The 144,179-nt window shown below is 40.6% G+C and overlaps 1 protein-coding gene across 1 annotated transcript; it reads right to left on the bottom strand.

The window, feature by feature from the left end:
• Positions 1-67,979: 67,979 nt before the first annotated feature.
• Positions 67,980-122,109, bottom strand: rtn4r (reticulon 4 receptor). Its single transcript, XM_030104094.1, has 2 exons — positions 121,761-122,109; positions 67,980-69,734 (listed from the first exon to the last, which is right to left on the bottom strand). Exons 1-2 carry the CDS (start codon positions 121,780-121,782, stop codon positions 68,353-68,355), a joined length of 1,404 nt encoding a protein of 467 aa, XP_029959954.1. The 5' UTR covers positions 121,783-122,109; the 3' UTR covers positions 67,980-68,352.
• Between the last annotated feature and the right edge of the window lie 22,070 nt (positions 122,110-144,179).

Raw genomic sequence — 144,179 nt, 5'->3', positions numbered from 1 at the left:
TTTGGGGTTTAGCTCTCTGCACCATAGAAAAGAAAAGACCAAAAAAAAAAAAAAAAAAAAAAGATCAATACTTCATCCCACAGGGGGAAAAAAAACGTGAAAATTGATGCTACAATATGAGAAAGTGTTCTGTAGCAAAAAAAAAAAAAAACTTGCAGTAATGTTACAACTGTTAGCTTCCCAAGGTCGCTCGTACAATAACTGGATACCATTTTCATGGCCGCAAAGAAGATGTCAAGCAGCTGTTGGCGAAATGGGTCGCCTCATTTCTACAGCTATTACTCCACAGTCAGGTTCCCACAGAAACTGAAGACAACTGGATTTAAAGCGATAACAGCCAACAGCAAGAACTGTATTCAGTTTGGAGAATAAAAACGCAATTAAAATGTGAGTTATTAACTTATGAGGATGTGCAGCAGTATTTAAGTAACAGCCTTGAGACATGTTAAAGTTGTACATGTTAAAAGGTGACATCGTGCAGGAGTTCTATTTTATGGCAGCATCTAATAGGCATTAATTCCTGAGCTATTACTTCTTTTTTTCTTTAAATTACCCTTTCCATTTTACCCGATTTTTAATCACCTCGAAATGTCTGGCGTGATAGCCCATTTATGTTCACCTTTTGTCACTGAAGGCAAAGGAACAGCATACCCTAATGTATTAAATTGATGCTCTGAATGTAGCAAAGTGAAGGACTCATCAAGTAATTACTTTCAGGGAACTATCCTGGAACCACATAACCTTTTACTCAACTTTCCAAGTTTTGAAACTATTCTACATCTATATATTTCTAACACACTGTACTACCATTTTTGGTTTCTTTCCAGTCATCACATATATCAGCTGCAGATATCAAATGAATGCAGGACACACATGTTGCTGTGACTGCTTAAATTAAGTGGTATCTCCTTTTAAGCACTGACATTGGTGTCTCTTTCTTGATGTAAATGCCACAAATAAACTGCCTATCCAAGAAGACAGTTGGCGCTTTTCCACTAGTCCCCTCTTACCCCCTGATTCCACAGGACGCATTTTTGGAGCGTTTGGTTGCGTTCTGCTGCGGTGCGCTGGCCGCAGCAAATAGGTTGCCATTGTAGTGGTCGGGAGCAGTTCCATATTCAGCGTTCACTCGTGTGCGTCACCGACGCGAGCGGCGCGCTCAGCAGCGTCCGGGATAAAAATACGTGTTCGACCTATTTTTGGCCGCGTCCGCACGCGAGCAAGTTCCACTGTTCTGATAGCTCCAAACAGGAAAGAGAACTGAAACAACTTCCGTGTTTTCAAAATTAAAGAATTTCAAACGTTCACATTTTTGGTTATTGTCAGAGATGTTTACTGAAGTATCTTTGTATAATCTTTAGTACTTATATTGTGCCAGGTAACAAGATATGGTTAGTCATATAGTTATACATCTATTTTTAACAATATTGTTTTATATATGCATTTTGCGTGTTCTCCCCGTATATGCGTGGGTTCTCTCCGGGTACTCTGGCTTCCTCCCACAGTCCAAAAAGATGCATGTCAGGTTAATTGGTCACCCTAAATTGCCCCTAGGTATGAATGTGTGAGTGAATGGTTGTAAGTATATATGTATATATATATATATATATATATATATATATATATATATATATATATATATATATATATGTATGTCAGCCCTGCGACAGACTGGTGACCTGTCCAGGGCATACCCTGTCTTCACCCATAGCAACTGGGATCGGCTCCAGCCACCCACGACCCCGAAAGGGAAGAAGTGGTAGATAATGAATGAATGAATGAATGAATATGCATTTTTTCATAAATAAAGCTCATAACAAATATCCCAAAAAACTGAAAATATGCATATTTCAATATTTGAATGCATTTGTGGAGTCAACAAAATATCATATAGTTTTTTTCCATGTAGTGGTAATGTTTGTCCTCTTAATACAGTACAGTTTGTGTGCTTATTTTATTATGAAAGGGTAATGAAGTTAATGCGCAGCACAGACGGAGTGGGTCGGGTCTGTGTTTACTTCCGGATGTGCAGCTAAACTATCGCCATGGATGAAGAGAGACTCATCGTGGAAGTTGAGAAACTGTTTGGCAAAGAAACAACAAATGACTGAGTTGTTGTTGTTGTTCCGGCTTTTAGTACTGACAGTATATCACGGGATCTTGAACATCTCGCACATGTGCTTCACAATGTTTTTGGTGCTCTGTGATGGAGCAGAGTGCAGGAGAACGCGTGCAGTGGGCGTTGACACACTCTCACAAAAATGGACGTGAACGCGCAGCGGCGCACCACAGGTAGACGCGTGCTGTGGAATGAGGGTGTTAGTCCCACTTTACCCAGTTCGGCTCTGGTACCTGTGCATTTCCATTACATTTTAGTACCTCAAACCAGGCACTTCCATGGTCTCCATCGAACTCTTTTTCCACGAGTGATGAAAAGTTTCTTCGGACATCCAGAAGTTCTGGAACCACAATGTTTGGGAAGTCGGGCACAATCATGTCCCAGCAGTCCCTGCTTTCGCTGAAAGCCCAACTTGTAGGCCTGCGGCAGTGATGTTACAGTGCTGCCTGAATGACCTGAGAGATGTAACAGCACATTTATACATTTCTATATAAGTAAAACCAAGTGGGAAATTCTGCTAAACTCATTGGAAACACCTTTAAATTGGAATAAGACAGCTGGCAAGGAATTGACTTCCCTAACCCCGATGTGTTGGTAATATTCAGAAGACACCTCATTAAAAAACAAAATATTCGCTGCACAGAATGTATCACAACTTTTAACGTGTTCGCTAGGAATCCAGCAAGCGGGCATGACATGGGGCAGGGGATACAAATTCCTTTCAGGGGTAACAACGTTCGCAGCACACCGGAATGAACCTCTGCTCAAACAAGCTCGCAGCAGGCCTCTTTCTTCTCTCCTGCTTGTGTTTCTCATGCTCTTGTCTGTCCTGCTCATGACTGTCCTCAAGGCTGTCCTCAGAGCTGTCCTCAGAGCTCTCCTCAGAGCTCCTCGCTCCTCGTCTGTTGTCTGAAGTAGAAACGTGACGCTATTTATGCTCATTGCTTGCCGACCTGTCCCGTATCGATACAAGCTGCACGGTAGAAACGCAGCTTCAGGCTAGAAAAACAAAGCCTGAAAACAGGATGACTGGAGATCTCTAACCCAAGCTACTCACCTAAGCCAAGGGTCTCAAACATAAGGCCTGTGGGGCAAAACCAAAGCCACAAGACACTCCTTTCTGGCCTGCCATGTGACAATAAAAGGTAAAATTAAAATAATAAAAACATTCATTTTAAACAAATTTCTTATGTATTGTGGGTATAACATGACACTTACGTATATCTCAACTCAGATATTTCTGATCCTGCCGTGAAAAATTGGTCCTTCAACCTATGGGTAATGAAGCCCCGGCTTGTGTCCAAGTGGCTTACAGCCGTTGTCCTTGCCCCCCCCAGGCAGAGCCATGGATGCCTTTCATTGCATTGGTTACATGATGGTCCTGTTTCCATTTTGCCAAGATCCTCAGAGGATCTGTAGGCCACTTCCAGTCGATCTTCCACCCTTTCCAGCATCTTGATGACCACAAAAAAATCTACCATGCCAGCAATTGGTTTACATTGTGGCAAACTGCTGTAGAGTTATGTTATGGATGCACAGCACTAAGTGCTTTTACTCTTTAAGTATTAATTTTGTTTCTTGGAATAACTGTCCATAAAATTAACCATAACACTGCCTTAATGAGGCCCACTTAATGTTTTTATGCTTAAACTCTGCTTGAGTAGCTTTTAATGATTCAGCTTAAAAAATGCTTTTTGATATATCATGTTCAAGAGAACTTTATTTATATCATGCCAAATACAACACAGTTGTATCAAGGGCCTTTTACAGAGAAAACTCCCAACAACTCCACAAGAGCAAGCATAGGCAATGGTGGAAAGGGAAAACCTGCAGAGCCAGACTGAGAGGTGGAGAAGTGGATAGAACAGGTTACATCCAGGGTGGCTGGAGTCCTTTAAAATACGGATTATAACAAGTCACTTAAAAATCATGTAGCAATGAATAGTATTGATTGGTTTTATTTAACACTTATATAATCAGTGTTGTGCTTGCCACAGACACATTGTGCTAAAAATGCTTATGTAAGGTGTAACAAGCACTCACTCGCTCACTGCACGGCTGACCAGAGCTCCGGCCAGCAGGGTGGAAAGTTGGTGGGTGGCCATCGATCCATAGAGACATCCAGGAATCAGGCATAATGCAGGAAGTATAAAAGTCACACCATAAATGGGGTTTCCTCCAACACTGTACTTTCATTCATGGTAGGAGGAGAAGACGGTGCACTTAAAATGGATCACTATATCAGACCTTGTTTCAAGCATCCCCTCACACTGTCTCTGCCCATCTCTGCTTCCTCCAGGGATGAGTAGGAGGTTGCCTCTGCCCTACACCGAGCCAACGTATAATGCACTCCTCTTAATGTTGTTCCATCGTCCATAACATCTTGTGAAACCTGATGACGTAGGAGAAGGAAAACATAGCTCTTGGCCAGCTTTTTCCTCGAAACTGGACAAAATTTTGATTTATGTATCATCCTCTGAGAGGACATAGTTTTTTTATACTCTGCAATCTGAGGTCATGGAAATCTCCAGCTCTCTGTAGCAGTTTTAATATAAAGATCCTTCATACATACAGTGGAACAGTTCGGTTGAGTTGATGAATCGGACTATTATGTAACGATTCAATGGTAGTGTACTGGAAGCTTTATATAATAACGACACTATCCAAGCAAAACTACTGTTTAATCCATTTCCTATATTAATAATTTATAGCACAGATTTCATCTTCATACTCATGACCAATTTCAGATTTTATACATCACAGTTATTTATGTGTCTTTTCATTCCAATGATAAATTTAGACTTGCGAGATTTTGTGTTTTAAACTTGGTGAAGTAGATTTGTGTGAGGGATCAAGTTTATCTCCCCCTGCTTCTCAAGCACAGACAATCAAATCTGTGAACTGAATGGTAATCTGACATACATTGTGAGTTCAACTTGTGATTAACTGTGAAGTCACAATGTGTCACAACTCTAATGTCAAATAGTAGTAGTATCCAGTATCCTTGTATTGGAAGATGATTTGTTTGCTTCTGAACCACAATCTTTCAACAGGTGATTTTTTTTTTTTTTTTTTTTTGACAGATATTACTTTTCACTTTAAAGTCTCTGCAACAGATGCATCTGAAATGGTTAGGCAAGGCAAAATTCATACACAAGGCTTCATAAATGCTTCACAAAAAGAAACAAGACATCATATAACTCTAGTTTTGCATTTAATTTGTCTTCATTGCATTTGTGGCAGGATGGGTGTGTTTATTGTTGTTCTCGGCCTATTGGCTGGGGGCGCTATAAAAACCCCTCGTACATCTGTGTCGTCCTCTGGTTCTTGCACTTCCAGGTTGGTGCTGGCTGGTAGCGGTGTTCCATGAGAGCAGGTAAAGGCAAACTCCCCTTTTATGAAATCTATCGTGTTGGTCCTGATGAAAGTTATGCCTTGCAGTATCGCGATGGCTCCGGGGAGCGCGTCAAGCGCATGCCGCAGCAGCTGTAGATCGGGCGCGTGGGTCCCGATGGTCCGGTGCTGGTCTGAGCATTTGTCCCGCTAACGGAAATAGGAAGCGGCATGTTGTTGTGTAACTTTACGTTAATCAACAGGTGTGCAGGCTGTTAACATATCCTTTTTATTTTAGGTCCTGCAGTGTTCGAGCCCCGTTTCCAGCGCAGGCACACCACAGCTGTCTTTGTCTTTGTCATTGTTTCGTCCTGGAGCTGCTGTATTGTTAAATGTTATCCTGTGTCATGTCCTCGGTACGGTGGCGTGTTGGTGTGGGCCAGCCCAACCGCGCACGGGACTTTTGACTGAAATGAAGCGCTCGTCTGTAAATTATTTATTTATTTTTTTTTTGTAAAGATAATTTAACCAAACTCAACTAAGACGAAAATAAATTACTTTCAAATTTAACCAAACTCAACTAAGACGAAAATAAATTACTTTCAACTTGGAACCTCTGTACTCCTTTTGTTAACCGGTGAACCTGTGGGTCCTTTTGTGTCACTGGGAAGGCTGAGAGGAATAATTACTATCATCCAAATTGACCAGACGCACCACTCTGTTACACATTGTTACATATATTTTGCTCAAATGTGCTATTGTGAAGGTTTATATTTTATTGAAATTCATATTTTACCAGCTATCTATTGTTCTCTTTTCAGATTTTTTTTTTTTTTTTTTTTTTTTTACGTTCTATCACTTTCTCTCAATGCCAGACCTCGTTAACACTTTCAATGCTTTGTCGTTCTTTAAAGCTACTTCCGGGCCGGTTCTTTAGTATGGAATGGCTCATTTCCTGAGGTGACTGAGGTCACAGCGGTTAGCAGTGCATTGAAAGAAGCGCTAATGGGTCTACATGTATATCCATCAATTTGTGTCTGGGTTGTTGCGTTAGTATGTGTAACATCACAAAGGCAGAATGGATGGGAGTCAATGTCGTTCACCTCTGTTACGCCTTTAGGCTAGCATTTGATGTACTAACAGAGCAGAGACAAAGGTGAGCCAATGTCTGTGTGAATTTGTAAGTGGGCACAACGGGACGACTCTAACGAGTTCCACCTTGCACCTTTAACTCGTTTCCATCATTGGAAGAAAAAGGTGAGTATACTGTGTTCAGCTGGTCTAAATAACTGGCAACAGTGGTGCTGTGAAAACTCAACATTTATGTAAATGTGATGTGACAAATGACTGCTGCCAAGATTGACCAGAAAAACATTATCTGAAACATTGCACTGTGTCAGCCAGCTTTTTCAGTGATTTTAGCTTGTGGCACCTTTGTGAAAATGAACTGAACTCCAAAAATACATCATTAGGATTGATCCCACAGGACTCTCTCATAAAGGCCTGTAAGACTTACCATTCAACCATTTAAGTCTTCTGACACATGAAATACAAAGATAACTGTTCTTTTATTTTGATTTTCACCCTTATAGCGAGATAATCAATTTAAAACTTAAAGGAGCTGTAGGCAGGATTCGGCATCTCCGCAAGATGGCGATTTGACCCATCTAAGATGACGATTTGAAACCCAGCACAGCCAATCCTGCCCTGTTTTCTCTGACATCACGCCCTTACGCAAGTTAAGCCCCTCCCACAAGAACATGTGACGAATGCCCCTTGACCAATCACGGTTAGAGCCTCAGGGGCTCTTCTGATTGGTCAAAGATACCTGGAGCTGTCGAGATTCCTTTTCAGCTCAGAACAGGGACAGATGGAAACGCTGTGCCCTCGCGGTGGTGCAATTATGCTACACTCCTAAAGGATTATCAATGGATACTCGGATACTTGGAACATTTAATCCAAAGAAAACACCTAGCAAAATCCTGCCTACAGCACCTTTAATGAAGGCTGACTAATGATTAAATTGTTGTGTGCATGATGAACACTTTATAATAGTCATTGGTAAATATACAAAAACAAACAAAAAACCCTTCTGTTCTGGAGAATGGGATTTTTTGTGAGTTTGCATGTTCTCCCTGTATGTTTGTGGGATGATCCACCTTTTCTGACATACTCAAATTAATTGTTTTTGTGTTTTCGTGTCAGAAAGGCTCTGTGTTTCAACAACATTTTTGAAAACAATGTTAATTTAACAGGGAAATGTCAGAAATTCTGAAAACAATGTGGTTTTCATGTCAGGATGTCAGGCCACGACTGGGTGCTGTTTTTTTTTTTTTTTTTTGTAATGGAACCACGCACATATGCCCAGGGAACAGTTCGCCATAAACATGAGCAATAGAACAATGGTGTTTTGCAAGATTGAGTTTGACCATTTTTAAAAAGTTGCATTTTCTCCCATTTACGTGACACACAAGTATTGGACACAGGCATTAGATACACCAAGCATTAGATTGTTCACCCATGAACATCAGCTTGGATCAGACGGTTGTGAGAAAGGTTAGTTTTTCCTGTCCTGGTGTGTTTTTGCAATAGCAATACTCCTGTGAAAAGTTCCATCTTGAGAGCCGTTTTCAAAAAGATGCATTTTGACTGAGCACCGAGTGAACAGACACCCAAAATGCAATGAAAGCTTTTTCATTTTCACTTGATGTCATAGTGTAAAACTGGGTCTAAATTTCATGGAGATGTGAATATATATTCTCTATGATGGGATTGTGTTTCTCAGTCTTTGGCTTCATGGTCCAGCCCCCATGACTGGAAGTTTTAAAGACAGATCTAGAAGAGGGATGGGCAGATATAAAGAAGTCACAGATCCATTCATCATTAAATGGTTAGTTTGGCCATGTTTATTCCCTGCAAAGTCACTTTTCTGTTCATTGTCAATACTAGTTGACTCTGAAAAGTAAAAAATGTCAAAGACTGTATACTTTACGTAGGTTTACTCCCCTGACAAAGTAAGGAAAAAACAAATTTGATGAAGGTAAGTTTATTTGTTGGTAACTGGGCATGAAACAATCGGAAAACAAAAAGTCCTGCCTGAGAGGCGAAAAATAGACCAAAGAGAATCGATTAGGATGAAAAGGCTTGAAACTTCTACACCCGAAATTCAACAACAGGCTGAAGTCAACAGACAAAACAGCTTTAAAAACACACTTAAGCCCTGTCGACATGGAGATGTGTTTATATCTCTCCCCTTGAGTTTCTTGTTTTTGTTTTATAGGACAGGCATTTCGTCCATACACAAACAAGCTGTGTTGAAAAAGTGAAACAGTTCTTGGGTTTTTTGAACCTGCAAAAAATTAAGAATATGACATAAACCAAACACTCAGGGATGGGTCCTTGCCAGAACCACGCACTGAAGAGAGAAATAAGAAGACAAGAGCAGACATTCCTGTTAACATGAGAAAACTACAAAAGGAAAGCTAATTTTGCAAAAAATAGAAGGGTTAGTTTAGGTTTCTCCATGCTGAAATCACCAACATACATCCTAATAGTGAGGCTCTGTAAACAACTTTCCATTGTGGCCGCATCATTGTCAAAATATGAAGCGCTTCCAGTACGGCGAGTCGTGTGTTCTGACAACCCTCAGAGACGAAGAGAAAGATTTGGTAAAGCCTTGTAAATTGCAGAGAAAGCACGTCTGGGATTTGTGTCAAAAATGAGGCTTTCAAAATATAAACATACCTCTGTAATCACATTGGAAACATTTTGTGATTAGCACAGCTTCAGCGTTACAGTTTCAGGTCTGGCATTGCATCTTACCCCACCAAGTCATGTGGATATTCACTCTTGTGGAAACACAGTTTAGAGAGTTTCACTCAAGATCCTAATTATGATGAATTGACTTGCACACCTCCAGATTGAAAAGTTCTTTGTTTTGTTTGCATATCGATGCGTGATCAACTTGCTAAACTTTTGGAAGATGTCATTATTGTGGACTCATTGGCCTTTAATATACCTTCTTACATTAGATTAAGCTTGTGGAGCCTTGGCTAATTTTCGAGAAAAACCAGTCACACTTCCTGATTGACAGAAAATATCAATTTTTTCTTTAATGGTTCCCTCTTAGCGGCTCTGTGAATGCAGTTATTAGGTTTCATGAGCTGACAGTCTTAGCTTAAATATTCCTACAAAACCTTCAATAAATCCCAAATGTGCTCGCGCTGAGCTAAATAAAACGAAGCGCTCTTTACGACGCTTTTGTCACGCGCAATGGGGAAATGATACGTGTGAGTCTGGTTGTCACGTTTGTCATCCTTTAGAGAGAATGCTGCAAATGTGACAGTGTGACTTCCTAATTCCTTGGAGTATTTTGCAGACACCCAGACGACAAATCAGAGAAAAGTCTTTATATTAGAACCCCTAAAAATGGAACGTCTCCTCTCATGAACCAAGAAATGAATCACTCATGCTGCAGAGCGTGATTGTGATCCCAATAAGATAGGCCAAGAGGTTACAGCGAGTGCCTGCTGGTGTGTAATCAAGGGCCAAAGAATGAATTCAGACTGGACAAACCTGTAGCTGGTTGGTTTTTTCCGATAAAAATACAATTATATAAGAACATTTACACAAATGAAAACTCATTTCTTTACTATTACACAGACATTATCTTGTAGAATGTTTTTTTGTTTGTTTTAATGTTTCATGCTTGAACATCATGAAAAGACAACTCCAGATGTTGGTGTTGACAACATTGTAATTCAGTCATACGTAAACTGGAAACCAAGTAAAAATAATAATAATAAAAAAAAAATGCAAGTATTTGACTGTTAAAGCTATGATTAACCTTTTATAATCTGAAGTCAAATGTCAAATTCATACTCCATACTCAGATATACTGTATGTTGTCATGAACCACGTCTGTACATTCTCTGCATCGTCGCATTGGACGCCTCCAACAGGCTGCATCTACACGTATGACGCAGCGGAACATGCAAGGAGAATTATTCAGACCACAAAGGCTGTGATTACTTTTTATGACAGTAAAATAAACACGGCCAACAAGCTTCAGGTGCATCTAAAGCGTAACCTTAACCTTATTCACACTCTAGACACAGAAGTACATCTGGTTAATAAACTTCCCACTGTATCACATCAGACACTAAACTCACTCTATTCATTTTTTTTTTTTTCCTGAAAGTGAACTTCATCTATTTATGATTCAACTATTAATTTGGATCCAGAGGCAAAAATTTTGACGACTCAATTGTAAGCTTTTATTTGAAATGTATTTATTGCACAAAAAGACCATTCATCTCACATTTAGAGTTTTACAACAAGGCTTGTTTCATAGCTTCAAATTTAGCCTTGGTTTATTTATTGCATTACTTTAGAAAATAAAAAAAATAAATAAAAAACTTCAACCCTGCACCAAAAAGTTATTTAATTTTAATGATGATTTCTTCTCCAAAAGCCCAAGGACAAGGGCATGCTGGGGAATACAAGCATACTTCTGCAATCAGTGAATGAAGTTTTTTATCTCTTTTTTTTTTAACCTATTTTTCAGGAAAGGTGAAAACATGTTGAGAATAGCTCTGGATTTAGTACAAATTGTAACTTCTTCAGAAATGTTACTGATGATAACAGAGGGAGAGCCACAATGCTCTCACTGCATGAAGGGAAATTATGACACCAGATGAAATTATCACTTATGGTAGGTGCAACGGGCCATGGAGGACAAGGATCTGTGTCCTTCAGGTTGAGGGACAGTTCACACCTCTGTCTGAGTCTGGTGAGCCGGAGCCTCCTGATAAACTGGAGCGAAGGGAGAGTGCATCAGACATTTTGGTAGCAAATGAATGAACTATAAGGACATGTATGTAAGTGTCTTTGGATCTTTGGCTCCAATGCAGAAGCATATCAATGCGTGTAAAAATGATGATAACAAGTTTATGTAATCAACAAAAAATAAAAATAAAAAAATTGGGCATACTGGGCCTGTTCCCTCTTGTTAGCCTGAGAAAAAATGGAGGCTACCGCCATGACAGGGACCACCAGGGTACTTGACTATTCACTCATATCTGTAGTGCTTTTACTGGTCTTGTTATTTAAAAAATTGATATGTCTGGGCATTTCTGTCTTTAATTTGTGTCTAGCTGTGGCTATTACAACAGAGATGAAGCCACTTGAATCGTGGAAAATGAAAACCTGCATGTTGACTGGTTGGACCCCACTGAGGCCACTGGGAATGACTCACGTCATCCATGCTGCATTTTCCTTGAAGAATGGAAGAAGTAGATTTATGAATACATGAGTTAATCATCTCTCTGTCACGGTTGTCCCCACAATAACATCAGACCTGGCAGCTGTGTTCGTGGGTGGAGGGAGGATTTCTGACTGTTCAATCATGTCTGTAGTGTTCGCACTGTCTTTGATTGATAAGTGTTGTGCATTTGATGTTAGGAGATCAAGTGTGTGACATGTGCTTTTGTAGCTGGACTCAGTTTGCCTTTTAACCAGTAAACCAGCTGTCAATGTTTTTTTTTTTCCCCCCACCTGTCAGATGTCATTGTCAGAAGGTCTGCTTACACCCGATCAGAACAAAGAGTGAAACAACAGTGTCAGATGTGAGCTATGATGATGATGACGAACGTGGCACCACAATGACGCCTCAGCAAGTCCATCACAGCCCATCAGCAGAAAGGGCAAAAGGTAACATCTCAATCTGATTGTGGCTTCTTTCAGAAAATTTGAGTTTACATTTGTTATAGGTCTGTCTTCGATAAGAAATTGATCTCTCTTCAGTCTGTCTTACTCTAAACATGTCCAGAGATTGTTTGCTTGTATAAAGACAAGTTAAAGCTGGGGTAGACGATGTTGTCCAAAAGCACTTTTCGTCATACTGAGTGAAATGCTCGTTGCTCCCTGGGAGAAGTCAATACATTATGTGGATGGAAAAAGGTGCGGAAAAAATCTGACAACTGTAGCGGCCAAAGGACAGTAAAAACTCCGACCAATCTTAAGGCGTGGACCGCTCTTAAGAAACCAATCAAATCCCTTCGCTGTTCTACCAGCCCCCTGCGTGTACATTTCAATGGCGTGCACTGGCCCTGGTTCAGCGCGCGTGCACGTTGCCAAGGCGCTCTTCACGCTCGTGAAAAATAGAACGAAGCGGAGCGGGCGCGCTGCGCTCCTATGCGCGCTGTTTGCGGGCAGTCAGAAAGGTTAATAACATTGGAGGCGATCACAAACTCCATGCACGTGCGCGTGGCGCTTCCGCGTCCAGTGCGTTTGCTCCCAACGGGAGCTCCTCCAATGGGGTTGGACCTGGACGGAGCCTTGGGGAGATGCTACATTTGTGCTACATGCTAGTTTTCCAAGATCGCCGACCCTAGCTTTAATGCATCGAACCAGATAATCTAAAACTAAAAGTTACAGTAACTGTTCTTCAGATTTCTTCCCAGTATTCAGTTACTTGTGCATTACTGAGAAAAGTAATTATGGGAAAGCAAATGCTTGATTATCAACTTTGGTAGTCAGAAGTGCAAAATTTTTACCTGAGGCATTTTAAATAGAGACTTTAATTCTACAACTTATCAAAAGGACTTAAAAAATATATAAAATTGGATTGTTTCAGATTATTTCAGATAGCAGCATTAAGGTGTTCACAGCTTATTTGATGTGACATAACAGAAAAATAGACATGATGACACTCATGAATATATATTATTTCAAGAGACTTCTTTTTATTTGCATATCTGCTTGACAAGAACATGACTGATGCTTTGATTTGTGCAGTGCTACAGGTTTGTCACAGAAATCGGGACTTCAAAAGCAATAATAATCCAAAAACACTTGTTCTCCAGTTACTGCCTGACAGTCTGTATTTGACCTGACAAAGTTTTAGCCATTCTGCAGTGAAAAAAGATCAGTTAAAGTGTGTTAACTTATTCCAAACATCCTTCAGTAAACAAGCACTTATATAGGAGTTACTGAACATTGGAAAGAATCTTTTCTTATAAATGCGTTTAATTTAGCAGTGCCGACATTTTTCACTGAGGCATTTAAATGTTCATCTGTAGTAAAATTGCTTTATTGTACTTGCTAAGTAAACTGAGTTGTCCTGCAGGGGCGACGAATGAAAAGAATGATGCGCTCAGTAGAAAAACATGTGCATTAAAAAAAATCCACTTAAAACGCATTATTAGCATTAACAGAAACTATCAACAAAACACGTTGTACTTCAGGGTCTTTTTCATTGTTTCACTATGTATTTTTCCTGTTTCTGTGTGTAATTGGTCACACACTGAGGAGCAATCTTACTATATCTTAGCTGACTTTAATTTTCTCCAAAAAAACTGCATGAATATTAAATTTCCAGCTCCCTGTTGCAGAGGGAGTCTTCTTTTTTAAAATAAAGAACAATAAAAAAGGAAGGAAAAAAAGACAACCCAGCCAATTTAATGCATTAAATGAAAAATATTGTAGTAACTTGGAGCTGAAACATTTTTCTCATTATGTGGTCACATGGGTTTCAGTTGAAATCCATTCATTTAGACTTAGTTGTGCAGACATGTGGGGGGAAAATGAAAAGCATTAATGGCGAGGTAACAAGGTAAAAAAAAACAAAAAAACAAATCATGCAAACAATTTTTACAAGAAATATTAAACAGTCTAAAAAAGGTGTAGATCAGTGGAACCCAAACTTTCACTATTGAGTGCTTCAACATTGTTGTTATTGTCCGTCTACTCGTGCATGTGTTGAAGAACTATTCGATACGATCAGGTGGGTATTTGTAGTAGCAGTGTTTCAGAAAAGTTGCGTTTTCCTCCGTCTACAGGAAGACAGAGTATTTTTAAAAAGTTGTGTTGTCTGTGGCCCTGAGCAGTCTTGTCATGTGAACAGACACCCAAACAGCAACAGTTATCTGTTTTCATTTGAAAACAGTTTTTGTGGAAACGAGGCCTGAGTTGATGCATACATTGAATACCGCACATGTACGGTAAAGGTTTTCACAATGGCTGAACATGTGAAAAGATTGCCCAGGGAAGGCTATTTAAGGCTTTTTGTGGGTCGGTAGTTAAGGTTTTTAAAGCTTTTTCGTTTACAATGGCAGACAGAAAATAGTTCATGGGCCAAAATTGGCCCACATGCCATAGATTGAACACCTCTGGGCAAATTCTTTTCAAGTATAAACTGGAGATGAAACCTGCAACTCTATTGAAATGCAGCCACTCTTCCAGTCCATCTGAAGTTAATGCCAATATAGCCGTGCTATTTTATGGCTCACTAAACGACTGACATCAGGTGTAAATGAACCCCGGAGGTGACAATGACAGCAGCTTCGACGGATGGAGCCCTCTTAAAAGAAAATGAAACGTCTTCAGGATTAAAGAGCAGCTCATGATGAGACACTTAAAAGATCATCAGAATAGTTGGGGCTTACACGTTCAGGGCAACATGCTTGACTGTGAATTCTAATGCTGATGCTCTCAGACAGAAAACTACAACATGAAACCAAGACTTTCAGGGGTATATCGGGACTCAAATTAAGGATTTCATTAAACACATCATTCTTCCTGTGAGTTATGGGAAAAGTTAAACCTAAAAAATTGGTTTGATGACAACAGTTGTTGTGCAGATTACCACAAAACGAGTTTCTTCTTTAAACTGAACCAATGACTGGATATTAAAAAAGTACCCGATAACTTAAGAATAGCACCTGTTCCTCATTTTTCTCTTTACTCTCCCTTGATCAGGTCTGCTTTCACACTGATCTGACGGTAGTATTATTGTTGACTTGCTGTGACATATTGGCTGATCTGTCAGGAATGTGTGGGTCAGTATGACGACTGAATTATTCATGGGGTTCAGCCGATGTCATGTCAGGATGTGGGAGGAAAATGCTTTTTAATCCGGGTTAGTGCTTGTTGCAAGGAAGAGATTTAGAATTAATAGCAACAAGTAAAACATCACCAATCCTACTAACATGCAGAAAGAAGCTGACAGGAGGATGAGGGGACTGTAGATCAGCAATATAAGTTTAACGAACACTGCAATATAGATGCAGTTAGCAGGAAATATAGATGAAGATGATGTCATGCTTGGATGTGCTTGTCTAAATAACGGTGCTCTTTCTTTTTACTCTGAGTTTACACAAGCTCTGACTGAGTTTTTACTTTCTTTTTTATTTGATTTCCATCACATTGGCTTCAACGGATTCACCAAGAGCATTTCAGATAGAAGTTTTCTTTAATTGGGTTATTTTTCTCATCTTTTGTGCTTTTGACCCCTACCCAGTAGCCAAATAGTATGAATTGATTCTGGCTGGTAATCCGTACAATTACCAGTTCAGTCAGTGTTTTGCTCTATGTAACCCTAATCAATCAAGTTGATGGCATGATAACAATCGTGATATATTGTGCAGCTCCCAGCGGACTTATGAAACTCAATTAACCTTTATTAAACAGCACTAATAGATTACAGGTACCATAGATACATGTTAATGCTGGTGTCACTTAAAGTCTCCATCTTTCATGTTACTGTCAATTAGACTATAACTCAGTAAGCTTATCTTTCAAAGAGGAGTTCAGTGTAATAATAAAATGCTGTGGTCAGCTTTGTGGCTTTACAGCTGTTTTCACTTAACCTCATTGGAGCTTACTCTTTTTATGATGGTCGTCAGTTACTAAGAACAACCTGATGTGATGGTGTATTGACTGGTTATCTGTCACTGTCATTCTCAACACTAAAATTTAGCAATGTGAGACTTATATCTTGTCTTTTTTGGAAAATATTCCATTGCACAACATTTCCAGTCTGTATTGACTGTGTGGGAGTCCTCCAGCTTGTTTGTGTTGCCATCATTTGAACTAACAGGTGTAAATCACAACAACAGAGTAAATCACTTCTCAATGGCCAGCGGCAATCAGCACACTAAACACCTGATAGTCAATAGGAAGGCAAATAATTACAGGAACCAGGATGTGTGTACTCCCACTAACAGGACACGACACAACATTGATCCCTGCCGGCTCTGTCCATAATAAACACCGTGCTACTTATCAAGCTTCTCAGATCCTCCTAATATATATGTTATATACAAATAAAATTAAGTTTAGCACAGATCCTGACATGTATGTTGCCTTTGAGGCCCTCTGTGGCTTCCGGAAACTTTCAGAATATTATCAAAATATACATTTTTATTTATTTGCCACATTATTTTAAGGGGCTGGATAAATGGCCTGAGGAAAAAAGAACAAAAAATGTAAAACTGATAAGATCTCTCTGCATGCGTCTAGTTTGATTACATCGTTTTCAAAACGTCGCTGTGTGAATGGAAAGCTTTTATGAAACAAAAGCAGAAATGATATGTTTTTACTTTAAGGATTGTTGGGTAATCATACCAAAAAGCAATAAGAACCAGGAAAACAGCTAAGCCTCCAAATGCCTAAAACATCTAAAATGCTTAAAATAGCTAGAATGGCAAATGGTGAAATGGTAAAAAACAAAAAAATACTAAAAGGAAAAAGTGGTTAAAGCAGCTTAAACCACTCTAACACTGAATACAAAAAAAAAAAGGCAAAAAAGCCAACATGTTTAAAACCTCTTAAAGTCAGTAAATTGAAGTTATGACACTTCATAAATTCAACCTAAAGCCACATCTACAACTTTATGATCTGTGTCATTCTCATTCTAAAGGTTAAATTTGTTTTTGGCTCCATACAAATTTTATTTGGTGGAAAGTGCCCAAAACAGCTGCTTTGGTCATACAGGTTGCAGGCCCCTGTACTAAAGCAATTTCAGTTTTTTGTGTGTGCATAATTATCCTCTGCAGAAGTTATTTCAGTGGGTCGGCATGTATTTTCAAGATTACCTCTGCCCTTTTTGGTGTGAGTACTTTCTGCTGTGCTTCTCATTGCACTTTCGCTCCTTGTAGCACATCGGATTAAAGACTTCTTTCCAAATCCTGCGAGGCTCCTGCTAATAAAATGTCAAATCGATCTGTCAGCTTCAGGTCCTCTGAATCTGGGACACTTCTCCCCCTTCCCAAAGGCATGATTAGCACTACATTTGTGGAGCAACCACTTGCTGATCCTCAGAAAAAAAAAAAAAGAAAGTCCACTAGGTATCCGCAGGTCAGAGTGTATTACTGCTCTCAGAGTCCCTTTTAAATAGCAGCTAATTTCCACCATTGAATTTTCCCTGACTTTTCCTTTCCATGTAAACTAACAGGCGAGATGCAAAATTCATGCTTGATTCAGGAAGAATGGCTGCTTCTCAATACATGACTCTGATAACATTCATGGTTTTTAAATCTTTTTTTTTTTTTTTTTTTTTAGTCTTTCTACCCATTGGCTGTAGCTGCATAGCATTTATGTTGAGGGAGTGTGTTCATCATTTTGATGCAGTTGCCCGACGGAAGGAAGTGTTGCTGTCTGAAGTGCGTGGCAGGCATGTGACGCACACCCGCTCTGAGCGGCCGATACATCTGTCAACATGGCTACGTTTGTGGGTTTGACAGATGTGAATGAAACGGTGCCTTTCAGAGGATTTTCCTCGAGATTCTCCCGCTACATGTGCTTCCACTCAGACAGGAAAGAGCGAGGAGCTTCAACTTCACAGACCTGAGCGGCGATTGTTGACGACGGCGAGAGTGATGGAGTCGGTGACATGCCCTGGCACATTTACACACTCTGGGATGGTCGGCTAATGATCTGTGGCATATGGGCCATTTCTCTCATGGCAATGATCGTTTTCCAATCAGAGCTGTGCCCCTAGAGGTCGTCACGCTTGGTGGATTTCAGCTATAAGCCAAGATGCCAGGGGTGCATTATATACATGTAGGGGGAATTAAGCTTTTCAAGGTCAAAGATGTTTTCAATTAGAGGAAATTGTATCTGAGCATCTAATGATACAAGGCATTTAAATAACACTTATGTCTCAATCCAGACGATTTACACACCCACAATCCCCCTCAGACCAAACAGACACATAAATACACCCCACTGTCACTCCCACCAACAGCAAGCTCAAAGAAATATGGGTGAATATGATCAATTAAAATGAGGCGAAGCTATCATTTACTTCAATTATTGCAGGAAATTGTCACTTCGAGGTAAAGTGTGCATGGATCGTAAATCAAAGACACACAAAGATTCCCTTATTCCCCGTCGGAGAGTCGCCCTCTTAGAATGGAAAATGGCTCTTCAGTGATTTAAAGACATGCCTGCAGGGAGAACAATACAGAGCCACTGTACCCTTCTCCCACAAAGAAGAAAATGCAATTTATATAACATTTATGTGCGTATAAATAGATATATAAAGGAGGTTTGCAGGTTTAAAGAGTCGTTTGTCAACAGAGTTGCTTGTTTATCAATACAACCACCAGCATTGCGCTTACTGCTAAGAGTAAAAATCAACCTCACTACTCTATTATGATTTTGTTTAGTTTTTCTCTTCATGCCTGATAACAGGAAACAGGAAAAGTAAGTAAAAAGACGTTTGATCCTGACAAGAAGAAAACACTTTAATTTTGCTGAGTGAGTGAACATGTTTCCAAGGGAAAGAAAAAAAAAACTGCACAGATTGTTTCTAACAGTTTATCATAATTCATAACAAACTCTACATCTATACATACATTTTTGAAGATGAATATAAATTACGTTCCTGCAGTTAAACTGTGCTCAGTCACAAGGTTGCTATAAAAAGCCTCATATTTCATACTTTTCTCTGCTTTATTTGTATTTTTTATGGCTACGTGTAACCCTGCTGAAATGTTGAAATACATTTCATATAAATAGTTCATGGTTGATTTAAAAAAAAACAAAATGTTAAGAAGATGTAAAAAGTCATTTGTTTTGATTGTGTTTTAAAAAATTGTTAAATTCATTTTAAATTGTGTTTGAAAAAGAGAATGTTTCATGTCATGATGTAAGCACAAAAAAGAGAGAGCATTATTTTATTTTAATGTAAGATTGATTTTGTTAAAACCGGGATGTTTTGGTCATGTGACCTGACGGCGGAGGGATACAGGAAGTGCTGCGGCACGCGGGAGGAGAGGAGACACGCATGCTCGAGGAAAGAGAGGAAAACAGTTCATTTCTGTGAGTTTTTTGAGTGCTTGTGCGCTGGATTGTCGGCCTGACATTCTGGGAAGCGACAGGTAGAAGTGGGAGCGGCAGTTAATTTCGGCCTGAAGTTTGTTACTGTCCGTTTTCAGTCAGAAGCTGCCTCACTGGCTAAGTGCAGGCTAAAGCTAGCCGACACGTTTTGGGACTGTTTGCATGCAGCTGTTAGCTAACGCAGCTAGCCACGTAGCTGTGAGTCCGTTCCCGGTCTGGAAACAAGAGGACAACCAGATAGCACTCTGAGCTGCCTGGGATGCTCAGAGTTCCTCTGGCAGCGTTGGAGAACCATCACAAACCGTGAGGACATGGAGGAGGATCCCAGTGTGTGCTTCAATTCTCATCCGCACTGAGGTGAACTGACTGGAACATTGCTCTGGAAAAAGGTACTTTTCTTCTTTATTTTATTTTATTGGTGGAAGGCTCGGACCCTTAAGTTTGGGTTCCAACGTTCTCAAGCCACGACTCAGGCCTGCAACGTTTGTTATTTTAAGGGGGTGCCGGCTTTATTTTGATAAAAGGTTTGAGACTGAAACTGAGACACTGCTGAGGTATAATATTTTATTTGCTGGAGAAAAACCTTGGTTATTGAAGTGTTTGCATTTGTGTTGACTTTATACAAGGGTGCTCATATCTGTTTTATTATACTGGTTTTGTTTATAATTATTTCTTTTATTAAATTCAGAATTTGCTTTTTCCATACTAAGGTTTTTGTTGTGATTTGAAGGTGCCATTTACTCAGTTGCTAAATCCAAAAATATCACACAAATATACAAGAGTATTACTGAACCGAACCTAGGGCCCATCCTCTTAAAGAGTAGGATTGGAAGGGCTACATAATGGAGGCACTGCTGGGATGTGTGTGATTTTTTTTTTGTGATTAGAAAGGGTGTCTACACTCCAGAGTGAAATGGCAGACAGAGCACAGCTCATCTCTGAGCTAAAGAGATGGTGCAAAGGTGAAGGGCTGGATGAGGCTCATGGGCTGATGGTTATTGTGCCACAAGATGTTGAAATCGCCCAAATTGAAGAAGTTGTTCAAACTATTAAGTGTTTGGGGCGTGTACGTGTCAGAGGCAGGATGTTTGATTCCACATTGAGCAGCCTGATGGTTCTCTGTGAAACTAAAGAGAACCTCACCACTCTAAACATTCCCCCTGAAGTGAAGCCTCCTGAGAGTGAAGAGGCTTGGCCTCTGATCACCATGGATGGCACCCCAGCTTCTGAAGAATTTGGCAGCAAACTGAAATTACTGTTAGAAGCTGAGGGAAAGACCATGGATGATCTCAAAGCCCTGCTTCCTCAGCCAAGCCCTCAACCATCCACCAACTCTACTGAGTCCATCTTAAAGGCTGTTGGAGATCTGTTGGAAAAAACCAGTAAACCTCCTGCTGAAGTTGGGTACCGTCGCCTGCGCATTTTCTCAGGACTTCTGCCGGTTCCACCCGGGGAAGAACAGTTTGATCACTGGCTGGAGCAGGCGTGGCTCATGGTGGAGGAGAGTGAATGTTTGGAGAGGGAGAAAAGGCGGAGGTTGATGGAATGTTTAAGAGGCCCAGCACTAGAAATAGTTAAGGCTGTGAGAGACTCGCATTCTGATTCAAGTCCATCTGACTACCTGGAAGCATTGGAGAGTGCTTTTGGAACCGCAGAATCAGGAGATGATCTGTATTTTGCTTTTCGTCAGATGTACCAGCAACCAGGGGAGAAGCTGTCTGATTTTCTTAGACGCCTAGAACGGTCTCTGTCTAAAGTTGTTCAGAGAGGAGGTATCTCACCCAGCAACAAAGATAAAGCCCGTTTGACCCAACTATTGAAAGGTGCGGTCTCCTCTGATCTGATGCTCATCCAGTTGAGATTAAGAGAAAGGAAGGATAACCCCCCAACTTTTCTAAAACTTTTGTGTGAGATCCGTAATGAAGAGGAATATGAAACCTCACGGATGAAACTCAACACTTCAGTACATACTGTGCAGACCAAACAGGTTGCAGATGCGAAACAGGCAGAGATTCAAAGCTTAAAAGCTGAGGTAAAAGAGCTCAAGTCAATGGTAGCAGCTCTGGCCCCTAAGACTGCTGAAACTAGAGCTGAATGCTCCACTTCCTCACCTGTGACTCCTGCACACACAAGTGAACCAAGTCAAGACCCCGAGCTAGTGTCTTTAAAAAAGCAAGTTAAAAGACTGCAACAAAAACTGAGTAAGAACGAGACCACCTGTGATTCATCTGTCAGAAACCCTTCAGTTGTGGCAGTTGAAGCTGGTTCCAGAATCCCCACCAGACCTCCAAAACCCTCTGAGGAGCAGTTTTGTTACCGGTGTGGAGAGAATGGCCACTTTGTAGCAAAGTGCCATAACCAAGAAAACCAAAACAAAGTGATAAGAAAACTGATACGGGCCCTAAAAACTGTGAAAGAAAACCAGCCTGTTGCAGACACCACACATTCTGAAACTCGCTGTGATGTCAAAAGAAGTGTCGTAAACACACCGGCTGCATCAGGAATCCCTGAAGGTCTGATCGGGCCCCCCAGTTTGGTAAAGCTAAAAGTGAATGGACACCCCTGTAATGCTCTTATGGATAGTGGTTCTCAAGTCACTATTATTTTTGAGTCATGGTACAAAGAACACCTCTCTGATCTTCCAGTGCATCCTGTTTCTGGTCTCGCCATCTGGGGTTTAAGTGAATCCAACAGCAGCTATCCTTACCGTGGTTACAGTTTGGTAGATCTTGAATACCCTGCAGATGTTACTGGAATCAGTGAGACGGTGACAGTTCTTGCTCTCATTTGCCCCAGTCCCAGGTCTGAAGAGCAGACACCTGTCATTATAGGGACAAATACCTGTCATGTCAGAAATCTGGTCAAGCGCTGCAGTGAAAAGGGTCTTGATATCACCAAAACTCTTGGCATCCAAGTTCACTGTGAAAATGCTCCTGAACTCACAAGTCTGGCTTCACGTACCCCCGACCTTGATGATGTTGGTTGTGTTACATGGCAAGGTCCAGGTCCCCTTACAGTTCCCCCTGGGCAGGACCTGCAGGTCAGCTGCAAAGTTGAACTCATGCAAGAAGTTGAGAAAGAGATCCTGATGGTTGACATGTCCCCTTCAGAACCACTTCCAGCTAGTGTGCTGTTGCAGCCTATGGTTGTGTCTGGCAATGCAGTGAATGTTAGCAACTTCCGGGTTCTGGTCCAGAATCAGTCACTTAGGGAGACCGTTATACCAGAGGGCACCGTCATTGGGCGCATGTATCTCACAGAGAGTGTCACTACAGTTCCTCTCCAAAAGATGACTGCTACTACCGACTTTGACAAAACACTGATTAACTTTGGAGACTCCCCTGTAACAGAGGAGTGGAAAGAAAGACTCCGTGAGAAGCTGTCCCAACGATCTCATGTCTTCTCTCTGAATGAGTGGGATGTTGGAGAAGCTAAAGGGGTAGAACACACCATTCGTCTCTCAGACTCCAGACCATTCAGACAGCGGTCCAGACGTTTGACTCCTGCTGACATTGACGACGTAAGGAAACACCTTCAAGAGCTTACACGTGCAGGCATCATCAAAGAGTCACGTAGCCCTTATGCGTCACCAATTGTCATTGTCAGAAAGAAGAACGGTACCATTCGAATGTGTATTGACTACAGGTTACTGAACAGCCGTACAATACCAGATCAGTACACTACCCCTTGTATCGACGATGCACTGGACTCCTTATCTGGCAGCAAATGGTTCTCAGTGTTGGACTTAAGAAGCGGCTATTATCAGATACCTATGGCTGAGGAAGATAAGGAGAAGACGGCATTCATTTGCCCACTGGGGTTCTTCCAATTTGAGAGAATGCCCCAGGGAATAACTGGAGCCCCGGCCACTTTTCAAAGATTGATGGAAAAAACTGTCGGTGACATGAACCTTCTGCAGGTTCTTGTTTATTTGGATGACATAATCGTCTTTGGGAAGTCCTTGGAAGAACACGAGGAGAGGCTGCTTAAGGTGCTTGACAGACTGGGAGAGGCTGGTCTGAAGCTTTCGCTGGACAAATGTCAATTCTGCCAGCCGAAGGTAAAGTACCTTGGACACATTGTTTCAGCAGAAGGTGTCTCACCTGATCCTGCAAAGATTGAAGCCATTACCAGCTGGCCCCAGCCCACTGATCTGAAGACTCTGAGATCTTTTTTGGGATTTTGCGGGTATTACAGGCGATTCATAGCGAACTATGCTTCCATAGTAAGACCCTTAACAGAGCTGACCAAAGGCTATGCTCCCACTCAAAAGAGTAGCAAGCTAAACAAAGATCCCTCCAAGAGCTATTTGAAAGAGTCTGAGCCATTTGGAAAAAGATGGGATAAATCCTGCACAGATGCTTTCCATCAGATCATCTACTGTCTCACACATGCTCCAGTGCTAGCATTTGCAGATCCAGAAAAACCATACATTCTCCATGTGGATGCTAGTTTAAAGGGAGTTGGCTCAGTTCTCTATCAGCAGCATTCAGAGGGTTTGAGACCAGTGGCTTTTGCAAGCAGAAAGTTGAGCCAGTCAGAGAAACGGTATCCAATCCACCAGTTGGAGTTTTTGTCACTCAAATGGGCTGTCGTGGACCGGTTTCACGATTACCTGTACGGAGCCCGGTTCACAGTGCGAACAGACAATAACCCCTTGACTTACGTGCTCTCAACTGCTAAGCTGAATGCAGTGGGACACAGATGGCTTGCTGCCTTATCTACTTATGATTTCGATGTGCAGTACAGACCAGGAAAGCACAACATAGATGCTGACCTTCTTTCGAGAAACTTTCCAGATGATGACGCTCACCTGGACTGGGAGACCATATCACAGGATGGAGTAAAGTCCATCTGTCAAAGAGTCAGCATGCCAACATCCTCAGATGGTTCAGTCCGTTATGTGGATCAGCTCGGCGCTCCTCCAGAATGTATTCCCAACATCTACTCCTTCCCAATGCACATGGAACTTGAGGCTTTGAGACATGTGTCAAATGAGGAGCTAGCACAGGCACAAAAAGAGGATCCAGTCATTGGACCTGCCTTCCAGGCTGTTCAGCAGCATAAATGGCCTGAACATACTGACAATAATCCAGAGTTTTCCCAGCTGAAAAGAGAGAAGGAGAAACTGATTCTGAAAGCTGGCCTTCTCTATCGCCAGTCCACATTGCCTTCAGAGGAGAAAGTAAATCAACTCCTCTTACCAGCTGAGTACCGGGACACTGTTCTAAGGGCGTTACACGATGATTCAGGACACCTTGGTATTGAAAGGGTAGCTGATCTCCTCAGACAGAGATTCTTCTGGCCAAAAATGACCAAACATGTCGAACAATACATAAAGAACTGTGGAGAATGCATAACACGCAAGTCCCCTAATCAAAGAACAGCTCCCTTACACCAGATCACCAGCAGGGGACCTATGGATCTTGTGTGCATTGACTTTCTCTCAATAGAAGCAGACTCAAAAGGTATGAACAGTGTATTAGTGGTGACTGATCACTTTACACGTTATGCACAAGCTTTCCCCACAAAGAACCAGAAAGCTCAAACAGTAGCTAAGATCTTAGTTGACAAGTTCTTTGTGCATTATGGACTACCAACTAGGATTCATTCTGATCAGGGGCGGGATTTTGAGAGTCGGCTGATTCAAGATCTGTTAAAGATGATGGGGGTTCGGAAGTCACGTACTTCTCCTTATCACCCACAGGGAGATCCGCAGCCTGAAAGGTTCAACCGGACCTTGCTCTCCATGTTGGGAACATTGACTCCTGAAAAGAAGCGTCAGTGGAGCCAACATGTACCCTACTTAGTCCACGCCTACAACAGCACAAAATGTGATTCAACAGGGTATTCACCCTATTACTTGATGTTTGGCCGGGAAGCCAAGCTTCCAGTGGACTTATGTTTTGGAACCTCTACTGACAGGAAAGTGGACAGTCATTCCCGTTATGTGGTGAAGTTAAAAGAGGACCTGCAAAAAGCTTATCAGCTGGCATCTGAAACCGCAGACAAATCTCACCTAAAGAATAAGAAGTCTTACGACAAAAGAGTTGGCTTCCAGTCTTTAGAGATTGGTGACAGAGTGCTTCTCAGAAATTTAGGTCTGAAAGGAAAACACAAGCTTCAACCACGGTGGAGTTCTACCCCTTACCTTGTTGTGGGAAAGATGCCAAATCTTCCTGTTTACAAGCTCAGGCCTGAGAATGGGAAGGGGAGTGTTAAAACGCTTCACAGAGACCACATTCTGCCCATAGGACAGCTTGTGAGACTGCCACAGACAGACGTGACACCTGATTCATATGTCAGGGCCAGAACAAGAACTGATACTTCTAGAAAACAGACCTTGACCTTACCTGACACTCAGACAGTCAATCCAGAACCACTGAGCTCAGATTCTTCTTCTGACTCGGACTACTACCGACCTGCAAGGACTTTCTATAAGCTCAGAGAGACTCCTGTGGACAGACCGACTGTACCAGTTTCAGAGGTCATGCAGGAGGAGGTGGATATCCCTCTGTCAGAGGAGAGTTCTGATGATGATGTGGAGGAGGGACCCAGTCTCAATGTTGCTACTGAGTCAGATGGAGATCACGATGAAGCTGAGCAAGAGAGTTCTGAGGAGTCAGAATCTGACACAAATGAGAATCAAGATGACAGTGTTGATAGGTCTGCAAAAGAAGTAGACGCTAATGAAGCACAAGAGCAGTTGGTTGATCACACTGAAACTCGCTCAAAGAGAACAGTCAAACCCGTAGTCAGGCTAACCTACGATGAGCCAGGGAAAGCCAGAGATCAGCCAATCACTATCATACACAGAGGTGTTGTCATTAAGATTGGAAAGGGTTAAACTGAGATCAGCTGTTATATCTACCTTTCTCCTGATGTTGGTGTTTTTATTCCTGATGTCCAGTTTGTATAATTCATGTCTGTTGAGGACACCAGACTGTTAGAAGGGGGAGGGTGTAACCCTGCTGAAATGTTGAAATACATTTCATATAAATAGTTCATGGTTGATTTAAAAAAAAAACAAAATGTTAAGAAGATGTAAAAAGTCATTTGTTTTGATTGTGTTTTAAAAAATTGTTAAATTCATTTTAAATTGTGTTTGAAAAAGAGAATGTTTCATGTCATGATGTAAGCACAAAAAAGAGAGAGCATTATTTTATTTTAATGTAAGATTGATTTTGTTAAAACCGGGATGTTTTGGTCATGTGACCTGACGGCGGAGGGATACAGGAAGTGCTGCGGCACGCGGGAGGAGAGGAGACACGCATGCTCGAGGAAAGAGAGGAAAACAGTTCATTTCTGTGAGTTTTTTGAGTGCTTGTGCGCTGGATTGTCGGCCTGACATTCTGGGAAGCGACAGGTAGAAGTGGGAGCGGCAGTTAATTTCGGCCTGAAGTTTGTTACTGTCCGTTTTCAGTCAGAAGCTGCCTCACTGGCTAAGTGCAGGCTAAAGCTAGCCGACACGTTTTGGGACTGTTTGCATGCAGCTGTTAGCTAACGCAGCTAGCCACGTAGCTGTGAGTCCGTTCCCGGTCTGGAAACAAGAGGACAACCAGATAGCACTCTGAGCTGCCTGGGATGCTCAGAGTTCCTCTGGCAGCGTTGGAGAACCATCACAAACCGTGAGGACATGGAGGAGGATCCCAGTGTGTGCTTCAATTCTCATCCGCACTGAGGTGAACTGACTGGAACATTGCTCTGGAAAAAGGTACTTTTCTTCTTTATTTTATTTTATTGGTGGAAGGCTCGGACCCTTAAGTTTGGGTTCCAACGTTCTCAAGCCACGACTCAGGCCTGCAACGTTTGTTATTTTAAGGGGGTGCCGGCTTTATTTTGATAAAAGGTTTGAGACTGAAACTGAGACACTGCTGAGGTATAATATTTTATTTGCTGGAGAAAAACCTTGGTTATTGAAGTGTTTGCATTTGTGTTGACTTTATACAAGGGTGCTCATATCTGTTTTATTATACTGGTTTTGTTTATAATTATTTTCTTTTATTAAATTCAGAATTTGCTTTTTCCATACTAAGGTTTTTGTTGTGATTTGAAGGTGCCATTTACTCAGTTGCTAAATCCAAAAATATCACACAAATATACAAGAGTATTACTGAACCGAACCTAGGGCCCATCCTCTTAAAGAGTAGGATTGGAAGGGCTACATACGGGAAGACATTTGCGAGACTCTGAGTACTAAATCCATTCCAATCTAGTTTAAGATTTTTATTTCTAAAGGGAAACAGTATAATATATTTAGTTGGGAAAATGTATTCAACTGGCTGTGAAAAAGTATCATGAATATAGCATAAAATCTATTGTGCTGCAGGTACTACCAAAATAGCAACTCTACTCTTTTTGAAAGGTATCAGAAAAATTAAAAACTTTAAGTAAAAATTTTGTTTTGTTTCAATATAAACCTGCTATGCCCCTTTCTGGCACTTGCATGCATAATTGGTACATGGTTACTGCATATTTCAAACAATATACCATCTGGGACCACTAAGGGTAACAGAATGTTGTTGCTTTTCTTCAAGACAAATGCAAAAACAATGCATTTTGACTTCAAATGTTTAATAAATGAGACCTAAATGTGTTTGAGTTAAATTGCATGTAGACTTGTTCCTAGACTTAATCAAAAGGAAACATTTGGAGTTGTAGACTATAGTGAGTGTGATACAGCCATTAACTCTATTTCAGGAAAGCCCTCTCCTCTCACTGCTTCTGTCCTCTAAGTGTTGTCCTTTATTTAATTTAGCTCCTTGTCTCCAGACATCACATCTGATAAAAACAAGTAAGCCTCAAAAGAAAACAACCTCCTCATGTCCTCAGAAGATCCACTCAGTAATCTGCTTTAGCATTTATGTGTTGGCTATCCTCCATGACAGCATGAAAGTCAAAAACAAACAACATAAGGATTGCAACTGGCTGATGATGGTACAGATACCCCATGTTTACTCGTGCTGCTCCTGTAAGAGTCTCTGTGTCCGTTACAATAAGGAAAGAAACTGAAGGTTGTGTGAGCAAGGTCTGATTTTATGGTTGTGACAGACTTCTTGAGCTCATTGTGTGGTGTGACTCCATGTTTCTACCGAAAGAACTCGAGACAGACAGGAAACGCTTTTACCATTAAAATAACATACGCCATTTATATTAATCCCCAACAATTGGCCCCCTCTTTTCTTTCTTTTGGTTTTGTTATTGATTGTTAGTGATTGTCAGGTGACGGTCAATTACAAATTTACTCCGATCTAAACATGGGTGCATTTCAACTGATTGAGTGATTGTAAAATAACAAGCACATACTCTAGGTAAGATTGTTGAAAGGTGTCTAAAGTTCAGAATGCATGATGTCAATTTACTTGGTGAATGTTATGGAAGTTCTGTCAACTCAATTACTTCTTAAGCTGTTAAAATCAAATGATGCAAAATGACCTGTAGTTTTACTAAAAAACTGATCCAAAGTTCATCATGTTTTAATCTGGTCTGTGCTGGTCTGATGCCAGTTAATGATGGTTTGAAGCATCAGGAGGTTAAAGCACTGTAGATTGGCCGACAATGCTTGTCAATTCCGTTATGATGCCAGTTTACATTGTTTTAAAGCTGGTTTAGCTACACCATGAACATAATACAGGAAAAACGTGTTGATCAATGTAACGATCCTTTCTCTCCTGCTGATCTAATGATCAGAAACTCTCAGTCAGTGTCAGCTTCATCACATTTAATGCCTGTAGTTGAAGCCTACTTACAGTCATTCTAAATGAAATTCAGTCTCTTTAAACCCAGACAACTTCAGCAAAATGAAAAAACTAATTTCAATCTGTAATCTTGTTATACGGGTATTTAATGATATTGATAATGTTTACATGAATTTATTTTGACTTAGGTGGGTACACTCCCAAAAAGCACACTCAAGACTTTGTACATATTCACACTTTCACTCTGAAAGAGGTTACAAGTTGTGTTTGAGAGCACTGAAGCCATTTCACTCAGAGGAGCAACAGAATACAAGTATGGTACCTGATGGACATGTTCTGGTTCCAAACATGCTTCTAACAGAAGTGATGGCAAGCAATAGTCTGAAACAGTGTCGTCTCCCCAGCTACTCCTCTCTCTGCAGCTTGTAGCAGCACATGTCCAGAGGAGACATGTCAGAATATGTGATGCGTCCTTTGGAAAGCCCATCTGAGGATTTTTCAGTTTAAGCACTGCCCAATATATCTTCAGGGTTTCCAGTGAGAAGCAATCAACTATAAAACCTGTGTGCTAACTGTGTTCAGTAGTATCAGCTAACAAGCTAACAAACCCATGTGAACAACCTGTGGGACAAAACTTCATTAGAAGTCAAAGAAGACATGAAGGATGAATACCTTGCTATAAACTATCTGGAAGGTATAAAATGTTGCCTCAAGTGCCAAAACCCATAAGCGCAAATGAGATCACTGCACACGAACATGAGTGAGCATGTATGCAGATTACTTTGGATAGTTTTCATATTGTGTGCTCAATAGATCCAGCTAAACTTTCACCTATTCTCTAATGGATTTGTCTGATTTCTGCAGTAAGTGGGTGAAGCCAATAAATTTATCCAGACATGTGATTGGTTAAAACTCTTGTCCGCTTTGATTGCCTTTGCAAAAGGCAAATTGTACATTTGTACATTTCTTGCAGCTTTGCAGAAAAACACTTTTTCATTGAGTGAATTGAATATAGTGCAAATGTTATGAGCAATGAACACAGGTGCATTTATCTGATGGTGTTTTGAATACATAGATTTATTTTGTTGAGATTCAATTCAGTTTTATTTATACAGCGCCAATTGCAATATCGTCACTTCTGGACACTTTTACATATAAAACCCAAGAGATACAGAGATGAAGAAGACATCTTGCACTGCGTGAGGCCAATGGTGGTCACATCAGATACTGACTGGCTTACTGGCTGTCTTTCTGCCCCTGAACCAGACACCCCCCCCCCCCCCCCCCCCCCCCCCCCCCCCCCCGCCCTCCAAAAAAAAAAAAAAGTGGAGAATGTCATTTTCTTGTGGCTTGCTGTTGTCACACCTTTGCAATATTCCTGCTGTCTAGATCTGCCACACATGTGAGATGGATGGATTATCCCAGCAAAGGGATGTGACGTAACCTTTGACCCATTTTACGTAAATATTATGAAGTGTTTTTTTCCAGCTCACATCATGAACAATGTTCAGCTTTGATCTTAGCCATAGATCACACTGAGCTGAGGTTTTTAATCTGGTAGTATATTTTGCCAAACTAACATGAAGTAACACAAAATCTAGGAAAACTACCTTAGTCTTATTTTTGGCCAAAGCTGAATGCACTCATGGGGTAAATTACTTTATGAACTAGATAGTAAATAAATGAAAACAGCCTCTACATAAGGCTGAGCTGGGCTCTGTTGCCGATGAGGTAAGAAGCTTATCTGCCGTGCAATTAAAGGGATTTTCTTTTCTTCATGGGACGCATTATTTAACACAGTTAAACTACTTTGCAGTGCGATCGGAGGAGTGATTTTGATTAATGGAAATTGATGAAAAGTCCTACTTAAATGGTTGCAGGGCAGACATTACTTTGTTAGCAAGAAGGTGTGGATAATTCAGTGCGATCTGATTTTCAGAGGTCTGGTTCAAGTACTTTAGCGCTTTGAATCAACCCATCTACTGCTCCCCAACCTCACCACCCGCCCTAAATCAATATCAGTCTCATTCAACAAGTTAAAGCCTCTGTTAAAGGATTTAGTGGGTAATGGAACTGGTAACTCCTGACAGATCCTCCTGTGTGCTGGCTTGCAGTATAATGAATCCTGGGAATACAGCAGAAGGGCAAGGTATTTACCCTGGCTGCAAGGCAATCGCTGTCCATCCTGCAAACAGCTCTGCCGCCGCACTGAAGCCTCGGTAATGAGCTGACAGGTGCAATGTTTACACTCCGATTGCCACTCAAGTTTGAGAGACTGACTCTTGCATTTGTTTTCTTTTGACATTAATGATGCCAACTGAAATTGCTCACCTCTCCATTGATTGTCACTGATCCTTTAGAGAGACCTCCTGGCTTTTGCACTAAGATATTTTATCCAGAAAACCCTGAATGATGCTGCATGTTTTGCTTTGTTTTAGGGGACATTTGATGATCTTGGCATTACATATGCAAATCCATTAAGTGAAAGTCAGGTTTTATCAATAAAATCTTATGAACCTAATTCTTAAGAGCTTTCTTTGACTTGTCAGTATTTTCCCATCAGTGCAGCAATTTCTGAAGTAGGTCAGTTACATTCTGAAGAAGACCTTGATAGAATATTCAAGCACATTCATCAGCCGTGTTAACCATTTCCATCAAGAACATTTACTTTGAGCCGACATGGGAAGAGAGCACATAACTGTCTTGAAAACTCCTTTGTTATCCCTTTTGCTGCCTTCTCTGAGGTCAGCTTGGTCTGTGGTAAGCCACAGGAAGAAATCACCTGGAAAACTCACTTCCTGGAGGCACCTCAAGCTGCCAGCCTCTACTTGCTCCGGTGCCACAAAAAGGATCTCAGTTCCTCTGCGGCTGGTGAGTGGGCTAATGCGCCTCATTAGAGAGGTGACCTTTCCCGGAAATTGCCGGCTGCGCGCTCCTCGCCACCCTCTGATTATCCCAGTTACTGCGGCTAAAATCAAATAGGCTGGTCACTCTCATAAGTCAAGAAAACACATTTCATCGATACTCCTCTTGGCAAGCTGACTGGAAACGGGAGGGGGAAGGGAGGAGAACGGCATTCCACATAAAAATTGTATTTGTTTTTTACTCTAGAAAGAAATGTGTGTACATGAAACAGTTTAATAGTGTTCCTACTTCTCTGACATTGACAGTTGTTTGAATGTAATGGCTCTCAGACATTGTGGTTGTGTTTCTGTAGGCTGTATGAAAACATACTGTATGTTCTACATATTGTATTTGTGGCTTTCCTATGCATTTCATTGATTTTTTTTTTTTTCTTCATTTTGTTGTTTGAGCAGTTGTTAAAGCATAACAGATTACCGTTTTGGACATTAGTGGGCAATGAAAAGCCTTTGTGCTATTGTTCAGCTAAAAAAACCCTCATAATTTATTAGTTTGCATGAGTGACGAGAAAACAACAAAATTCCTTGCAATGAAAAAGTGTGATGCATAGATATCATGTGAGCCATGGGCAAAAATTCAGTGCACGAGAAGGTTCAATCCAGCCCTCGAGATAAGTAAATTTTCAATTATTCCTTATTTGTCTGCGAAGGTGGTTCTGTTTCAGTAAAGTAGAGGTCATTAAGGCTACGTTGACATGGCAGGTCTTGATGTTCAATTCCGATTTCTTTCTTTGTGTGATCACTCACACCACATTTTAAAAGTGACCTCCATCAGACTGCAGTGTAAACATTATGTGATTGAAGAAATCTTGATGTCAAGTCGAGTACGCTGTTTATGGAAGTAAATATGGAAGCTACAGGTTGCAGTGGTTGTAGGCGCCAGCACAGATTCAGTCTCACATCAATGATGACAGCTGTCGCATTCAACGATATCAGATACTTAACCGATTTGGTACTACATATGACCGACGCCAGGGTCTAATTTGCAAAAATTGGAATTGCAGTGTTCACACTGTCACGAAACAGATTGGATTTTGATCAACTGCGAGCAGAAAATTAGAACTGGGTCGAATTCACCTGCAGTGTGAACATAACCTAAAAAAATACAAGCAGAACCGAACATTGGATTGCAGGGATGTATGTAGCTAAGACGTGCGACAGCTGCCTACTGAACAGATCAGTAAAGCATAGATATACAAACATATACCATGAAGAGAAAGATCATGAAAACTTTTTAAGGTTGCCGGAAATCCTGTGAAAGCCGTAGAGAAACACTGCAGCAGGAAAGATTTCAGATTGTAGTTTTTTTTCTTGAGAAAAATCCAAGTTGTTCACAATGAAGTTCATAATGGAGCTCGAGCAGAAACTTACTGTTCATACTTATGCATTAATTAACTGGTCCGGTTACCCCGACAGGTGAAATTAGGCTGCTTGAAACCCCCTGAACTAAAATGAGTTTGACACTCCTGATGCTAGGGAAACTCAGTTCTTATAGAAAACAACCAAGCAATAGTGATGTGATTAGTTTCTTTTATGCTTTCAAATATTAATACTTAGGTAACGTCGTTTAACCAGCCTGAAAACTGCATCAGAATTCCCACACAGATAATAAGCGGTCAGAATTGGAGCTTGGGAATGCACCATCAACTTTCTATTGTGCAAGGTGCCCAATGTCATTAGGAGCAATTAGAATTTCAGAATCTTGCACAAGGACACTTTGATCCATGAAGATGGATGACAGGGGAAAGTCTGCAGCATAGTTTGCATTTCTCAGCCTCATCATGACAAAAACATTTCCTCTTTTCATCTGCATGTTTTATGTTTTCAGTCAAATGTCTTAACTGACCAATGAGAAGGTGGAGAGATTTCACTGAGGTAAATATACCTTATATGAATCCTTTTAACCCTTTTAACAATACTGCTGTAAATATGTAAATAATTCTTGATTAGCTTGGAAATCATAGACAGTATAAGCTAAATAGAGACAGGAATGAATATTACTCACTTGATCTATGAGAAGGAGAAACTGCTCAAACTCTCACATACAGTAAATGCAATGGTGAGCTTATACAATTGACAAATAAGACATGATTAAATTCAACATTTATTGATGCCCCAGTAGTAACATCAGTACTATTAAACAGACCAACTTTTATCACAACACTGAAAACTGCACTAAACTGATGACTCCTGAGGGTAACTGGACTGATTTAGACAGATAAAATCTGTGGATTGCCAGAAGCGCACTGCGAATGCTGCAGGATTTAGGTACCTGGACATTAAAAAAAAGATAAAATAAAGAGTTTATCTGTCTTTCTGACAGACAGAATCAAAAAAATATCTGATTGTTTTTCAGACTTCACAGCCACAGTTGCTTTCACACTGCAGCAACTGTTGTTACCAGACGTCAGAGTAAACTGAATTGTTTCTGCAAATCATTGACATGTTGAATCTTGACATTTGAAAGCTGTTATAATCCATTTCTTTTATTGATCTGTCTGCAGTAGGCTAGAGGGGGACCTCAAGCACCCCTCGTAATTATAACAGTCGTGCTGTCAAACTCTGACCTGGGGGAAGTTTGGAGTGTTTAGAGGAAGCAAACACTGTATTATTATTCAAAGCTGCTTGAATGTTAATGCAAAATCATGTCGGTAAACAGTTTTAATTCCTGCAAGTACAGTCATCTAAAATAGATCCATGATAGTCTCCAAAAACCTCTGTAACTTTAATCTTGAGTACTCGGACATTTGTATGGCCAGACAACCAAGTTGGATTACTATTAGAGGTGACTTAAGTCTAAAACTATCAACTCCCAAGAGAAGAAAGTGAGATTTGTGTCATTAATGTTCGTTTACATGTGCTGAAGAAGTATTTACGATGGCTGTGGTGCACATGTGCAACAGCAGCATTTCAGAAAAGTTGTTCACATGGAGTTGGAGCATTTTCAAATACCTTGGGAGCCATTCTCAAAAACTGGCATTTTCAGTGTCTCTGAGCACTGTTGTCATGAGAACAGTCACCCCAAATGCATTTTCTGCACACTGTTGCTGTGTAAACGGTGCCTAAGTTGAAGCACTCACAACGGAATATCATTTGATTCACTTTATCGACATGTCAAAATGTGCACATTCTCTTTCAGTCTTCACTGCCACCATTGAGTTTTCTCTTTCTCAGCACAGTGAACATGCTGATATTTGGAGGCGTGAGGCTGTCATTAAATCCCAGACATCTTTAATGCCATTGTAAAATGTATTGAATTTAGGTAAATCTTTTTTAATTGCACATTTTGGTTCACATCAACCTGAGAATGCAGAAAAACGTAGAGAAAGTTTTGTGTGAAACCACACACACGCACACACAGGTTGAAAAAAACTTTGCCTGAAACATTTCGCAACAATAAGCTCAGGGAGATGGTAGCTGGCAGCTTTTTCTTTCATAATCACATGAGGCTCCCTTTTCCAGGTGGCATTCCTGGCAACACGCGTGCATCCCTGGATGAGCCAAAACAAAATGACGGTGAAGATTAACACTGTGTTAATCTTTATTTTCTGAGCTTCGAGTACCTTTTTACCACACTAAACACGTACCTTCACTGAGAGAAAATACCATAAAAAGGCATTAAACATTGTCACTGGGCATTATTGTAACCCAGCTGTCACCTCTTGGTGAAACCTGCATGATTTCAATATCAATGGTAATCATATTATGAACTTAGAGGAGGAAGTTTTTATCCAAACTTCCACCAGCAAATCATTCAGAGCCTGCACCTTCTTAGAAAAGCAGTAATTATGTTAAATTATGAATGCTGCACAATTGGGGAGAAAAAGGGAAATTGTGTGCAATGGGAACTACCATTTGGGTGAAGCAGAATGATCAGGAAACAGAAGAGATTGTAACAGTGTAAGAAACCCAATAGGTAAGGTTTCCTAGCATCGTGTGAGAACATTATCTGCAGTTGCCCAGTGTTGGTTTTACTCTTAATCATTTTTACTCTATTTTTGCAAAACCTTTGAAATTCAGATTTATGTTTTGTTAATAAAAATACTGTTTCCCTGCCGAGGATGAAAAAAAGACTGGAGAAGTAAAATAACAGACTAATATTAAAATCTAGCCCAAGTGTCAATCACAGCCTAAAGTTCACTTATATTAGGTCCATGATGTTGCTCCTAAAATGCGGGAATTTTTTCACAACCAACATGAAGAAATACATCCTTCAGTTCAGCATCATGATTGTGTAGCATTATTTACAGTATTTAATGTGTTTGGATTATTCACAGCTTTTGTTCTTTGTGTATGATGCAACGAAAACATATTTCACCCAAAAGCTGAAAAAGTATAATTTCCAAAATCATTTGTTGGTCATGGACTTATTGCAGATGTGGCATCATGTGACTGCACCACACCTGAATTCATGGAGCAACCCATTCTTTCACCAGCAGTTGAGTGCTCGTCGAAATCAGATCAGAAATCAGCATTTCATAAGATGGTGTTCAGAAAATGAAGCCTGGTTTCATTTCAATGTGCAGGTTAGCTCATCTGGAATCTAAAGATCTGTCATTGGTGAAGGTTCAGGATAGATCGGACTTCCTATCAGTCAGCCAAGCCTATTTACTGACTGCTGCACTGTGCAGAATAGCGGTGAGGGTTACAGACAACATCATGAATTGACCACTAATTCCGCTCAGACACATTCACACAATGAGAGAAGACAAAAGAAGGCCAGCTGTGTTTTAACACAGACACAAACTCTTTAAAACGTCAACAAGTACTTAAAAACACCTTCTACCCACACAAAGAGTCAAATTAGCCCCTGATCCTCTGTTTTGATTTTCATTTAATCTTTTTTTTTGTTTGTTTGTTTTGTTTTGTTTTGTTTTTTGAGCTGCCAAAATGTTTTGTCCTTCTTCAGAGACAATAAAATCTTTTCTGATACTGATTTATCTGTGCAAGAAAATGTAGGGATTTTTCATTGTGATTTAATTTCTTGACAGTTTTTTTTCTTGTCATTGTTTTCCATCCATCCCTCCATCTTCGATACCTCTCAGTAAATACCAGTTTTTTTTTTGTCCTGAAAACAAAACAGTTACCTATTGATTCCCTTGAGTCAGTTATGTTTTCTGCTTCTAATCCATCCTGTTGATGGTGAATATTTTCTCCACATGTTTGGAGCAGTGAGCTGCTCTGGAGCAGTGTTCAGCAAGCTGCAGGAGGTCAGGGGTCATGCTGAGGGACACACTGCTGTCAATTTTCAGCAGTAGGATTAAAGCTGAGTCTTTGTTCATAAGGCCACCCCTTCCCCCAGCACGTTACCAAAATGTATTCATAAATTCATCGATTTCAACATTAAAAAAGAAAACAGTTTGGCATGTAGAAAGGACATTAAAATAGATTAATTTGTCTTGAACATGATCTGAGATTTCACATCTTCACGAGGCTGGAAAGTACTTTCAAATGTAACTGTGTATGTTTCCCATACGTCCAGGCCCTAATTAGTATTCATGAATATGACCAACATTCTAATCAAGCTAAACCAAATGTGAAAAAGTGTTATTAGAGGAAAGACCAAACAGAGCATAGCCACTGTAAACGAGTTCAGCAGCCACCAACGGAGCAGAAAGCTGCTCTAATAAATATTCTCATGCAGTAAGAACACCGCATCCAATTATGGAAAAATGGTGCTGCTCTTGATTAACCTTCATTAGGTGACCAGAAATGCAATTCAACATAAATGTAATCCGAATCTGCTCCGACTGAATGTGTTAACAATTTGTTTACGGTTACATCACAGCGGCTTAAAAGGTGTGAGACATTGTGTTCTTAGGTTGTTTCCTGAAGGAAAAAAAACACAACAAAACAAAACAAAAAAAAAAAAAACAAAAAAAAACAACTAATTAATGCAGCCTTAAAGTAACGTTGAGATTTCTGATTACATAAAAAATGAGGTGCTAAACATGCTAATCCGGACGCCAGGTGGTCCGACACCTTCTGTTCTTCTTTGGATTTTGCCGTTGCCTTCTGTTGAGATTTGTTCCTCACTGAGAGGCATGCTTAACCTAAAAATTTCTCCACTCGGGGAGAGTACAAGAGAGGAATTGGAAGGAGCTGCTTACATTTAGTTCTGTGCCTCAGCGTTACACACATGAAAGGGTCATTCCAGCTTGTTTAACCGGCGTTATCGCCCCGCTGTTTAAATGGATGTGTCATGTTGACTGACAGAAAACGGCTCCCAGGCAATGTGTTACTTGTTGAGGAGATTTCTTTTGTCACCGCGGCACAAAACGGTAACCAATCACAATTGTGCTGACAAGGAGGGATATTTCAGCCTACAACATGAAAATAGAAAATCTGCTCCCTGAGTGGAGGCTCATCCCTCTTTAATGTGTTGTAGTCCGAGAAGTGCTGGTGGGGTGGATGACTCTCGGATGACCTCCCTGAGCTGATGAATTCCTCCACAAAACACCCTGCAGTATTGCGACAGTCATATTGAAAAGGCGTGTTCTGCCAGGTGCAAGTTAAGCTATCATCCATTTAGGGTTTTTTTTTTTTTCCTTTTTTTCCCCCCTCCAAATGACCTCTCTGTCTCGGGTTTAATAGGAATCTGGAACAATAACAAAGAGCTTTTCTTTTCTCAGCAATATTGGAATGTTGATTCCTCCCTGTTCAGCATGAGTGGTATTTAGAGGGGCACAATCATCTGCGCTGTGCATCATCTGCAGTGGCGTATAGCAAAAAGAATTACTTTCACCCAACCTTTACATAAAGCAACCCCTTAATAGACCACAGATCAGGGTCAAAGACCTGTTCGAATGCGTATGAAACAGAATTTTCTGATATTCTAATGGACCTGCTGCTGGATGCTGGGTCACAGCAGGTCCTTCATGAAAGGAAACCGAGCCAGTCGGATACTGCAGGTAGGAGCCATTCAGTTGGTGCATGTGGTTGGTTTTTAACAGTGCAGCCATGTGGTAGATAGAGCTTGGCAGGGCGTAATGGAATTCCCTCTGTAGCCTTCATCCCAGGGGTTGAGATCTGTCTGAAACTATTAATAATGACATTCTGCTCCCAGCCAATTAATCAGCAGCTGCAACAGAAAATAGAAGTACTTGACAGAAACACGGGATGGTGAGAAGAGTTGCTTATGTTGCACAATGCACTCGTTGGTTCAATATAGAACTGGCACGCAGATGAAGAGAGAAGTGGGACTGTATTGTGTAATTGAACTATTGTTGAAAAGTTTGAGCACAGAGCCTTATATAGTATATAACAGAACTAGTATTATATTCAAATCTGTATGGCAAATATAAAATATTTCAGAACTGCACCCTGCAGTGTATTTGTTATGCAGCTGATCTGAATTAAATGTTATTTGCAGTATCTCTCCTGCTGCTTGGATGTTTTTACTGCAGAATGACATCAAATTTATTCTAAGCTCAAACCACTTCCTTCACACCATATTCCACAATTTAGTTTAATTGTAGATTTTGTAGAATGGAAAAATGTTTTTAGATTCATAGAAAAAAAAATGTTATTGATGCTGTTCGGAGGCCATTGCTTTTCAAAGGAAGAGCTACATTTGGGCCTATTTAGACAACGTTTTCAATCGAAAACAGAAAACTTTCATTGTTTTGAGTGTCTGTTTCTACTACAACACTGAAAACACAACTTTTTTGAAAGTGCTCCCTTTTCTTTTCTATGGAAATATGTCAAGACACAACTTTCCTGAAACACAACTACTGCGCACCACAGTCATCGGAATAGTTTTGCACATGCACGAATTGATGGACATTGATGACGATGGCTTCCATAGTCTGATGACTCCTTATCGATATTCTCCTCAGAATTCAGAGTTGCCCGTAATAGCAATCCAGATCTATGGTCAGTCCATACAGATCTCTATGTTCTGGCCATCACGAATGTTTATTGCATGTTGTTCTCTGCATGTACAAGATGAAAAAAGATAAGATCATAAGATAAACCTTCATTAGTCCCACAAGTGGAAAATTACACACACGTGTGTGATTTCCTTTACAAAATGACCATCAGCATCAATTCATGGCACTGTTTGCTATATAAGTACATCATTCTTGGTGTTCCTGTGTGTTAAAAAAAAAAAAAAAAGCATTTCCAGTCTCACACTCAGTTTATCCCCCACAGAAATTGGCCCTTCTCTGTATTGCATACATATATTGTGCATTGTGACTGAGATTAGGTATGAACGGTTTTCAGGGTTTTAAAACTTCCACATTGGATGATGGGAGGGATCAAAAACTGCAAGATGTGGAGACAGCTGAAGTAGTGCTAGAAAAACACAAGTACCAAGTTTTAATCTTTGACTGAATGCATAATGTATCAACATGAATTTCAAATTGAAAGAAATAAGTGACATCATTTTGTATTCATGGGCACGTAATAGATTTTGCTTATGTGTGATTATTAAAAAGCTTTATTTTATTTGTTTCTTTCTTTCTTTTTTTTTTTTTTTTACCACAACTCTGTATGTAACACGCAGTTCTCACATCTGTTGAGATAATGGTTTGACTTGTATGGCTTTTACTTTGAGTAACCTTTAAAAATAAAATATATATAAGAAGTGTGAAACTCATTTTTGTTGAAGGGCCACACACAGCTCAATTTCAACTTGAGTGGAACAGACTGGTAAAATAGTGAAATAATCACCTTTAAATTCAAACTTTAAAGTATTTCTTTGTTGTGGTGAAGTGTATGTATGATGAGAATGTCTATATTTTCACAAAACCAAACAACTCCTATGGAAAATAATGACAGTCTCATAACACCAATATTAATAATACTTTCTGATAAAAAAATACATTGAAAGGTCCAAACAAAACATTTCCTATAGCTGTTGCTAATGATGGTTTGCTGGCATGGCAGCGTCACTGACATCTCAGCGCATACAGCTGTGCTGTATCACATCTGATTTTTTAAAGAACTTTTTTTTAAAAAAATGTTATCAGTGTTTTCGTTGATATTTTTACCATTTGCTTGACGGCTTCGCCATATAGATAAGAGCATTGAGCAGGCTGGGTTTGGCCCACCATGTCTTACACTCCTGCTGTATATGTTGTATTATCCACTCTCTGGATTGCATGCTTTGTTCACACAACCACTCGTTCATCAACAGATTCCTTTTTTGTTTTAAATCTGTTTGAATAATAATGCTATGTATTGTAGATTGTGGGGAGTACATGCAAACTCACACTGAGAAATATTTTTCTGAAAGAATTTAAGAATTTTGCACATATTCATATATTTTCTACAAAAATGTGATTTGATGAAAGTTTAGCCTTATTAAAATATTCCTTCAGGACCTTACCATTCCACTGACCCATTGCCACTGAACCATTCATTTTTCAGCATTCAGCTCCCCCGTCCATCTTTCTGGAAAGACGTTGCTGCGCTAAAATTCCAAAAGAGGAATATACATTTCATGAAATGCTGAAATGTCTTTTTTTTTCTTTAAAGCTTCTTGTCCTTGCAAGCTGCAGTCACATTTCAGCCAATCATTTTGGAAGCGGGGTTAGAAGTCTACGAACAACAACAGAAAGAGATGAATTAGTTTGCTACTGGTTGCGGTGGCATGCTGCAGCAGCTGAGGCCACAGCTGTTTCTATGGTTACCACATGTGGAGCTCAGTTAGCATCTCCGTGAAACAACAGGAGATGCTGTGAAAATACACCAGGGACACAACCTCACATACAAAGTTTGTTGTAATTGCTGTAAAATCTGGAGATATGGCATTGTTGCTGAGGTCCAGTCAATAAGCCCAACATGAGCAATAACCATCATACACTGCCCAGTTATGAAGAGCCACCTGCATATCCATAATTTTAGAATCAAAGGTATGTAAGAATTGTCACCTGCAGCCTAGATTATTGTCAAGATTATAAAAATGTTTTCAGGTCTGATTATTTGTGTGAGCAGCCCTCAAATTTTCAGAAAGTCGAGAGACACTATTACTAAAAGTTTCTTCACCTTGTCCTCTTCTGACTGTGTCTCTTCCTGAAGACCTGAGCACAAGTATGTCTGCAATATGTTTAGACCATTCAGTGTTTTACAGACAAGTAACACGGTTTTTAACTTTATTCATTGCAAATCTCTGTGGCCTTCAAGAGGAAATCGTGGATGCCTGTCTGAACTGCCTGTTTACATCCAATCATCCATCCTCTGTACTTTTATCCAACTTGAGGTCCATTCCAGCTGGGGACTGGGGATAAATCACCAGTTTAATTCACATTGAAGAGTGGCATTGGCAGAAAAGATCACTGTGTTTCCACATGGAACTGATGCAGCCAGTCACTTAACTTTGTCTCGTGCAAGTCCGTTAAAAAAACAGCTATTTCTTGTTTCTTTACATATAATTCCTAATAGTATAGTTAAAATAATCTGAGAGATTTTGTAAATATAAATGCTGGTAAATGTTGTGCTGCAACGTTAGACCTTGATTCTTCACGTTGATCTCTCTCTACATACAGTATGTAGTTGAGGATCTCACTGCAACTCCTTGAAGTGTTTATGCTGTACATTTACCCAATCCTTTGACAAATCCAACAAATCATATTAGCTGGACATGTTTCATTCCACAAATGTTAAAACTCTCCAACATCATGCACTCATCAACCATGGAGTTAGAACTACCTAATTTGATACCTAATACATCGACTCTGAGAGGTTCACTTGCTGCGTAACATATCCCACTAAGATGTCAGGATCAAGAGCTACTCAGTGTTCTTCCACTTCATCCTGTAAGTGGCCGTAATGTTATGGCTGATCTGTGTACATATTTAAGGTTTCTTGCTTGTACATGTGCCTCCTATGTCTGTCTCCTTCCATCCATGAAAAAATAATCTAAAACTGCGGTAAACTGTGGCTGAGATAAAAGTACATCTTATACAATGCAATTAACACCAAGCCTTTTTTCATTTATCCACAAACTACAGAGATTTCCTAGAGCACTCTCCTCCTACATGAGTCCCAGAGACAGCGTCCTCTGACCCCACACCGTCAGCTACCCAGTAAAAAAAGACATTTTCCCACCAACACAAAGAGATGCTGCAGTTTTCTTTATGCCAAGGCTGTGAAATGAGGTGTCAGACTATATGTATATGAAGCGAGCGGTAAGTGCAAGCAGATGTGCCTGTGTGTGTGTGTGTGTGTGTGTGTGTGTGTGTGTGTGTGAGATGCACGCAAGCATGGTGCCTGTGTGTGTGTGTGTGTGTGTGTGTGTGTGTGTGTGTGTGATGCACGCAAGCATGGTGCCTGTGTGTGTGTGAAGTTGGAGAAGCGGTGGGGTGGTTTGGTAGTTTGTAGAAGTCCCACTGGGCCCTGACTTTTTATTTCTATTTTGGAAAGCCAGAAATCCCAGCACCTGGTAATTGTTGAGTCATTGGTATTGATCAACAGCCCCATTAATGCCATTCCCCTTTCAACATATATTACACAAGTTTAGTGCAATGGGGCAATAAAATTTGGACTTATTGCTACCCAGGAGAGTTTCCACTTGTCTTAAAGGGGACTTTTACTGGTGACAAATCTTGCAAATTAAATAACATCTCCAAGATTGTGTTGAAAATAAAGATCTCACGCATAACGTCAGTCTTACTGGCGAGCCAGCCGGGTGTTTGCAATGCATGCATATTAAACCTCTCGCCCCTCAGAGGCTTTTGGTAAAATGTTGCGAATGTAACCTGTCAGCACCTCCTGTGTGATATTATTAGAGAAGTAATTTTCAACCCCTGCTGAAGTCTGGGGTCATATTCAAGGAATCGGTATGATGACAGCAGTATTTTGAGGTCTGTACTTATTATTTTCAGGAGGTTGGTGTCAGCCGTCATCAATGACGTTAACGATGAAAAGAGAGCACGACAGTCGTTCTTTTCATCCTGGCCTCCGACGAACTCCTCTGTCACGCACATCGTCTGAGTGGGACTCCAGATATTTCAGCGTCATGTCTGCCATGTGTCGTGGCTGGAGTGTTTTGTTACAGATGTCTCTGAGTGCCTACTTCACCGGCATCAAGAAAATCCACTGATCGAGCCATGTTTTCCAACAAAATCCCCTCGATATGAGCCGGGCTTATATTCCCATAGCTGTCTGTGTGTAATAGCTCAGGCTCAAATAGGAGTAATATATGCATGCCTCCGAAACAATCAGCCTTGTTTATCCAGAGCCCTTGAACCTCCAGGATCAGAAAGTTTCTGCAATGAATTCTGATTTGCTAAATCCCTGTCCAATAAATTGCCTCTACTCTGTACAAACATCAAAACAAACTCTACTCCTTTTTGTGCCACCAGCTGTTAGATCCGGGTAGGAATAAAAAGAAAAGAATGCGTTGGTAGACAGAGACATGGAGAATTTGTTTATTAATGTCTCTTTCCCTCTCGCCATGTGTCTGCATCTCCCCCCCCCCTTCATTTCCTCTTTCTGGAGAAATCTTTGCATCTGCACTGCAGAGCTTTCTAACTGTGGGGGAACAGTAAAATTTTGATCGAGACCTTGCAGGGTGCCTTAGCAGGTGGATTCATCTGAAAGTTTGCTTGGATGTAGTCTCACTCACGCTCAAGAGGTACAGTCAGCGTTGGCGAATTCCTATTTCCTGAATGCCTGTGAAGTAGTTACAAGGAGATAGAGCAGAGTGAGTTGAGAGTGTGAATGTATAATTTGTATTTCAGGTGCTCGCAGAAGTACACTCACTTGGCTGGAGTCACAGCCTCACCCCAAAGAGTGAAAGCTCCACTTCTGGTGCAGCTGCCTTTTTCCAGCATTGATGAAAGTCGACAGAGAACAGAATTAAAGAGTCACATTAAGCGCTCAGACAATGATTAATTGCTCAAAGCCACAGTTGCTGTTTGGACATCTGCTTCCTTGTCATGGTCTCTGATTAAAATGATAAACAATTAGCAATGTAGAACCATTTCCCTTTAGATTTGGGGCGGGAAAGCAAAAATATTTCCACTGGACTTGCAGCCTGATCATGCTCTGAATGAAATGTGTTACTGAGCTCACCAGAAATGTTTAGTCTTATTTTCCAGCTGTTTGGTCCCATAAATGTTTAATAAGTTGACCCACAGTCGGAAATTGGGCTAACTCTCTACTGCCAAAACACTGAGTGGTACAGCTGTGCATGAGATATTGATACCAATCCTACACGATGGGAGGGTTTTCTCATGACTAGAAGCTCAGTAAAGAAGGTTGTATTTTTTATTTTACCTTAACAACAGTGGGTAACGTATGTATTAATGCAAAATTAAGCATGAAAGAAGCCAGATTTTAATGGCCAAAAAGTGAATCATACATAGACAATAAAAATAAAGTGAACCAGTGTATCAAATTATAAACTTTATGTATACAGTTTTTACCTTTAATAACACTATGGGCCATTTACTAACTAAGTGCCCTCAACAATAGTTACAGCTATGGGATTTGTCTTTTTTTTTTTTTTTTTTTTTTTTTAGTCTGGTGAATGTTTGGGTGCTTTCATGAACTCTGGCCATGACTGGCACGAACTCTAACAGAATACATAAAAACTGTCATGAATAAGTATTAAATATCTAAGTGAAGAAAAAGAAAGGCAGGAAAACTTAGAAATCTTAGAAAGATTTGTATTCTCTCACTTGTAAGTTCCAGAAAGTGGCAAACAGCTGAAATTCTTAAGAAAATTATGAAACAAAAGTTATCTTCTAGTGCTAGAGGGTGCTTTTGGCAGTGGGGCCATTGGGCCTTAAACAGCCACATATTCAAAGAGAGGGCTGGAGTTAAGTAACTCCTTCCATAACATTTAAAAAAATAACGTGGAATGATTGTAATAAATAATGTCACTTTTTTCAATGATCTGGAGAATAAATAATTATATAATGCAGCAGAATTAGATTACTTTGTAAAAGGTTCAAACCTGGCCTCTCTGTTTACATGAACTTCACAGTCATGGTTATGATCAGATTATTTACACCAATGCAATTTTGCAAGGTATACTAATATGAAAGGAAATTAGATACTGTTGCATGTATTAATCTTAATTTTCATTCAAGCGATTCTCTCCCCAAACAGCACAGCATGTACTTCAACGTGACTCCGACTGCTGTAAATTGGCTGCACAACTTCATCTGCTGCTCCCATGCTGTGGTAACACTCACCGCCAAGAGCCAGCTAAATATGAGAACATAGTTAACATTTGCTGTTGCTTTCCTCTCTGATTCCTGGCAACAGGATGACAAACAAACTGTGCAGCAGCCATCTTTGATACGACTTTCTTCAACTCAGGGTAATGAGGGGCTGTAGCCAAACCCACCTCGCCATCGGCTAAAGGCAGCGCAGAGCATTCACTCTTACTGTCTATCTACAATCTACTGTCTATCTACAGACATAAATTCATCTACAAGGCATGTGTTTGGGATGATTTGGAGACACCCTATGCAATCACAGGAAGAACATGCGAAGTGAGAATTGTGAGGAGACCATCATGCAGCCTGAACCTGCAATAAAAACTCTTGCTTGCAAAGCTTCATTGTCATGTTTACCAGGTCATAAACTACTGAAGTTTCTTGCAGCTGTTTATTCAATTCAATTGAATGTGATTTGAAATCTAGGAAATACAATTTTCAAAAAGTGAAAGATATGTTTCTTTGATCCTAAAAACATGTTTGCCAACAAAATATCAGCTCTCTCACTAGCATAACACCTTGTAATATTAATTTCAACCAGCAGATGGGATATTGGTCAATTTTTGAGAAAACTCACAGCTGGATACCCAGATGTTTTCTTTGTGACGATGACCTAGTGAAATTGTAAACAGTGATGTGAAGTTATCAACATTAAGAAATGAACACCACACCCACCTGCTACCAGCAAGAAATCCTTTCCAGCTTTTGGAAAAGAGCCACAGAGAATGCCATCTAATGTTCTCAAAAAATCTCATCTCGTGCAGTTAAATTAAAACCTTAAAATGTTCATAGTTAGCAGAAACGGCAGGGCCGGGTCTACGCAGGGGCAAGAGGGGGCCTGGCCCCCTCAAATAAATGTTGTGCCCCCTCAAACTAAATCCCCCTAACCCTAACCCTAAATCAGTTATTTCCTACTTTTCACAAGTTGAAAACTAATAATATGAATAATATAGTACTAATAATATAGAGAATTATCAGAATTACCGTCCATTTATCGTTATCGAGGTGAGGTGCTCAATATATCATAATATTGATTTAAGGCCATATCGCCCAGCCCTAGTCTAACAACAATAACTACAATAAAACAAGTGCCAAGCATTTGAGACGACACAACTTTACAAGGTACTTGCTCAGTGTACCCGCATCCTAGCGAGTGAATTTGTCAGTTAGACATGGTAAAAGGTGCTGGAGCACAATGCCCCCTCAACATTTGTGGCTGCCCCCTCATACATGCCTGGCTAGACCCGGTCCTGAGAAACGGTATAAAGTTATTTCTGTTCTCTTTAACTTTTACCAACAACCCAGCCCTGCAAGAACTTTATAACAAGCCCCAATTCTCCTTTCGCTGTGTGGTTTGATCTTTTGCCAGATCCAGTGTGTTAGAAGCTTTGGATGGGATTCAACTGTCATTTTCATCTGAAGATGGTGATGGCTATATATAAACTAGAAACTTCAGGACGAGCATGTAACTCTTCCTCTCATCTCAATTTCTTTTTTCATTTTGTGGGGTATTTTTTTCTGCATGTTTTTGATTTATATTTATTCTTTTCTTCTACTAATGCCATCTGGGTGAGACATTTCTGACACCCTAGGCGACTTCAAAACCCTGAAGAGGAAAAAAAAAGGAACAAAGAGAAGAAACTCTGACTGTGAAGTGATACACTGCATATACGTCTATACAGACCTCTCAGATTACGCTTTTTAATCACATATCCACACCAGCAGGGCATTAGGTGGTGGATAACATTGCAATGACGAAGCATTACATTAGGACTTCAATTGCATGGGATGTTCCGTCCCTACATTTCCCTGCCGTTGCCCAGAAGCCATTGCCATTAGAGTTTATGATAACAGCTTGGTGAGTAGATGACCCACCAGATGTTTGTAATCTCACACCGAGAAGCTTGTGACTGTGGCTGCAATCAGATAAGGGAACATAGGAAGGGATTATAAATGGTGACAGTGAGAAAAGGCTATATATTCCTCTATAATAGCTGATTGATGCTAAATGTCCTACTTTAGCCCAGTCAATGGCTTTCCTCTATGTACATACCAGCCCAATAATTTTAATCTGTAGCTACAAGAAGCAGTCCTCATGGTGTTGGTGGGAATAAAGTGGGTGAATTTAGAGCTCACAAAGAAGGCACAAACTCATTTCTCTTTTCTAGTTTGTAAGGCCCCATTGAGAGCCCACGCTTGTGTGGGCAGGTTAATGATATCAGCGTGTGAGTAGTTTCTAATCACAAATAGACTAATGAGATAGGTTGGGCCCGAGTTACTCCAGCACTACAAGGCATCCTGTATTCTTTACTTCACTCTCCCTCCACTTATGGATTTTCTTGTCCTTTCCTTTCAGATTCTCTCACTGTTTTATCTTGAGAACGAAGAGTTTCAGGGGGAACCTGTGCAAAGCACAAGTGCACAATGGTGCAGCTTAAAAGGAATCTGTCTTATTTACAGGAGTGAACAGCAGGACAGATTCGCCCCATGGCAAAGCACAAGCAGGTTGCTGCCAGTGGAGAGGCAGAGCTGAGATCCAATCCTGGAGGGAAGACTTTACAAACATGTCCTGACTGACAGAAACAGGCCTTTGTTTACATAAACTGGAAATTGAAAAAGTGGCTGTGAACTGGTGGAAATAAACACAGGAAGCATTACGACAGCTTCTCCTAAACTCTTTATTTATTCAGAGTTATGAAATTAAATCAACAAAAGCAAATGGATCCATTTATGGTCTTTACCGTTTGTGATTTGCAGTGCTGTAGGGAACAGAAGCAATTTTTTTTTTTTTTTAACTCCTTAGCACTGAAACATGTTTCACTCCATTAGAGAGTGAAAATTGGAACCATGGAAGTGTAAAGAATTGGACATCAGTCCCCCAAAGCCCCTGAGGTACATCGTGAAATGCTGGCTTGCCAAGCCCTCCCAGTTAGGAGCATGTTCTGCCTGTGAAGATGGCTCAGCAGCAGAGAGTACATTAATGCAACATGCTACTCCATGCTGCCGGAGTCCTGCAGTTACATTTCATGCTGTAGCTCATGAGCTGGGAAGGTGGTGGGTCTCGATAGGAAACACCCACACACCACGATTTGGCAGACCTATTTTAAGAGATGATCTGTGAGATTTTCATTTAAATAAATGATCTTTTCAGTCCTAGCTTGTGCAGGCTGGGATAATATTTAGTTTTTTTTTTTTTTTTATCTCTATGGAATTACAGTAACATTTACTTTTGGAAATATTAAATGGTCGTGGTTAGGAAGAGACTTATTTTACTGTCTGGACCAACATCAAGGAAAGGGAGTTAATGAAGTGACTTTCTGTTTGCATTTCAGTGTGACACTCTGTGCCGTGAATGATAAATAATAAAAAAAAACATGCTATTTATGATGGTGCTATTGTTTATAAATTGTTGTTTTTTATTTGTAATTTCAATACTTTTTAAATCATTAACTCATAATACCTAAGAGGAACATCGGGAAACCATAAATATACCATTCCGATTGATCTCGAGCTAATCTGGTGATCATATGCCTATCTGACCCAGTTTGACACAGTTCCTTATTATTCCCAGCAGTGAAATGATGTGCCTTTCCATTTCCGTTGTGATTTGGTGGGTCTTTCCAGGTTTGTACACATTTCTTTGGTTCCATGTTCTAAGTCTGCTGATGCTCAGAACATAAGCAGATCTCGTGACTGAGCAGCTACCAGTGTCCAGGTTTGGCCACTCCATGTCATGGTAGTCATATTTTGAACTTCTCGAGCTCGTCCCGGGAGTAATTGGGTTTATTTTCCTGTGATTGTTTATGTAACTGTTTAACATCTTAAGTAAGACATAAACTGTCACATACACAGTTCTACTTTTCAATGAAATAGTCACACCTCTCAGCAAATTTATATCCAGATGTATACTTTCATTGTATTATTATTCTGTTTTTATAGATAAGTGAGCATGTCTGTGATTGTTTTCTTTTTCATCTTATTTTTATTCAAATTAATTCAGATTAGTTTCAGAAGTATTTTATCAGAAATTGGATTTACTTTAGCACATAGCCTGTAAACAATGGGGGGGGGGGCACTGTGTTTAACCTTCATACTGCACATATATTGAGCAGGCACAAAATATCCACAATTGCCAGTATTGAGAAGTCATTCGATTTGTAGTGCAAAATACTTTCAACAATCAACAATTCACCCTGAGGAAACTGATGTTGGAAATGTCTTTGAAAATCCCACATACAGAAATACATACAGAAATTCAATAGCGTTTTCTTTATGGCAGTCATTCTGGCTGGTTTGTATTTGTGTTTTGCCTCAAAATGGATTAGCCACTTGCGGTGCTGGTGGGTGTTTTGCAGCGGGCATAGTGTGAGTTCTGCCGTCAGACTGTGGACATTTGGTTTGGAGCAGATTATGGAGCTCTGCGTGTGCTGTTGGCCTTGTGAGGATAACCACACATCAGCACAGATCACCACACGAACTGGCATGGAGCTGGGTTATGTGAAAGGCCCTGGGTAATGCACTATGTGTGAGCGTCTGTGTGAGACTGAGAGAGATAAACCAAGCAGCAGGGACGAAAAGGGAGCATGTGTATATGGGTAGCTTTATTCTTTTAATCATATTAAGTTGGATCATTAGATGGGCCCATTTACACAGTGCTTTCATGAGGTGTGCAGGACCAAATCCTATTGGACAGTGGCCTAATCTACCACAGAAGCTCTCTAGCATCCAGTTGCAGCTTTGGTGAGGACTCGATGTCCCTCAGTTGAGGCCCCAGTATGAACTGAACATACGTGCAGCATTAATTTGGCTGAATTAGGATTGAAAGCAAATTGCCGCTCTACATTCCCAAATCCAGGCGTGATTGAAAAATAATGAGCAGCTCAGCCCACATAAAAGGTTCATGAGATTATCCCTTTCTGAATTACACAGCTCACCTCTGTCCCAGCTAGGGAATCAAATCCTTTCATGATGTACAGACACGTCATGGACGTCACAAACGCTGATAAAGCCTCAGTGTGGTCCCCTGGTGTTATGATGATCTAGCATTCTTCAGTCCTTGTATTATTTTGATGCTTGGTTCAACCTTGCATCCATTACATCAATCATTTGGCACCAAGTTGAGCTTTGTTCAAGTATCATGCTAGTCTGCTAGATTTTGACCTTCCCAGGATGGTGAAAGCCTCATTTTCAGTCCACCCCCCATCTAAAATGTCCGAAGATTATCCCTTTGCAGCATTTCATGAAATGATAGCACTAATGGCAAAAATAGAGCCGTGATCCTCATCGTTGAAAAGAGGATCAGGCTGAAGGTCCTGCTGATATGACCTTTAGAGTGGGCTGTCAGAGCTAAAGCCAACACAATGTACTGAAGTTGGCTCAAGAGGCTACTGAACCTGATGAGCAGCAGATGACACAGAAGGTCCCACACAGGTTCACACTTCATGTATGCAAACATCTTGCCTCGTCTGGGAAAGCTTTCAGCATTGTTAAAGTTGAGGATCAAAGGACTGTACATTTAGCACGTACCAGCATTTGCACAAGTGTTTGGCTAGATGGCTGTTCCACCAGATCTGAGGCTGTCAAATTGATAAATTTATGGCCAATATATTATTGACATACAAGATCTGTGAAGCCTTTGTGGATCCAATACTCTATCTATCTTCTATACCATTTTAATCAGAAAATGGTCAAGAGGGATTGGGAGCAATTTATGAATAGAAGAGGGGGTCTATAACCTTTCTCAGACCTTTTCAGGGAATTACTGCATGACACAAGCAGTTCTGCTCCTATATTATTGGATATCTTGAGGTTATCTTATGCCATGCAGAGTATGGAGTGTTATAGTTTCTTCCTTTGAGGCCAGAGGCCAGCACTGTTATAAATGCCATTAGCAGAGCTTTGAGTTTCCATGGCCTATAATACTAGGCATAGTTACACCCATTTTTGTGCCCAGGGGTGTCTTGGCACAGCATTGAACCAATGTGCTTAACCAACAAAAACTAGTCAATATGGACCCATTCTCTTGTAATTTTAATGGTGCCATCGGCCTAAACAGTCTGCCTGTTGCAGACTGAGATTTTACTAACACTTTTCTGTAAATTTATTCACATATTTTACCTATAAAATACCTTCAGGCAGGGGCATATTGTAAGCTTTTCTGTACTTCAGACAGATCAGTGGTCACACACTCACAGTTTATTTTTCACATCCTGTTTGTGTTCCTGAACTTCATTACAGTTGCTTGCATTTCAACAATTAAGTGTTTTTGAATAATGAAACCACAATTTTTGCAGATTGGGCTCATTGAGAACTAAAAAGTATTGAAATTTAGAAACTAATGCTTTCACAATGACATCCAAAGAGGACAAAGTATAGACTCACTAGTTTTGGAAATAGGTGGGCAGAGAGATTTTTGGAGCATTTTTCAGACACAAAAGCATATTGAAAAGGAATAATAAGCAGCTGAAATGTGCACATTTGCTTGCGCACCACTATAGAGAGGTCATTAATAAGCTCATGCATTTGCTTTCTTTGGAGGTCAGTTTGATATGCAGGCTTTCTGTGTGCAAATCTCCTTTTTTACAATCTTTGTTGGGGTACTCTGGTTTTCTCCTCATGTCCCATGTAACTCGAATAAAGTGTGGGTTGTACATAGATGGAGGTATGAATGGCTGAGTTTATTTGATACGTAAAATATTTTTTCTTCCTTCTTCTTAGATTTCAGATTTCTGTTTTATGTCTTACTGTATGTATATCTAATTCTTCTGATTCTTCAGTAGTTGCTGATGGAAAATTGATTTGGGTGCACTGAGCACCTTATGATCTTTTCACATTACAATAGAAGCAAAAATCTAATTTTACTTTGATGTCATAATCAGATTTGCACATGTGAAAGAAAACAATAATAATTCACTGTCTTGCAGAGCAGGTTGCTGAGAGCTGGCGTACCCTCATGCTTTCAAGTCAGAGTTTGGACTGCTGCTTTGGACCCTCACTCGGTCATGCCCATTTTGCTGAGTGGCATGTATGTGATCAACACAGAATGGGCAGCAATGTGATCCCTACACTTCTACCTCCTTCACCATGACTAAAATGCTACTCCAGGTCGATGCCATCTGTTGCATTTCTCTCTCTACCATCTGCTGCTAAGTGATCTTCAGATGACCCCTCCTTCCCTTTCCCTCTGGTATCCAGTGGAAGGTAGTTTTGGCGGTAGATGCTTCTTGGTGGATAACATGCCCAATCCGCCTCTGGTGCCTCCTCATTAGGATGGTAGCCATGGATTCAGTTCTGCACCTTCCGGACAGGTTTGAAATGGTTTGGAGCCAAAGATGTAGAGAATTCAATGGAAGTTCTTGGTGTTAACTGTGCAGGGCTTTGATCCTTCTCAGTCAGTCACTAACATTCAGAACCTTATAGGAGAGTTGTGAGTACACAGCTTTGGTAGAATTTCAGCTTGATGTGGGTTCTTCAAGTGCAGGAGCACTCATCATACGCTGCTCATGTACAGACAGCTTCTGGACTTGTTGAGACGGCTTTGGATGTTCGGGTCTTCATCCCCTCACAGCTGATAATACTGCCAAGATGGGTGAACTTATCCATATATGGGGACTTTTCCTCCTCAAGTAACTGGTGGTGTTCAAAACATTAACTTCAGTGTTCTTGTTGCTGATGCTGATATCAACCTGCTTTGCAAAGAACTTTTTTGTTGTTGAGTCTTCCCTTGAATGTGAGAGTGGCTATGTGATTATACTGCTAAACCATCAGCTTAAACTTGGTCTTCTATGACGAGAGAGAACATATGATTCCCCTGTGAATCAATGCTTTGAACCCAACATAGGGCAAATACAACAAAAACGGTAGCAGTCCAGCAATATATGTATCACTATTTCTTCTAGTCAGTGAACACAAATGGCATTTAAAGATTCCATGCTGACATGTAGACCTCTCACAGTGACATTTTTCTTACAGTGGGTGTTTATTAAACAAAATGCAAACATATTGTGATGTTGCACTTGTTCTGACCATGTGTGGCAACATTCTGCAGTCACACAGTTCGCCACAAAGCATCAGGGTGCCAATAAAGGAAAAAAATGGATGTAAAGTCCTTACAGGATCCATTTTGCAGGTGTTTAATGAGGAATGGAAAACTCTTGATGAGGAGAAACATTTTGAAACAATGTCAGTGTCACTGTTACTAAGCCTTTTTTTTCAGGATTGTTTGCTTGTTTTATGTTTTGAATGAGCCACTCAGTCTGCTTGAAATATTTTACTTGTGCATAATAATTAAACTTTTTTGACCTTTTGCCTAATTTAATGCATCATTGACAAACACAGCACATGTGTAATGGCTTCAAAAACCATTAAATGCTGCTTTCTGAATGGCTGATGCTTTAGATATTATTCCCCCAACCAAAATCATAGCAGGTGTGTGCAGGTGGAGAGAAGAGGGAGAGGCAGAGAGTGACAGATGTAAACAGACAGCAAAGAGGGGGAATTGGACTGATACTGCTTGATAGAAAGAGAGTGTGATAGTGTTGGAGCGTTTAGTATGCAGAACAGAAGGCAAACACTTTTAGCCCCTCTGTCGAAGTCTGGGACTCCTCTGCAGTGAGCGGTCTAAACTTTCTCACATAAACCTTCGCCTCAAGCCATGAACTCAAATATTTCAGTCACATTCACTGAAGCTGAGGAAAAAATGTCTTATTACTCATGATCAAAGGTTGGTGTTTTCTGGAGGAGACATTGAACGTCTGCTAGAATTTGCATTAGGAGTGAAAGGCGGGACCTTCTGTGTGAATAAAGAGACACTCAGAAACAAGCAGGGATTCATTGTTTTTGCTTCTTTTAAACTCAATTCCTTTGAAGAAAGTTTACACAGGCAAACATTGCTGCAAAAAAATCTAAATATGAGCATTAGCAAAGAAGGAGTGAATGTCTACTTTTGTTTAGAAAACACTTTTTATGAGTCATCAAATAAAGAAATCAGGTTGACCCTTTTACTCCTTAAAGTTTAGACATTCTTTTACTGATGCCCTTTGCTTTCAGGTTTTGGGGGCTGCAGATTGAAAACACTACTTGTTTATGCCTTGTAACCTTCCCATGACCCTCACCGTCCGTTCCCTGTGACAGTTAAAGCCCCCTAACCTCAGCAAAGTACTTATCTCAGCCAAAAACTGCAATCTCTCCATAAGCCTACCCAGAGGATAGGAAAATTCAAAATATGAACTATTTTTAGTCCATTTTTCGTCTCCTACGCAGACATAACTGAGCAAAACTTAACACCAGCTTGTGAGATTTACCATTTTCCAATACACCTCACATTCACATCTTCAGACTTACCCTTTTATCCCACCTTGACTCCAGCAACGGATTTAAACATGCTCCCTAACTTCTTTCCCAGTACAGTTTTGGTCTATTTTGTGTGGATCAATAAGTTATCGAGATAACAGTAGGATTCTGAAGAAACCTCCAGTCCCTAATAAAGACAAAGTATATGATGCAATTTTCAGATGTCTTAACAAAAAGATGATCAAACATGGTGTTGTCTTTCATTGTGGCTTAATTTGAGGATTGTGAGTTAGACACCGAAAAGACAGCCGTCCAAACAACGATAGCCAGAGATAATTTTCAAGGGAAGATTCGAGAGCTTACCATCTCAAGCCGTTGCAGGGAAAACAGATGAACTGAAGTGAAGAAAGATCATTACACGGAGATGCTTATTGAAGTCAATAGGAGCTCAACGAAGTAGTCAGAATACAAGTGAAGGCCGATGATGCCATACCGATCTGAGGCAACTGTTGGCTCATGGTCTATTTATCCAGCGAGATGTCCGCAGGAATTAGCCTTGGTATGAGTGTCAATTTGTTGGGGCTATCTCTTTTTGTACATGCTACGTTCCCTATCTAGGGCAGTCATCCCTCTTTCATGTAAGACAACCTTTTATTATCTGCGATAGCTATGCGTGCTCGTGAATCCAATAGGACAGAAACCAGCTTGCCTGCAGACCTCTAATGATCATATGGAATATAGCAATGAGAGTGGGAGAGAACAGTTTTTCAAAGAGTAGAATTCCCAGACAATGGCATCCCACGGTGTACCTGTTGTTGGCACCTACAGTTACTCACTAATCAGTAGAAATACACACTGTGGTAAAAATGAATGGTGATTCACAAAATCCTCTGATGGTCAAACAGATACTGAGGCTTTATGTGCCACCACCTTCTTTTCTTGAATTTATCCTTTTAGTTTTACCCAAATGGCATGACAGAAATTGATTCATTTTTGTGATTGTAACAGAATGTGAATGGATATCATATAGGGGGGTGTTTTAATTTTTCATAATGGAAAATGTTGCTGTGGGGGTCACTTCTGAGTAAAGGTCAACATCAGGTCAAACTTAATATTATACGGTTTATAAGGTAGATGTGCAAAAGAGAAGCATGCATTTTTTGTTTTGTTTTTTTTTTTACTTTGTAATTAACTTACTAGGATGATTGTTAACATTGTGCTGTAGAGGGCCACTGTGCTTTGTGGAAAATAATAAATGGGCTTAATCTATGCAACGCTTTTCCTCCACCCTAAGTTTTCTCTGGGTACTCTCATTTCCTCGAACAATCCTAAAACACACATTTGAGGTTATTCGATGACCCTGTGTGGTTGTCTGTCTCTGTGTTTGAGATGTGACAAACTGCTGACCTGTCCAGGGTGTACCCCACCTTCACCTTGAGATATCTGGGATTGCTTCCTCCAGTCCACGACCCTGACTGGGAGAAGAGTGATATAGAAAATGAAAGGATTACTAAAATCTGCATGAGGCGTTGAAGTTAGACTGGAATGTCTGTTCTTTATGGTGGCAGTTTTTGTCTGCTTTAGAAAATATAATAATAAAAACATAGCACTGGAAAAATGTCAAAACAGAAGAACTGATTCCGATGGTTGTTTGCCTCTGTTGAGGACCAAGTGTAAAACAGATGAGACTGAACCAAAGATGTCATGTTTCTCGGTCAGAAGGTTGGATCTTTCAAAAGAGTCTATTTTAAAGGAAGCTATGCCAGTCCAAATTACACAGATTCTGCTGCACATGACCAAGGACAAAGGCTTTTTTTTCAGAGAATCTTCATTTATAAATGTTGCTTTTTTATTAGCAGTCGATAACACAAAAGAGAAAAGGCATTGTGACAATAACTGATCAATGTGCACATAATTTTCCAAAATACTCGACAAGAATTGAAATAGTGAAAGGAACAGAGAATAAAAACACAATGTTCACCCCAAAAGGCATTTAAGAGGAAGCACAACTGAACTCTACCTCTGAAAAGTGGACTCCTTCTGCATTTGTCCACACAATCTGTTGACAGCAGCAGTGAATAGGCAAAAACTGAATATTTTTCAGAGAAGTCTCAAGGATGCATCAAGTGAAACTGCTGCTTCTTCAAAACAACTACAATCCTCTGTCTATCCAAGTGTGGCACCCCTGAAAACCACACAGGAGTGTTTTTCCTCTCGTCCTCTCTCTTTCTGCAGGTATTTCTGGTTGTTCACTGATGTTTCTGATCTCTGATTCCTGGCCTCATCAGCCTGAACTGTGTAGGTTGTTCTCTGACCTGTTCTTTTCTCTTTTTCTTGCCCCATAACCCAAACCAGCTGAGGTAGACTGCCTCCGCCTATGACTCTGCATCAGGTGTAGGTTTTCTCCTCTTAGAGGGAAACTTTTCCTCCGTCTTAGTTTTTCATGATCACTCATGTGGGGGTTGCACTTTTTTTTCTCGTCAGTTTTGTTTTAAAATCCTGAACTTTATTTTATCAGTGATATCACAACACTGTAACTGATGCAACAGAAAATGCATTTCATCGAATATAAGGATCACACCTAGTGTAGCTGTTCACATCAAAATGTGAAATTTTGATAAGAACAGTCAAAAGTTAGACATCAGATTGTTTGTATCTGTGAAGGAAATCAGCCATTGTCTGCCTGTGATTTATTTTGCAGAAAACATTTTGATGTGTACTTTCTGACATCTTTAGCTTTAATGATTGCAATTATTTGACTTGTTTTACAGATGAGAGTCACCCATAGTGTGCGACTGTCGTTGCACATCTGAGTGAGAGGTTTTTTTTACAAAAAGAAACGGCAGTGCCAGCTTGTGGCCTGGCATAAAAACTGTGTCGTTTTCATTGTTTCTGTCCTCCTGAGTAAACAGAGATCATTTTCAAAACATTGCCATGGAATCGTGAAACTTTTCCGAATCGAAAACTCAAACATGATGCATTATCAATTGAAACGTTATTTAAACGGGGCCTAAATCTGTTGTCTCGTGCATTGGTTGGTGTTTTGTTTTTTCAGAGCATGTGAATTGCTGTTTTTTCAACAAATGTCAGGTTCAAATAAGAACAAAACAACATGAATTGATGACAAACGTTTGTTTTATTGTCAAACTAAATAAAAGGTTAGGAATGAAGCACACCTGCACACTCGTTCCATTTGTGTGTTTTCAGACTTGCCTTTGTCGAAACAGACTTTGATGACTCCTTCCTTTCAAGGACACATCCACAGAATTAGGAAATGCTCAGGGAGCTCCAGTCTGAGCCAGAGGGAAAGTCAGTGGCTTTAAAAGCCACAAACCTTTAGTTTTTACAAATCCCGAGCAGTGAGTCGAACCCTAGCAGATATAAACCTTTACTGCTCTCCTTTTCACTTTCCCTTCCATCTCAGCTCTTTCCCTCTTTATGAACACAGTAGGATCAGTTTTCCTGAATTGATTCATTCTGTTTCACCCTATTTTCTCCAAAGACAGGGATGCTGTGTGGGAAAAAAAAGAAGGGAAAAAAAGCATGTAATAGGACCAGGAAAGAGCAGCATTTTGTCAATTTACAGTGAATGTTACAGTATACAAACGTGTATACAGCAGGTTTTCCGTTTTTCTTGTTATTTCTTATATTATTTTGTGCCATTGGTTGTGTTTTGGCCAGTCGGAGGCTGGGGTGGCCATTCCTCTCAAGAATTACAAATGAGTGTTGTCTCTCTGTGCAGGAGAACACAATAGGATGAAATTATTACAGAGCCAAAAAAATAGCTATTTAGAGGACATGTGCAACGTTGCTGTTGCACTCCAATGTTTATTTGTCACTGGACTTTTTACTGCCGCTGTGAGTGTATTTAAGGTTAATAGCCTTACATTTCGTTGAGCCCAGTGCAGCTGCCATATAGTGAGGTGCTCATCTTCTATTGGGAGGAATAAATTACTTAATCGGGCTTCGGGCTTTTTTTTTTTTTTTTTTTTTTTTTTTTTGCTCAAAGCCATTTTGACATACTCGTGTAATGACTTTGGAAAGTTCAGGTTTTCTGTATTCCAAAAGGCTAAAATAATTTAATAATGGCCATTATTATGTTATTGATCACATGGAAATAAATCAAACATAAATGTCAAGTATGAGTTTAGAGTTAATCACACAAAGTTTCACCCTCAATACATGAAAGGTTACAGATTAAGCAGAGCACTTTACTTACACTTTAAATGCATTGTCAGTTATGAAGCTTGATATTTTGCAGATGAGAACATTACATCAAGAATGCACGTTGTTGTCGTGGAGGACATTGCATGATGAGTTTTCTACAAGTACGCACATCAAAGCCCAGAGTGCTCTTCCACCAGCTGCCAGATATACGACAGAAGCAGAAGGTGTAAGCCTGTTAATTTCACTGACATACTGGCAGCTACATTTTTCTAATCCATGTCACATTTCATTAGTCTCCTCTTTGCAGTCTCCACCCCTTCACCCTTCAGCCAATCACTCGCCCTCAGACTGACTGCAGCCTGGAGGGAGCCCACTTCAACTCCAGACATCTGCACCATCCCTGATTTTGCCCTTTCAATCAAAATGAATATAAAAAAGAAATAACATTTGATCAGAGTGTGAATAACTTATTGAAACATTCCATAATTTAATTAGTAATTACAAGCATGTTTCTGTACTATAATGATTATTTCATCATGTTTTATTAAAGCTTTTATTATTTGGTCTTTGGCATTTAGCGGGCCGGCAGCGCTCGCTGGGAGCATATGCTTTGTGAGTGGGATCGGTGAGCATATAGCTTTTTCTCACTTCCAGGATCATGCAAGTGTTTGTGATTAAGGTGTAAAGAAAAATGATTTTGCTGCCAGATGAAATAGTGTTATAGTTCGATGTATTTTATACATTTCATGTGTTAAATTGTGAGATTTGTCTAAAATTGCCAATCAATGAAGCTAAAATAGATATTTTTATGACTAACCCATTAAGCCGTCTTAACTAATCTGCAGGATTAATCAGTTAGCACTTGGTAGCTATTCACTTTATTTCTAGTATCTGTCAGTTTGTTGTTTCTGTTTGTGTTAGTGGATGTGCTCCCTTTTCCCTGCTTTTCATCACCTAATACTTGTCAAAACCATCATTTGATCAGTCTTGTCTGAGTGTGATTTTCCTCAGTCGGTTTTTCACCTTTTAAACATAAAGAACAATATATTTGTCTGAGCCTGCACTTTAGCATACGTTGAGATCGGAGTAGATTAGGCTCTTTGTTTGGTAAATAACATGTTACGATTTCCTGAAATCAAATCAATTTGTCAGTGGTTTCTGATGACTTTCACAGATGGCTGTCTCCACTCAGTGTTGATGGAGCTGACATGAGTGACCTCTGCATGACTCCATCACTCTCACAAAAAGCAGCGCCCATTATTTCCCTTAACCAGAAATTCTTCCACAGCCTGTAGATATTCTGAGTTCCCGCCAGGTTGCTAATCCGTTTTTGCATCCAGCCTCCCCGCCGCTGATGCACAGCCTATAATTAGTTTCATTTCACTTCATCAGTGGAGGATAAATCTGTTACTGAGATCCAGAAATACTCTCTGACTCTCTGACTGGGGCTTGAATTTCAGAGGTTTTGCCTTCTGACGAGAAAGTTGTTGACGTCCAGCCGGACGCTGCGGGCGGAGGTCATCATGTTTCGGGGCTCTGTTAAATGGAGTTGTGGCCCCTGCCTGGCTCTGCTGTCAGATCTCACAGCCACTGCTGGGATCTTTAGGGCCCTGCGAAGAGGCCAAGCTGATGGGCTTTTTGTCTTCTCAGTGGACAGCTGGAAGAAAATTGGAATGATCTTTTGTGACTCGCTGCTTGTGTTAGTGTGTGTGGCACAGCAACAAAGCACACTTACAGGCTTTGAAGAGCCGCAAAAACAATATATACCCTGCTACTGCCTGCTTGTGCATACTCGGTGGTCCTTTTAATGAAACACCATTTGAACATTTTTACTTAAAATGAAAGGAAATGGAAATGTAAAAGTCACACATCTTATATTTAATAAGAGGAAAAATATAATAGTATTTTTAGCTGTATTAGAAAAAAAGATTATAATGAAGCAGCATGTTTAAAGAAAACACGAGCAGCTGTGTGTTCACCATTTACCATGTTATGCCATTTATTTTTATCTAATTATACACTGAGGATTTCAGAGTTTGAGGATACTGTTTATTGATTTTGTAGGATTTTGAAAAGTGAAAATTACTAAAAAGTTGCCTGCAGCCAACTTTTAATAGGGAATTCATTGGAATAAATGTTACAATTAAAATTAAATGGCAAAAGTTGTAATTGGAGGCTATTTTTCTTTAGTTTTTTCAAGTTGAGAAAATAAGCATGGTTATTTGTCATATCATCATGAAAGAAATATTTCAGACTTCTGTCATATCAAACACTTAATATGGGCATTAGTAAAAAAGGTGAGGTAGATGGGTGAAGGTCATTCCTGTAGTTTATATAGTTCCACACAGTTTGAAGAGTGTAGGCTGTGTTGTGTGTGTGTCTGTGTGAGCAGGAAGGCGAGGTGTGCTGGAGGCCACAACTCTTTGGTAGAAGCTGTGTTTCAGGAGGTTTGTGCTCTGTTCTCCTTTATTGTTCTGTACCACTTCCCAGATGGTCGTGGCTCATAGAGGGAGCTGCTGGGGAGTGTGGTGTCCGTTACTCTGTCTCTGGCGTTCCTCCTCAGTCTGCTGGTATTGAGTGTGTGGAGATGAGGGAGCTCCAGCCCGATGATATGCTGGGCTGCCTTCACCACCACCACCCTCCAGCAGCTGTGCAGCTCACAAACCGCACAGTGATGCCGTTTGTGAGGAAGTTCTTGATGGTGCTCTGAGAGAAGTTAAGCATCAGTTCCTGGGGGAGTTTGGCTTTTTTCACTTTTCTGAGGAAGAAGAGACTCTTGGAATTTTTTTGACCAGGTTTTGAGGTGTTGGCAGCCCATGACTTTGACTTGAAGGAAGTTCACACTCTCCTTTCTTTCCACAGCTTTGTAATGGTTGTACAGAAGGAGGCGTTTTCTTCGATTTGATCTCCTAAAGTCAGTGATGACCTCTTTTCTGCCGGAGGTACTGAGGATCAGGTTGTTCTCCTCAAACCACTCAGTCAGATGTGCCACCTCCTGCTTGCACGCCATCTCATCACTACAGTCCCATGACTGTAGTAGTGTATTCAGTGAATTTAAGAATGGAGTTGGAGGTGAGGATGAGGGTGCAGTGGGAGTGGGAGGGGCTCAACACAGCGTCAACTCACGGCCTGCGATGCTACACTGTTTTCAGTGTTTCACTGTCATGTTTGGCTCTGCATTGTATCTGCTTACTTGCATTTCATTCAGACTTAAGAATGAAGTGCTGACAGACAGTGGCTTTAGGACAGATTCTTGCCTACTTCATATGTGGAGCTCAACAAGAATCCACCAGACTTGATTCCATTTCCAAATGATGTTATTTAAAGTAGATTATGAATTTCTAAGCTCCCCAGCTAAGAAATATTATGCTTGAATTGCTCCTCACGCTCTCTTGAATGCCTCCAATCCTTTCACTGACCTGTTACTAATTAACCTGATTAGCTCTGAAAGTCTTTACACTGTCCCATCTTTTTTGAAATGTGTTATTGGAATTAAATCCATTATTTCATTTTCTAAATACAGCCGCTCTTTTTAGCTGTTGTCTTTGAACAGTTTTCAACCAAATGTTTACACATCATTGCTTCCTGCTTATGTTTATGTTTGACATTGTCTTAACATTTCTGGCAATGAGACCGTCCACAGCTTGTCATTTTCTCCGTATTTGCGATTGAATTGAATCTACAACTGCAGAAAACAAATTTCAAACAGGAAATAAAAAAAAAGTAAACCAGGGATTTGGAATGAAAAGCTTCAAAGAGCTCGAGAGACGCAGCTATTACGTGTACATGAATACAAGTACTTGAATGACATGTACTTGTAAGCCTGCATCCTTGCAGCTGACCAGATGTTTCAAATTTTCATGTTAGTAGGGACCCTAGCTCTCTGTTAGTGTGTAGCTCTTTATAAAAATGAATAAATAAAAACCTCAAATCCACAGGCCTCGTGTTTCCTGGAATGGGAAATGTGCCTGATGATCTTTCCCATTCAAACGTGCGCTCTCGAAGTCAAGACACTTCATCATATTTTCATCAGAGAAGCGCTATTTAAGTAATAATCCAGGGCAAGGACTTCTGTCAGGGAACACACTGGTGGTTCGCTCCTCTGCCCGACATGAAGTTTTAGGTTTGCATGAGTGGAGATTACCGCCTCACTCCAAACCAGCAGCAGGAATTTCTTTAAAAGATACTAAGATTAGATATACAGTGGATATGAAAGGTGTGATTTGTGAAGAATCTAGAAGAAGAGGATGTTTTCAATGAGTTAAATGGAATTTATAAACAAGTACATGGGGGACGGGGCAACTAAAACAGTTGTTGGCACTATCTAATGACATACCGTACTTCTTCCTATCATTTTTCACACATGATGAACAAGATGTTATATGTGCATGTCTATGTGTTTGTAAGTATGTACGTCTTGATGGACATGTGCATTTTGAGTGCCCATGTGTTTATTTTCCGCTTGTGTGTGTGGTTTTGACATGTCAGAGCACAAAATAATCAAATTAAAAAAAATAAATACACCAACAACATGTCCCCTTTTAAACGACCTAACTAGCTACGCTTCATTAAAAAAAAAAAAAAAAAAGTTTCAATAGCAGGTATCAAAAAAATAATTTAATGTGAATTTCCTTAAGCAGTCTAACATCACCTAAAACCTGGAACCTTCTACTGTATCTATATCATAAAGCTGATAGCATATGCTGCCGACATAATGTTTGAGAGTTTAGTTTTTCTTTATTTTGACGTGGTTGATCTGGTCTGCTTGTGAAGTAGCTTTAATCACACAGAGAAGGAGATAGATTTTATATCCTCTAGTGTAAAAAAAAAAAAGCACACACAAAAAAAAAAAACAGAACAGAGGTGGAAAAATATTTACTCATTGGAGGGTAGATCCCCCACGGCAAATCGCAGCCTGTATATATGTAAATATAGCAGCAGCAGCAGCAGCGATGTGCCACCAAGTGCTGAAAGGTATTTTCGTTTTCTCTGGGAACAAACTTGTTTCAGACAATATTTGTTTTCAGAGTAATTTTTCTTTTGGAGACAGAAAAAAAATCCCTGGTAATGTAAAGGTGCTGAGGTGGGATAACCGCTTAAACATGCTCCACTTACATTGGTCACTCAGAACAAAATTTAGTTCCAGAAAAGTTTATCAAATATGCTTTAATTTTTTTTTTTTTTTTCAGTCACAAAAGCGTACAGGAAAGGGACATATAATGAAAATTAATGTTCCACAACCTGAATGGATCTGAACAGAATGTTTAGAGGATGGGATCATTTCAAGAGAAAATGCTGGTTTAAGCTTGTGCAAGCTAGAAAGGAAAAAAAAAAAAACATCTTCATATTAACAGATGCCTTTTGTGAATTGCATGTCAGTCTGGCTCAAAGTCATTGCCAAATATGGTCTACCAACGCTGGACTTAATTTAACTGATCAATAGCATAAATTGTATTTTCAGTTCGAGGGGGTTTTGCATGTGATCAAATAAGGCTCTGTATACACGACAATGTTTCAAGTGAAAAGGTGCTGAAAACTATGTCGTTATCATGCCAGGCCATGAGTTGGTACACGCCAACAACACACACTCAGAACGATGCTCTATTAACATTAACGATCATGAGTACACCTCTTGGTCTCTGTATGGACAGAAGACAAGGTTGGATTGGTCTTTCAGGTGACTCTAGACTATAAAACTACCAAATCCCTGGAGGTGAACCTGGACCGGGAGTCACGATGCTCTGGAGGCAAACGTGATAGTCACACATGTACACTATAAGAACTGTTTTCTACAGCCGTGGTGAACATACGCAGTAGCAGCCTCTCAGAAAAGTTGTGTTTTCCTCCATTTAAATGGAGTTGGAGCATTTTCAAGGAATTCCACCTTGAGATCTGTTTTCAAAAAGTTAAGTTTTCAGTAGTTCCGAGCACCGTTGTCTTTAGACACCCAAATAATATTGGAATCAGGGTATTGTTTCCATGTTGGTGTGCATGTATACATGAGAATCTCTCGATCACTTCATACCCTGTCTACCATAAATTCACTCCTATCCCACAATGAATAGCGCACAGCTCAAGAACAAATGGGTTTGAATATGGAACAGTTGCACTGTTGGGTGAGAGTGCTAACCACTACACCACCGGGTCACTGATGGAAACCATATAAGGTTCAACAGCAAACATGCATCATATATAAACCCATCAAAAATGTCTTTCTTGGTTTTTAAAAGCAATGGAGAAGCAGTTGAACATGGGAATGAATTTTTCATGATTATTCATTTTAACATTGAAGCTTTCACTCCATGAACAATCGTGTTCATCTTCTCGGCCTGCAGCTGCTTTGTGTGTACTTTGAAAGTGAAGTGACTGCATTGAGTTAGTCTTGTTCACTTCTCCTCGTGGCACTTCCTGAAGATCAATAACTTCTCATGTCGCCTTCGCTCCTCTTACCTCCCAGGGTTAATCGACAACAGAGGAAATCTCCGTGGATTTGTCCAGATCCCATTTTCTAACTCTTCAACGATGTGTGAGCTAAATTGAAGCTTGTTGACAAGATTCCGGCTTAATTTGGCACAGAATATAATTCAGCATCATGCTGGCCTGTGGCCACACCAGCATGGACTCGATGAACATGCTGAACATCAGTGAGGTACATTATAGCCCACATAATTTTATATTCACATACTGCTGACTGTATTTTCTGCGTCAAGACAGTGGAGCAACTGTTAATAGGATGCCTTGAGGGTCTCTTCTGCTCTCATAATCAAGGTTGTGATGTGAGGAGTCACTTTTTGAATATTACCCCATCATTTCCATACACTGTTCAATAATTCACTCCGAATTATGAGCAACGTGGCAATGTTTGTAATACACAAAACTGGGTCTAATCAGATTCTGAATTTCATGAAGGCGCCCTGGGCATTTCATCTGACATATTCATACAGCTCGTGCAGCAGTCACTTAAGACTTGTAAGTATGCTACATGGATGGATGTAGACGTTGAATGTTGACCTTGCTTTAAATTGCAAATTAAAGCATAATCGTTGGCTTGTTTGATGTGTTAGCCTTAGGAGAATGACTCTAGACCTCAAGTTGTCATGAATAAAGATCAAACCAAAGATGTATTTCCAATTAAACCCCTTTTTTTCCTGATTTTTGACAGTTGAAAGAAAGTTGAAAAAGAGGGTCACAACATGTCTAAAAGTGAGATGAAAAGTTCACAATTTCTTCAAGAGGTTTCAGCCCAACCATCAGTCGCCCAACAGAGGACCGTCTGTCTGTTGTTGAAGAAAGAGAGTCACTGGATTTCCAATATTGTCCAGGAGACATGATTTGAACTGCTGGTATTGCAAAAATTCATATGCATGTGGCAAATTCAAATGCATTTGCTTCTCATTTAGAGCCGCTTTGCTGACACAATCTTGGAATAAAGTCTCCTTTAATGTAGCTCTTCTGCACCTCATTAAAACAGCAACCCAGTCCGATGAATCTTCATGAGCAGCAAAACTAAGTGCAGATTTGTGTGTGTGTGTGTGTGTATGTGTGTGTGTGTTCCAGGTTTTTCAAGATGTACCAGAAGAAACAAAAAGGTTTTATTCATTAGTATTTTTTGTCTGTGTGACAGCTAAGTAAAGAAGATGAGTAATAAAAGTGCAAAATTTCTATTAAAATTTCACATGAAACAAAAAGTTCTCGAAACATAAAGCTAAAAAAAGCTAAAATGTTAATTTTCCAAATGATAAAATTGGCAAATTCTGTGAATTCTGACGTGAAACAGCTAAAATCTATGTGTCTTGGCACTTCTGGGAAAATATCACTCAATATCAAACAAGGTCTACGAAATAAGAACTTTTATTCATAATATATTCATACTTGTACACAAGTAAAATAAAATGCATATCTATGGTTCCATCGCAATGTCCATAAACAAACTGACAGCATTTCTTTTTTGGTGAATGCTACCCATAAATCCTTTCTTTCATGAAAATAGAACTAAAATCAGGGGAGGGAGAACGTTTGATTCAGAAAACATAAAAAAACAAAAACATTACCCAACAAATGCATGATTCTGAATAAATAACGGGGAGAAGGAGATCATTTATCTTCATTAAACAGACCAAACATTCTTTGTGTGCGTTCTGTCTCTGATTTCTTGTGTTTATTTTTTTGTTGTTGTTGTCTTTTTTCCTCCAGTGGTCTGTCTAAGCAGTAAAAGCTTTTGAGAAGGAAAAGAGAGGAGTCTCCAAAGTGTAGCTTAGACACGGTACAGTTGAGTACATAGAGAACAAACAATTTTGGGCACCAATTCATTATTTACATTAGATCTGTAGTGTTCTGTAAAGGCATCCATTTTGTTAAATGTACTCTAACCTCCTCATTATTTGTCCTCATCGGGCAACATCGAGTCCATGTAACTCCTCACTTTTCAGTCACTGCCTGTTGTAGATGTCACTGCATCTTCTGGATCATTGTCATGAGCATCAACATTCTTGAGTCCTTTGTTCACAATAAGATCAGAAGTCCTAAGACATGGCTAGAGATATCCAGGTCATGGGAATGAAGAGAAAGCGCAACACTTCCAAGGAAGAAGCCCGGCCTTTGATGCAGTGGGCATCTGATTTGGGCTTTTTAGAACACTTCTTTTTCTTTTTGTTTGACGCTGTAGAAGACTCCATATTGTCTATAAGGTCAGGGTTTAGGTTTTCCAAAGAGTTACCCAGGGTGTTGGACAGGGTTCCAAGCGGTCCGTCATTCTGCTTGTGCTGAGTCTCATTTTTTGTTCTTTCCTGCTCTTTATATTTCGTCTTGGATATGTTCTCCTTTTCCTTTAGGGGATTGTTAGTAATTTGGCGGCTTTTTCCAGACAGAATAGAGGATTTATCATTATCTCCAAGGCAGCACCTGGGGATGGTTTCCCCAAGGGGGCTTTCAGTTGAAGGGAATTTCCCAGGCTGTCCCTTGGAGCTGAAGAGACTGGTTTGGATTTGAGGCGTTTCCACACATCCCTCCAAGTCTTCACTTTTCAGTCGTTTCAGGTCTTTCCCGGCCAGGAACTCAGGCACGTAGCACTCTAACTCAGAGCTGGAGCCTTTGAAACGTTTAAACCAGTCCCATAAGGTCCTCGCTCGGCAGTCACAGATCCACTGGTTCCCATTCAAACGCAAATACTGGAGAGAAACCAGTGGGTCCATGGTTTCTCCTGTCAAGACGGTGAGATTGTTGAAGAACAAGAACAAGGATTTCAGCTTACCAAGATCACTAAACGCTCTAGGTTGGACATAGATAACCCGGTTCTGGTGTAGCAGCAACCGGTCCAAATTGATTAAGCCCCGAAACATGTTGTCCGTTACGATCTTGATCTTGTTATTGTGCAGGTAGAGATAAGTGAGGTTGGCAAGGTCGAGGAACGTCTCATCGTGCAGGGTCAGAATGTTATTGTCCTGCAGGTAAAGGTACTGTAGGGAGAACATTCCTCGGAAAACCTTGACAGGGAGCTCTGACAGGCCACATCTGTGCAGATGCAGGGTGTGCAGCTTGGTTAAGCCCTGAAAAGCTGTCGGACTGATGATGCGGAGGTTGTTGTTGTCTCCAATGTCCAGCTCCTCCAGTTTGTCCAAGCCGGAGAAGGCCCTGGCATCAATGTAGCTGATGTTGTTGGAGTACAGCCAGAGAACGGTAAGATTGTGGCATGAACTGAAGCTAGTGGACTGCACTACCGTCAGCTTGTTGCTCTGGAGGAATATCCGCTGGCTCCGCACGGGGATCTCAGTGGGGATGGAAAACAGTCCTTGTTGTTGGCAGGCCACAGTGGGCCTGGGCTCACTGTAGCACACACACTTGGCAGGGCAGCTGTCAGTTTGAGGCACAAGGTTCAGCCACATCACCAGGAGAAGGAGTCGCCCCCCTATGGAGAGACAAAAACAAAAAAGACAATTTTTGGTCAGTAAATAACGCAAGGAAATGATAAAAGCCACAGAAAGCTGTGAAAGCGGATGGCTCCAGGTCAGGTCAAGTGCATACACTCTGGAGTTCAATTCAATATCAAATCAATCAGAACAGGTTGTATAAAGTGTAGCTTGCAATCAAACAATTGACGATAGTTGTAGAATTGTGTGAGGCACAGTGCTGGATACAACTTTTTCAAGCAGTCTTTAAAAATCAGTAACACATTATGGAGTAACAACTTTTCACACGACTGCATCTAAGTAGAATATTGAGGCATTTGTACATTTGTGAGTACTTAGTGTAAGCTACATTTCTACTTAAACAGTCATACATGGCCTCAATTTCAACATGGCCAAAAGCAAAAACGTTTAGAATTTTAACTGGTTTAATAATTTTTTTGTGAATGTGGTCTTATTCAGAGAAATATTCACTAAAAGTAAGTATTTTATTCAGGTAAATTGAACAGAAGCTATTTCCTTAGAGTTTTAGTTTTACCTGTATTTGACTAAAATTTCAGCAAAGTATCAGCAGTTGTACTTGAGTGCAAATCTTCCAGAACTTTTTCCACCTGAGCAATGCTTGAACCTGGGACTGTGAGGACAAACTTAAAAATGATATGAGGTGGTCCTGATATGGAATTAGCTTGCCACTTTAGGCCAAACATAACTTGCAGAGATTCAAAGCTTTTGACTTTGACATTTAGTCTGACAGACTGCGATAACTTAAGATACCGATGCAGTGAAACTGATGCCTCGGGCCAATGTGGAAGGAGGGCTAAAGTGACCACACTGGCGAGGCCCCTGAGCTGCTGCGACTGGAGCTTTTAAGTGCAGCATGAGGATGAGATAGAGACAGGGTGTGGTAGCACTCAGAACAAGTCTCGTTAAGATTCTTGTTTGCCCTGAAGGCATCCATGTTTAAAAATAAGGCATATCCTCCATTTGCTCACATGAATTATTTCTGTTTGTCCTCTGCTGTGGTTCAGATGAGCCCGATACACGCTACAGTCATGATTGAAATGGGCCTGACTTCCGTCTGTCTTGTTACAGGTGTTCAATCTAGATCTTGCGTGCTGTTTCACATTCATCTCTCATTCAGAGGTGAAGGTGTCAATGTGTCAGAAGCATGTCTTCTATCATCACACAGTGGCAGGTATTCCTCTGAATCTCTCCAGTGCCTGTTCTTACTGAGGATTTCCAATCTCTGCTCCCATGCACATGTAAGGAATCCCAGACTTGCGGGTGTGACAGGTAGCGTAGGTCTGGAAAAATGCATGAGCCTGGCTTGACTCTGCTTCCTCCCTCCCTCCCTCCCTCCATCCCTCCATCCTCACCCTCCCTCTTCTCATTCCCCTGCAATGTGTTGTGGTGCAGCTCATCTCTGGACCTTGTTAAACGGAGCTCTGGTGTGGCCTGACAGCAGCCCTCTGCTGCACTTTCCCTCCAATCTCCCTGCTCAGCCGTCAGACTGCCACCGGAAAGCTGTCAAGACTTTCCACTCTTTCTGCATCGCAGCACTTTTCCCTCAGCACTGCCTAACAATAGCAATATTTTATCGCACAGCACGCTCCGTGTATCTCCTCCGCCGTCTTCTTTCTTTTTTTCCCCCCCTTTCTCTGCTGTCTATTCATTAACAGGCTATTTCCTCCCACGCACCGAGTGTCAAAGCCCGCTTTCCTCAGCTCTCGGCATAATATGTCTTGTCTTTGTTAGCATCTGTTGAATGACAGCGTAAGCCCCACAATGTCATCAACTCCACGCCATTTTTTTTTTCGTGCTCACGAACAGCATCTCCATCACACCGAAGACATTACCATATGTTGTACCGATAAATCTCACAGTCAAGCCATCTCTCAATTATCTCATTCTTTCATATTCAAATTTCACCTCGGCATAACCCCTCACCTTTCACTTCACAGGCAGCTGATGTACCATTTGTGTTCACACCACTGACCGGTCAATACTTGTCATCCTCTTAGCTGTCTTGTGTGAAATTCGGAAAAAAAAAAAGATTTTTCAGCGAGGAAGTGATGATCATAATTTTTTCATGACAGTTCTTGAGCTGATATGAACAAACAGAACAAGGTCGCAAGGAAAAAAAAGAAACACCCATCCCTTATCGTCGCTCGCCAGCATCAGTTTCAACACTTAATCTTCCTCTATCTCCTGTGTCAACACGTGGCTCAAAGTCTCTTTTTGGGCCCTGCCAGTGGCCTCTTTTTTGGAAAGCTACATTAGTGTGCAATAACAATCTTAAAGCCATCTAAGAGGAGACAAGCTTCTTTGTTTTCTCCTAAGTGACAATTCGAGTCCCTTTAGAATAAAGTACATTAATTTGTCTCCTCCCTCTCCTCCAAAACAGCAACACTTATTTACGGCTGAATTCTGACATGTGGGTTCAGAAATTGCAGGGGACCAGTATTTATTAATGATGCAGTCTCTTTGTTTTACGAATCAAATTGTCTGTCAAAATAAGTTTGTCAGAGTTGCATGAAAAGGCAAAGAAAATGTGAATGCTGCTCTGTCAGAGGTGGATCTTATGCCCAAAGCGCAGTGAGGTGCTCTTTTTAGTTTCAGGCTGACACTATTTTCCCATCCAGCGCCCATGCTGGAATAACAGTGAGTGTACTTGCATGCACCTTTGCGCTGATAGGTGCAATGAGGTGTAGTGTGGTGCTCTGGTACCACTCCACTATCTTAAGGCGGCAGAAGGCAACTGCTCTATCAACCAACTAAAACCGGTCTCTGCAAGGTTTTCATGTTATTTCAGGGGCACAGATTACAGTGGACTATAAGAGGCGTAGCTGACACGCAGGCTGATGCACACAACAGTCTCACAAAAAGAACAAGATAGGGAATCATGGGTGCATGAACAGCAGGATCTATGTGCATCTCTGAAGCTGAAGAGGGCATGGTTGTTCTAATAAAAACAGGATCACTTAGGATCCAACAGGGAATTAAATTAAGCTATTTTGTTACTTTACATAGAAACATACCGTCAATTTGTAAGTTACACAAATGATGACATACTGCGACAAAAATAATACTATGTTGAGGCTTCATGAAGCTCTTTCCATATCCTCCAATAGAAGAGGCTCACTGTACACCTACTTGACTTTAAAGACTGCTTCTTGACCCATTTTATGTTGATTTGTGAAGAGGTGATTTGTCAAGAGTATAGCTTTGTGTCCTGTACAGAAAATATATCTTTTTTTTACTGCCATTCAAATAATTGTCAAAATCCATCAAGGTGAAAAGGCGCACATGGCATTCAAAGAACATGACAGACACTCAGACACAAAGGCTTATTAGATTCCTGAAACACGATGATCATCTCATATATTATATGAGATCCTTCGAAACCCCACAATGTATCTTCTATGAGGATTAATAAAGTGGCTGTGGACACCAGTGACATTCAGATGAGGCAATAACCTCCAACACACAAAAAAATAAATTGAATGAGCTAGTTCATCTAACTTCTACATTTCTTCTTTTTTTTAATATGGTGAATCTCTGACTTTGTTGCATCTAATGCAACAGTATTTAATGCAATGACAGACTTGACCACGATTGTCAGATTGGAGCTTCTTGCAAGCTGGTTTTGGCCCACAGGCCTCATGTTTGACATCCCTGCTTTAGACTCTTAAAGGGATACTTCAACATTTTGGCAAATTGGCCCATTTAGCATAATTCCTTAGTCATTTCGAACAGCATACTTACTGTGTTTTGTGATGGGGAGCTAGTGTTTATTCTGTGGTGAGTCGAGGAGGGCTTTGCAGCGGACATAATGGAAGTGGGTGGTATTTTGCTTCCCCTCATCAAACTCATCAAATACACAATCCAACAACCCCAAAACACTTTGGTGGACAAGTTATAATCTGCACATTCACTACGCTGTGGAACACCAACAAATAATGTTGTAGCGTTACGACATTGAAGCAAATACTGGGAACTATTTTTCTTTTCAAATCACTACGCCCAGACGCCATGTTTAGTAAGTAGTTCGGTCTTAGCAATTTTCGCAAAAACAACTCAATCTCGTAATTTTTCATTAATATTTCACAGCGTAGTGAATGTGGGGATTATAACGTGTCCACCAAAATGTTTTGGGGTTGTTGGATTGTGTATTTGATGAGTTTGACGAGGGGAAGCAAAAATACCATTCACTTCCATTATGTCCGCCGCAAAGCCCTCCTCGACTCACCACAGAATAAACAACAGCTCACATCACAAAAAACAGTAAGTATGCTGTTCGAAATGACTAAGGAATTGTGCTAAATGGGCCAATTTGCCAAAATGTTGAAGCATCTCTTTAAAATGGCTTTTAATGTGTCATTCATCGGAATTTTATTGTGTTTGCAACATGTCTGGCAAAATCTGTTCAATCTCTTCACACCTGGAGAACTTATCAGAATTAATGTGCAAAACTAAATTCAACTTTCATGGTGAGTGGTTAAAAAGTAAAAAGAACATGGTGATAAAAGCAGTCATTACTGTTGATAAATAACAGAAAATAGTCCTAAAAAAATCTAGAGTCCTGCTCTGGTAGTTACTCAGGCCGCCACATTCAAATGTAAAAACCTGAGTTGTCCAGCAGAGTGGTATGAGTGGGCGAAGACAGACTTATTGTGCGAGTGCATCACTCAGCCAGACTAATTTGCATACGTCCCTGGCATGATGGGAGCTCAAAACAAACTCTCGGTGCTGCTTGGAGAAAATACAACGTGCTTTTTAAACGTTTTCGCAGTCCATGATGAACACGGACGCTACGTCGGGACAGCGCATTCAGACCGGCCTCCGATTCATCACGCCGGCTTTGCTCTGAAGGCCTGGGGATTGGGCAGGGACAGCTAACATGACAGTCTTATCCCCTTGGACCCGAGTGGAAGTGATGTCTCTGTCAGAGATGAATCGCAGTCATCCTCCAGTGGGACCTCCTGGCCTCCTTCTGAAATTATACATTATTGTGTTGCTCAGAGGCAGGTTGGCATTTAATATAGTCATGATTCCTCCCTGTAAGGTCATGCATCTTGTGCAAATCCACCCATGCATATCTAAACTGTTTTTATATCTTGTTGAAATGAATAAGTCAGAGAGGCTGTATAGGATATGACAGTCGTATGAATACATCCATAAATGACTTCCTGAGCTTAGAGTAATGAAGGACCGTAATAAGTGGATGGAGACTCATAAAGTCAGAACCACAGAGTTGGTCTGAGAAATGAACGCAATATAATAAAAAGTTTCATTCCGTATACTTACAAAGTACTTTCTGTATATGCCATTTTGAAGTAAAGTTAGTTATGCTTCTGTTCAAACCGAGACAAGTGTTGTATTTTAGATATGTGAAGATAAAAACATATCACAATATTTGTGGCTGAATTAATCTTTGTTATTGTTCCTACAGTGTTTTACTGCTGGAGTGTGTATTCATAAAGCACTTTGAAAGACTCAAAAATAAAGCTTTAACAAAAGTGCAGCATTTCAGTTCAAAACTACAATAATTTGCAGGAATTCTTTTTTTTATATAAAGAATTAATGCCCCCCCTCTCCCTCTCTCTCTCTCTCTCTCTCTCTCTCTCTCTCTCTTACACACACACATTTAATTGAAATAATGTCAACCAGTTTGCTCTACCTTATGTTTTATCCTTTGTTAATTACAACAGCATCATCAATGGTTACTCTTTGAACTTTTCGTGGCAGGTAATTAAGTACTTTGTTTATTTCATTTTGCTTTTAGAATATCAACACATTTTCGCTCAGAATTAGGGTTTAACCATCCATCAGTTTTTTTCTTCCCCATCTAATTGGGGGCTTCACTTCAGTCAGAGTAACTGATGATAGTTTGTGTGAATTCCTCCTTTTCTGACTCAAACTTTTTCAAAATTTTGCCTGTCTACTCTCTCAGAGTTTGTGATAAAGTACTACTTCTGGAAAAAGTGAGAATTACAGAGTAGCCTAAAGTCACAGTGCCATGGCAGCCCTGGAAAATATTCCATTTACATTTTCTTTGAACCTCTTTTTCCTTCATAAGCCTGTGAAAAGTTGTATTATGGAGCGGAAATGGTCTTCACTTTCAGGAGTGTCAATCAGCTGCAGAGGGACTGCCTGGCAGGGCATATTTATGAGAGAGAGGTTATGATCAGGAGGACACATTGACCTTTTTATTGGTTCTGTATTTACCTTGTCATTGAAAGAGTAGCTCTTCAAAAGAGCCACTTTTCGTCCTTTATTTGATTTTCAATGCTATTAACCGCACTCCCAAGACGAGCTATATATTTTTCAACTTTTGCATATGGCTACTTTTTGACCTCGCTTATGTTCTGTGCTTGTAATGAGGACAGCAATATTTACCACTAACATAAATAACATATTGACTTATTCATCGAAAGGTCTATATTTCTGCGTCTCCTGTTTCATTTCCGACACACTTCCCAGAAGCGGGGTCCCACCCACACAAAACAGGCACACAAAGACAGATTTGTGCGCTGGCCCTTACAACATTGATGAACCAGATGCTGTGATCTTAAATAAAGATGCACGCATCAGATCAAACACGTTATTGAGGACATGACGGACTCGAGAGCCGTGCTGGAGTCTCTCAGCCGACGTGGAAGAGCTGCATTCACGGCGGCTTCGACGATACAATTAGAAGGCGAGCGGAGGGGGACAGATGAGGTCCTGTTTGACACACATCTGACACAGCACTAGCCCGAGCAGATGGCTCATGAATAACTGAGGGAACCGGAGGTCTGCGGGCAGAAGGGGAAAAAAAAAACCAGCCAGCTGATCAAGTGTGTATGTAAACAAAGGGAGTGGGGAGGGAGTGCAGATTTCCATATATGTGTGGATATCGACAGTTCCTTCTATCGAGCACACACACAAAAAGAATCAATAGCAATACAATACAGGGAATAGTTGAGGCTCAGCGTAACGGCGGTAGGCAGATAGGTAGTTCTGTCACGCTACTGAGAAGTGACAGCGTTAACAATAGGCAGCGGGGCTGGCAAAACCCTGACAGTGAGAGAATGAGCTCGCAATCAGAGGGCTGTCGGATCGAATCCCTCTTCGACTGGCGAGCAATTGGAAGGGAAAGTGGAAGCGGAGAGTTCTCTTTTTCAGCGACTGCCATCAGATTACCATCGACCTCGCAATGATGCACTGACCTCCCGGCTGCTCGAAGTGTCGCTCAGCGGGGCATCACTCAGCTGTGCACATTTGAAAATCATGTGAGGTCTGTAAAGCTCCGCTTCCACGACAAGTGGAAACGCAAAACATTTGACAACTGTGCCTGGAGCCACTCGTTGTGACAATAGGGCTGAAGTGATCACTAGAAAATTAATAAATAAATGTAAAAGTGCTCAGCAGAAATATATCATGGCTGGAGATAGTTTCTCCAGGTACATCTAGGATACTAATAGCACTGTCATCTTGAACAGTGGGCCTATTTTCAAAGACTGACTTAGGCTAAATATATGATACTGGATGAAGAAAAGTTGGGATGTTGCCCATCCATTCATAAATCTTGTAAATCGCTTTGTCTAACTCACAGTGTGCTGGAAGAGATCCCAGCTGGCAATGGGTGGGAGGCAGATTACACACCGGACAGGTCGTCAGTCCCATCACAGGGGAAGCATAGAGACAGTGACTCACATTTACCAGTACAGCCAATTCAAAGAGATCAAATCCCATAGTAAAGTCATATTAGAAAGGTCTGGAGTCCCCACTGAAAGCCCGTGCACACAAAAAGTGAACATGCAAATTCATGGAAAGTTCAAGGTTAATAAGGACTCTACAGTGGGAAGGTAACGCTTAATTTTAAACACTTTGAAAAGTGCAGTCGTGCCGGTACTCTTTCACCATGCTGCGGTACTGTGTGCAGCTTGTGCTTGGGCGTGATCTCTTCTAAAATAAGAAAGGCCCATCCTTGAAAGAGTCGTCACCAGGAAGGGAGCATATGCCGTTTCAAACCTTGTAAATATTGCCCTGCATTAATGAAGCCTTCACAGATGTGCAGATCACTCAAGCCATCTGCAGCGAAGCACGCCCACACTGACACAGATGCCGGTTCTGGAGCTGTGAACTTGTAACGAGCTGAATGGTTCCTCTCCTCCATCACCCGGTGGACACAGTGTTTCAAACATAGATTCATCCCACATCAGGAGGCCTTTGTTCACCATATCAGCCCATCACGAAGACGGCAAGGGAGAATAACTCATTTCAACATTTGAACTGTTGCCTCTTGTTCAAATAGTTGTTCTTCACAAATTTAGAACTGCATTGACAAAACTCTTCCAAACTACTCATCATCTTTTCTAATATTCACCAAATGTTGTACCCTCAGTATCAATTATATAGTCCGAAGTCTGCGAAATTGATAGTGGGTTCATCGTGTTGCTCAGTAAATTACAGCGACTTGACTGCACACGGGTAACACTGCTACATGTATTAGAGCATTTAGCCACTGAAAAGTCAATGCCTTTTCTTGTAAGTTAGAATGGAATAGAATCATCATTATTCCAGAAACAATGTGTTTAGCAGCTGTAGATGGCAGTGCAAAATGAATAAAACAAAAATAAAGAAAAATCAATCGTGCAAATCAGATTTATGGGATGGGGGTTATTGAACATCAGTTCTTCGGAGGCTCGTGTGTGTAAAAGAGAGAAAGCTTTCTGACTTGGGTGTAGAAGCTGTATTTTAGTCTATTTGTTCTGCCTGTATCTCCTTTCAGAAGTCAGCAGGGAGAACAGATAATGTCCAGAGTGGGAGGAGTCATTTAAAGCACAGCTGACCTTCTTGTGTTGCGTTGCTGATAACTGGAATAGAGTTAGGTATGCTTTTAAATGCCACAAAAGTGGATTAATTGCAGTGTGGCAGAGTGTCACTGGATTATGGGGCAAAGAAATGACACATTCCTCACGACAGTATTGTAAAGTTGGCAGCTGACCAAGCTGCAACAACTCAGTGTGAAATGCTCCGTGGAAGGCGCAGCGAGCCGACTCTACCCGTGAGGTTTCTGCAGAATGGCTCCGATCCAGTTTCATGCCCGCCTCCACATGTCACGGACATGGGCAATTTCCACATGTGAAGCCATGTAAAATACATAATTCAAGTAATGTAAGCCGAAAATAATGCTAGCATCTCCTGAGCACAAGCATGTGGGGGTGTCCAGATGCACTCCTTCAAGCCACAGAAGACTGAAAATTCGGAGTGCCCTACTTTGGGCTTTAGTGCCGCGCGGGCTGCCAGTAGTGCAACCAAGCGTTTTTAGCTTAACAGAGTGTATAAGGCTTTATCTTATCTACACATGGCTGGAAAGGAAATAAATGAGGGTAGCTGCTACAGTACATGCCCTGTGTGTCCAGAAGTTGCTTCGCTCCCAGGCAGACTTCAGCACAGGTGTTAACAACAATTTAGGAGGCAGCCTTTTTCAGGGGGGAGAACTCAGAATGTATCATGCAGTGCTTTAATGGATTTTTATGAAAATCTGTCCAAAAAAAGAAAACCACAGCTATGAGGTTTTAAAGATACAACATACATATATCTCAACCAGGTGCTGTGGTCCCATTTTATCCGGAAAGTGCTCCAGGACACTTTCGGTAAAATCTTTAACGAGGTGTTTTTAATCAAATTCATTGTGTGACATACTGAGGATATGCATAGTTCAGCTGCTATGGTTTTTGGATTGTGAATTCAGTGATAGCATGTTGAGAGATCACAAGAAAACACCATTGGATTTGTGCATTGAAATTGCAACATGTCAAATGTTTTTTATGGTCAATGAGAATGTCCTAAACTAATAATCATGTCATTTAAAATAGCTTTGTGTTAAATATAACAAGAAAGAAACTTATTGTAAAATATATACAGTAGATATATATTCATTTCCTCCAAGTCAAGGGTAGGTGCTAACATTTTTATTTCTGTATTTTTTTTCAATGTTGCTTCAATTTGTGCTTTCATTTTTTGTGGTGGACTACACATGCCGAACCAGACACCATATAACTCACCACACCATCTTATGATATAAATATCACCTTACAAATCACTTCTTAAGTCAATGTCTTTGAAATAAGTCATACCTGTTGATTGCATACATTCAGCTGATTATTTAAAGCTGTTTTGTACTTTGTGAAAGCCTATGACCTCTAAAGGGATAATAGTGAGGTGCTGACGCTTTGCCATCATCAGTGTTTGCACATGCCGAAGAAAAACCTTAATGAAACACTGTGTTGACTCTCGTTCTGATCTGGAAGTCTGCTGGAAAGAGTGACTCTTTCTGTCACAATTTGACTCCACCGTAATGATTTAGGCTGTCGGAGATAAAAGGGACCCCCCTTTAGGCCCCAGTTACATGATGTTTCAAGTAAAAACACATCGTTTTTGCATTTTCGTTTCAGAAAGGCTGTTACATGACAGCATTTTGGAAATGATGGCCATTTACACAGAAATGGCAGAAACACTGAAACCAAGGTAATTTTTCATGCAGGGCCACTATTGGGTGCTCTTGATTGTTTCTGTAACAAAACCACACACATGTATGCAGAAGATAGTATGCTATAAGCGTAAACAATGGTAAATACACAGACAATCATATAGACAGACAACCAAATTGGATTGCAGTTCTTTATAATTGACACCTTGATAATCTGTCTTTTTGGGATTTTTTGCTTTGTCTTTTTTGTTGTTTCCACTGCAGAGTTTCATCACCAATATGAGCAAAATGCTCTAAGCTGCGATAACAAAAGTCCTATCCTGGTTCGGATAAGTGATGTGGACAGACCCTGAGGCTTTATTCCATGAACATTTCTTTACATTTCCCTATTTGTGCCTCCCATGCTGAGATAAATGGGTTTACTGAAGCTCTTTGTTTTCAGATATTTGTGCCATGGGCATTAATAAGAGGTGTTGATTCCCACAGAATGGTGGGTGAATTTCACTTACATTTCAGGCATTTTGGAATAACATGATTCACCGCTCCCGACGAGTGAGTCACGGCCTTTCATGCAGTTTGCGGGGCTATTGTGTCAACAACTCGATAATGGTGAAGGATTGCAAACCCTCACCGCTAATGCACTGGCATGAAAGCAAATGAAGCCTAATGAATCACAGCTGTATTATTCAAAAAGGATAACGGCCCCGGTAAATATTGGATGAAAGCTTCAGATAATGTTAACACCTCCTCATGTTAAGTGTCAGTTGGAGAGGGAGACAGCGGCGACAGCACCCACAGGCGGCCCTGTGTTTTCTGATGCACGGGAAGATGTGAAAACACACTGAGGTGGTCTGAATGGAGAACATGCCATAATGAGGGGGTACACAGTTTGGTGCTGGTTTGATGTCATTGTAGCCTGTCTTTGCTGTAGGCATCGTGGAGCTTTCAAAGAATAGCATATTCTGTTTTCCAGGCCTCTGGAAGGAGAGTGGGTGCAAACATTATCCACTCCACATCTTTCTGACAGCTTCATTACTACAAAATTCCCGTGTTTGGCAGCGGCTCCTCTCAGACTGGTGCTCCGTATGCTTGTCGAGGAGAAACTAGCTCTGGATGAAGTGTTTGTGTGAGTTACAATCGGGGGGTGGGGTGGTGGGGGGGTGGTGGGGGGGGGGAAGCATCAAACAAGCACTTAATCTTTGACCAGTCTAGACAAAACCAAAGTCATTCTGTAAGTAATCCATTTAGCGGTTTTGGAGAATTGCTTCACAGCAAAGAAAAGCTGTAGGGGGAAACCAAAAAGGATTTCTTAAATTGCTCACTCCTCTCTCTGCTTTGTTCTTGACACGGGTGCCAAACCAAGTCTCCACACCACAGATACAAACAGCCACGAGTGTACGCATTAGTCACTCCAAGGTTGTGCGTAGGTGAGCGTCCTGCATGGCACAGAGCCTTAAGCAAGGCAGATTTCTCACTCACGTGCACATGCGATGAATGACGAACGTATCTGCGACAGCCTCGGGGTGAGCAGTGGCGAGAACACACTTCACAAGACAAACCATTATTGACAACCTTTTTACTGCCATAATGTGTCATCTAACCTTCCTCGGTTTTGCAGTACTGCACTCTTACACCCAGCTGACGATGCAGACTTGCTGCAAAATGTGTCACCTGTAATCACCTCAGTCTAAGGGTGACTGGCCCAACCAAGACAGACATCAACCAGCCAATGTGTCTTCACACTGCAAACATTTATGAACTCATCTCCAGGGAGAATACAGAGGAACGTACTCTACGTGTCATGGCATAAAACACTCATTAATGACAGCAAAATCTGAATGGCTGTGGATTTTGTTGAGATGCTCACTTCTCTCACCTCTACATAACGCTTGGCGTGATTTCAAGACAAAAAAAAAAAACAGTTCTGCTTTGACAGTCTGCAACTTTCTTTTTTGTTCTTTCTTTTTTTTTTCCCAGTCTCGCTGCTCTCATCAACATTGTTTTCACCCTCAGCAGGCAGCCGAGGGAATATAGTGAAGCACTGAGCAACTAAAAAGCCAGATTTGTCCCTTTGGAGTTTTTTCTGTGCAAAACACAGAAAAAAAAAAAAAAGAAATGTGATAACTGAAAGCACAATCATGATGCAATACCCAGATAGCCAGACACGCTACTTCCAAGTACACGAATGACTGGTAATGAACCTGACAAGTTTTGCTACATGAAAAAAGAGTAATTACACACTAAATCCATTTTTTCCCCACAATAGCTCATTTGTGCAAGTTGCCTCTTAAAATGACATTGGTGAGGGCCAACTGTTTGAATTGAAGCTAACGAAGCTAAAACAAAGTATAGTGTGAGATAGTGCTTGAATTTCCACTTTTTCGTGGTTTTATCCAAATGTAATCGAGTTCACGAAACTTTTCCCAGAGGATTTAACACAGCATACATGTTGTGTTCCAACCCTGCTGGTACTTATCAAATTCAAGGCTATGTTAAATGACGCCACATCAAGTGAAAAAGATCGTTTTTTTGCCTTTTTGTTTTAGAAAAGTTTTGCATTTACGCTGTAATGCAACGGAAATGATAGAAACACTGAAATCAATGTAGTTTGCATGCCAGGCCTGGCAGTCATGCCACTTTGGAAGCTGCTGCCGTTGTTGTTGTTGTCCATCTACTCATGTGTATGCAATAGAACTATGAATTACGGCGCATGTGCAGGAGCAGCGTTTCACAAAAGCTACATTGTCACACTTCCATGTAGACAGAATCGGAGCATTATCAAAAAGGTGCATTTTCGCTGAGCGACATTCTTATGTAAATGAACAATCACAACACAACAAAGGTTTTTTGTATTAACTGGAAAATACTGTGTAAATGAGGCCTAAGGTTCGTCCCTTTGATTGAAAAAAAAAAGTGGTCAGATCGTTCTTTAAGAGTCTCAGAAAAATGTCTGTTTAATAGATGCTTTTTTTAAAGTTATCTTAACTTTTGATAAAATGTTATACTCCTCTTTATATGAATCTTTGGAATGCATCTTTAGTATATCTTTAAGATATCTCTAAAATTATATAAATCGGGTGTTTTATTTGCTATGTAAGAGGACTGAGAGAAAAAAAACAACAACAAAAAATGCCTGAATAAAGTGCCGACTCCTCCACAAAGTCATTTAGTGCAGACGAGGTACATAATGACAGAGCTTGCCATGACAAGACATATCATCGAGCACAGTGCTCATCAAGCTGTTATCTGTGATACTTGCCACAAAGCAGCTGAGCTATGTTGTGACGTGAGGGAGCGTATTCATTCGAAGGAGATGAAAAAGGGAATTATGTGGGATATACGGCCCGTGGCTTTAAAAGACGGGGGCGTTTTAATGACGTGTCAATGACAGAGAGTGGCTGGATTGCCACCCAAGAAAAGGAAAAATCAATGAGTTCTCAAGAGGAAGAAGATGAATGAGACAGATAACTGGGATGAGGCGGGCAAGTGATGTCCAGTTTGCAGCACTGACTGACTGGTGTGTGCTTTGGTGTGTGCTTTTGTGTGTGTGTGTGTGTGTGTGTGTGGTTTTTAAAGGGTCTGTTCCACCACATCAGTACGTTAGCAGGTTTAATCTCTCAGCTCCTATTTACTGCAGATTCAATTATTCCATCTCACACAACTCATATGCATGCCATCTCTTATGGTCGCTATTACATATCCATTATGACAAACAATGATGGTTTAATTCCTGCTGAGCCCCCAGTATGCATGACTCATCAGATACACAAGTGGAAGCAATACAGAGACACAACATGCCCACGAGCATCTATAAAAGAATTATTGCCAGGGGAAGAAATATGTCCTGAGACCAGCAGGAAATAAAAGGGATAAATAAATTTGGCGGATCATTGTGAGAGCGTTAACTAATTCTGTCCAGCCTTCTTGTAGATCCATCTATTTTGGATGCATAGGCAGCCCTGGAGGCATGTTGACCTGAAAAAGACAAACCTCTCCCTTCCTTTCATCTTTAGTCAGTTCCTGCAAGTATTAGGGCCAATGTACCGAGGCCTACTTCTGCTGTGCTGCCCTGTAACAAGAACAGCTTTCTCAACACTTTTTAATTTTCACACCCCCCTTTCCAAAATAGCATTGTCTAAGGAATATGTTGGGATTCTGTTGCACAATGAAAACTATTGAAAATCCAGCACATATGTGTGGAGGCTGCAGTGCTCTCTGTGAGCGTCTGTAGGTGGATTTTTGACATGAGTGAGGTATAGGATCTCAAATCTTCCGCTTCCTCCGCATATATCTGATTCATTCTCTTTCCTATACCTTCCATTTAAACTCAAAGCATGAGAAACCGGGAGTATTGAAAGCAGAATTTGGCCAGTCTGTGTTGACTTGGTATTTACCGTGTATAATAAATCAAAGCAGAGACCGGAGACCTTCAAGCGCACCAGATAGGTTCCCATTTTCTGCCATGCTTTGAGGAGAAATGACAACCATTGCAACATCTTGTCTGAAAATAGAACAGCACCACAGTGGAGTTGCAGAAGTGGGTGAAAATCCGAGGTGCGAAAAAACATCATTGCTCGCACAGAAAATGAAAAAAAAAAAGAAAAAACTGGACCCGACTCAAGATAAAATAAAAGATCCAGAACGATGCTCGGAGGAGAGGGGAGCAACCTTAAAAGGGACATGTTGGAGGGAGTCTAATCCTTTTAATGTCAAGGTGACAGGTCTTCTTGTGAGGAAAGGTGAGCAATAGTTTCATCAACCACTGCTCTAAAACATGACCATCTGGCTCCCGAATTCTCCTTTTTTCGGGTCAATTTTTTTTCTGACGCAAATGTCATAAAGCAAAACCTCACAGGGTGAAACACTTCCTGAGACACCAAATGCATGTCAGCCATCCCATCTTCTTGCGAGGGATTCACTCTAACCGAACTGCAGGATGTCTGCACTGCACCAAGCGCAATATGTACACTTAGTGACTTTGGATAGCACATCTCCCATTTGGGATCTTCCTTTTTTTAACTTTCAACGGGTGAAGAGGCTGAGTAAGAGGGATAATGGGCCTTTGCGGAAGACTTTCTTTTTTTTTGGGAGGGGGATGGCGACATTCTCACTTTTTCCTCACCTCAACCCACTCCAAAAAAAAAATAAAAAAGTAAAGGGGAGGGGTGGGGGATTGTGGCTGCAGCCTGGTTGGTTTAATAAGCCCACTTCAGAGAGCGTCTTAAAGTGAGCACTCCCTCCTTTGGAAGAATGAAAGGAGAAGGACTTGTGCATTATTTACCAGCCGCCTCAGTACCACCGCACCCTGCACAGACAAAGCGGCCGACTACAGAAAAATGGATTTTTCTGCAAAGGAGTTCAGATAAGAAGGATGGAGGGAAGGAAAAAAAAAGAGCAAAATGGAGGGACCATAGCTGAACCCAGAATAAGGGATATTTCTTTGCATCAGCTGGTTGGCTATCGCCTCCTCCTCCCTGTTGGCCTGATAAGGGTACTTCTTTACATCTGAGGCCTCCACGGATCAGTCACCTTTTTCTAACGGAAAGGTCGAGCACTGGCCCAGAGCGCGGCCCACGCCAGGAAGTCATCATTCGGGCTCTTTATCTCCCCCGTCGAGGGACAATCCAAGGCCGAGTGCCAGGCCACTCTGCCCCCAATATGGCCTCTAACCCCTTCAACATCTCTCTCCTGCTGACATGGCCGTGCTCCCAGAGAGCCAGCAAGAGGAAACCCGGTGATGTGATTGCTGGCCTAGCAATGCCTGGTGGCAGAGCCGCCATCAGATAAGGCCGCTGCAAAGATCGAATAGTGGTAATCTCGCAGTGCCACTGTGGCGTTTGAGTGATGGGCTCGGTCAGGCTATCATGCTTCTCCCCCCAAACAAGCCAGTCACGAGACGAGCGGAGGGGATGGAGACAGTGAATATGGTGTCCACTATAGTCCTCATCCAGCCTTCTTAGAAGTAGAATAATAAAAGAAACTCCAGCAATTTGCACATTTCACTTAACTGGAGCCTAACATGATTTACACAATGTCACATGCATTTATATATGTGTGCGTCGCTGTTGTCACAGTCCCAAAGTGATTTTAGCACTGTAAATGATGCGGTGGCTCAATTTGCGTGTCAGCGTACTGTGGGATGACCCAACTGACAAGGCTTCCTGCTTTGCTGCCTGGGTAATGAGTCATTCTAGCCCTGGAGAAAAACAATCTGGTATTTTTAAACTGCATCCTTCAGCTGTTCCTTTCTCCCCTGAGCTCCAGCTTGTAAGTTCTTGGTGGCTCGTAATATGAATTCCATTTCTGGTTCTTGTGCTAATGGGCCTGATATGTCTGAATAATACAAATGCATTACCGAGCTTTTAATGGTGCTCCTGGTTCATCCGTGCTGTGCTGATTTAGGCTTAATGCTCTGTACATTGCAACAAAATACCCGGGATGCGGGTGAGTTCAGCGGCTAACCAGCAGACTGCTGCTGTTATTGCGCTGTCAGATAATTTTACTTGAATGAATTTAACACTACAAAATGTGATTACCATCACTGAAGTGAGACCAAAACAAAAAGCTCTAAAGAAGTTCAAATTTCAGATTCTTTACAAACATTGAGTAGAAGTTTCTATGGGGTTCGAAAAAATACTTAAATGTGTTAAAATGAAAGTCTCATATTTCACATTCACATGCATACAAACTAACAAAAAGATTAGTTTTCACAGCTGTAATTTTCAAAGAGTAATTTCACATAACGTTTTCACAGCTTCTACAATCAGTGTTTAATTCTGAACATCAGCGTAGTGTTAGTAATTTTACCAAAACAATGAAACTCCAAGTAGAAATCATAAATGGCAAATACATGATCATTACATTATTATTTACGCTTTCCAAGCTCAGTCAACAGGCCAGAGTAAACCATCTGCTAGGACAGTTTTGGCCTAAGAACCACATCTTTGACACCCTTTGTTGAGATATTTTTGCCCTTAAACTGTGTTTGGTCTGTTTTGTTTGGTCTGTTTTCTGTGTTTGGGCTCACTTGTCCAGTGTGTTTTCTATCAGCAGCATCACATTGTAAGTCCAGTCTTGTTTCTGTGCTCAAATTGTGGGTGTTTCATATCATACAATTTGGTAACAATTTGGATCTCATAGAAATGTGTGAATGGAATCATAGCACAGCTCGTAACACTTCGTGGGAACAAGTCTTCAGCTGTGTGGAGGTCGAGGCCTTTTCTGTGAGATCATTTTGTCTGTTCTCCACAGTCACTGTCAAAAACCACTGAGTTGGGGTTAGAACAAGATCAAGATTGCAGACAAAATAGTGCTAAGGAGAGTTTATCCTTCTGTGAGGTAAAGGGATATTTTAAAAAAGCGGCCCTGACCTTGCTGTAGTGTCCATCCACTTCCACCACTAACACTGACACAACCCGCCTCTGTCATCCACCCCTCATTCATCTGCTCAATTAATTTCTGCTCAATTAATCAAAAATAAAGTTTCACAGGGGTTGAGGCCAATCACAGTCATCGTGGATATAAAGAAGCTACAGCCTAGACTTGCTGTAAATCACAAGCCACACACACTTTAGACACATTCATACTCATGATCATTTTTACATCAACAATCAACAAGAGTGGGATAAAGGAAAAAAAAACATCTTAAGATCCATGTACATGGCATTTTCAAGTGATACAAGAAAACTTTTGTTGTGTTACGATTGTTTATTGACATAACAATGGTGCTTGGAGTCAATTTTTTGAAAAACGGCACCCAAGATGGAATTTTTCAAAGAAGGCCCCACTCTATCTCCAGGGTAATGAGAAAAGACGCAGCTTTTTGAAAGCAATCCAACCGCATCTCTGTGCAGATGAAGTAAAACACACATTTTCTGGCACGCTGTTTCTGTGCTGTGTAGGTAAAAACATTGTATTTACATTGTAAGCGTTGTCATGTAACACAGGTACTGAAAAGATGGGAAAACTCTGCCGAATAGCCACAGCATTATCCACAATTGGCCTCCTCTGAACAAAGACATCTCTTACATGTAAGTTGGATCATTTCTTTCTTGCAATTAGTTCCATTGGCTCTATTGGGATTGTTTCAGTGTAGCTGTATGGAAAGTGGTGTGAAGAGGTCATAGTCATTTAATGTAGTTTTTGTCAATGAGATCAAGCTGTAGAAATAATGAATTGATTATCCACTTGTATTGAACTTTGTTCAAAGGTTTATGTACCATTCCCCACGTAATATACATCAGACATTGACCCTCAGTCTCTAATTTGCACACTAATAATTGTGCTGTAACAGCTTGTGGCTTGGATGAGACCACAAGTCCTATTAGGTGCCAGCATCCTTGTATTTTTTTCACCTGTACCAAGAGTCCACATTTACACAGCAGCTGTTGTAAAATGTGGGACTAAATTACCATTATAGTTTCTGAGCTCTTAATAAGGAACTTTTGATCTTTAAATTAATAACTAAAAAGGAAGTTACATGAACAAATTGAGATAACCCGTTATCTTAGTTATTCTGTTCCAAGTTAATACTGCAAAGATATTGCTCTCTTGGTGAGAACACATACAAGGGACTGCTTGTACGAATCCATCAAGTCTTTTAAGTTAATCCTCTTTTCTACTTAACATCCCCTGGTTGTTTGTGTTAACTTATATCCCAGGGTGTGCGCTCTCCCACTCTTTCTTGGGGTCACATCTATTCGCTTGCTGTTTGCAGGTGCCTCTTTACATTATGCTCATGCGGGGCTGCGTGACACACGACCCTGATGGAAAAACAAGAAAGGAGCAGATGCCGCTGGACTAAATCCCCCCTCATTCTCACTCATATACAAACCTCCATAGTTATCTCTTGCGATGTCTGCATTCTGCTTCAAGAGGCTGCCGCTTTGTGCCACTTCACCTCAGCAGCCATCAGCTGACAGCAGGGATTTCAGTCAATGTGCTGAGCCCATCTCTTCTGCCACCTCCACCTGCCACTGCCATGCTCATTTACAAATGTGCAATGATGCATCCATTTACGTTTTGGATCTTCCTTGCAGACTTTATCAATTAAAGCTAAACTTTATTTGAAACGAGAGAACCAAAAACGATAACTCTGTACTCTCTTGGGGAAAGGGTTCAATCAAAGGCCAGGAGACAACAGAGGGTGGCTGTACACATGGTGTGAAGAGGAAAATAGAGTTGAGTCAGATGAAACAGTAAGCAGCAGGAGATGCTGTAGCTACAGTCCATGTAGCTTTACAGGTATAGAGGACTGCTACAGGGCATTTAGAAACAGCAGCTGTGTAGCCACTGCACTGCAATAGATTATATTTGCTTTTCAACTTTTGTTCCTTATATCTATAGTAAACTGCCTCCAGTTAAATCAAGTGAAAAGAAAAAAATTGAGCTTCTCTGTTGGCTTTGCACAGAAAACTATGTTCCCATGGGTTATGAAGAGTCTCACGAGATTGGATTAATGACAAATGCTCGCTAATACATTGGTATGCACGCGGTCAAGGTACCTCACACAACAATGGGTGTCCATGAGGCTCTGCAGTGGCTTTTGAAAACAAACCACTCCACACTTTCAGAGCCCATCAGGAGCTTACAGAGATTCCACTCCACCTCATGAAAGTGACATGCCATTTATGATTAATGGTATTACCGACGGGGCCAAGATAAAAGCTCAATTAGCTGTGTAGGCAAAGACCTTGACTCTATCTCCAATGAGTAATCCCATGGCTTTTGTTATGATTAGCAAGAGAAGAGTTTTAATCTTAGCTTCTGAGTGCCTGGCATTGGCCCAAACACAACTGATTCATTAGCAGTTAAAAATTCATTTCTGCTGCGAGTGGCACGATCCAGCGCAGCATGACAGCGGCTGTGCGGATGTTATATCACCCCAATCTGCAATCTCTGCCATTTTGATGCTTTGGCAATATCAGTGGCAACAGTCATTGGCAGGAAATTAAATTAAGTCTTTTAAGCGGAATGAATTCATCCACCTTGTTAATATTTCAGTAGGGGCTGTTTCTTGAGAGTTACCATCCATGCGAAGCCCACTCATCCTCTCGGAGGGTGGGGGGTGGGGTGGTGGGTAGGGGTGTACTGCCTACAAGCTTGAACTGATACTTTTGTATAAATGTATTTCTAGCCGCAGCAGCATTGCTCAAGGAGATCGGACACCATAAACTCTACCATCCCTGTTTCCTACGAAATAATGTTTATACTAAAACGGATTCATCAAATATAGATGTTACAGTAGAAGTAATGCACATGTCTGGCATCACACCTACTTCCTGTTCAAACAAACAGAAGCAGTGTCTTTGTATTGAGGAACGCAAAGCACTGATTATATAAAGAAAATGATAACTGAGGAAGAATATACCTAAACATTGTGTTGCCTTTGATTGAAACCACAATATGAAGAATAAGGGGATAATTTCCTTTCATGTCTTTACAAAGGACAGTATACAACATGAAAGTTATATTGAAGCGGTGAAAGAAAAATAATGGAAGCAAGTGGGAGTGTCCGCTCATGCAGTTCTATGTTAGAAACATTTCACTGAAAGTAAATAATTGATTTTTTTGAAATAGCTTTCATTTGTAGCATATCAAGAGCTTATTGTCCAAAGCACATTTACTGAAAAGTATTATACTCTAAAGCCAGGGTATTTCCACCCATCTGTACATGCATTCCCCATATTGTCAAATATCAGCATATCTTTTCTTACATATTTTTTAATGTATTTGTAAATAATAATAATAATAATAATAATAATAATAATAATGATAATAACAATATGTATCAGAAAGAACAATTTTCAGTCTGTCTTTTTGCAATACAACTTGGTTCCATTAGGTGATGGTTTGGCTGTGACTGCCAACTGTTTTTTTTTGTATTTGGTCATTTTGTTTGCATATAGTTTTGTGTCATCAGTGGTCTGCACCGTTCAACAAGCCAGATTGCCTATTTTCTTCCCCAAAGCTGATGAACACCAGTGAACCTGTTCACCAGCATTAGTAGCTTGCGAAATGTGTGTGTGTTTTTTTTTCTTTACATTAATAAATTTGGTAATGGCAGTATAACGGCATTTGGTGAATTTTTTTCTTCTCGCTGTTTGGGATATAGGAGAGATGAGTCTCATTTAAACTATGACTCCATCATCTCTGCAGGAAGTGTCGGGGTATCAACCAAAAAGAAAAAAAGAAAAGTGCATATGCAATACACTTAATGCAAACCGGTTAACCGAAGAAAAAAAGTTGCATAATTTAAAGATTCCATATCTTTCAACAAATATGTTCTAAAACACTGATCAGTCAAATATCATTTCACAGATGTCATCATGTTGCGCTGCAGCTATATCTTGTGAATGTGAGCTGAGTAACCTTTTCCAACCTGTCAAGCCTTGTAATACAACTTTGTACGACACGATTCCATTATGTCTGCTCTCATTTGAAAGGGGGAGGAAAACACAGTCTTATAGCATTGTGTGAAACTTTCATGTAGACACAGGCTAACATATGCAGGGATGTACTGTATAAAAAAAAGATCTATTGTGTTATTTATGTCAGCCGATGCGACACACAAAGTGGAGGCGATTTCCGCAGCAAAAACTCTGCTTGCGTGATGCTGCACTTTGTAGCGCTCACCCTCTGCAGGGGGAAACGTAGCGCGCCATCTGTTCCCCAATCCCCGGCAACAAACAACAGACAGACCAAAACACCGTGGACAGACCGGCAGACACAGGCGGCCACGGCTCCTGCACCAGCATGGCATTGTGGGAAACGGCGGAGGCTGCCCTGCAGACGTAAGGTGGCTAAATATGGGATGAAAGCAGTCATCAGCTGCTGGGATTTGATCGGGAGGCCTGAGCTGACACTGCACACCGAGGAATGATGCAAATTGAGGCAGACACTGCAAAGAAGCCGCTGTGCAATATGAGAGAGAGAGAGAGAGAGTGAGAGAGAGGTAGCGAGTCGGTGGGGAAACGAGAGCCGATGGGCTGAAGCAGAAGAAAAGAAAGAGAATATAGCCACTGTACAATGAGGAAACCTCAACAAAGAGTATAAAAGCTGGGAAGAATCAAGAGATAAAGGCGGGTGTATCTAAAGCGACAGCATGCAACAACAGTGATTTGGTGGCGTGTGCGTATAAGTGGGAGTGGGGGGGGGGGGGGGGGGGGTGGTGCAAGAGGAGAGAGATAGGAGGAAAAGAAGAAGTCGGATGGGGAAGAGCAATTCATTTTTAATCTAAGGTGCCAAAATCCAAACAAGTCACCTCAATCAGAATGCCAAGTGGCCTCGTGAATGTGATTTCTGGATTAAGATTAATGCGAGTGGCTTGGTACGCATGAGCCCGGAGCCCAAACAAATACGAAGAAACGTGTGAGTTCACAGTCTATCGCAGGCACGTACCACTGTGAAGCAAACACACATGCACACAGTGGAAAGTGTTAAAAATGGAAGAGGGAAGGGAATAAAAGGAGATCCAAACGCCTAAATGTGGATATGGAACATGTGAGGAAGGCTTAAGCTTGCCCCCTAGTGTTCGCCACGCTCCGTTATGGCATCAGAACAGCAGTGCAGGAATGTGAGTCTGAACAAGGTGTTCTATCTGCTTTGTACAAGGAGAGTTCTTACTTAAAGAGCTTTAAACAAAGATTATCGAAGGTAGATGTTTAAATGACAGACAGACAGACAGAGAGACAGATAGATAGACAGACAGATAGATAGATGGATAGATAGATAGATAGATAGATAGATAGATAGATAGATAGATAGATGTAATTGGAATCTGTTGTGTGGGTATTTCACAGTACTGGGTTCACAAGTATGTCGATGAATAATAAAGCAGTTTGGCATCAAAGGCCGTGGGGGAAAAAAAGAATATACGCTTACAGAGAGCGAGAGAAAAAGACAAAACACGGTGAGAAATAGACAGCTTCATGACTAATGGTGCATACGCCTGTGGATCCACATCAAAGTCAGTGCTACATTAATAGAAAGATTCATTATTTGAAAGATAAAAAAGAATGCAATCCATTAACGAGACCTTCTTCCGCCCGACTTTAGAAATTCTCCATTTTGTATTGCCAGCAGCAGATTTAATTTAATAATGTGCGATGATTCAACACTGAAATGCCAGCGCCAGGCAAGCCAAGTGAAGAAAAATACACAAAACCTTTTGCACTGAGTAGTTTTGGAATAAATATGTGACATGCAGACGTACATATAATTTCAATACAAATGGATGGAGACTAATTTGATTGAAATATTACAATCACAAAGTTCAAAAGCCTAAAAATGTATCACACAATGATATATGCATCAAGGTCTTTGTCTTTGTAGTTCATTTACGTCTGATTCAGTTCTACGTAAACCCGTAATTTCAATTTCTCACCTCTACATCAACACATTTGCCTTTAGGCACTAATGGTGTGATGTTATTGCCATGTTTTCTACATCATTTTCATTTATTTCTCTTACACTTTGTGGTCTTGGAGTCATAGCGACAGTAAACCCGACTGTTCACAACGCTGGCTCACAGTCAAATCGCTCATTTCTTAAGGAACATCTCTTGGTTTGGAGCACCGCACACCTACGTCCAATGAATAGTCTCTGCTTAAGCAAGCTGTTTATTCTGGTCAGGGAATTTCACAACTATAGTTGTACGATTCCTTGTTGTGTCAAGTTGAATGCCTAAAGAAAGTTCCTTTAATCAGTCGACAAGAAAAGTGGCACCCCGAATGCGTGAAAAAATGTGATAGGCCGCCATGGAAACAGCATGAAAAGACGGCCTTGATAGCATAATGTGATGAAAGGCTATGTGCTAGTAATCACAGGTTGCTGATTGCTGCCTCACTCCCATAACTTGTAGTCCTTTGTCTCGACTTGTCGTTACGATCAACAGCGGAAACTAAGATGACGTTGATACTGAGAACTTTTATTCAGGCATTTTCAATTATCTTGGTGGAACAAATTAGTTTTCTGAACCACAACTCCTAAAACAACAATGAAGCAATACAACATGTTTGGATTTACCTACATGGCTCATAAAAAAGGAAACATGCAGTCATTTTTGTTTTATCACTGCATTACCTGCTGCTCAGCTCAGGAAAACAGGATGCACATTAATGCAATAATGGGATCAACAATCGTGGGAGGAGTAACACACATACTGTCTGTTGAAAACACAAATTTAAATGTATAGCAGGAATAAGCAAAAGATAGAAGGAAATTACAGAAACAATCAAAGCTACCAATGTTCAATGGATCGTGTTCTCAAGAAATCAACAAACCCTAAAGAATTTGTTTTCTTTATCGTCACTAGAATCTTTTTTTCAAAAAAGGAGTTTGAAAACCCAAACCCTAGAAGTCACTGTCATGATAGAGAAAAGTGGATACAGCAGCTTATCCATCATGAAGTTTATGAAAGTCATAAATCACCCGTATCAAGAAAGGCGGCAGATGAAACAACACACATCAGACTTGCCGTGAAATGTTGCATGTAGAGAAAGGACTACAAAACAAATAATTGTATTTCTAAAACAAGGACAGCAGTCAATGCATGAACATGAAACGAAGAGCTGATACAAGTGAGACAGAAATCTAAAGCGCTCTCAGTCTTGAGGTAGAATGATGAAAAGCCTTTACTGTTGCACGACTGACACCAACGCGTCTCGTCTGAAAGCCTTCATCAGAGCGCTGGAAAAAATACAAACAGTCGTTAAAGAGGTGACAGAAATGACTTAAAACTGAAGGGATCCGAAGGCGAGGCTGCGGAAATCACTCAGGAGATTACATATAGGGGATGTAGCTGATTGATGGGATGTATTTTTCCGCCTATCCAGACTAATTCCTAGATTACTTCCTCCCATATGTTCGACTTAACAGTTTGATGGAGAAACAAATCCACACATTATGGGGAGGGAGGAGCAAACGTTTGACATATCTGTTCTATCAATGGCTGACATGATTAACTGTTCATCAATATAGTAATCAGCGCCACAAGAAATAATTTAAAAATGTCAGTTATTAGAGCCCCAGATATATGAATCAATTTATTACTTATTTGTGATACGCTGCAGTTTTTGAAATTCATGTTCCAAACAGTCTGCATGAGTTGACATTAACACCGCAACATTATCAGCCTGTGTATGAGCATAATTTTATTAACAGGGCACTTTCAGGTCCTCTTATATATGCTGGCTGATGCCATCAACTTCAAACCACTTTTAAGTACTTGTGCATTTTATCTTCAAGCCATTCACCATTTCAAGGTTACAGCCTACAGTTTGGTAGAATTTGATAAAATTGGACTTAGACCACAAAGCAATGCATTTTGTGACCTTTAAAATGTTACAAATCTGTATATAAAGGGTAAATCGAACTGATCCAGTTTAAGCAATTCTAAGCAAACTGCTTCATACCCAAAAATCAAATCTCCATGTCTACCAAATTCAATTTCAATCGTGGTTGTCCACAAAGCTTTATTCTTTTCCAAAGTTAAAGAAAGGCGTTCAAAGTAAATATGAATTTTCTTATCAAACTGACTTGTCAGTATTTAACAAAATCATTGAGAGGACGATTTTATCTGAGCTGTTCAATCGTCCAGCGAGAAGCGAACATCCCTGAGCAAGACTGTAAGTTAGCAGTCTCCAAGCTCAAGTTGATTGAATCTTATTTAAGGAGCAGGATGAAACAGGCAGGACTCAGTGGACTGGGTATACGTGCTCAGCAGAGAGCAGCCGAGGCAGGCGTTAGGACTCGAGCAGAGTGGTTAATGATTCTGCTGAGCAGGAAGAACTTCTACAGAGTGAATTCCGGCCTCTCTTTGTCACAAATCAATGCTTTAAGTCTTTAACAATGCAATTGTCATCCATTGTATGATGAAAAATGCACAGCAGCTAGAATCTGTGCCTCTGGTGATGTTCAACTTCAGTTCATTCAAACTGTATAGGTTTGTCACTGGCTGTGCTTTTCGTCACGCCTGTTTCTTCTTGACTTTCTAAATACAGTGTCAGCGTGTGTGTAGGTGTGTTTGCTAACGCTGGTTAAAACAGTTCATGACCTACAATATTTGAAGAAATCATCGTGCTTGTTTGAGGGAAGATGTCTGTGGGTGGAGGAAAAAAAGCCCTGGGAGCTGAAAGGTGAACCTTTCCCCTTTTGATAAAGCAACCAACCCTGCACCTCCAGTGTCATAGAGTGATTACATGTGTGTGCAAACAAGTATGGAAGCAGGCTAGAAGAGGGTGAGCAAATGTGCCAATCACAATTACGCATGCAACCAATTTCTTCTTCTTCTTCTCCCTCCATTCAGAAGTGTTGCAGTCTGGGAAACGCAATGCTGGAAACTCCAACTGCAAAATTCTGGCTCTATGTCAATATTTTCCTTCATGTGGGCCAATTCTTGGTTTAGGGCAGGGAATGCTTAAGTACAGCAAAAATCAGTATTGAAATGAGCTGCTTTTTTGGGCTTTTACTGTTCATAGGACCTTAAAATTTTAGAAACAACAAACAATGGTATCCCCTTCAGATTTACATGTTGTCAGATAAATCTGAGGGTGGAAACATTTCACTTCTGTTTGATGTGTTCACACTGAAGTTACCAGGTGACAACGTAGTCATGACTGACATAAACACTGACATTTAAAGCATCTCTCCTCCACAGATGGGTTTGATTTACTGAAAATCCAAAGTCCTGCTGGTGTTGATAGCCAGCAGTCCAAATTTCATGACAGGACATGGAAATGGTTGGTGTAACAGTAGAGGGTGAGGGTCACTGAGAGCCCACCAACTACTGCAAGATGGTGACAACTGTCCTGTAACTAAACAGTCCTCGATGCAAGATAGTATTTGTGGGCATGACTGACTTCCTGGTATTTCATTTCACTGGCTGATGTTAATTATTTATTCGTCTTCTTTTATTCAGTTTATCATTTCAGGTTAGTTTTGAACAAATTAGACCATTTGTAGCTATTATTACTGAACAATTAAAGCAATATCATTGAGATGCATGATTGTTTCTTATTCAGTCTGAAATGTGGCCTTTTGTTTTGCCTCATTATGGTTTGATTGTGTATAAAATAACTAAGCTAAAAAGCCCTTGATGCTTACACCTATTGTCTATTCCTTGAAGGAACCTGTAAGCTTAACCATGACTGTAAAGCAGAAATCTCACATACAGACAGGCAATGGAAGAGATTATCCATTTGAGAGATTGTTCTGGTGATTAAGCACTTGATTGATGCAAAAATGTGCATAAACAGTGACAGTGTGGTGTTTGTAAAGCATGTCAGATCAGTCTTCTAACAGGTTCCTCCATAAACCGATTTATAGGAAGTAGCCTCTAAGTGGGGGATATACAATCCCCTTTATGAAAGCTGCCCTTTGATACAGCCACAGGAGCCCCAGAGTGAAAATGCACAGCCATCACCTTAGTGCGAGGCAAGACAGACTTTGTGGATTACAATTTTTCTTGCATATATTTCTCTCCTCACTGAAGTACAAAGCACAGATAAGCAAACAACATCAGGAAATCCACTTGTGCATTCAAATGCACCATCCTGTCTGTGTTTGAAATAGTTTCCTGTTTGGCATTCCGGAGGCGTGCCAACAAAATATAAGGTTATTTCTTTGAGATGCTCAAGGGGATTGATGTTCACAGCATGTCAGCCAACTTGATATTATTGGCAGGAGAATGAGGCCAATAGTCAAGGTGCAAAAAGACTCCCTATTGAAAGTAAACATCAGAGCAAGTCATCTGGGTAAATGCCATTATTCAATCTGCTGAATACCTTGTTCTGTCAATAGGATCTGGCACAAAGCGCTGAGAGTCTGTTGGTTTCTACCTTATCCTTGAGACTTCATCTCCCACCCGAGAAGTTATCTGCTGGGACCTTACACCGAAATAAACACTTAGAAGATTAATGTTGGGGTCGGCATTTGGAAAGCATGCCTGAACACAGCTCACATTTTCTTTTGAGCAGTGAGACTGGACACACTTCCCAAAATGAAGTTGATGGAGTATCTGCTCGTCAGGGGAGCCTGACAGCCTGAGAGATGAGAACACATCAATCATGATAGCGACTCTGCAGCTATGATAAAATCGGATCGAATTGAGCGCAGACTGGTGGTTCCTTAAATAGGCACCAAAGGAGCCAATTGTTCACATTCTCCATCTCTTTCATTTGAATAGATCCAGGGGTCTTTATACCCCAAAGACCCTTTGGACTTCTCATTGGTGTTTAAATCCATGCTTTCTCCAAATTCCAAAATTAACTCGGACTTATTGTTACTTGTTTTTCAATCACCTCCACTCCAGTCTAGCTGATTTCTGTGACAACTGCCTGAAGCAAGACCAGAACAAGAAAAGAAATCAAATGACACGCACATCCCTGTATTGGGAAAAAAAAAAGGAAACTCCAGCTCGAATTCCTCCTCGTTAAGACTTGTCATTGTCATGTTTCATTTCTGCCTTGAAAACTATGTAGGAAAGAAAAGCAGGACGTGTGATGAACCGAAACCGGCTCTGGCATTAGGCTCCCCGGGGCAACTTCAGAGCAGGCGAGTCACAGCAGCCGCAGCTGTTGTATTCTGGCATCTGTTGACTACGGATGTCACCCGAAATCGGAATACGTGTCTTTGAGCTACTTAGAAACACTCTGCCTTTTTATTGCTGAAGAATTGAGGAACATGTTTGGAGGCATTATGTTGGTGGTGTGAATATACTTAGACAGAGGTCCCATGTCGTCCTCTGACTCACTTTCTCTCTCCAAACCATATTTTGACATTTACTGTCCACCACCAGACCCTGCAGTTAAACATTCCCATTTGTTTTGTTTTTTTAAGTAGAAGTCAAGTCAAATCTTTCGACACTGCAGTCATTTTTAAAATAGCATCTTTCCGCTGTGAGTTGCAATTTTTTTCCCCCAAGCTTCAAAAAGCCAAAGGGATTGAGGTGAACAAAAAGTTGGTAAATAAAAGGAATAAAATGAGAAAATACTCCGTACAGCCTTATCTATTCTAAGCAGCTCTTCACAAAGTGTGTCAAAGAAAAAAAAAAAAAAAAGAAGAAGAAGTCTTCATTGAGCTAAAATTGTATTTCACAAATTTCATTTGTCAGGTTTGGTTTATTAGTCATCAGGAGGAATAATTCACCAAGTCAAAATATTTTAATGATATTCACCCCAGTCTTGAAAGAAATGATCCAAACTTTGGAGGAATGTTCTTCATGATACCATCATGATTATCTCTGCTTTGCTTTGAGACTATAAATAAAGAGAAGACAGGTTGATATGAGGTCAAGGTGTGAATTTAGAAACAGGCAACGGGCAAACATAAACTTATTATGGGATGAAAAACGGTTTGTGGATGTAACATTACAGTGCATGACTGTCCAACTGCTAAAGGGTGATACAGCAATATCACCAAAATGAGCTGAGAGTGGAAAGATGGCAGGCTCTATACTCCACAAATGGTTGCATGGTGCACAGTGCAGATTTAGATAACCGAGGTCGAACTTTATTACAATACCTGAAATGTTTTTAGTCAAGCAAACAACAATGCTTTGACAGTTTTGTTCCAAATACCATGACACAGCAACGGCCCAGCAAGTTGATGTTGGGGCTTTTTAATGGCATATTCTTTAATTTGAAATTATTTCCTTTTGTTCAGGAAACCAATGCATTCATGTTCAAAGGTTCATTTATGCTCTACTCACACAGACAAAAACAGACAGGTGCACTTTAAAGTCTATAAATGTCACTGCTTTTATACTTTATATATGCATCCAATTGGTTGAAATAAGCATTTGGCATTCAATCCATTAGTGCATGACTCTCTTAATGAACATACAGTCAGTCACTGGTAACCTCGATGATGATAGTAGGAGCAATCTGTGAGGCCATTAATCATCTCAGGGTGTCACAAAGCTGCTTTTCAAAGTTTTCACTTTTCAAACTTGTCTGCACGGGCACATTTTAGTACAGATGCAAGGTTTCATATGAATCGGTTCATCTCACGTTGAAGTGCATACTGCTGGTGACAGTGAGGGCAGGGAAGTGACGTGAAAAATAGACCAATGAGAAGCATCATAGGGCAAGTCAAGTCTTTGTGATGTGATGGAAAATAGATCTGAAGGTAAATTGTATGCTGTCTTTAAAATGTATTTTGTGTCATATTTCATGCGCACCAGTTCAGGGTCTGTTATTGTGAATTTCAGCTGAGAATGTGAAGGTGGAATTATTCAAGAAAGAAAAGACTTTACAATCTTTAAACCAATAACCCTGCAAAGTCCTGAGTGCTTCTAATCTGACACCAGCCCCCCTCAGATGTCGTGTCAGCCTCTCCTCTCCCCTGTCATAAAAATAATTCAGAATATGTTCAGCTATTCATAAAATGCTTCTTATTTTTGTGGAAGGTGGGAATAAAAAGTCAAATCAGAATCATGCTTAAGAAGATGGATGAATACAGTGCAAGAGAAACATTTGTGTGAAAAAAATAAGAGAAAAAAGATTACCCTCAATAAAGAGCAAATCATAGCAATACCCTTGAACTCAAGGAACGTGGGAAGAACGTCTTTTGTTTTGTAAAGTTTCATGGTCGAAACGATTCATTAATATAAAATTAATTGTTGTTGGCATGACTAAAAAAGAGATTGATGGCCAGACAGAGCAGTGTATTTCAACACACCAATCCATTTGGCCATACGGTTCTTTGAAAATCGCTTGTTCTACCTCTGCTTGGCTGAGATATAGCGAGCATCCGTCACTTTCATCTGTTTTCATCACATCTTCTCCGACAGATAACCCACCTGAGCACCTCCTCACGTATTCACCGTGGTACAGTCTGCAGCTAATGACACAAATATACTGCGGGCACCCCTGACATTTATCTTCTTAGAACCATCATTTCTTAGTCAATTAGCCCAGTCAATATGCTGTGTCAATTATTACCCACATTATACCATAGGTAAATTACTCCATTGCACTGCAGACACCTCGATCAGGTTGACACTGAGGTAAAGGCAGGCGGATAGGTATTAGGATGACAGATTGACGACCCCAAATGGAAACAACCTCAGCCTGGTGATTCATGAGAGCTTCAGTGGAGGGAGCTATATGGAGGCATGAAAAATTTGGCAGGAGGCATCATTAAATAAAGATAGCAAAAGCTACGGCTGAGGTAAAGCCGCTGCTATGCCAAGTAGTGAATGGCATTAAAAAATGCAGAGGGCAGCATTAGTATGCATACGCTTGCTCTCTTTTCCCGTCTTCCCTCAGTTCCTAGAGTTCTCAGCTCCAGTTTGATCTCCTATGCCATCACCAGCTCTGCTACATCATCTTCCGAGATCCTTTGTTTCCCGTTTCGTCTTAAACATGCGATGTCAGTGACAGCAGTGTCGCACGGGGAAGGAGCAGCTGAGATAGTTTTTTTTTTTTTTTTTTGAGAAGCTGCAGGAGCTGCCGCGACACTCGGTCTTTAACACTGTGCTGCGGGCTGGCTCCGAAGAGGAGAAAGAGAAACAGGGGCTGCACATTCCTGCCGAGGGGACGCGGTTAAAATTTACGATAAGTTTTGAGACGCAAACACGCCGGGGAAAGAAACTTTCAAAGAATGGCAGCACTAATGAAATATACATGCCTGTGCAGTGACAGGAAGGACGGGGATTTTGTCTTGCAGTCAGATTTCCAGATGTGTGTTTTGCTGTGTGTCCTTTCCCCCTGCTGATCCCAGCAGTCTACACCAGCCCTGCACTGACTCGAACAAACTTTGCTTAAAACCTCTGTTTGGTATTCAGTCCGAGTCCCTTAACTCCTTTCTAATTTCCACAGCACATTTGGAAGGAAGCATTGCCTCATCAGAAGCTCATCTTTTTAAACAAACTGAGTCGAGAACAGATGCAAAGTCTGGAGTTCTCTTTGCCAACATGGAAAAAAACAGTCATTAAAGCAGTTACTTGGAGTGTTTGTGGAGCCCATTTTGCGTACCAGTGAAATTGCACTGTCACCTCGGAATACACTGAATTAAAAAATAGCTTTGTAAATATTGAAGTGTTGTATTATGAGAGTGTTAATAGCTTCACTGAACGTTAATATATTATTTCTCTGAATGAACTGAAAAAAGAAATCATCTTCTACCATAATTAAACCCAACATTACTCAATGTGACACTTGTCTAAGTTACTCAATGAACCCAAATGCTCTATTTAAAGCTACTGAGTTAATGATTTTAGGCAGTGTGACCAAACGTTGGGTCAGAATTTATGATCCAGTTCAGTGAATTTGAGATGTGATGTGAAATCAAAGCTCATGATCATTTCCATGATAAAGATGGACTGGACTATTTCCCTACTAGTTTATTCTGGTTAATCCTCGTCCACACCAATGTACTATTACATAATAAACTGGCACTAAGTCGTAGTGTACTTTAAAGCCTGAAAGAGTGTAACATCCTGCTGATGTTTGAAACAGAGCATCCGGTGAGTGTGCTTTGTGTGCAACAACTATCCATTTACTCAGTGAGGATCAGTCTCTTACTATTCTATATTTACATTATGGGAACACTGTGTGATATAATTTGGCTTCGTGCTACAAAATGTTAGCAATCCAAGAACACAACAGCAGGACAGTGTGACCCGCCTCGGCGCAGCTAATGAGAGAGATGTCTTGCACACAGATCGGTGATTCAGACCTGAGCTGTATTTTTTTTTCTTTTCCTTCCTTCTCTCCTTCCTTTGTGTCTCTAATCTTTTAGGTTTATTTCAGTCGCACCGCATTTTAATTTGGGCTGGCATCTTTGAAATTAATGGAAGATAAAAGGGAAACGGGTGCTATGTTAATATCTCTTTGAAGATGGAGTCAATCTGGCAACAGAATGCCGAGCCCTTATTTTCTCTTCCCTTTCCTCTCTTCCTGTATTCAGCACGGTGGATAAGAGGTAAGTGCAGACTCAGCTTAGCACAGGCTTACCTTAGGTGGAGGAACTCTTGAAGCCCTCTGCTTTCATCTCGCGCCTTGTGGCAGAAACCAGGCTTTGTTTTGTCTTTTTAATCGACATCTGGACACGGCATATTTATCTTTGTAATTTCTGCTTATTCCCGCGTCCTAGCCCACAGAGAGACATCGACTGCATCTGCTTGGCTGGGTTTTTGAAGGCGTGGAGAAACCTCCATCTCAATTAGTATGATGGGAATACACGTATATTGGCTATGTGGGATATCAGAATTTCTGATCACAGGCCTTTGGCTGTACAATAAGAGCAACAGCCATTAGACTTTAGTGCACTTTACCTGCATACAACTGTTAGAATAGCTGATAATGGACATTTAGAGTGGGAGCAATCAGGATCAACACTGACAAGTGAATTTTATGAAACTTTTAATGAATCTCAAATATGAATTATTCTAAAAAATGCCACCAATGGTGTACAAGTACAGATGCCCTCCCTGTTATCCACTATTTGAAACAGCTTTGTCATTATATAGTGCAAAACATGCAGTTACATTCCATTGTGAGTATCCTCAAAGAAAACTGTGTATCTGTATCTGTTTATTTAAAAAAAAAAAAACTTCTTTCAAATCCGACTTACATAATTTTGATATCGAAAAACAGAATAATCCCTTAAAAGTGAGTCCCTCCAAAGCCTTCAAAGGAAAACGTGAATGGATTTCATTCTCGTCAGAGATTTTAAAGGATCTCCACATGATTTTTAATTGACTTATTCCTTTCTGAAGATCAGAATCTGTGAGCACCCAGAAAAGGCTGCCACGACACGTTTAGCCAAAGAGCGGGCTGCGTGATGTAAGGGGTCGCCAACGTCCCTAAAACTTCTCCACAGGACGTTCAGGCAGCTGTTATCACTGTTAAGAGAGGGAGATTTAAGTCATCTGACCTGCATGGGAGGCAGGAGGAGAAACACTTTATCTCCAAAACAATCAAACCGCATCTTGTAAGTGAACAAAGATTCACAGTGTGTGTTCATTGACAAATTCCAGTCTGGCACTGATTTTCTGTCACTCCTCCAATGCAGCTAAAGTCTGTCATTTCAGTCATAACAGCTACTTGCAGGTCCAGCGAGAAAACCTTGGCTTTGCTCCTTGGCTGACTTTGCTGGGCTTGTAAAAAGTTGTCAACAACTCAGTAATAAATCTACAGCACTCAGTTGATTTTCCTAATAACCTCATATTCTCTTCTAGATCTATTCAAAATCTCTCCAAGACCTTCACCAAACTCAAATGTGTCCACAACCTCCCTTTGAAGGCTTGGCAACCTTGATCAATAAAAGAGGCAGAGTTGACAGGGACATTATTTATAAAATACGAAGTTTCTCTAAATTTACAGTTACAGCAATTTTAGCTTTTTTAGTGCTTTTAGCTGTGGCTCTGGAAGACGCTACTGTTGTTACTGTCTAGCTACCCGGACAGATCCAGAAAATCTGCTTACTGTGTCTGTGGCGTGCATGTGCAGTAGCAGCGTTTCAGAAAAGTTATGTTTTTCTCTGTTCGGACGGAGTCAAACTGTTTTCAGCAAGTTGCATTTTCAATTGTCTGGTAAACAAGGCCTCAAAGTAAACATGCTGAAATTTTTATGTAGTGGAAAAAAGGTCTTCCTGAACTCATCATAGTTTTACAGTTTCAGGAAAAAAAAATGCAAATTTCACTAAATATTGGAAACTACCACAGTATGTTAAACGTATATTGATAGCACGAGTCAACATTAAAGCAACAACAGTCTCAGTTTAAACAATGCCATCCCTCTGTACATTTTTAGACTTATTTCTTATCATTTGCATCTTATTTTCAGCAAACCTTACTGATTAGAATTTGGCCACTGCAGGATGCACAGGCTTTTTAACATGAGACTGCAGGGTTTTGCCTAAAAAGATGAATATTTGTTGAATACTTTATGTATCTATCAGTACAGAAACTCTCAATCACATCCTTGTTAGAACATTGATGTATTACTGTTGTGTTTCCACCTGGAACAGTTTCAAAATAGTTTTTCATTACTGCTGGAATTGAAGCAAAATCAGTGTCATTGCAGATTCATACAAACAGACAATCTGCTGAAGTTGCATTTACAGACTCTTATCTAACAACTGTCACTGCAAATTTTTTTTTCCTTGATTCTTTGAAGACTCTCCCTTCTGCATCCTTTTCTATCGATCCTCGAGGAACGATATTAAACTGCAAAAAGCAATTCTACACAGTTTTCATGACACCCGTATCACTGCTGCTAACCCGACTCCCCATCTTGACTTGTCTCAATCGCATCATGCCGCGACTTTAATAAGCAGTTAATTACTCTCATCTTGACCTGACAGTAAAATGAGGCCCTCTGCCGCCGCCGCCACCCGTGTTTCTGTTATCTGTTCGAAAACGCATTAGCGTGTGCCCCCTCTAATGGCTTTAATTAGTTGTAAACGGAGTTGATTCTCCCCCATTAAGTAGATGAGGAGTCGATACTGTAATACAGTCACTGATATGCACACCTCCGACTCAATCTCGCAGAGGAGGTGGGAGCGCAGGGTTTTTTCTGCATGGAGAAAACAGAGGGCGGGCTGGGTGAAACCCATTCAGCAATAAAGAAGGTATCGCGCGCAAGCAGCGCTAGCTCACCGCGCTAGCTCACCGCGCTGTTATGAGGAAGACATAATGAGAGTGCTGCTGTATTGAAAGAGAAATCCTTCTAGACACGCCGTTTCAGTGTCGGTTGCATAATGTGGAAAAAAAAAAGTTTCCACAGGAGCAGATGAAACATCAGCCGGGCCTATTATCAGGAGAGACAAGGGAGCCATCTTCTTGTCATTAGAAAGTAAACAGATCCCTGGGATGATGCGAAAGACAGAAAGCCAGCAAAACTGCAGAAAAAAAGAAACAAAAAGCTAATAAAAGGCTGTGTCTTTCAGTCTTTCAAGAGTGAAAGATGTCTAAAATAACTCAACAGAAGCGCATCAAGGTTATTTCTGCTTGGGTTGACAGTGTTTTCTCAATAAAAGCTTCCCCGGCCCTGTAAGACTCAGTAAATGAGTAAGCACGGAGGAAAAAGATCCCAACAAAACCCCTGTCAGTAAACTGTCTCCGCTCTTCTGCTCATCTGCAGTAAAGTTTCCAGTCTCCAGTCTCCATTTGCTGAGTAATGCCGTGCCGGACGGCGGTGAGGTGCAGTGCTCTCACGCTGGAAGAAGCTAATGGCTGTTTATAGTTTCTAATGCATGATGCTGTAGCTTTTCAAATGACAGGTTTCTATTAAAGCAGCACCGGGCCTGGATGGAAAAGCCATTGACGGGAAATCCTGCAATACTGCGCATGACCCCCGGAGGATTTCCCAACATACACAGTATGTCTCGACCTATTTACGCATCACCTCTTAATCTCGCAGCATAAAGCTGTCTAGCGGCGGAGCGTCCTCACCGAGGGCACACATGAAAGGTTGCCTGCATGTGACGACACCTAACAATCTGTTCTACGAAGAGGAAAGAGATGAGAACCCTCAACCCATCAAAGTTTTCTTATCCTCCTCCCACAAAGCTCCCTAATCAGCGATAAAAGAACAGGAATTAGGAGGATATATTAAAAAGAAAAAAAACAAAAAAAAAAAACAGATGACTTCAAACTGACTCACACACAGATTACCAGCGCAGGGGAGGAAATCCCACTGAAATCAGGATCTGAACTTTTTCCAGGACAAAGACTAAGAGCACAATGTCAAAAAAATAAAGATTATCTTGTCTTCAAAAGAACAACATTTTGAAGGAAAAATGACTAAAGGAGAGGTCTCTGGGTTATCGTCACATACTCAGGAAACAGGGATGCCTTTTCTTGGAAAATATGTTTCTTTTAAGTCAGACGTCTTCGGCTCTTTGAGTAACCTGAACTGAATCCCCAATTTCCTGTGTTTCATGGACGCTGAGTCTGACCACTAAAAACCAACATGGTGCCGATAACTACAGGTCACACTTCCCATTCATTACATAAATACATTACAGTAACTACTGGGGGAGTGATAATGAATGCTTTCTGACTAACCTGACTAAGATTTACACTTGTATACTGACTATTTATACACATCCTTATGTTTGTAGATGTGATTTATAGTTTGCAGTAATAAATAATGTACATTGTATGTGTTTCTTAACCTCTTGGTAGCTTCTATTCCATCCAGTTGAGCTTGAAAATGATCATCTGAAGGACTTTTAGTATTTAGTATTAAAATGAATGGATTTTTTTTTTTTTTTATCCTGGGTATTCAGTACTTCAGGCTTTTATCTGTAAATACTGCCATCACTAAATTTCAATTTTCAAAAATGGGAAAGTGAGTGGAAATGAAGTACGCTTTTATTCATTTATTTTCCTCCTTCAAAAATGACTCACACAACATTTAGGAAATGATTTGCTGCTATATTGTTTTAGTGACTAATCTGCTCTGAGGAGGTCAAAATTATATTCGCGTGTAGAAATGAAAAGCCATAGAAGTAAACTTTCTCATACTAAACGCACTGGTCTCCATTGGAAAAACACTTTTTCTTTTAAAAGTTGAAAAATGCACACAGGTGCTATATGGTCACAGGAAAGCTGTCAGTTCATGTCCATTCTTTTTTGAATATCATTATTATTTGAAATCTGTTTTAAAAATTCAGAAGTCTTCCCTGTATGTTTCTTTCAGAGATGTGTAAAAATATAAGAATTTTAATCCTAGATGTGAAATTTGATCAGTATTTTGGTTGTTTTAGGTTATTTCAATTCAAATTAGAACCTGCTGCACGAATCAACCACTATCATCCTGGAGGACTGCCTGTGCAGCCTACTTTGTTGGATTTAACAGCACTTCTCCAACAATATTTACATTTATTCCACATGGAAGACAATGAGTGGGCCTGTACGATGGAGGAGGAGAGCATACTGTTCTCTGCAGACAAGCATTCATAGTTAAAAAAGATCTTGATTTCAGTGTTTCTGTATTTTCCTTCTATATGATGATCGTTGTCCAAAACAAGAAACATTTCTGAGATTGATTTTGTGTAAACAGAGCATCAGATAAGTCCAGATTCACTGGGCTCACACTATACATAAAGCATAAGTCGAAAATTTAGACGGTTGTATTTGCTGTATATGTGCTATGAAATATTGAGATAATTCAGACAGATGAAGTCAGCTCACAAATCCACATGTTGACAGATACTTTAGTTCATTCTGCCTTGAAGAGGTTTTATACCAGAATTCCAAAGCAAAATGTTGCTTCAATATATTTTTTATTGAATTTCGTTAATGTTTTATAGTGAGTTTTGAATATGGAAGCTTGGGTAGTTCAGATGAAGTTTGCAAGGACAATTACTTCTGTATTAAAACTACAGCTCTTTGCCCTCATTCTGCTGCTAATTTATTTATGAGTGAAAACCCTGGAAATCAATGTTTCTTAAAGAAATAAGCGCTGCATGAGAGTGCAAATAATGGATTAGCCGGATAGCAGATGTGTTTTATGATGCGATGGGCATTACAGATTAAGTCTGGCATTGGCTTTTTGGATGAAAAGCATTCCAGCACTTTGAAATCTGTGTCTCTTTTTCCCAGGATCCACGGATTACATAGAGATTCCAGGGGGTGGGGGTGGGAGGGTTTGGTTGTTTCTCCAGGGTAAACTGCGTGAGGTCAGGTTGTGCCACTCACCTGAAAATGTGGCTTCTCTACTAAACCTTGAGTGAGTCAGCGAGCGGTGAGGAGGGAGGGAGGGAGGGTGGGGGTTTTGTGGTGGGGTTCAAGGCAGTAGCTGATGCGTGCATGAAGCCATTGAGCTCGGTCTTTCTGAAGAGTGTACACACCAAGAGCGAAGAAGTAGCAGAAGAGAAAGCTTCCCCCCCACCTCCCATCTCCTGTTTCTCTGTGGTGTGATGTGCCGCCTTTTCAAGCAATGCTTTTTTTTTTTTTTTTTCCTTTTTAAAGGGGATGGTGGGAATCTCTTCACAGTCGAGCACGAAACTCAATATGCTAATGCATTCCCTGGGAGCGATGGATGAGGGGGTGCGGGAGAGGAGAACATAAACTGTCAATTATCCGTGAGCAAAAAAAAAAAAACACTGAAAGATTTAGTGAAAACCCACCACAAAAACTCCCAAAGACAAAACACCAATCACACCTGTTGTTCAGTTAATTATCAGATTGAGCTGGTAAAATTAACCTCCTCCGAGTTCTCGACATGCAGTTTAAGAATGCATGACGACTGTGTCTATGGGAGGGGAGACCTGATCTGTCAAAACTCTATGAGAGGGGAGCGAAGGGGGATCTCTACTTTTGATGATCCATGCAAAATGTGTAATTACAGTCAAACATTAAAGATTTATTACATAAAGATCATCTCACTGGAAGACATTACCCTGCCAGACTCCCTCCAGCGATGGCACAGTTCTAATCCCACGAGCATTTCCTGCTTGAGGACCCAAAGCGGCCCAGTGGGACCATCAGAACCGCTCACACATTTCATTTTTTGCTCACACAGACATCAACAAGATCCCTCAGCATAATTTCTTTACAGCTCGGGGAGGTGTGAGTGTTGGCAGCGCTCGTCGCTCTCTCTCTCTCTCTCTCTCTCTCTCTCTCTCTCTCTCTCTGGTATAATTGCTGTGATGATAGGCTTTGCAGGGAACACATACAGGCATGTGAAAACAAGCACCGTTTTAGATTAGAGGGTGTGGAAAGCGAGCCAAGCTGACGTGCCCTCAACAGTGACATTTCCCCAGAACGAGCTTCATGCTCATCAGATCAATTCTCTCTTTGCGCTCTCCGATCCTGAATGTCAAAGGGATTTTACCAGTTTATTTATCTATTTTTTTCTCAAAACACAGGCGTCTCGTGTGCGGTTATGCATTTAGAATTGTTTGAAAATGCTGTTTTGTCAGGATCTGAATGCTTTTTCAGTTAATTATAGCAATTTGACATATGCATCCAAAATAGTTTAAAATGAATCAAAAGAAATGCTGAAGAGCAAAAACTGCTTTTTATCAGTTAGTAAACCTCAGTATTTTCCCAATGATGTGCAATTTTGTAAATGATTGAGTGAATGAATGGGGGAATATAATCATGTTTAGCAGAGTGGTAAAATTCACTTTTATAGGGAAGCCTACTTCACAGTTTTGTTTTTGCCAATATTCTAAGTGTTTTATTATGTAGCCTACATAAAAAAATTTAAAAAAAAAAATCTGAGCATTTTAGATTTGTTTCACCGTGAGCAGCTAGTAAGAGGCACATAAATTATAAACCAGATAGTACTTAACTGGCAAATTCAATGGATAAAATAGACCAGAACTACTCTATCACAAGCAAGGGGAGACATTGAAGGTTAGTATTGGTCGGAAAACAATGTTTCAAATTTTGTATCGTTTTTTTCTCCCATTAATCTTAATGTGTATTTCAATTAGATGTACAATGTCAAAAAATAATATCATTACCAATTTGATGAAGTTTTGACAACATTTTATGATTTCATTTTAAAGTTTTAATATGTTGGCATATTCTGCCTTTAATGATGGTAAAATTTAAAATTGGTTCAGTTTCTCTTGATCTTGACTCACAATAAATGATAATAATAAGACACGTTTTGTCAGATAATCTTATTTTAAAGTATTTCAATACGTCTGATCAATGCACTGACATGTTCTCACTGTTTCATTGAGGCTCCTTCATATAGAACTGCTGTAGTCTTTCCAAACCTTTATGCTAGAGTGTAAAATATGTACCTCTCTGTTTCTCACACTAACTGATTACATTAAGGTGACATTGAAAAACCCGCAGCAACGAGCAAAGATCTTCCTCGTGAAACCAATCATCTGTGGAGCAGAAAGTGACAGGTTTTTTTTACTGTCGGTAACTGGTTGGAATCGGGACAAAAAAGCTCGTAGTTATAATGAATGCTGATTGCTGCCATATGGTCGAACAGACAAAGATCGTCACACATCCTGAAAACAGACACTTTATAACACAAATTACCTCCACTAAAATGTAAAAAGACATTCTCAGAAGCAAAAACGCGCCATGAAGGAATGATTTGCACAAGCTGTGAGGAGACAGATCAGACTTGAAGGGAAAGTTGACCCCAACAAAGTGTACGTGAGTTCATGACCTCAGCTTAGAGATGCAGTTACAGTGTTAGATGGCACTGGACTTAAAGCCGTGGCTAACATATGGTGAATGTGAAGCTCATCAGCTGTTAAAATCCATGTCCACTGGGTTCCTGCATTCATGCTGAATCCCCCCTGCCCCCCGTCGCCGTCATATCATCATCCCTCCATCTTCCTGTCCCTCAGCGCCACTTGCCCCCAAGCCCGGCAGATTACAGATATCATTATAATGGACGTCCTGGCAGGCCGGCTCCGGTCACATTTAATTTGCCGTGGCCTGATATCTACACTAGATAATCAGCATTTACACCTGAGGGTGAAGTCGGAAAGATGAGCGACATGCGTGTGAACCAGGCGGTGTGAGAATTAAAGGGAGAAACCGCAAAAACCAAGGGTGAGGAAAGAGAGAGAGAGAGGAAGAAGCACAAAGCAGTGGGTGTCCAAGTGTGGGGTGGGGAAGCCAGAGAGAATAAGAAACATGAGGCTTGATTAAAATATTTTCAGAACATAACAGTTTTTTTTAAAGACCAAATAAATGGAGGTTAAATGATTATATACAAGCTATTAAGATTGAATTAATCTGAAGTATAATGGAGAGAAATTAAAATAATTAACTTCGTTGTGAACAGTGAAGAAAGTGGCAGACAAATAAATCTTCCATGAGCCTCTTCTGGGCTGCATGATGGTGCAGAAGTTGGCGCTCTCGCCTCACAGTGACAAGATCTGGGTTCAAATTCTGGTCAGGGCATTTTTTTATGGAGTTTACATGTTCTCCCCACGTGTGCATGGATTTCCTGCAGCCACTCTGGTTTCCTTCCACAATCTAAAAACATGCATGTGATGTGATATGGTGACAGTGAATTGCCCCTCTGTGTGAATGTGAGTGTGTTTGCCTGTGATGGACTGAAGACCGGTCCAGGGTGTATCCTACCCTCGCACATAGTAAGCTGGGATTGGGTCCAGCGACAGGATTATGAGATATAGAAGATGAATGCATGGACATTAAAACCTTCCAGTGCTGATTTGATGCTTTTAATTAGAGATATGAACCAGAGCTACACAGTAATACCACAGCATCATCTGCATGTTCGTCAGTGTTGAGTTTTGCAATAACAGTGTGATCTGTGAGAAATCGAAACACTTACAGTATACAAAATGTTAATGTCTTTGCTCTTTCAAATTTGTTTTTACAAACACTTTATCTCAACTATAAATGAGGTATGAGCTGTTAAAGTTTCCTTCGATCATATGTCCATCTGTTGTTCCCACCAGCAGTGGAAGCCAGAGTCCAGAAACAATACAGTTTGTTTTCCTTGATTTTCACACAAATGTGCTTCTGATTTCTTCCCTGTGGCAACTAGGTATGAAATAATTATGGTTTTCAATTGATTCCACTTTTTGAATTAATTAACCGCAAATAATTCACTTCTTTTCATCTCTGAATATCTGTCATTTTGGATTTGCAGAGCGTGAACACACAGTGTATGGAAACAATTCGCTGCAGTTCAGTCGGTCTTTGTGTGCTTGCTGATTTTGTGACAATGAGAAATTGTTCAGCCCTGATCAAAACAGTCGTTAACAATAATTACTACTTGGTAAAGAGAAAGCAGGTGGGCGAGAGGTGTGAGGGGCTCGTCCTCCCACACACTGAAAATCTCCGGTGTGAAGAGTATGAAGAGATATGCATTCAGCGCACCTTCCCCAGGGACAAAAGGAGAGTACAGTACTTTCCAGATTTGCATTTTAATAAGAAAAACCTGCCTCGGGCACCCCAGATGACTGAGAGCAAAACCTGATTCACATGGACATCCCTAAACACAGACCTTACATTTGAGCAGGCGTGGAGCCGCCTTACCTCCAGACTGTTTTGCTTCACCGGAGCAGCCCCGTCCAATTACATGCAGATAAACAGTAGTGTTCTCTCAAAGCAAAGGTTATAGGGTGCTCTTATTGTACCAGACGAGTGGGATCTTCATTGATTCCACTTTTATGCTTACGAGTATGTTTAGAAACTCTTCCTTTCCCTCCTATCGCGGTGGCTAGGATTATGCACCCCTTCCCTTCTTCAACAAATCCTTTTACTCCAAAACCTGCCACTGAGGACACTGATTTGTGTATGAAAGGAAGTTATCAGCCGCCTAAAAAATGAAGAGTTCTCCTGTGAAGCCACCAAAACAGGTATATATTATATAAGTTTTGCACCTCACGAATGAGCTCTCGCATCTGTAACAGCTCAATTTCCCTGGAGCTGAGGAGTGGCGACCTATTTCTTTTGAAGGGCTCCCCCGTACGTATTTCAGCTGCGGACTACAGCGAGATCATAGGGAGACATTTTATTGTTGTGAATGCATTGAAAATGCAGCTGAGAGGGAAATTTCCCTCTCTCAATTTCAAACACTGTCTATCCATATGTGCATCCATCCCACTGTCTGCCTCAGTGTGCTATTTTAAATGTGTCGCAAAGATTTCAACAAAAAACACCCATGAATTATATTTCTTTGTATTTATTTGCTGAATTCAGTGAACAAAAGTTGAATGTAAACACTCATAAGGATCAAAGTCCACATGAAGAACAAATGATCAGATCTGCGTTTGAGAGATTACAGGACAAGTGGATCCGGTCTTATTTCAAGCTTTAAGGCTTTGACACTCTGCTGGTGAAACACGTAATGTCATCATGCCGAGATCCAACAGCCTGTCCTTGGCCTTAAGAATAAAAGGCAGCGGATGACTTATGCTTGATGAAAAGGTTTGCAAAGATCTCAGACAGAAAGGAAAAAAAAAAAAAAAACCTAAGGGAGAAATTCGATTTTTCAATAAAATCTGAAAGACCTTTTAATGTCTATAGATATTGTAAGAAGGGAAATTAAAGTTATGACTTCATTAAAGCCACCAGAGAACAGTCTGATTAGGTGCACATGTACAGAATCTTGTTAGAGATTCACTCTAAATCCTGCCTTTCAGAGCATTTGTTGTTGCTATAAATGATCGACTGTGGGGAAAACGAGTGCAGGTGCTTCAGAAATCACGCTACTGACCAATTACAAAAGGAAGCACTAAAGAATCCTGAAACATGTCCACAATCAGAGCAGGGTTGCACCAATTTAAGCTGCATGTCTCTCAAGCCGGTCAAATTTCCAGTGTACTCTGACCTTTATATTCCACAACCTTTCCTTCAGCAGAGCAACTAATGAAGATGGATAGATATATTTATGCAGTAATGGATAAAGTAAACAAAAAGGCAAATTTCAGTTTGTTAGAAAATACACACTATGAAATTGTCAAAGGAACATTTGATTGGAACTTTGGCTGAATTTATCCTGGAGGGATATGATTAACATTTGCCAATGTATTTGTTCTGTCACACCTATCTATCTTTGTACAGTAATGAAGTCTGATCTATCTATCTATCTATCTATCTATCTATCTATCTATCTATCTATCTATCTATCTATCTAACCACTAACTTACATGCCTATCTAATTTATGGATAGTCGTCAACTCAAGGTGCTTTTTTCTTTCATCTCATACTGTATAAACGCCTTTTGAGAGCTGGATAACATATTCAGCATTCAGTATTTGTCCTTCACATAAAACCCCCTGAAGACATTCGTTTTGAATGAAGATAAATAACAAGTAGAACTGAGTCCAACAATGCATTCAGTATAGCTCAAGAAAGGTGACCCCCCCCCCCCCCCCCCCCCCCCCCCCCCCCCTCCCCGTTTTGGCTTAAGCGCCTCCACAGCGAGGTGCCAGGAATTCAGTAAGACGCTGCATCAAAACACCGAGTCCCATCTGTCGAGCCTGCAAACTAATCACAACAACAGGCAGACTCACTCAGGATGATCAGAAGCACTGGTAGGGAGTTCATTATGCGTCACTAACACTAATGAGATCAACACAACTAAAAATACCGGCAAATATGTATCTTTCCATGAAGCAAAGGCAAGAAAATTGAAGGTTCTACATTGAATTTGAGGATTTGGCTAAATGGACAATATCTGACTGAGCCAGACTTATAATTGGGTATCTCTAATAACAGTTATACCTTGTATCGGGTTGGAAAGGAGATCAGTGGTATCGCTCATGACTTATTTCATTAATGCTGTTAGTATGCTGTAGCTGGTTAAATAATGCCAATGATGAAGACAGACACAATGTGGTATATATGAATACATTCAACCTGTCAGTCATCTGAATTGTTGACACGTGCCCTTGGAAGTTATTGATGATGAGAAAGAGGAAAAAAGCATATCTTTGTAAAACACCTTGTTTGATTACAACAACAGGTCAGAAATGTTTTCATTTGGAGTTTTTTCAGTGTTTTAGAGGAATATGAAATCCTGTCTGCCTTTAGGTAGCACTTATGTACACAAACCTGACACAGAAGATCTATTTGGCTTTCCGATTGCATTGCTGTGTTGATCTAGTTAAGCGAACCCTCCATGTTACGCTTCTCACATCTTGTATTAGCTAGTCACTTCATCTGAACGGCACCGCGGCCCACGAGACAAGAAGGGGGAGCAGGGTTGACTTATAAGGCTGACAACGGCTCCATTCAGGCGTCTAATTTAGGAGCAGCTTCTGCTCTGTCTAATTAACAATTTACTAGGCCATCAGTCAGCCTCCCCATTGTGGTATAATCAGCGTTGGTGACGTTCAAGGCGGCTCGGCACACACTGTCACATCTGCAGCAGGATTAGAGCGAGCATGCAACTTTCATGGATACACAAAGTGAAAGGTGAGGAATTGGAAGTTTCACAGAAGCAGGACAGAACTCGGGGTGAAAGAAGACGCAGCGCCGAGGAATGGAGACGGGCAAGAAAACAGCCAGATCTGTTTGTGCGCATCAGGAGCTGCAGCCATATTGTGCTGTTTCCGTGATGAAGGAATCAACAGATGCGTGCTCCCTCCCTCCCTCCCTCCTCCCTGAGAAGAGGGGGGCTTTCGTGCTCTCCACAGCCCAGTCGGTGAGCCCATATCACGACTCTGGTGTCAGCCCAGCTTGCATATTGTATGCAAATTACACTTGTGCATTTTTTTTTCGTGTTCTTCTCTACGGGTTGGGTTGGGCACATTGAAGGGTTTGATCTGCTCTGTTCTGCGTAGGCACCTTTAAGGGATTATGATACACTGTCACTGTGGATTTTCGGAAAAAAGACAAATAAATCCTCTCATAAAGACTCCACCCGCCTCCCCACCCCAAAGTTGCATAACACTAATTCATCTGGTCATCCCTCTTCATCCCACGCCCTACTCAAGACAAGAGCCCGCACTTATTTTCAGTTTTTTGGTCTTCACTTTTTTCTTTCTTTTTTTATTTTATTGAAGGAGTGTAGGGCGCGAGGGAGGGTTAGAAACTGCAGTATGTTTTTGTCTTGCCAAATATTCTGTCAGAACAATAATAACCCACAGAGAGGATTAAGGACTGGTAATCTGGGGGAATGGTGTATTTCATTTTGACTGCTTTCTCTATGTTTTCGCCCCTTAGCTTCCTCTGTATAAACAAATAGAATTTGACTCGTTTATCCACTTAGTTTCTCTGTCGTGCTGATTAGCAGTGAAGGGCTGGGAGACTGGGATAACCTAGAGCGGATGGTTCCAAGGATATCTGAGGCCAGCAAGCCTGTGTGTGTGTGTATCAGTGGGAAATCTGTGTGTTTGTGCATGCACTGGATAAACAAATGCAGTGAAGGGCGCGGCCAATTAAAAGAGTCCCCTGAAGGAGCGCACTCATCAGGATGCAGTGAGCATGGCAGATCTGCTCTCAGATAGGCCACCGCAGTCTGTCACTGTAACTAAGGCGTTAATACCACCAAGATCTGCAGCGCAAGTACTGACATCCTTATCCCTCAGAATCGATAGGAGGTTCAATCAGACCACAAGGGATCACAAAGCATATTGCACATTTTTGTTCCATGTTAGTTTGCTGTGACTGATAATCGGAATCTACATGCACCTTATCTGCATGCCTGTGCTGGACTTTGCATTGATTAATAGTCACTTCCTGTGGATTTACAGTAAACTCAACCGTTGATGTCTAACCTTAAAAAAAACCTTCAGTCTATGTGGATTTGACGCTCTTACGTTTCATAATGTGAGTGTGTAAACAGATGTTGTTCCCTACAGTGATAAATACACACACCCACACACCCACAGGATTAATTCAGTGACCTAAAAGCTAGCCTGCACCGTTAGGTCATTGTTTGAGTGAGTTTGACCTTATATCATTTTGAAAGTACCAATCTGGAATAACAGATGATACTGGACTGGAATTCCTTTCACTTCTCTGTCAGTGAGATGTGGCAAGACGATGAATATGATTAATCTCAATTAAAAAAAAAACAAAAAAACAATACAGACGAAAAACCTTCCAAGCTCACTCAGCTGAGGCTAACCTGGTGACTAGTTGATTCTGGTTAGTACTACTTTTCTAACACCAACTAAGTTTTGTCTGGAATCGTTTGTGTTAGTAAGCACTTATTGAAATTCTTAGTTATTACAAGTTAATGCCCAGATTGTCTCTCTGGCAATAGGCCAATTTTTGCAGGGTTTCACAACACATAGCTAGATTTTTTTTTTTGTCCCACCAAAAGATGCTCATGGATGACTGATTGTTCACTGTCAACAAGTAGCACTAATCAGCATCAGTCAAGCATATGAGTATATTCTGTAAAATAGTTGCAGTAAAAACAAGATGCACACACATGCATTAAATGCTTAGCTCCTTCTAATTTCAAGATTGTTCCTAGTTCACATGGGCTACAATCTCACTCCCGTTACCCGTATTGAATCCCACAGTAGACAGTTCACCATTTTGGGTGCCTGAGCATGACCCTTGAACCCCAGCAGCTTTCTGGAGCACCTTAATATGGCTGCCCACCAAATCTTACAAACTTGATTGACAAATGCAGGGAAAAGGGAATTATCCCAAGTGGATTAATAAAGTATGATAGTGTGGTTTATTAGAAGAAAAAATAGAAAGAGGCCAGTGAAGTGATCCTAATTCACATGTGATTTCTGGAGTAAGCTGTATTGCATGAAATTGTTAGTATCAGATAATACAGAGTTAAGGCCAAGCTGGCCTGAGTTTTCTTTGAATGTTTATGAAGGCCTAGGCCAGTGACCATGATTCGCTGCTTAGTTTGCTGTAGTCAAGCAGCCATAATTCCACTGTGCATGGATTAAACTGCTCCTATAGCTACATCAATGCCTCGTTTGACTAAGTTGTGGTTCACCTTCATTATGCAAATGTGGCTATTTATAATACATCAGTATTTAATAAATGGTTGAATGGAAACGTTAATAAAATAGTAAATTGCAGAATTTTTCATTGAAAAACTTATTACACTTATACACACCAATCAGACTCACTTTAAATGACATTTTAGGGAAATATACAGCACCACTGAGAAACATGCTTAAACACTTGAGGAATACATTTAGTAAAATGAAACCCTTTAACTCCAACCAGATGTCTGTCACCCTGAGATAAGAAAGACATATACGGAAATAAACAAGGAAAACTTTTCATCTCTTTATGTCTGCATGGAGCCCAACGCAGCTGCAAGGACAACAGAAATAGATTACTGGATAATTGGATTCACTTTTTAGTTGTGGAGAGACCACTTGTTGCTCTCATCTGTGGGCTGACCCCCAAAACTTCACCACAGAGGTGCAAAAGCCAATCTGTGACCTGTATTGTCCTCTATTGGCAAGGAGCAGGAACTGCAACAACATTGGCATGCCTTGTCTTCTTTTTTTTTTTTTTTTTTTTGAGGGGGGGGCTGGGGGAATGCAGGGCTTTGGCTCAGGTAATGAGGCTTATTCGTCTTAATAGTTTAAATGTCTTTGCTCAAGGAGCCATGCTCAAACATTAAAGACTTGGAGAAGGCGGATAAATAAGCCTTGAAATTCAGGGTAAAATACTGGAACTGAAAGCCAGAAATCTCCTCACCTGGCAGAGAAATCAATGGCTCTGTGATAATGATCAACAGCCTTCGAGACTACACATATATTGTGGTTTGCTACTTTGTGCTGCAGGAATGTCAAAATGCTCCTCTTTAAATATCCATGGGGAAGGGTACTAAGTGTACCTTCCTTACTGTTGACCAAAGATGAAGAAACTTAACTGCACCACAAAAATCTAAACATCTTTGGCTAATTTTCCTTCCTTTTGACGAAGAAGCCACAAGGTACAAGATTAAATACGCTTCAAGATGAAAAGGCCTTTCTATACTGTCTCTTCTTCCTCCCTTCCTCAGACCTCCCCATAAACTCACAGAGCAAGCTACACCCACACACACATTTTCTCTCCGAGCCCTCCCCCTGTGCTTGTATAAACATCCATACCAACACAAAGATGGATCAATTTCACATTCCCTTTCAGGAAGCACAAGACGCCTTGTCTCATTGTCAGTTTATGGCATGGTGTTTGATCCTTTCCTAATGCGGCTATGCAAATCAGCCATTGTTGTTATGCTTTTCCAGCGATCCCATCTTTTTTCACTCTCTCTCTGTCTCCCTCTTCCTTCCTCTCTTCTTTATGGCTTAATGCGATCCAAACAATTATCTCGCCACCTCAGATGCTGCATCTTGTGGCCTATTTTTGAAAAATGGGACAGGATTTTTTGGCAAGTCACTTCCAAAAAGGAAAAGTTAACTAATTGGAAAAAAAAAGCCCTCTTTATGGAGTGGTTTAGAAGTCCCGAAGAGAAAGCTTTCAGTTCCACCATAATGGCTTTATCCATTCATTTGGGCTTTATTGGCTTTGCCTGGCAGTAGACAGGGAGCAACGGCAGCCCCGAGCAACAGCTTTCCCACAGAGGCATTTGATCATATGCTGACTGGGTGAAAAAGAGTGTGAATTAAAGTCGCTCCTCACACCAGCACTTTAAACACAACACACGACAGGTCATATGTTCTCATCCAAACCAGAAAACTGGCAGATGGATCCAAATTTTAAAATCGGTGAAAAAAAATTAATCAGATATAGGTGCATGTCAGGGGAGGAACCTGGTGCTAAATCAGACCAGCAGGCTGGATGATGAAAACCCACCTTTTGGGTTTGTGGGACCAAAAGCCATTCTGTGTGAAAGGGGGGTGTGCTCTTGAATTTGCATCACCCTGTGACATATCAAAGAGAATGCACAAGCAGATGTGCTCTTTGATTTCTCCCCCCCCCCCCCTCCTCTCCGAGTTGTGAAATGCAAAGTTATTCTGTAGACCCACAATAATCTGCGGCTTTTCTTCCCCTAATCCTGCAGTTTCAGCCAAGTAATGAACAACGTGAGAGAAGCCAGAGTGTGTTCTGTGTGTTGCATAAGCACGTGTGTGCAGAGACAGTGTGTGCACGGGTGGGGCTGGGTGGAAATGGGGGTTTTCCACACGCTCTGGGTCAAACAAACTGCTTGTTACATGTATGCATGCTTTTGTCAATCAGGGCACGCCACCGCGTCTGCGCGCTCTTTCTGCGTTAAGTACAATCCATTAACAATAAACAGGCCAGGGGTATGATCCTGTGCAGGGTGGGGGGGGCACGCACTCAAATGCCAGGTGCTTCACACCTTCCTTCCTTCCTTCCTTCCTTCCTTCCATCCATTTCCATCCATCCATCCTTGCGCACGCACAAGCTCCCAGTGCGCGCTCGTGCCAAAGAAATTGAATTCTTCGCGGTTTCTGGCGGGAATCAGAGCGTCTCTGCCCTCATTAGAAGAGCTCCAAGTCCAATGTGGAAGAGGGGGGAAAAAAAGAGCCCAGTTTCCTGTCACTTTGGCGGCACCCTGAGTGGGACGATGCCACGAAAACACCCAATTATAAGCCAAGGAGCTGGAGAGCGGAGCGGCATTATTGAGCCGCCAAAACGGACCATCTGCAGACTTCATCAAAGGCTCAGCCCACAGAGTCCAGACGGGGCTGGAGCGGATGCCCGGGTTAAGTTGCGATATCATGCAGAGCATATTGAACGCCACAAACAGTACACGGCCTCTCTCACTCTCTCTCTCTTTCTTTTATATATCACGCACACAAGAAAAGGACGAAGAGATCCACACACCGAAAATCTCCCTTGAATTATGACTCAATTAGGAGCCCCTGAGTCAAGGTCGTTTACAGACGCAATGTGCAAATGTAATATCTGAGCTTCTCCAGTCAAAAAAAAAAAAAAAAAAAAAAAAAAAAAAAGGAATTGTACCCTGTTACTGTGCAGATTGCCCGCGCCTTTTTTGGTCATTTTCTCAATCATGCACTCGCACAAGAGAGCTGCAGAGGTGTCAGAGGAGTAAACTCCAATTAGGATACCTGATTTATCTCTGCCCGTGTCTGTTCTCCACAGAGGGTGACAATGCACCGGTGTGGATTTTAGTCAGTGCGCAGTAAACCCAGCGGGATCTTCCTGTCTGCGTTATGTGGAAACTTTACAAAGGCATCCTGCTGTCTAATGCGTACTCACCATCAAGTATAACGCTCGTCATGATTTAGATGGGGGTGAAATCCAGCAGCTGTATAAATCCAAGTGGAGTGAATCCCGCCCCCCCTTACTATCCGTGTGCGGAGATTAGATAAGGATATCCGCTGCTTGGTGCAATTTATTGCAAATCCAGCGCAAAGGTGGGGAGAAGGAACGGACGGAGCCCCTCAAACTTTAGCCGTAGGTCTTCCCGAGTGGGGAGCCACGTCTCCGGCTGCACCCTGGCTCAGTCATTTGGACGAGGTGTTCACAAAAAAACAGTCAACAATAAACATCCAAATTTGAGGTCGGGAAGAACTCGACACCAGTCGAAACCTCCCCAAAATATTAGGTCGCGGTAGGGGAGGGAATGAGAAGAAAGAAAAGAAAAAGAAAAGAAAAAAACGCCCTGGAGGAGAGCGCAAAGTGTGAACAGAGAAGTGGAGAATCACAGACGAAAACCCAGCGCCGGATCCATCTTTTCCAACACGCATCCAGTCCGATCACTTTGCCCCGTTGCTGTATATTTCCCCAAGTACCCGGAGGAGGAATAAGAAGAAAAAAAAAAGTGAGTGGCGCAAGAGCGTGGATGTCGGCCGCACTGGTGCGCGTCAGTGTGCGTTTAGCACGGTGAGGTGGGAAGAAGGGAGGGCGGGGCAGAGAGGTGCGTTTGGTGAAAAGAGAGAGAGAGAGAGAGAGAGAGAGAGAGAGAGAGAGAGAGAGAGAGAGAGAGATCTGAATGTTTTATGACTCTGTCCCACTGCAAGAAATATATCATATTATTTAGGAAACTATGATTTCAACAAAGAGCTGTTTTCATTAGAATATGTTTCATGCAGGCATGGTTGTGTAGCCAAACATTTTTTTTCTTTAAAAACTGATGGGGGATGTTTGCGAGTGAATCTTGATGACTTATTTAGTCGGACATTTCTTGCAGCGCTGCGCTGCGCTGCGCGCTAATGAATGTTTTATGGGCGCAGGGTGGTGGGTTGGAGGTGGCGGTGATGGTGATGGTGGGTGGGTGGGGAAGGTGACGTGAGGCGAATCTATTTGGATCGGACACAGCCAGGCACGCACATGCATACAAAAAAAAAAAAAAAAAAAAAAAAAGAGGAAACAGAGACACACTCCGAAAACGCGTGCCGTGCGCCATGCAGGTTTAAAAACCTGCGCGTCCTCCCGGCTGAAAATGTTGGAGGAGGAGTTGTTAAACACCAGTTTCAGTCCTGCTTGGTTAACCTGACAGACATAATAACACCTCAAACATCACCTGGGACTCTTTAAATTCTTTATATCATCCCGGAAAATATGTCTTTATTTCCCTTACATCGTTTCTCCTCTGTGAATGTCGTGTTTGCTCTCCAAAGTGATTATAGACTGTTGTCACTGTGTCAATGCAGACTGAATCGAAAACCACTTCGTCCCTACTCCGTACTGCACCTATTGCTGCTTTTATTTATTTATTTTTAGGCTGAAATCCCGGAGGATTAGAGTTACGGCGCACGGGATGCTATCTGTAGGTACCACACGCCCCCTACCGGCAGACATGACATTTCAGCACCATGGACAGAGACAGAGAAGCCTCGTTCTCTGGACCGTCTATTCAGAGAAGACTGCTCAGGACGCAATAAATAGAAATGATCAAATTCAGAGTAGATAATGTGCTCTTTAAGACAAACTCATTCTCAATAATGAATATAATAATACTCATTCGTTTCTGCCATTCTTTACAATGTGTCCAAGTATAGTAGAAGATGATTCCGAATCCAGGTGAAACTGAGAGGGATCCATTTCTCTCTCTCTCTCTCTCTCTCTCTCTCTCTCTCTCTCTCTCTCTCTCTCTCTCTCTCTCTCTCTCTCTCTCTCTCTCTCTCTCTCTCTCTCTTTTTTTTTTTTGTAAAGAAGAGTGATGCAAACAATAACGACCACATGAAATCCAATATCAATGATATTATTGAATGAATATTGCAACTTTTAATGCATTTCCTGGTGGAGATTATGAAATACACACAGGTTTATTCAATAAGTGTCATATACAGCCAATTAGTTTGTTCTTTTCATTAGATTACATGCTCCCATCAACATATGTTGTTTATTATTACAATTTGGCCTCTGGTATACATGATTGCTTTGAAAATTAGATGGCCCATGCACAATTTGGGCTCATAATCCTCCTGATGAAACTAGTTCTTTCTATTAAACTAATGAATACTCTGGAAATACTGTGGAGCTATGAAGTGCTGTGTGCAGAGTCTGCTTTGCCACTCCATGCAGTGATAAGCATGGACTTTCTAGTCTGTCAAGAAGTGTCTGTCACTATTGTCCCCCTGAGATTCAGGTATCTGACAACAAATAATTAAATAATGGCCAATATCATAATACCTGCCATCATCAATAAATTGGCCCTTTCCAATGTCGTGAAGCCAATAATGGAATGACTTAATAGCATAACAGTGTCATTGAGTCATTATCACAACATTATTTTGACAATAATCTAATGAGTTAAAATATGAATGAGTGGCATTACAAAATTGTAATAAATGCAGTAAGTATTGTAATTCTGATTAAATGGGGCTGTGTTTGCTGGCACTAAAGAAGCTTTTTCTGTTGGTTATATGCAACTTGTGTATCAAAAATAGTGTCGTGGTTAGTCATTGTACGCATTTGGGATATATACTGTATACTTTCTGCCGATAATAGTTGCTGTACATACATTATTGGCTGCTCCAAGGTGGGGCAGTTCAGCCCTCTTTTTTGATGGAGCTGTGTTTTATTTTGGTTCACTATCAGCCGGAATAATATTCTTAAGCAACAAACAAAAATATGGACAACAATGCTGTGATTATATCTCAGCCACTCTATTATAAATGATTAATGTGCAAAAACAATGCTCTTCCACAGTGTGCTCGCACTGTTATAATACAGGCAAGATGTTATTTGTAATTGCTCTTGTGATAAAAGCCAAAACTCTTTGTGAAAATGAGATCAGAATAGCTGTATTGGCTGACACACAGCAGCCATTCAGAGATACAGGTGGGTCAGTTTGGCACCTGGATTTTTTCGGTTCAGGAATTCTTTTGCACACAGTGGAAAATCAGGTTTGCCAGTAAGTTAGTTTTGCTCACAGAATTTAACTAAAGAGTAAGATAGGGATGTCATTTGTCAGCCTTATCAAGCAAATAAACAGAATCATCCTAAAAAAAAAAAAAAGAGCTCCAGTGATTTACCAGATCCTGTAGAAATGTGTAAAATGGAGCCACACAGTTGTAGTGCGTGAGGAATATGGTTTGTTTCCTGCAGTAAGAAGCAATATCATCCAGAGTATAACATTGGTTTGGCATTATTTATGTATATTTGGGTAGGTTTGTACACTTTTTTTTATGAAGACATGCAGATGTAAAACTTTCCACAATATAAATGACTACTGTCATTTTGAGGTACGTATGGCATTTCCATAAAGGACATCTTTGTGTCTTTTTAATAATATTCAATACATTTTTGCTGTTGTATAACCTCCACAGAATTGTGTTGTCATCCACATTTTTTGTCAAGGCTGTCTATAGCTCGATGTATTATCTTATTATATATCAACTCGACTGAAACTCATATTTCTCAGTTCCAGAATCAACTTGTAGTTTGAATAGTACAATAAAATAAATAGAATTTTTTTCTTTTCAGTTTTTCTTTCTCATGTTAAGTCTATTCCCTTTTGGAGAACGTGAAAGGTAAATATACCAAAATATTGGGATGACTCCAAATCCCACACACATGCTTGAACTTAGAATGACACACACATATTCTACATACTCAGATGATCAAACACTTCATGTACGGTGAGAAGCAAAAAAAAGAAAAGAAATGCCAGGAGATTACCACAGGGAGCAGGTGAATGGAATAGCAGCCAGGTGGGTGGTTCAGCTGAGTGAGATGGAGGAAGCAGTAGGCTAATCCCAAGCTTACAACTACCACCAATATTGAATCACACCACCAGAATATGTCAGTGAGCTACTCGCCTGGTATTTGTTCACAGCGGAGAGCGGCAGGGCCAGATGGTCTGTGGAGACACGGTCCAAAGCTGCCACAGCATCCCGCTGAGGACGAGGTCACCCCGCGAGAACGGAAATGCTGTCACCTTTCACAGTTGTGTCTGTCTCTCCTGCTTTATCCCGATGCATCTGTGTGGGCGATCACATGAACGTGCATGACCCCGCCATGCTGGAATGGACTGTCTTCTAGAGTTTACTGTAGTAATCTCATCAACATGAGTGTAACGCACCTAAAAAAAGGATGTGATCATTAGAGATTGTGGGATTGGCCTGCTACAGCGAGCTCTGTATTTTCAAAGAGTGTCTGATTGTGGTTAATTTAGTTTAAAATGTAATAAATAAGTGAAACAGTTCTCAAGCTAATGTTTGTTAATTTGGACAACTTTGTGAGGTAACAACACTGACTAAATAAAAATAAAAAATTTCCAATACAGAACAGCCAGCTAGCTTTTTTTTTTTTTTGTCAAACTATATATATGGCCTAATGTTCTCAATTTTACTGCTTTAAGTAAAAAAAACAAAAAAAACCAACAAAATAATTTGCTAATTTCTACTGGATGCTACTTATTGTTTTTTACGGTTGTTTGATCGATTCATGCCGTCATTTCAACTTTCATCTTTTTCAAGAGAACCCATAACACAACATGTTAGATCAAAGTGATATAAAAACTCTAAAGGGCTGAAAAAAAAAGAAAATATGACTGGATTATAAATACACTCCAAAATACTGCAAACAAATGTACCCATAATCATTTATTGTACACACTACTAAGGGTGAAATGCAATTTTATTTTTGAATTTCCGAGCCCAGCATTTTATCTACTGCCTCTTTATCCCACAGAATTATAGACGCTGTAGAAACTGCATCCCAGAGTAACCCACTTCCGGAGACATGTTTACATAGTTGCTGTGAAACAACTTTCTTTTTTTATGTGTGGTGAGTAAGTCTTTGAACAGAACCATCATTAAAGAGATCAGAGCAGGAGACGCCTGTAAAAAAAAAAAAAAAAAACACTCCTAATTGAGTCGTGGCATACAATGTTGACATAATCACGGAAATCTTCCACATCTACACAGTCTCAGAGTTTCATACTTCCTAAATAACCAACCCTCCCCAAGAAAAAAAAAATCTGATTTGGTTCTTTGGTTGAGCTGTAAGTGTGTGTCAAGTGCAATCCAAGTGATTACTGTGCGTCCCCTTCTTCATTATGCACCCGCTGCTGAGACCTCCACTCATTCTATTATAGTATATCACAGTGATATGTGCCGGCAAGTGAAAAGGACACAGGTAAATTGTTACGGGAGCTTTGAGGCCTGAGGCCTGGCACAACCAGCGACTGTAAATTAACCAAGGGCGGATCATTGCCATGCGAATGGGGGAAAAAAGGAGATTGGGGATCTTTAATTCATGACAGTAATGAAATGAGTCAAGCTGTTGAGTCTCAAAGGCAGCGGATCCCTAGGCTGAGGCACTACTATTCTTTTCATCACAAGTCTGCCACATCAAAAGAGGAACGAGGGCATAAATGACTTCCTTTGGTAATGGGAAACTTAGTTGTGTCCCACTGCCATAGGAACTACACTGCAGCCAGTGTTAATCACCGGTCACAAATTCAGTTTTAAATTTAGGAGTTTCATTTGGGGAGCATTAGAGAAGTAAGGGATTAAACTGGTGAACGATGCTGTATGCATGTCAAAAGTCACAGAGGACTCGTAAATAAAGGATGACAATCCTCATGTGAAGAGAGTATATCTGCCAAACATCTTGTAAACTCTCCATGGAAATGCAAAACCTTGTCCTGTTGCTTGTCCGCTTCTGTGCTGGAACAGTACACTTGTCACTTCAGGCAGTAATGCTTCTTTAACTTCCCTCTCAAACCAACAGCATGGGGTAGTGCGGGTAAAAATGCTTGAATTTATTAACAGGGAACGATAAAAACTTAAATATTCTTGCTGAGAAAAGGAAGAAAATGCAAATGCTCCTCGGGGAGGGAATCCCTGCTTTGTGAATTAATATAAAAGGTAACACCAGTTCAAGGAGTTACACTCCTTATTTTATTACTTGCACTGGTTTCAAACTGTACATAAATGGATGAAAATGTCACGCTGATGTTGTTTATGCTGTGATACACTTAGCAATAAAAGTTCCTGTGTCACTTGACTCTTGTGTTTTCCAGGATATTGACTGCATCTTAAGATTTTTTAAAACTTCTGGTATAAATAACAGGATGGCAGACTTTGAATTTGGGAAGAGTAGTGCTGCATAAAACTATCGACTAAGTGCCAACCATCTCCAGCATTTTAGCCCAGAAAAGATATAAAAAAAAAAAACAAAATCCATTTTATTTAACCAACCTTTGTGGCCACAGACTTCAAGAGCAAAATAAATGCAATATATTATTTTTTGCTGCTGTCCTCCAGAAGGCATCGGACCGTACTATGTTTATTACGATGACAAAACTGGGAAAAAATATCACGTACCACAGAGAAGAAAATCTGCAGAGCAGAACTTTTTCCCGTCTGCCACCGCTGACACCAAGTTACATCATGTAAGTTACATCACTAAGACCCCGTATAAAGCGCGATAAACTGTACCCTCACGCAACAACATCGATACTCGAGTATTGAAATGAGGGCTTTGCATGCATTAGACCTAGTTTACATGAGCACCGTCAGATGGAAAGGGTGTCGTTTTTTTGTGCTTGTTTGCTTGAGTTCCCAGTGGAGTGATTGGATGGAGTGCTGAGCAGTTGGTGCCTGATTGTATACATGCAAACCTTGAGTAGATCAGACCCACGGGCTCTTATATCATCGTCTCCCTCCTAAAAATTGAGCCATTTGAGCTGAAATCACTGAAAAGGGTTAGCATGGCTCACTTTCTCCCTGCTAGGGTCAGTGCAAGACTTTAGTATAAGTAAGCCAGCTAGGCTTAGTTACTCTATATGGCCATGCTGTGCCTGCAGACGATCCTCAGCGTGCGTTAATGTGACCAATGTTAAACCAGCTGTCTGCAAAAAAATGTATAATGAGATTACAGTATGGTGTGATCTCATACTGTTAAACCATGAGTGTTGAAATAGTCCTGGGTTAAAACCAGCAGACTGGAGACTCCCATATGGCCTGTGGATGACCCAGAAAAGGGTAAATATTAGTAAAAAATTAAGCTGGGTTCTGATTTTTAATAGCACTAACTTCCCTGCTGGGGATGGCTGAATTAGTGGTAACAGCAACCAAGTAACGAAGTTGAGAAGCAGCGAAGTAGCACTAAGAGATTGAACTCGTAAAAAGGCTAAATCAATAATAGTTTGAAGAGGAACAAAGTGGCATTGATGAATTTCAGTCATTTTGCATTTTAAAGTGCCCCAAATTTTGGTTGCAAAAAAAGGTGCTGCAAATAGATGGCATGTTTTTATTTTATTTATTTATTTATTTTATTTTATTTTATTTATTTATTTTTTTTTGTGGGGGGGGGGTTTCAGTGTATTTTTGCACCATTGTTAATTAAATAGTTGTGTTAAAATTTTGCTTATTGTCCTTATCTGTTCCAGGTCTTCTAAAAAGATATTGATTAAAATATGTACTTTTTGTGTTCCTCTCTGATCTTCTAACGATCAAAAGAGGCTCGAAACAAGGCTGTTCATTTGTTTTTCACTTTTAATGCTTAAAAACTGTCCTCTTTATTAGTAATGCCAGTGTATTGACAGAAACAAGCAAGAAAGAACAAAATCAACTACAATGGTAGAGCAATTCCACTACGATTGGATCGCTTATTGGCTGATTGATTGGTTGAATTGATTGATTGCATCTTTGAAGGTTTCCTGCTGTCACCGTTTCCTGTTTTCTGTCACAAAAGCATCAACCTATCAATGTTAAAGAAACTTACACTCTGAGGTGGAGTCCTGACCTCTTTTTCCCTCCCCGCCCTGTCATTTCCACCTATGTTCCTAAACCCTTACAGGACCTATAAAACACACAGAAAACAAGCAGCAATTTCAGTTTGAATCCTGTTACAAAGCAGTGAAAATAAAACTACTACACATATATTGCAACAGTGTGTGGGGGATAAGTCTTACTGTTATCAGAAACAGAGAAATACACAACCCAAATGTGTGCAGCCTGCATCCCCATCTGGGTTCACAGAGTAAACAGCTGGCTCATGAAATGTCTCCAAAAGCCTGCTACACATGTACAGTGTATATTTGAACATGAATTGGCACAAGGTGTTCAAATATGAACCAGTGTTGTTCTGGGTGCAAAAGTATAAATATTCCCAAATAAATATACGAACAACTTTAAACCCACAGATGTGCGAGCTGAATGATGCTGAGTATTTTATTATTGTGGCACCTATCTATCTATCTATCTATCTATCTATCTATCTATCTATCTATCTACCCACACACACACACACACACACAAACACACACACACACACACACACATACACACACACACACACACACACACACACACACACACACACACACACATATATATATATATATATATATATATATATACATATATATATATACACACACACACACACACACACACACACACACACACACACACACACACACACACACACACACACACACACACATATATGATGTACACACCAGTGGGTGAGATTTATCAGACAGCATGTGAACAGTCAGTTCTTGAAGCAGGAAAATTCAGTGGCAGAAACAGTCTGGCTGACTTTGACAAGAGCTGAACTGTGATGGACAGATGGCTGGGTCAGACACTCTCCTAAATAATAGGTTCTGTAAGATGTTTCTGGACTGCAGAGGTAAATATTTACCTAAAGTGGTGCAAGGTAAGAGAACCAGTCATGACTGGACAGGTTTAGTCCTCAGGGTCATGTGAAAGGGTAATAAAGGGTTGCCCAAATTTTGGGGGAATGAGTGTGAAGCTGCTTTCAGAAAGTCTATGTAGAACACACAGTGGATCTAAGCTTGCCTCATATGAGGGCTTTGTATCCACAGACCAGTCAGAGTGCCCATACTGACCCCTGGCCAGTGCTCAAAGTGCCTACAATAGGCGAGCACGCTTCCAAATGGGACCCCAGAGCAATGAAAGTGAAATGGAATGGAAATGCAATGCAATGAAAGTGCAATGAAGGTTTGACGAATCACATTTTCTTTTACATCGTGTGGATGCTTCGGTGCATGAGCCTGGTTTACCAGGGGAGGACATGAGAGGAAGAAATGTGAGCGAGCAGAAGCAGTGTGAGGAATACTCAGTACCATCATTCATTTATGGATAACTGATATTATCAAAACATTTGACCCCAGGTGAGATCATATTGCATAAACAGTAAAAACTAATATCACTTTTATGCCCGGCAAGGAAGTTTTCTTGTACTTGACAAAAGTGATTGTACAAACAACAAAACATGAGTTATATAGGTGAGAAACCTGAAAAAAAAAAGTTAATATGTCACTGGATGAAAGTCAATATGATTTGCAGAGCATATAAGCACTAATGCTGATGATGTTAATATTTTTGTGCCTTAACCATGTGTGACTCTCGACACGCCTTTAATTGACTTCCAATGCAGTGGGACCTTTTTTGATTGGCTAAATCCTTTTTTTGAAACAGAGCATGAATGCGTCATGCTTGGACGAATAATTCATCACAGTTTATTCGGTCTTTCACAATATGATGGTCAGTGCAATGCACATTTTAACCGAGAGATAACACTCTTGGGACGGACCAACATGTAAAGTTTTTCGGTAGTAATAAACTGTTATCTTGGTGTTGAACACAGATCCACACAATACTGGAGTGGGTGTTTTTCTTTCGGAAACATGCTTTGTGACAGAAATACAGATTTGGTTTTACAAAGAAAAAAAGAACTGATGAGCCTTGTGAAAAATTATTATTACAGTTTACTTATTCAAGACGTAATGAAGTTTCTGAGAACTGTAATATCCTCTCTCAATTGGCGCATCTCATCAGTGTTGGGTATTATTGCAGCGTTGCAGTGTTATATGACCTGATCTATCAGCAGTGTGTGGATCAGTCTGACTGATTCACTCATCAAGTTACCTCAGTTCACTCAGTGTCAGATGTTGCTACCCACACATTATTTTTTTTTGTCAGTTCAAGTTAATCTGTCATCATCAAAGTCTGTTATTTTCACCTGCTAGTGCTTCTGTGAGTGACATGCACTTATTGACGGTCACACTGGATTCTTCAAAAGGCAGAGAAAGAACTTTGATTTTACTTGTTCTGCCGTTCTTCCTTCAGTCGTTTTGATAGTGTCTGTTTTCAGTTTTCTGAACGTATACCAAAGTGTTTTCACATACTTCCAGGGCTTATATGATGTTTGAGGCACTTGCAGTACAATGAAATGCTTCCACTTTACAATGAAGCCAGATTCTTTACTCAGCACTGCAGGGTAAAAGCAGATTTCAGGGGGTGAGAGTGTCAGGTTGTGATTTTCCTTTCTTTACAGAAAATAAAGATAATGTACTGTACGAGAGGAAACAGCATGAAACTCACTGCTACACACATTTCACAGCACTGATATTTCACAGTGGGTCTGGAATTCTTATCACTGTGGCCTTCAAAAAATCTGTTCATAGCTATACATTAATCCTTCACCACACAATTTTTTTTTTAAGGTAGAAAAAAACCCACTGAATATCTGTTATTGAGAGCTTTAGGGTTCTTAATAATGTATCAATACAGATAGTCTCCTCCCACTAATCACGTTTATGTTTTTTGCTTGGGGGCAGCAATGTGTCAAGATGATACAAACACTGGACTTTTTCATACTCAAATGATGAAACACAAATTTAGTTTTATTATGGTAATTAGAAGGGTGCTTTATGAATATGATTGAGTGTGAAGCACTTTGTGATTTTCATCCATGAAAAGTGCCGTATTAAATAAAACAACATATTAAACATATAACATGTGACTTTATGATGATTGCAGGTAGACATGGCAGAACGTTCTGGAAATGGACTGTAGCTAAGATTGTGCCTTTTTCTTCTTGAGCAGTCCTGATATACTTTACATTGTGGCTTGAAGTTTTGTGTCTTGCCCAAGGACACTTCAACACAAAGGCAAGATAGAAATGGAGAGTCAGAAATCTAAAACTGGGATTGGAAGACAAACAACAAACAACTTTTCCAAGTTAATTTTATGTTTGTATTTGGGAGGGAATCCTTTTTTTTTCAGAATGTCACACTACAAGGCACTTTTTAAACTGTAAAATCAATCCTCAAGTTCGGACTCCACACACTGAAGGGTGTTCTCTAAGAAGTAACCTTCTTGTCTGCACCATGCAGAGTGTATTTGTATGTATACATTTTGGCCATCCTCCTCTCTTCTTTTCCAGACTTGCAGGACAAAGTTGGCCCTGCTTCTGCTCATTAGGCCTGGGAGTCAGATATTAATTCCGGCCTGGGTGAAAACCCCGTCGCCATTAAGATCGGGTGACAGCTCATTTTCCGCGGTGGCCGGCAGAAGACAATAGAAGTGATGGAATTGTTTTTTTCGCCATTTTGTAACCTCATTAACTCATTGGAATAAAGACAATGTGGACTTGTTTGCATTAAGCTGTAATTATGCTGATTCACTCACTTCCTCCCTGTCTCTCGCTCTCTCTCTCTCTTCTCCTACCATTTGCAGTTTTAATTAGATTCTCCTCAAGTCAAACATTGGCAGTGTGGTCTCGCTTTTGACTCGTAAATTAAGCGCCCATCTACCTGTCACCCACTATATGGATTTGGGTATGGTGCCGGAGAGGGGAGAGGAAAAGAGAGAGAGGAAGGAAGGTGGACAGTGAAGGAGGACCACACGCAAACATGCCATGCATCTTCACTAGTCATATATTACCTGACTTGACAAGGCTACATTCCTTAAGACTGTCAGTGGGTCGGAAAGGACAAGTATGTGGAAATTTATTCTCCTGCAACTTCACGTGCTCTATTGCCTGACCTTGATTTTTCTCCCCCTTCCCTTTCAAGTGAAAGCCAAAGAGAGAGAGAGTAAAAAGAGAGAAAGAATAGAGAGAGAGAGATGCTTGGATGAACACAAGCTTTGTGCATCTGTCTCATGTGGATTTGATCTTGTCGACTGGGTGATATGAGCACAGATAGCAGATGTCAGCCATGACTTCTCCCTACAGCCTGTTTCGGTTCACAGCAGAGCAACAATGCACAATGTCCTCAGGAAATAAAAAGGAGAATTCTAGGAAATTAATTGCAAAATTCCCAACTTACTCCAGATGCGTTGGGGAGACATGAAATAGTGGTTTACATTAACAAACTTACCGCACAGAGAGAGAGAGAGAGAGGCAACTGTGAATAAACTCAAAAGTTCTTTTTGGGTTTTTTTTTTTCTGCCCACTGTTAAATATTCAAAATACCAAATATGAATCAAGCCCTTGGACCCAGAAACACTTAATGAAATCTATTATTTACACAGATCTAATAAGAGTGGAACCTTGACTCTAAAAATAACATAGTTATAAGATATAAAATGCCAAAAAGTCTATTTGAAATTCAAAATCATGTACGCAGAGTTGAATAAGAAAGTAAGGGAAATCACTCTTGGTTGACATTTACAGTCCCTGTGTGGCGTTTAGTTAAAGTTCTCACTTAATATGAGTTATTTGCGTTGCTGAATATTTTTTTTTCTTCTTCTATTTTGGAGAACCTGTTGGCAAGTACACAAATTAATTTTTTTTATTAGATTAAAAAAAAAAGCGCATGAAAATTTGGCAGCTACCAGAGGGTACACCATTTTTAACATCTCATGCTGCAAAGTTGGGTACTCAATATTTGTAGGCCTTAGGCAATGGGAAGAATAGCTAAAAAAAAAAAAAAACAAAGAAAAAAACAAAGCAGGACCATGGGGGTGGGGAGAGCAGAGGAAAGGACTTGAGGTTGTTTGATCATGACGCTATTCCCTGAAAAACATCCCATGAAAGCAAATAGTTTGCAAGGGAGAAATTTCCAAAATAAAACAGACTGAATCTACAGGATGTTGTAATTGAGCAGATTTCAACTACATATGTGAAGAGTTCACATCAAAAAGATGAGATGAAGGGAAAATGCAGAGTGCATACTGATCACAATCATCCGACACGACTCTGTCACCATGCAGCTGCTCACAGAAATTAATTCTGTCTGTGGAAGAGGCAGCTTTGGAAAGTTATTGAAAGACAAACCAAAAAAAAAAAAGTTATATTTCTATTCAGATAGAAATCGGAAAGTTACACAGTTTTATTCCCCATCCCTCCCTGTCTGTATATGGGAGTGTTCTTTAGCTCCTGATGGTTGGACTGAGCGCCTCGTAAAGCATCCGCGTCCGTGTGTGAATGACTGAATGTGATTAACAGTGGAGAGAGCTTTGGGGACTGCTCAAGCGCTGGGAAAGTGCTATACGAGTAAAATCCATTTACTATTAAGAAGGTATAATTAGCCATGCTTTCCTCAAATTGGAGCTTGAATGGCATTTGTTGTTTTGCCAAGTTTTACTTTCAGCATAAGATGGTAAAATAAGTCAGATTTTCCGTTGGTTCTCACTAAAAGTTCTGTATATTGTGACAAACAGGATGCATTATGTTATTTGTCGCTGGGAGTTATCATGAAGTTAGAGGCTGCCTGAGGCTAGTTGCTGTTGCGTTGTGAGCTAAGTGCTAATGTCACGATTCTCAACAAACAATGAAGAACAATATTAGCAATTTGATGCCAATCACATGAAGTTTCTTTTAAAAAGAATGACAACATTATTGGATTTGCTTCAGGCCTACATATTTTTACAGTTCTTACAAGAAACCAGAAAAAATATATAAATCAGTTAAGGGTAATGTCAGCTTTTAATCATTTTTTAAGTGATTTAAATTTAAATAAATAAATATAGAATAGTAGTAGTAATAGAAGTAAATAGTTCCTCTGCACATGCGTTAGTAGATGGACAATTATCACAATTTTCAGCCCCCAGTATTGCATGACTCCCAGTCCATGTTTTCCTGGGACTTAATAGTTTTATAGTCGAGAGTCACCATAATAGCAATCCAACTTCCTTATATGTTCGTACAAATGTCTGTGCACTTTCCATTTTTTATTTTGATAGCATATTGTTACATGTATATGGTTTCATTACAAAAACAAACAGTGCGTCTCGAGGAGTGGCATGCTGACTACACTGTTTTAAGCGTATCTGTTGATTCCAGGTTTTCTTAAATGAAAGTGCCAAAAGATATGCTGTCACTGATTGGTTGTGGGAAGAACAAAGTGAACTGAATCAAAAAGCTAATACCAGATCCGTTGTGTCTTCAAGGGTGTTACAGCCTTAGACAAGCACAAAACCCTCTATCCCCTGGGCCTAAGAGTGAAACTTTGCTGCCAAGGTCAAAAGAAGTTATAGTCATTTTGCATTTATTTTAATTAGAGTTAAAACATAGTGAACACATTCTAACGTGGACTGCAGTAAATGTCATGTGCTGGTGTTGCTATTGCAGACCTGAATGTGCTCTAAATTCTGACTAAGGTTTGAGGCATTTTACTTAAATTTCAAATATGAACCTCATGGTGGTTGAAGTCGAAACTCTGGGGATCATCATTCATTAGGAGTCGTCCTCTGGGCAACACGAATGTCGGCACAAAATCCATCCAGTAATTGCGTTGGAATGACTTACCAACAGTTGTAGCTGCCAGCTTTGTTAAAATTGAAACTGACCTAATAGTAATATTTAGGGGGGGAAAAAAATACACACTCAGGGACTAAATGTAAATTTGTGCCTGCCAGCTATTGAATCTGACATCCAAATCATCCTTTACCAGCTATTAGTGAGTTGCACAGCCACAACAAAAAAGAAAGACTCTTCTAATTTATAAATGATTAATGAATGAAAAAATAATGGGAAAAAATATGTAAAAACATTAAAAATGAGTTCTGTATTCTGGAGAAAATTTGCAGTCAGGACTCTGTGTAAAGTTTGAGTTTACTATGGGTAAATTGAGGATTTGTAATATGCTTTAAGTGCAGCCAGAATAGTAAAGAAATCCATTAGAAAATGAATGATGGACAATGATGAGTGGCATAACTCCCAGTCCAGATTCTCCAAGGACATGAGCTGAGAATGAGAGTCACCTTAATAACAATTCAACGTCATTGTCTAGTCCTTACAAATATCTGGGTATTCACTATGATTGATGTTAATACGACAACATATGTTTAAATGAAAGTCATCACGTTATCTAAAATTACCTATCAATATTGTTCAGTATCAAACTGTTTACATGCTCTTGCTTTTTGCCATCCAAAAATTTTCTTATTAGTTATGTATATTATGTATATTATATTATGTATATTATGTATATTATGCAATTTTATTTGCTTCATTTAATTAAAAATAATGCACTAAATGCATATATTTTAACAATGACATGATTAATTATTCCACACAGGAGAGTAAACATACTTACATTAAAAGGATTTCACAATATTACCCTACTAACTGTCAGTGTAATTAAAAAGGACGTCCAACAAAATGATCATGGCTCAGATTAATTACTGAACACACACTAACATCTCAAAGCAACAGACCTCCATCACACAGAATAAATCAATTAAATATTCTGGTGGAGGGAAACGTTCTCTTCACATTCTGCACCACAACACCACCCTTGCTCCCTCCATCATCCCAGCTGCCGCAGACACAGCCCCCAACCACGCCTATAACATGGACCCCATAACATCCGCGGAGGTCAGAACCGCCCTGAAAAAACTGAACAACAGGAAAGTCCCCAGCATTTGCTCCATAACCGCCGAGATGTTAAAGTTGGGCGGGAATGGCACTGTCGAGTGGCTGACCCACATCTTTAACAAGGTGTGGGTAATGGAGCGGCTCCCCAGCGACTGGACCAGAGGGGTCATCCTGCCCTTCTGGAAGCACAAAGGTGACAGGCTTGTCTGTGGGAACCATAGAGGCATTGCACTGCTCTCCATCCCCGGCAAGCTCCTCACCAAGATCTTGCTGACTCGTGCTCTCCCAGCCCTCAGAAGTACCCGCCGTCCCCAGCAGGCTGGCTTTATGCCCAACCGCTCCACATCAGATCACATCTCTGCTATCCATCTTCTGATAGAGAAGGCCTATGAATTCCGGAGAGACCATCATCTCCGTGAGATTCCTGGACCTCAAGGCTGTATTTGATGCAGTCCACCACTCATCACTGTGGAGTATCCTACAAACCCTTGGCGTACCTCCAAAGATCACCACTCTCTTCAAGCTGCTCTACAGCAATGCACAGAGCTGTGTCTGTGTCAATGGCCGTGACTCCGACTGGTTTTCCATCTCCAGTGGTGTCCACCAGCTGCTCCAGACCTGTTTAACTGTATCATCGACCACCTGATGTGCAGGGTCTGTGAGTGAGTACCCGGAGTGTCCTTTGGCAACTACCAACTGACTGATCTGGAGTATGCCGACGACACCATCCTGCTCAGCACCTCCTACAGTCAGCTGAGGGACTCTCTGAGTGTATACAGTGAAGAGGCAGTAAAGCTTGGTCTCCATGTGAGTTGGACTAAGACCAAGTTCATGCATGTTGGTGAGGGAACAGACCCACCCCCTATCCTGCTTGGTAATGACACCGTTGAGCCCGTGAAGAACTTTGTGTATCTGGGATCCACAGTGACAGATAACGGGGATCTTAAACCAGAGATTCTCTGCAGGAGAGCCCTGGCAGCCTCTGCCCTGCAGTCTCTCTGGAAACCACTCTGGCGGCGCCAAGCCATCTCACGCAAGACGAACCTCTAAGTCTACAACACCGCCGTACTCTCCATTCTGTTATAAGGCTCTGAAGCATGGCCCTTAAATAAGACCCTGACCACAAGAAGAGATGGCTTTGACAGCAGGGCTCTCAGAACCATAGAGAACATTAGGTGGCCACAGCGAATATCCAACGAAGCGCTCAGAGGCCGCACAAACCATCCCAGAGCCTCCTGCCTGGCTGCGCAACGCTGCATTCGCTGGTTCGGCCATGTTCTCTGTCTTCTACTTAACCACCCGACAAGAGCCATTCTGAAGTTTGATCCAAAGGCCGCAGGCTGGAGACGACCACGAGGCAAGCCCCGCACTCGTTTGCTCGACATCATTGCGGACGACCTCCGACAACATGGAATTATTGTGAAGGATGCAGACCTGCAGGCACAAGATCGCCTGTATTGGAAAAACCTGGTTTCTCTGGTCGGCTCTACGCAACGGGACGGGACACCAGCCCAACGCAGGAGCACTAAGTAAGTAAGATGGAGGGAAATGTTCTCTTCACATTCAGACGTGTCGTGACGATGGAAGTTTAATATGCCAAGATCAAGCAGAACAATGTCCTCTTGTGACTAATGTATTGTACCATGATTGCAGAAACTAACCTTTCAATGTACACAGTTTGAAGGCTGTAGAGTGGATGGCCACAAACTGTTAATTGTCTGTCATGGCTGACAGCTAATATCTTTTTTAGCAACTCTCACTTTCTCTGATGAATGTTCACCATATAGTGAAAGTTGATAAATGTTGCAAATGTCGTTTTCTTTTGTTTAATTACATTAAATATCTTCTTTTGTTACATCTGGTTAGCTTCTGGCATTACACCGTACTTAGTGATCAGAACAGTGTAAAAAGGGTCCAGATAAAAAAAACAAGACAAGGGCTAATGTTTCAAGTTAGCTATTTTTCTACACGTCTACAATTCTAAAGATTTCTTAGTTTTAGTGCAAAGCAGTTTGACTACACTCTATTACCCCTTTCCCACTGGCCAAAAAACCTGTTTAAACCTGCTTATAATCGGCTCCTCATGGCACTGGGAAAGTGTTTGAACGGAATTCCAACCTGGGTCGATTGACCCTGCAAGCGACCCAGGTCTTAGTCGTCTCAACTTGAGTGTGAGTGGCACAGCCGGGTCGACGCAGTAATTTACGTGTTGGCATCGACGTAGTGTGCCTACGTTAGCACGCTTGTTGTTTGATTTTTGGACACAGCGTGAGATATCCTTAGTCAAGATGACCCAGCATTGGCAAGATAGCTTAGATCAGAGAGCTTCTCTTAATTCGTGGGCAAGAAGAGATTCGTCGACAGGTAACAGGCACTGAGCTCTTGTGCATTGTTTACTTTCGCTTTGCTCCGTTTTGAGGAGCAGAATTTAGTTAAAGTATTATTTGTAGGCAATGTTTACTATTAATATGGAACTGTTCACAATATGACGCTAATGGTTTATGTTGGTTTATTGGGATGTTGACATCTGATATTCTATTTTTTCTGTGTTTAGCCTTTGTTAATGATGTTATGTTCATAGTAGCTATTTGATCTTTGTTTAACAGTTTTAATCCATCTTGAAAACGTTTAAGTGGTGCATCAAATTAAAGTGACGCTAAGGAAGCTACATCCTGACTCACATATCCATTCAAGTGGAGTTCGATATACTGTTAAAATTGTGTTAGACACACACAAGGAGAGAAGGATATTCATATTAATTAAACACTTAATCAAATTTTTTTTCACATGCTCCACATTCGCGATGGTGGTTTGACTTTCACGCTGATCAAGCAACAAGCAGTAAGATAACTAGCTTTCACAGTTGTGTTACTACACTGCTGCTATCTTCTCTTCAGTTTTAAGTGTCAGCTTTAAGTTACATTAGGTAGTCTTATAAATCAGTGCATAGCTGTGACCAGCAAGAATAAATGCCATGGCAAAAGTTTTGGTCAGATTTGACCATGTGGTGAGCCAGTTTTGACTCAAGGTGTGTGTTTGACATGAAGGATTATGTACCTGGAGACTACTTTCATGAACGTTGTATTTAGAACTAGCTGATACAAAAACGAGGACAAACAGAGAAAGTGACAGTTTTTGAAAATGCTCTGATTCTGTCACTTTGTAGATGGAGGAAAATGCTACTTTTTGTAGATACTATGCATGCGCACCAAAGCTGTAGTAAATAGTTGTTCTGCACATGTGGGGGTAGATTTACGATAGCGTTTGCCTCCAGAATGTCATGAGTCTGAATTTGCATTTTCCTGGTACTTCACGGTTTTACAGAACAGTTGAGATTCACCCCAAATATCAATCCCACTTTATGATCTGTCAATATGATTGTCTGCACATTCACTATTGTTAATGTTTATAGCGTATTGTGACTACATGCATTTGTATTTCATTGCATAAACAACACAGCACTGAACCTCACATGATCACTACATTGTTTTCAGTGTTTATGTCATTTCTGTAACTGATATCATTTTCAAAATGGCATGAAAACAAAAAAATCCTGGGGCGAAAAATTTAAAAACACTTAAAACTTCAAGTAAACGGGGCCTAACCTTTGCAACACATCTTGCAACTTCGATAATGTGATGATCTTCGTTATCATCTAAGGATAGGAAAGATAAGAGCTCAAACAAGCCACATGGCGAGTCAACACCGTAGGCAGCAATGGGCTTCATTCAATACCTGCCTCAAGCAGGCAAACTGTCGCTTGGTGCTCTGAGTGCGAACATGGTTAACCATTTAGTCAACTAGTTGTGTGCATCCCTGCACTAAATGGTTCATGGTTGAGAAAATGTGTTGATGACTGAATGTCTCTGTCAGCATTCTGATGGACTGGAAAGGCTCCATCTCTCCATCTGGAGTCCATTTTGAATAATCCTCTACAAACATCACTGAGAGCAGATATGGTCAGCTAAAAATATAGGGAACCACATTCAACAGTGGATAAACTCTTGGCTGTACAGATAATAGTGTTGGCCTTCAGTTAGGTGCTGATATATTTCACATAAGACCTTGTGGTAGATGTACATTGTCAGAATACGTCCCTGTGGCACATCCCTTATTCCCATCCCTGCTCTAAAGAAAATGGACTGACCTGAGCTTGACAAAAAGGCCAAGTAAAAAAAAAAAAAAGAAAGAAAAAGTCCAACAGACGTCCCATTGCTGTCCCTTGTCTTTCAGTTTGACACAGGTCAGATCAGAAATCTGCAAGGATAGCAAGCTGAGGCAATACTCTGTTAGTTCCTTACTTCTTAAATCCTCCTCATCCCAGATTATTTAAGGGTCTAATACCATCTCCATGGTAGATAAAGTCGATTACACACGTCTCTAAATGGAATTAGGCAATTTGACGCACTTCACACAGTGTAATCTGCACCGCCAAGCTCACCTCGATTGCTCCCCGTCGCTTGAATTGCTTTTTTTCCCTCCTTGCTATCAAATTTAGAACCTGTAAAACCCTCCAAAACATTGTAAATTAGACACAGTTGTGAGGTTTCTTTTAAACACATAAGACCCACTGGCTGTGTGCTCCAGCGGGTGTGGAGGTAATGGGTAAAGCACAGCGGTTGCCTTGGTGCCACCTATCAAATTATTAAGGCAGTCTTGGATTTGCCACTGAATATCAGGCCGGTTTGAGGTTTCTGTTCATGGTCTAAGATCTCATTGCGGTTCTGAATCAGATTGGATTATGAGCTTAGTGTGTTTTTTTTTCCCCTCTCTTTCTCAGGAAAAGTATCACAAGGAGTGCAACAATGCGGGATTTTTTTTTATTATTTTAAATGTCACAATCTGATTTGTTGTATCCCTCAAGACCTTTACTTTCCAAAGTCATTCTCTCTTAGCAAGTGTAACATGATACACCAGAGAGTTATTTCAGAAAACCTTATCAAATAAAGATTTTTCAATCCAGTGGAGTCCGATATTAAAATTCAAATGTTACTCAGTTTATGACATGAAATCATATAATGAGATCTTTTTACTGCCTCGATATATAGATGTTATCAGAGTGCGACATCAGTAATATGTGGCATACATGTATTGCACAGTGATAGACTGATAGTCTGATGCCATGTTCGGATTTAAATGTGAACCGCCACCACATCTTTCAGAAGAATGTAGTTTCCTGTGAGACACCGAGAGATGGTGGCAGCATATAATCAATCTCTCATAGAATCTTCCTTTTCCCTTTAAGCTTTCAACACGTTAAGACATGAGCATCAAAGGCTGTCGGGGGCCATGGCTGCTCAAAGGATGACCCCCACAGAGAAACATGCTACATATCTCAGACTGTCAACGATCGAGTCAGAACTATTCAATTTACTCAGAAATCGTCTCTGCCTGCCAAGAAACAAAAAACCCCAAAGCAAAAGAAAACCTCAAAGCCTCTTGGGGGAACATATAAATATACATCAGTTCTTCGAAACGCTGTGTAAGTCATTCAAAATCATTTCACAGGTAGTTTGCCCAAGTGAATTTCAGATGAGATGGTTTGTTCGGTGTGAGGAACTTTCACATGCACTGGAGGCTTCAAAGTTGCCCTGAGCAGAGAATGAATGAAGAATCTGAGGAGACCGGACCTTTGCAGGATGCATCTTCTTCCTTTTCTGGCCTTTGCTACAAAACAGATCAGAAAGATTTGAGCCGGAGGAGTCCTGATTTAGGCCAGGAGAGAAATAGGCTGACGACGAAACTCCAGTCTTTTTGTTTTTACTTGAAGTTGAAGCCCTGAGCACCGCAGAATCTAGTTTGCATTTCATAACAGGAAGAACTAATGTCTTTCCCACTAGGCAATCCATATCCCTACAAAGACACATCTTGCTGGCAATATTTACATTAAAACCGTATTCGGAGTAAATGAATCCTACTCACACGATCTCCGAGGGAGATACAATGTCCTATCATCCGAATGCAAAGCACTCACAGGCTCAGTGTCTCATATGAGAATTAATGAAACTGAAAGCCATTTCATTACTCGTGATAGGCATCGGGGGAGTACGTACATTATTTTCAAATCCATACTGTGTCCCGTTTTGGTTCATGGCCAATTCCAAAAATACTGGGACTTTGTGAACAATGAAACTCAGTAACATGCAAGTCACTGATCAAAACGGTGCACACACAAGATATCCGGACTGAAAAAGAAAAGCTGCAAATCTGTGAAAAATAACTTGTGGAAAATCTCAAACCCTCAATTAGGTCAGTGATATGGTTGTGTATAAAAGCTGCATTGGACAGAAGCTGAGTTATCCAGAAATTAAAGAGGGCTTGATCACTGTTTTCCAACAAAGAAGAGTTCCTCAGCATAAAAGTGGTAGGTATCATTAAAGAAACTGCAGGTCTATATCCCTGTTGACTGAAGACAATGTTGTATATTGAATTTAGAACTGAATACGGAATGCCTGTCACCTTTGGGACCTCATGTAGCACAACATTGTGGATCAAAATGGAAATCACCGTATCTGTGCAGGAACACTCCTGAAACCCACCGTCGGTGAACACGCTTCATTACTGAGCGCGCATCAATAAGCTTAAACCACCATGCACAGAAAAGATCGTTAATGATGAGGATCAGGAACTTTTGAATTC

The sequence above is a fragment of the Salarias fasciatus genome, chromosome 12, assembly GCF_902148845.1.
Source record: "Salarias fasciatus chromosome 12, fSalaFa1.1, whole genome shotgun sequence".
NCBI classification, from domain to species: Eukaryota; Metazoa; Chordata; class Actinopteri; order Blenniiformes; family Blenniidae; genus Salarias; species Salarias fasciatus.
This window is presented reverse-complemented; position numbering and strand designations above follow the sequence as displayed.

Coding starts and splice junctions, on each gene's coding strand:
- rtn4r (XM_030104094.1), bottom strand. CDS start 121,782: ATGACGAGCGTTATACTTGATG. Junction 69,735..121,760: donor GACGAGCGTTATACTTGATG/GTGAGTACGCAT, acceptor GTCTCTCCATAG/GGGGGCGACTCCTTCTCCTG.